The sequence below is a fragment of the Crinia signifera genome, chromosome 5, assembly GCF_055691185.1.
Source record: "Crinia signifera chromosome 5, ASM5569118v1, whole genome shotgun sequence".
Taxonomy (NCBI): Eukaryota; Metazoa; Chordata; class Amphibia; order Anura; family Myobatrachidae; genus Crinia; species Crinia signifera.
In genome coordinates this window covers 315654017-315798195 of record NC_139221.1, presented here as the reverse complement: position 1 = coordinate 315798195, position 144179 = coordinate 315654017, and the positions used below count along the sequence as shown (strand labels likewise).

General features: G+C 46.9%; 1 pseudogene; it reads right to left on the bottom strand.

The window, feature by feature from the left end:
* Positions 1 to 136339: 136339 nt before the first annotated feature.
* Positions 136340 to 136459, bottom strand: LOC146006020 (5S ribosomal RNA; annotated as a pseudogene).
* Positions 136460 to 144179: the final 7720 nt, after the last annotated feature.

Below are 144179 nucleotides of genomic sequence, written 5' to 3'. Positions count from 1 at the left end.
ATCCAATCCCCAGTCTAGACACTTGGAGAGCTGTAAGGCATTTCTCTCCATAGTTGTAGAGGAACAAAGAAATCCAGTGCGAATGGCACTGTATAACTCTCATGCAGTGTGCTTGTGACGAATTCCTGCTGATTGTGAAGCTCAGCTGTCCTGTACATTGTACGCAAGTCCTCATAATAGTCTAGAGAATAGCCAGGAGCAGAGCGGGTATAGACCTTGGGAGCCTGTTTACAAAGCAGGAGAACATGCTGATCCGCAACCACAATGAGAGCAAAATACAACCAGAGCGACAACACGAGTCAGCGACAATCAGGAGAGAGAGAGAGAGGACGGTGCCATGTCTGTCATCCAGGAATGCATGGATGTTATATGTACTTAGATGGGATCATTGCACCTCGTCATATGACAAGGTTCTTGTAAATGTTTTACTCAAGCATTTGTGTTACATTTATACAGTGTATCTTTTGCTCTCTCTTCCCTTTTGAAGAGTAACTGAGTTTAGTACATAAGGCTCGACCATACTAGCCTACCCTCCCGGAATCTCCGGGAGACTAGAACATGTCCGCCTCCTGGCCCAACTGGCCCAAGGTCAACACCACACTTGTCCTGTTCAGACAGCTGCCACATTGTATTAGGGTATATTAGGTTATATGTACAATGGGCCTTTTCTAGCATTTTGTTTTGGCCATTTTGGAAACAAAAAAAGTTTCCAAATGGTCAAAACCATGCAGCACTGCAGGTGACGCAGATGTATCATGTGCAGAGAGATTAGATGTGGGTTGGGGTGTGTTCAAACTGAAAACTACATCTCAGTGTAAAAAATAAAACTTTCAGCTACATGCAAAAGCAGCCAGTATTTACCCTACACAGAAACAATATAACTGTATTTGCTCCCCCTGCATATCTACATGGTTTATCCCAGACACAGACTGACTTGCTTTTTTGCTTTAGTGAATCGGACCCTATAATGCTACAACATATTTTCACCATTTATTTGCAGCTGCAACTCCAACAAAACCAGGAATTACAGTATTGCAATAACACCTTGCAGTCAGCGCTGAGCAACAGGGAATATAGGACCTTATTCTGGCCTGTTTGCATTGGCCCCTTCGTTCGCACAGGCCGATGTTTTCAGCGCATGCGCACACACAGGGTGCGTGCGGCCATGGCGAACGAACTGTTCCCCTGGAGCACGCACCCAACATTGCGGGCTGGGGGTTGTGAAGGGGCGTGGGGTGGCGGACCAGGCCATTTACATATGGGAACACCCAGCGGATAAAGCGAGGGCATAAAAGAGCCTGAGAATTTTGTGTTTGGTATGATAAAGCTAGTTGAAGAATTTCTCTTACCCCATAGAGTCCAGTGTTGTAGGTGTAGCCAATCAGGTGAACAGGGGCGGTAGCTTATGCAGGGGTATTTAAGGGGTAGTCAGGTGATTACTCTTCCTCTTGAGTCCGGATTCCCACCCTCCTTCCCTTGCTTTCTTTCCTGCCACCAGGCCGTTCGGCCTTCACTCAAATTTGGCTTCACAAAAATGTCATTATAATTGGCGGGAGGGCGCTCATCAAGTTTGAGGTACAGGAGGTCACTGTGCGGTATTGCCACCCTCTGCCAGAACGGCTGGTGAGTCCTTCCCCCGAGGGGGGCGATGGCCACTTACTAGAACTGTCCTCACCATGCAATAGGAGGTGCGGTAAGACCGTCACAGTGCGGGCTGTGCTTTGAATCCAATGGGGGCGGCTCATCGCCCTGGTTACAAGTTGGGGCGTTGTAGTCGCTGCCATTGTTAACATTTGTGACTTAGCTGGTCTCCAAGCGCTCTCCAAGCCATCCCCTTTTCAATAGGGTCATACCACAATAAATACTGTTGACCTTTTTAAACTTACGCAGTGGTTGTCCGTGTGGTTATTTCAGGTCATGTGTCCGTGTGATTTTTTTCTAGGGGTAATCATGTTTAAGTTAAAAGAAAAAGTCTAGCATAATAATTCAATAGGCGCAAAATTGTTCTTAAATGCCCCGAGGATGCGGGGGGGGGGGGGGGGGGGTGTCACTATCGAATGATGTGGGTGTTCCCCCACATTCACTGGGAATGGTTTGGTGGACTCGCAAGACTGCAAATTCGCAGCCTTGCAACTCAACCAGAATAACCCCGAAAGTGTGAGTTTTGCAGTAGCGTTAACAAAGACCTCCCTCGTCTGGACATGCTTGGATGAGGGAGGGGGTCAATAATGTTGCGCGATAGTGCACAGCGTTAACGACAGGGAGCGTCCACAGTAGGCGATATTGTTCACAATACAGAAAGCTTTTTCTGAGTGATATTGTGACCAGCATTGTCTAGTGCAGGACAGGCCAACCTGTGGCTCTCCAGATGTTGTGAAACTACAAATCCCAGCATGCCTTGCCACAGTTTTAACAGTCCCTTAGACAGTGGTGTAGCTACATATGTGGCAGACTCCGCGGTGGCTTAGGGGAGTGGCGCCAGTGTGGTCTGTGGTGGGCGCCGCTCGCTGACAGGCGACCCAGGCAGAAGTGAGCGCTGAGCTGGTCCCGCCCTGTACATATCTAATGAGCGGGGACCCAGCGCAGTGCATATTGAATGAGTGGGTCCTCGCCCAGTGCACATGTACTGAGCAGGTCCCGCTCATTACATATGCATGGGGCGGGGACCTGTTTATTAATTATGCACTGTGCTGGGTCCCTGCTCATTAGATATGCACGGAGCGGGACCAGCTCAGCGCTCACTGCTGCCTGGGTCGCAGCGGAATATTTTTTGGCGGGGAAGGGGAGGGGGGATGATTTCTAGCTACGCCAATGCCCTAATAGCAAAACTGTGGCAAGGCATGATGGGATTTGTAGTTTGACAACATCTGGAGAGCCACAGGTTGGCCAGAAAAGCAGTAAGTAGAATATTACAATATAAGTTACCAGCCTGTCAAAACGACTGAACTACATAACAGTCATTTCAGCGCCGGTGTCTGTGCAAGCCCGAAAGTGGTAACACACTTGAATCCCCCCCATAGCGGTGAGGAGCACCGTCAGCCTTTTGTCATGTAGGATTCAGACTTGCACATTTTTTCAGCCGGCAGTATCCATGTTACTGTTTACAGCTGTGAGAGCCTTGATGTAATCAGTCGGTAAGTTCTGAAAGACAAATAAACAAGGTGTGGGTCAATCATTAGCGAAACTTTCCTTTCAAGATCCTATTGATGGAGATTAAGTTAGTGAAAATAGAATGTGCCTTGTTATCAGCTTCCAGCAGCTAAATGAAAAATGGGCTTAATGTAGGTGTTGATCGCTGTGTATTGCCACACACTTTTGTTGTACTAATAAAGGTAAATTATGTTTGTAATTCCATGTAGCACAACAGCTAACTAGTACATAATGGTGTAAGTAGCTCAAACTACAGTAATAACAGATCAGACATTCACATTGTATTATTTTACTGAGCACCTTCCTAATAGTTTATCGTATGAACTTTTATGCCACTTACTTTACCGTCATTTCAGGAATCGTCATTTCCCTTTCTAGTAGTATTAATGAAATGCAATGCATACCTCCTAACATTGGTCAGGGGTGAAGAGGGACAACTGTCACGCCTGAAACTTTGGGGGCCTAGCGACACGGGGCATGGTCTATTCCCACGAGGCCACGTATGCACACAGCGTTTATTCACGGGTGACGGGGAGGACTCCTGACAACCACCCCGCCGCGGGACACTGCCACCCTTGGTGGGATGTGGGAACGTCCCCAAAAAATGTGACGTTACCGTAAAAAGCGGGACAGTTGTGAGGTATGCAATGTAAGAATCTAAATAGGCCAGATTTAGGACAAGCCAAGAGCCTACCCCTCTCCTCAGACCCCCCCAATACCCACTTCAAGCCCCTCACACACTTGATTATTATCAGAGGTGCTGGAACGTTTTTAGGTTGGGGGGGGCAAGATATAATCTCATTTTGGCGCCCCCTAAATTGCTATATGTTACCCCCGGGCACTATACACACTGGCAGCGGCATATATGCATGGTCATTATACACAGGGCAGCGGCATATATGCGTGGGCATTATACACAAGGCAGCGGCATATACACGTGGGCATTATACACCGGGCAGCGGCATATACACGTGGGCATTATACACCGGGCAGCGGCATATACATGTGGCCAGAGACACCAGGACTGACATTAATCCAGGGGTTGTCATTTACTCGTAAAAAGTGGAAAAAGTGGTAGTGTCACCCCCAAACAGATTTATGTGATTATGTCTGATTATGATAATCAGACATAATTACATAAACCTGTTTGGGTGTGAATCCAGGGGTAAATGACAACCCCTGGATGTGTCAGTCACTGGGGAAGGGAGGGTGAGAGAAGCAGCATTGGCGGGCGCACATCTTCCCTGCCACCCGCCCGGCTATATTACTGATTAATCAGCTGCCCACCCGCCCGCCAGGCTATATAACTGATTTATTATCAGCCGCCCGCCCGCCCGCCCCTATATTACTGATGTATTATCATCCGCCCGCCCGCCCTCCTATATTACATACCAGGCGCCGGGGATGGCTGCTGCTGCTGCCGCCGGGGAGATGTGTAGAAGACGCGCCCGCCAATCACAGTGTATGTGAAGGGGATGCGCCGGCAGTGATTGGCTGGCGCGTCTTATGCACATCTCCCCGGCGGCAGCAGCAGCAGCCATCCCCGGTGGCTGGTATGAAATATAGGCGGCCGGGCGGATGATACTTCTTTAATATAGGCGGGCGGGCGGCTGTAATATAGGCGGGCGGGCCGGACATACTGGTGCCTCAGTAATTTGGGGGGGGCAAGCTGCCCCCTCGCCCCCCACGTTCCGGCGCCACTGATTATTATGAAAATCAAAAAAACACTTTATATCAGGCTGTTTGGCTGTCAGGTAAGGTTACAGTCCAAACGCATTAATTTCATATGCAGACTAATGTCCAGGCTCCACTGCTGTCAATGGCCAAAGAAATGTAAATAAGTAAGTTTATTTACTGTATGTAGCGCAATTTCTCCAAGCGCTTTACAGACATCAAAAACAATGCACATACTACATAGGATTTAGGTGGGTGTGGTTTGGCGGTCCAACAATCGGAATCCTGACTGCCGGTGCTCCCACAAGGAGGCGTGCCACAGGCTATATTCTCCCTCTATGGGGTTATACTGACTGTCGGGATCCCGATTGTGGGGCAGTCGTCCGGCACCCGATTTAGGTAGTACAGCAATACACAAGTAACACAGACATAAAAGAAAACCATGAGAACACAGTAGCATACCTCCCAACTTCTGCAGCTCAGCAGGCGGGACACTGCTGCTGCGCGCCGAAGGCGTCCCTAATTTTTCGGGGGTGTGGCCTAATTTGGGGGTGTGGACTATTCTCGCGGCTCCCCCCGCGAGGCCACACCCCCATTTTGCCGCTATGGGGGCATGACCCAGAGGCTCTGTGAGCCTCTAGCCATGCCCCCAGCCCCCTGGCTGCGGGAATAGGCGCTGTGCGCATGCGCACAGCGTTTAATCCCCGCTGCTTAGCAGCTGACAGGGGGGACTCCCAACAGCCCCCCACACCGCGGGACACTGCCGCCCGCGGGTGGGACAGTGGGACAGGCCCTGACAATCGGGACTGTCCCGATAAAATCGGGACTGTTGGGAGGTATGCAGTAGGCATAATGCAGAATTGGTGCAGACATTTTGGATAGTAACTTCCACCAGTTGTGTATTCCACCCTGACAAGGTACCAGGGGAGGCAGCCATCTTGGAAGTACTGTGTAGGATGAACCTGGCTGGAATGGGTTCCTCCTAGAACAAATGACAGTGGGTGATTTCAGTGGAGCCCATCTAATAGGGTGCGGAGCGAGAGTAGAATAGTATGACAAGTGCCCGAAGCATGGCGAGCGCATTGAGCCATGTGAGGAGACATGGTACACTGATACGTGTCCACGTCAACTTCGTCGACATTCGGCCCAAAAGACTTGAAAAACTCACGTCGACCTTCTCATGCTTGTGTTGACCTTCCGACCCTGTCGATCTTAGGCATCTCGACTTATATCATGTGTCGACCTAACTCTTGACATCCTTTAGTGGCAGACCTATGGCCCATACCTGGCTGGCCTTGCCACCAACAGCTCCGTGCTCACCACGAGGGGTCGGACTGGGGGCAGTCAGAGTCTGATTGGATTGGTTCTATATTTCTTATTTTAAAACAAAACCAATGCAAGTTTGCGCAATGCCTATATACGTGACAATTACATTGTGTGTCTTCTTCAAATCAAAGGAAAAATTATTATTAAATATAAATATACTTTATATATTATAAAGAAATAAGCAATAAGCAACTCTTCTCCCCTGTCCCTCTATGTGCCCTACCGTAGCCTGTGAGAATGAAAGCACATGTGAGTACGACTCCCTATTTGGCCTCTACAGAATTATTTAACCTGCAGATCAATATAAAGCAGTGAACTTGTCAGTTACTATCCTGTTTGACCACTTGAGTATTATGTAATTTGGCTGTTTGTCTATGCTTATGTAGGTGCTGTGTAACCTTTGTATGTCCATTTATATAGAAGATAATAATAATAATTATAATAATAATTAGAATAATAACTAGAAACAAACTCTTGTGGTCTGTGGTTTCCCTAAACGCAAATATATTACACTTGATAACAAAAAATGATCAGTAGATGTGGATTTCTGCTGTCACTGAGGCGTGGCTAATACTCAGCAGCTAATGAGTAGGAGCAATTCTCAGCACTGCCACCTGCTGGATGGAGGACCTCTCAATGATGAATTTACCTACGGACATGCTACACTTTAAATCGACTTCAATATAAGTATAATACATCGGCTATGCGCTGTTTACTGCTTAGGGTTCATAACAGAGAACATAATCTATTACCTGGATCCCATCATCATATTTGTTACTGGAAAATCACTGTTTGTATACAGGCTGCTTCCTGGTAATTATCTGAATCTTAATGACGCTCAAGGTTGTTAGTCTGGAATAAGAAGGAATGTGATGATTACCTCCGTATAAATAATATTGACAGCAGCCGGCTCTCTTGTATATATTGATGCGAACATTACAACACATTCCAAACGGTCAGAGACACAACAAGGCTACGCATACAAAGGAAAACACATTGTTATGTACAAAACCACACAGAGAAACTCCATGTCCAACAGAGGAACAAGAAGGAACAGTCACAATAATACAGTACATGTCTCTGCTTTTATTTTCCGTAGGTATTGATTAACACACAATTTATTTATTTATTTATTAACAGTTTTTTTCGGCAGCGCTTTACAGAGAATATTTTAACATTCCCTGCCCCAGTGGAGCTTACAATCTATATTCCCTACCACATGTACAGGCACATGCAGACATTCTAGGGTTAATTTTTGTTGGAACCCAATTAACCTACCAGTATATTTTTTAAATTGTGGGAGGAAACCAGAGTACCCGGAGGAAACCCTTGCAAGCTCGGGGAGAATATACAAACTCCGCACAGTTAGAGCCATGGTGGAAATTGAACCCATGACCTCAGTACTGTGAGGCAGTAATGCCAACCATTACACCATCCGTACTGCCCCGTATATATAACACATGGTGGGGATAGAACCCAAGACCTCAGCGCTGTGAGGCAGTAATGCTAACCATTACACTGTCCATACTGCCCCGTGTATATAACACATGGTGGGGATAGAACCCATGTCCTCAGTGCTGTGAGGCAGTAATGCTAACCATTACACCATCCGTACTGCCCTGTATATATAACACATGGTGGGAATAGAACCCATAACCTCAGCGCTGTGAGGCAGTAATGCTAACCATTACACCGTCCGTACTGCCCATATATATAACACATGGTGGGAATAGAACCCATGACCTCAGTGCTGTGAGGCAGTAATGCTAACCATTAAACCGTCCGTACTGCCCGGTATATATAACACATGGTGGGGATAGAACCCATGACCTCAGTGCTGTGAGGCAGTAATGCTATAACCATTACACAATCCGTACTGCCCCGTATATATAATACATGGTGGGGATAGAACCCATGAAATCAGTGCTGTGAGGCAGTAATTGAACCATTACACCATTAAGCAGTACTGCCCTGTATATATAACACATGGTGGAAATAGAACCCATGACCTCAGTGCTGTGAGGCAGTAATGCTAACCATTACACTGTCCGTACTGCCCCGTATATATAACACATGGTGGGGATAGAACCCATGTCCTCAGTGCTGTGAGGCAGTTATGCTAACCATTACACCATCCGTACTGCCCCGTATATATAACACATGGTGGGTATAGAACCCATGACCTCAGCGCTGTGAGGCAGTAATGCTAACCATTACACCGTCCGTACTGCCCCGTATATATAACACATGGTGGGGATAGAACCCATGACCTCAGTGCTGTGAGGCAGTAATGCTATAACCATTAAACCATCCGTACTGCCCCGTATATATATATAACACATGGTGGGAATAGAACCCATGACCTCAGTGCTGTGAGGCAGTAATGCTAACCATTACACCGTCCGTACTGCCCCGTATATATAACACATGGTGGGGATAGAACCCATGACCTCAGTGCTGTGAGGCAGAAATGCTAACCATTACACTGTCCGTACTGCCCCATGTATATAACACATGGTGGGGATAGAACCCATGACCTCAGTGCTGTGAGGCAGTAATGCTAACCATTACACTGTCCGTACTGCCCCATGTATATAACACATGGTGGGGATAGAACCCATGACCTCAGTACTGTGAGGCAGTAATGCTAACCATTACACCATCCGTACTGTCCCGTATATATAACACATGGTGGGGATAGAACCCATGACCTCAGCGCTGTGAGGCAGTAATGCTAACCATTACACCGTCCGTACTGCCCCGTATATATAACACATGGTGGGGATAGAACCCATGACCTCAGTGCTGTGAGGCAGAAATGCTAACCATTACACTGTCCGTACTGCCCCATGTATATAACACATGGTGGGGATAGAACCCATGACCTCAGTGCTGTGAGGCAGTAATGCTAACCATTACACTGTCCGTACTGCCCCATGTATATAACACATGGTGGGGATAGAACCCATGACCTCAGTACTGTGAGGCAGTAATGCTAACCATTACACCATCCGTACTGTCCCGTATATATAACACATGGTGGGGATAGAACCCATGACTTCAGCGCTGTGAGGCAGTAATGCTAACCATTACACCATCCGTACTGCCCCGTATATCATAGGCGAATGTAGAATTATGGTAATGGGTGGTCCCAGATCTAGACATAACAGCAGGGAGACCTTTGCGTGGCGTAGCCGCGCTCCAAAAATGGGGTGTTGCCTCATGGGAAGGAGGCATGGCATTACAAAAAGGGGTGTGGTATTACACTTTAGACCATACACAGTAATGCCCATTACACATTTTAGAAAACTTCGTAATACCCATTACACATAAAGCCACATGCCGTAATGCCAATTACACATTGTGCCACACATCATGATGCCCATTACATACTATATAACAAACCGTAATGCCCATTACATATTTGCCACATAAGTGCTGATAACCTACGTACTCATTGCTAGGGGGTTCTTGCTTGATGGCACCTTAGTAGCCATTACACATGATGCCGCACACCATAGTACCCATTACACATGATGCCGCACATCATAGTACCCATTACACATGATGCCACACACCATAGTACACATTACACACGATGCCGCGCACCATAGTACCCATTACACATGATGCCGCGCACCATAGTACCCATTACACATGATGCCGCACACCATAGTACCCATTACACATGATGCCGCGCACCATAGTACCCATTACACATGATGCTGCACACATAATGTCCCTTACACATGATGCTGCACACATAATGCCCCTTACACATGATGCTGCACATCGTAATGCCCCTTACACATTAAGCCACACATTATGCGTAATGCCCCCACATACCGCCACTTGTTGCGTACCTTAAGCAATGCCCCCAAAAGTGCCACTTACTGTAAATTTTTATATGAGCCTTCGCTGCTGGGAGAGATGGAGAGCGGTGCAGCTGCTTCTATGGGGAGAGGAGCAGAGCGCAGCGCAGAGCACGCTCCCACTCCCCTCCTGGTGTCCCCTCTAGCCGAGTGGACATTTGAAATATTGTGCGTGCTGTTGTTGTGCGTGACGTCGGGGGAGCACACCGGGCGCCGGCACCACATGATTAAAGGGGGGCGGGCTGAGGTGAAAGCGGGGAGAAGAATTGGAGCGGAAGCTGCAGGGGTGACAGTCATTGACAGCTGGGCAGAGAGCAGGGGGTTGCCCGGCTGTATTCAGAGCACTGCAGGTCACGGCTGTTTGAAATAATACCCCTTTCACAACAGAAAATGCAGGGATTTACCAGGGAATATGGTCCCAGGATCATACAGGGTGTGAGGGGGAGAGACAACCACTCCCCTCAACCTACCCCCCTTTAACCAACCAGCTATATCTTCGGAACCAACTGACCCATTTACATGAGACCAGTATCATATTGAAGTACTTTTGAGTTGGCTTCGAATGATTTTGGTCCCGTGAAACTGGGCTGTTTGGTTCCAGAGAAATCTGCCCTCAAAGAACTTAAACAGTCATGAAATTACATTTAAGAAATGAAAAAAAAAAACGGTTTAACCTGAATATCCCTGGAACCAATTAACCCATATGGATCCAGCCTGGTATAAGATTGAAGGCCCAGCAATTTGGGTTCGACTGAGATCAACCTCGAGCTTCAGTGATGCCGAAGGGGGAACTGGCAGCCGTTGAACTGGGTGGGGGTCGGAATTAGCGGGTCCCATGTTATCCTATAGGGAAAAGGTTCCAGCTTTGCCTGGCCGTATCTCCGGTTCCCAGGGGGCTAGAGACACAGGGCTGGGCTCGTTGGAAAGCCCCATCCCTCAGCTACATAATGGGCTAATGGGTGGTCCTGTGCACCCCCGGACCACCCCCTAGATTCGCCTATGCCGTATATATAACACATGGTGGGGATAGAACCCATGACCTCAGCGCTGTGAGGCAGTAATGCTAACCATTACACCATCCGTACTGCCCGGTATATATAACACATGGTGGGGATAGAACCCATGACCTCAGTGCTGTGAGGCAGTAATGCTAACCATTACACCATCCATACTGCCCCGTATATATAACACATGGTGGGGATAGAACCCATGACCTCAGCGCTGTGAGGCAGTAATGTAACCATTACACCGTCCGTACTGCCCAGTATATATAACACATGGTGGGGATAGAACCCATGACCTCAGTGCTGTGAGGCAGTAATGCTAACCATTACACCATCCGTACTGCCCTGTATATATAACACATGGTGGGGATAGAGCCCATGACCTCAGCGCTGTGAGGCAGTAATGTAACCATTACACCATCCGTACTGCCCCGTATATATAACACATGGTGGGGATAGAACCCATGACCTCAGCGCTGTGAGGCAGTAATGCTAGCCATTACACCGTCCCTACTGCCCTGTAACACATGGTGGGGATAGAACCCGTGACCTCGGTGAGGCAGTAATGTAACCATTACACCATCCGTACTGCCCCGTATATATAACACATGGTGGGGATAGAACCCATGACCTCAGCGCTGTGAGGCAGTAATGTAACCATTACACCATCCGTACTGCCCCGTATATATAACACATGGTGGGGATAGAGCCCATGACCTCAGCGCTGTGAGGCAGTAATGTAACCATTACACTGTCCGTACTGCCCAAACACAAACAGCCAAACAATCACCGCCTAAATGGCATGCTACAGGCTGCAATTGTTAGTCACTGATTGTCTGGTACTTTATCTCTCTCCACATTTTCTCTCTCAAACTTTGAAACCTCTCCCCCAAGGATTCAAGGTTCTTTGCCTGATTTAAGCACCAATTTGCATAATTTTAGCCCCACCCCTCCCCATAGAGCCGCGAATGCTGGTAGTTGACCATCAGAAGGATGTAAATCACATCTTTTTAACCCTTTCCCCCCGCTGTGCAATGCCTGAAATACCGGCATTGCGTGGCCACGAGGACGTGATCATGCAAGGGTATGTGTTCGCGTACCTCCCCTTGCATGGTCCCAAGGGGATTCGGAGGGGGGGGGGGGGGGGGGGGGCGTTGGTTCGGCCGGGAGGCGGGTGGTGTTAAGGGGCTTGCCAAGTAGCGAACGACCTCTGCCTAGTGAGCCAACCCGAATCACCCCTTAAGGGAGCATCCGCAGCTGGTGCCTTCTGTGTATCTCTGTCCCCACATCCTCCTGGTATCTCCTCTGCCCCACAGGGCTTACCGTCTGATCCCATCCTGTTCCAGGAATTCTTTCTTTTGAAGGCAGATAGTTCAAATGCCTTTATCATGTCTGCCCGGTATCTCCCCTGCTCTAATTACATTGTAAACAGGTCAGGTAATCTCTCCTGCCCCCAGTAAAGGAACCCTGATAGGAGAATCCTGACACACAGCTGGAATTTGGACGGATATTGAATTAAACATCTTTGGCAACATTGAACTAAATGATCAGCTTTTCTGCTGATAAGAACGTCAAATGATATATATTTAAAGGGCAACTCTAATAAATGACCTTTAAATCATATAATGTTTCAGATATACCGGTTTCTTCTTTTTTTAAAGATGTATTTATTTATTAACAGTTCCTTATATAGGGCAGCATATTTCCTTGCGCTTTACAATAGGAAACAGTGATACAACAAATTGGTTAGTAACAACACGAAATTGACATGGATGAAATTGTTGGCTGACTGGTTGCACAATCAAGACTGTAGGAAGCAATAGACAAATACAGACACAGTAATATATATATATATATATATATATATATATATATATATATATATATATATATATATATATATATATATATTAGTACATAGGATCCAGGTAGGTCACCGCAGCCTCCATTGAAACCCCCCCCCCCTCCCTCTGCCCACTTGGACACACTAAAACTTGGTGCTTCCTATGTAAAGCAGTACAGGTTGAGTATCCCGTATCCAAAATGCTCGGGACCAGGAGAATTTTGGAAAACGGATTATTCCGTATTTCGGAATATTTTAATATTTCAATTATGTATTTTGAAATATCTTGCATGTATGCTGTATAAACACATAAAATACACACAAATATATTTTATTACCACATAAAATACACACAAATATATTTTATTTGTTCAAAAAACAAGGTTTCAAAACATGAAACAAAATTTGTGTACTATCTCAGATATTGAATTTGAATGCCAAGCAATCATTGTCTTGCACCTATATAATGCCAGTTACATATCATGTCCTCAGTAGTGCTGTTGCAAATGTCCCCAGTCAGTTTTTAGCAATTCACTGCTTGTGGGTGCAGCGGAGAGCTGGCAGGGGGGTCCGTGCGGCGTTATGGTCAGGGCCGCCACTAGTAATGTTGGGGCCCGGGACTGACCTTCAGCCCGGGCCCCCATCGGCACCCCCCCTCGCGCGCAGGCACCCCCCCTCGCGCACCGGCATCCCCCCCACCTTGCGTGCCGGCACCCCGCCTCCCCCCAATCACTATTACTTACCAGCATCTTACGCAGCATCTTCTCCCTCCGGTACTCGGGGCTCGGAGCACTCACTGAACAGCGCAGCATGCAGAGCGCCGAGCCCCTCTGCATCCTAGGCTCGGCGCTCTGCAGGCAGCACTGTGTATTGTGCGCGCCTGGCCGCCGGCGCTCGGTGGGGGGATTTCTGCGGGTGCGGGGGTGTTGGTGCCGTGCCACTGTGGGCAGCTGCACTATCGTCCGCTGCCACTTACAGCGCCCCCATGCAACGACCCCCCCCCCCCCCCACCCGAATGGTCCAGACAATGCCTGCGTTCCCCAGACCACTACCACTACAAAGTCACCCTCTCCCCCGCAGTAGTCCGTTCCCACCCACGTCGCTGCCCCCCACCCCCCATCATCGCTACTTAAACTGCTGCTGAGATCCGCGCGATCTGTGATTTTCGCCAGTCTGTTAGGACTATTGAATAAGCCCCATAGTGACGAGCCCACACAAGTCAAAGTTTGAGAAGTTTCTGTGATTGTTTAGAACTTTTTATATTTCAGGAAGCATTTTCTAAAAGTTTATTACATTTCGTGACATTAATTTGTATATGACACATTTTTTACTAGTCATCTTTTATCACATTCAACAGCTGCATTATCTGAATGCCGGTTGTCATTCACAAGCCCTAGTATAAACTTTTTACACAGGATACAGATATAATTCTTATCTAGCTGGTGTTTAAGAGAAAAACGTAAAAAACTTACAAAGTCGAAGTAAGTGAATTATAAATGTCCCATGGTGTGACAAAGTAACTTCCTTCACTTAAAATGTCTTACAAAAAACCCCAGTGATATCAGTAGTATCGTTATCACTTGCTGAATGCACTGACAAGACCTGGATCTGAGCAGAAGGAAATCATAAGTAACTGTCAAGCTAAAACCTACATATACTGTATGTTCAGGACAGTTGCATACTGTACATCAGTGATTTTCAACCTTTTTACCTTGCGACACACTAAATAAGATTTTCAAAATGCCAAGGCACACCATGACATCCCCACAGGGCAAAACACATTAGACACCACAAGAAAAAAACCCAAACATATTGGTCCTCATATAAAAAAAACACTGGTCCACACAGCTAACAAAAATAAAATACATTGACCCTTTTCATGAAAAGAAGAGACCAGTAAATAACAGCTGAACTGGTGGTGGCTGTAAGATGGTTTCGGCATCTCTAGATCTGGGGGCACACTTGAAAACAGCTCAAGGCACACTAGTGTGCCACGGCACAGTGGTTGAAAAACACTGCTGTACATTTTATTATTTATATCCCTTTTACACTGCACAAATAATCCGGGTTGGCGTGTGGTGTGAAAGGGCCATTTAGAATATCCCGGGTCCAGCAACCCTGCAATCCGACCAAAAAAGGTTACTTGTGTATTATCACGGCTCCCACGATTTCCATCGTATGGGCTCCTAAAAATCTCATTGCATCGCATCCCCCTGGAATATTGCAACATGCCATGTAATGCGATTTTTAATTGTACAAGCACCCATGCCATGAGATAACCCCCAGTATCCACGCCATCCCGAAGCGTGGCTGCGCTCACCACGCTTCGTGTTCCGCGGCCACTCACCACGCTTAGGGATCGGTGGCTCGCTGCGCTCATCACACTATCTAAAATCAACTCCACGCCGACATGGATAGTGGGGGTATGAAAAGGGCGCAGGACGCATACCGCAGGCCCTCGAGGGATACTGGGGGTTACATCTCATTGTAAGCACCCATCACATCTCATGGCATGGGTGCTTGTACAATAAAAATCGCATCGCATCCCATTTGCTGGCATGTGATGCTATGCGATATTTAATTGTACAAGCATCGCATCGCACACCACTAAATCAGGTACACGATGCCATGCGATGGGCGCTGTGATAATACACAAGTACCCAGAAAAGTATCAGTACCGGATTGCTGGGCAATGTGAACGGGTAACCCGGGTGACCTGGGTCCCGTTCACGTCTATGTAGGAGGCCCCACCAATGACATCAGAGACCTGGCAATAAGCCAGGTCGTTGTGAGCAGCTCTACACTGCTAATGCCTGGCCGCTCCTGGGACGGACCCATGTCCAAATCAGTCAGAGGAGCGGCTGCAGCACAGTTCACAATTCGAATAAGGGATCAACACCTACTGCCAGTGAGTCAGTTTAGAATGGCAGTTGGTGGCAGTGGGTGGAGCTCCCCTACTTGAATTTTGAACTGTTGTGCGGCCCGTCCTCTGGATCCGCCACTGTGTGCAAATACAGGTTTCTGGACACCAACCTTCCATCCCACAACTTAATTTGCTGGACAGATGCGGAATAGGGCCTAGAGCAGGGCAAACACAGGATATTATTTTTTTTTTTTTTTTGGGGGGGGTGTTTCCTAATTAAATTAACATTTTACTAAGCCTCGCCCCTCCTGACAAAAAGGTTTATCAGGGGGGAGCAGGGTTAAAATAACAGTTCTAATGGGAGTTTATTGAGTTTTAGTAGGACTAGTAAGCATTGCTTCTCAGTGGGCAATAGTGGGTGCAAGTGGAGCTGTGGGGCACCTCTCTTTTTGCTGTCTCAGCCCAAATTGGCTTAAGGTTGGGCCACTGTAATACTAGGCATATGGAGAAGGTAATATAAGCCTTTGGTGCGTAGTTTACATTGTTGGTGTACACATACCCTCCAACATGACCCATTCCATTAGGTACAACATGCTCTCTTTCTGGACTTCTACAGATGTGAGCCTGCAGCACAGTCCAATATTCAAAAAGGGGAGCTGCACCTAATGTCACTCCAAACATCACTGTCCTGGACTCACTGGCAGTTGATGTGACCCCCCCCCCCTCTTTGAATTTTGGACTGTCCTGGAGTCCAAGCTCTGTAACTGCGACTGGCAGGGAAGTCCAGGAACAGAGCATTTTGTACCTAATGGAATGGGTCATATTTGAGGTTATGGTTGTACAGCCGCCGCCATTGCTATTGAAGTGCAGTTTGGCCAGAGCGAATGCTTTCCTAGGCCACCTTTTACTAGCAAATTCCATAAAAACACTGTGATCTTATTTACACTCCGACAACTGCGCCCGCTGTAATTAATTCTAGGTTATATTATATCCGAGTAAGTAATCCTGAGATTCTGTGTCTATAGACAGTTTATGCCAGTAATACCCACACACACCTCCCCTGTCTGAGTGTGCCTGGGTGTCAGTCCTTCCTGTCAGTGTGTACACATAGTACTATGGTGTTATTGTTGTGGGTACAGCTAATTATACTTATGTTTCATGTTACCTGATACACTACCTAAAGAACCTCCCGGGGGGAAAGGGTGGGTGCGTTACAGGAAACGTGCTGATAATGAGCTCGCATGAATACGTAATGATTTTAATTATTTTGATTAATGTTTTTAATTAACTCCTTTCATTTACTTTTGCTACAATTATATAGACCTTTATATTCTTACTGTCAAAAGGAATATGGCTCCGCCACAGCCGGAGAGCCATTAGGTTAGAAACATAGAAACATAGAATTTGACGGCAGATAAGAACCATTTGGCCCATCTAGTCTGCCCCTTTTTTTACCCTTCAGGTAAACTCAACCCTTTTTAATCCTTATTTCTTTGTAAGGATATTCATATGCCTATCCCAAGCATGTTTAAATTGTTCTACTGTCTTAGCCTCTACCACCTCTGATGGGAGGCTATTCCACTTATCCACTACCCTTTCTGTGAAGTAATTCTTTCTAACATTTCCCCTGAACCTCCCTCCCTCCAGTTTCAGTGCATGTCCTCGTGTTTTATTACTTGTTTTCCTTTGAAGAAAATTTCCCACCTGTACTATGTTAAAACCCTTGATATATTTGAAGATTTCGATCATGTCCCACCTTTCCCTTCTCTGCTCCAAACTATACATGTTAAGATCTTTTAGTCTATCCAGGTAAGTTTTGTGATGTAGGCCATGAACCATTTAAGTTGCCCTTCTTTGTACACTCTCCAATGTATTTATATCCTTCTGAAGATATGGTCTCCAGAACTGGACACAGTATTCCAGATGAGGTCGTACAAATGACCTATAAAGTGGCATTATTACGTCTTTTTTTCTGCTACTGATTCCTCTCCCTATGCAACCAAGCATCTGACTAGCCTTCCTCATTGCTTTGTTACATTGCCTCCCTGCCTTTAAGTCACTTGAAATAGTGACTCCTAGATCTCTTTCCTCCTCAGTAGTTTCCATTATAGTACCCTTGATACTATATTGAGCCTTTGGGTTTTTTAATCCCAAGTGCATAATTTTGCATTTTTTAGCATTAAACTGTAGTTGCCATTCTCTTGACCAATTCTCAAGTTTACTTAGATCATCAGTCATTTGATTTACCCCTCCTGGTGTGTCTACTCTGTTGCATATCTTTGTATCATCTGCAAAAAGGCATACTTTCCCTTCAATACCATTTGCAATGTCACTAACAAAGATATTAAAGAGCACTGGACCAAGTACAGATCCCTGGGGTACTCCACTGGTAACATGTCCCTCCATAGAATGCACTCCATTTACGACAACTGTCTGTTTCCTATCCTGCAACCAGGTTCTTATCCATTTAATTGTTTTATAATCCAATCCCACACTTTCAAGTTTATTTAGCAGCCTGCGATGTGGGACAGTGTCAAATGCCTTACTAAAGTCTAGATATGCCACATCTACAGCCCCCCCTTCATCTAGTATTTTGGTCACGGAGTCAAAAAAGTCAATGAGACTTGTTTGGCATGATCTCCCTGCAGTAAAACCATGCTGTTTTGGATCCTGTAAGTTGTTTAATTTAAGATATTCCACTATTCTTTCTTTTTATAGTGTTTCCATTATTTTTCCTACTACTGATGTAAGGCTCACTGGTCTGTAGTTACTTGCTTCTTCTTTGCTTCCGCTTTTGTGCAGTGGAACTACATTTGCTTTTCTCCAGTCCTCTGGAACTGCACCTGTATCTAGTGACTGGTTGAATAAATCTGTTAATGGCGCTACCAACACATCTTTTAGTTCTTTTAGTATCCTTGGATGCACTCCATCTGGCCCCATTGATTTATCCACTTTCAGTCTTGAAAGTTGTGTTAGGACTTTCTCCCTAGTAAATGTACCTCCATCTACCTTATTTTTATGAATGTCCTTGCAACTTAACTGTGGTCCCTTCCCTTCTCCTTCTATAGTGAATACAGAGCAAAAGTAATTATTTAGATGATCTGCAATTGCCTTGTCTCCCTCCACCAAATTCTCAGTGTCTGTCCGCAGTCTTATTATTCCTCCATTTGATTTTCTCCTTTCACTTATATACTTAAAAAAAGTTTTGTTTCCTTTATCTACTGACTGAGCCATTTTCTCCTCAGCTTGTGCCTTGGCACGCCTGATCACTTTCTTAGCCTCTTTGCGTCTGGCAAGATACACTTCTTTGTCATTATTATTTTGAGTCTGCTTGTATGTCCTAAAGGCCATATTTTTTGCTTTTACACTAGTTGATACCTCTTTAGTAAACCACACTGGCTTCCTTTTCCTGGTACTTTTCTTAACCCTTTTGATACAAAGGTCCGTTGCCTTTAGTATTGCACTTTTTAATTTTCTCCACCTCTCCTGCACTCCTTTCAAGTTCATCCAATCAGCTAATGAGTCGCTTAAACATCTCCCTATTTTTGCAAAGTCAGCCTTCCTAAAATCCAACACCTTAGTTTTTGTGTGACTGGAGTTGGACCCTGCCTTGATACTAAACTATACTGCTTGATGATCACTGGATCCCAGATTCTCACCCACATATATGTCTGATATCCTGTCACCATTTGTGAGTATTAAATCTAATATTGAGTCTTTGCGAGTAGGCTCCCTCACCAATTGCTTGAGAGAGGCTCCCTGTAGGGAATTTAGAAATTTGCCACTTGTAGATGATCTTGCAAAAGACTCCTCCCAATTCACATCAGGTAGATTAAAGTCTCCCATGATTATGACTTCTCCCTTTAAAGCCATTTTAGTGACATCAAGCAATAGGCTCCTGTCCAAATCCTGCCCCTGGCCTGGTGGCCTATAGATGACCCCAGTACGAATAATGTCCTTCTCCCCCATTTCTATGGTCACCCAAAGGGCCTCAGTTTTTTCTTCAATGTTTTGTATTAAAGTAGCATTTATGTTTTTCTTTACATACATTGCTACCCCTCCTCGGATTCTTCCCATTCTGTCCTTCCTAAATAAATTGTATCCTGGTATAGCTACGTCCCAGCCATGGTTCTCATTACACCATGTCTCTGTGATAGCCACAATGTCTAGGTCATCCCTTGTCATTATTGCAAGTAAATCAGGAATTTTGTCTCCTAGGCTTCTAGCGTTTGCACACATAGTTTTAAAAATTTTGCCTGTGCATCTGTTATTCCTAGCCATGTTCATACAGTACAAAATCTAAAGTTGAAATTACCTGTTTGATGATGTTGTTCAATGTCTGTTTTTAATTTTTTACTGTTCTAAGAATATAGTGAGTCTGTTCAGGTCAGGCTACACCTGAACACTAACGGCCAAATGGTCAAAGGAGATAATTTGCACTGTGTTTGAGTAGACATCAGGCAGAATGCAACACTGAGGACGCAGTGAGTGCGCACTCTCCATCTGTATCTCCATCTCGCTGCGCTCGCCACGCTTCGGGCTCCGTGGCTCGCCTCACTTTATAAAATTAACTCCACGCCCACGTGGATAGTGGGGGTATGCCGTGGATAATGGGGATATGATTGTGTTAGTGGGTGTTGTGTGTGTGTAGTGTGTGTAATATACTTACCATTAACGATGCCTCCGGCAGTCGGCTACCCGCGGGTCTGCCATGACAGTCCCAGCAATCAACGCTATTAGTGTAGTGCCGCTGGGGGAGCCGGGAAGACATGTGATGCTCCCCCAGTGGCCGCATTGCGTCACCGCCGCCTCGATCCCCCTCCGCCCGCAGCCTCACCGTCGGCTGTATCCTCCCTCCGCACGTCCACAGCTCCAGCCTGCCATGGCCGGAGTGCCCGCGCTGTAGCCCGGCACGAAGTAAGTGCTGTCCCGCAGTAATTCCCCACATATTAGCAGGGCGCCCGGCAATGGCTATGCTGACCACATGCTGTGCAATTCCTTACAAATATGGATCAGGCCCTTTACGTATTAAGCCATGCGCATAATCAAATTACTAAAGGGCATCATTGTGAATGCGCGCGCCCACTTTATGTCCGACTGAGAATGAGACAGACAGTCGTATTCATGATTCGTGGGATTGGGGTCTCTGATGATTTGGGCCAGGGGTAGCCAACTCCAGTCCTCGAGAGCTACCAACAGTTCACATTTTCCAGACAACCTAGCTGCTGCACAGGTGCACTCATTACTCACTGACCTGTTTACCTGGTTACCCAGCTGCTGCACAGGTGCACTTATTACTCACTGACACATTTTAAAAGATCCACAGGTGGAGCTAATTACTTCACTTGTGATTCTGAGAGGAAAACATTTAAGCCCTGTACACATGGGGCGATATATCGCCGAGCTCAGCGACCATATTTCCAGTGATATTTGCTATAATAGCCCCCATGTGTACGCACCTTAACTGTTGGTAGCGCTCGAGGACTGGACTTGGCTACCCCAGATTTGAGCGATATACATAGAATAAATGATAGCACAAAACAGCAGAATTCAAATAAAATAATAACTGTAACTGCACCGCTGCGTTTCATTGCTTCTTGACAATAGGTAGGCGAGATAAAATTGGGGGGGGGGGGGGGGGGTGGAGGGGGGGGGAGGTTAGAGGGGGTTGCATAGTCCTTTCAATAGTTTATATATAGAAAACAAAATTTGGGATTATATCGAAAACATCTGTCACATTTCCTTTGCGCTGTGGCCATCACGGGGACTCCTGCGCCGGCTGGCTCTAACAAGGTCGCTAGAGGTGAGTTCAGTCTCTGTTCTGGAACTTTCTCTACATTAGAGCAATGCTTCAGGATTTTGATCCAAATCTTTACAAGTCGTGTTTTTTCCATCAACATTTTTCTCTCTCTCCTTGATAACAGTCTGTTCACGCTACAGGGTCTGGCCGGTGAAACAGTCCGTGTTGTGTATACATTAACTGCATGAGACTTTGGTATGCTATTGCTCAAAAACAGCAACAATATGTTAATTGAATGGGTCACAAGAGAGCATTGGGAAGAAAGTGAAAAGCTGCTGTTAGCTGGGGCTCGGTGTGACGGTACCGAACTCTGCGCCTGTTGGGATGTGCAGCACAGGCAACAGATTATTTATAGAAAATAATGCTCGGCCTGTACTCGAGCACGGCTGATCTCTCGGGATGTGGTCATTTGGTCTACAGAATGATGGTTGACAGTCATTAGGTCGACACCATTAGGTGGACATGGGAAAAGGTCAACATGGTTCTAGGTCGCCATGGTTCTAGGTCAAAAGGCCATTAGTTCGACAGGTCGTTAGTTCGACAGGTCATTAGATCGACATTGTCTAGGTCGACATTCAAAAGGTCGATATGGGGTTTTGCACTGTTTTTTTCAGCCGACATGTGCCGACTTGGGCGTGGTGGGAGAATAAATGAGTGTGCCTGACGCATAGTGAGCGCAGCGAGCGATGCGAGGGGATGCGGTGCACTTTAAACTGTGTCGACTGTGTTGACATTCAGGTAAAAAAACAGTGAAAAACCCCATGTAGACTTTTTGACTGTCGACCTAGAGATTGTCGAACTAATGACCTGTCGAACTAATGACCTCTCGCCCTATAACCATGTCATCCTTTTCCAATGTCTACCTAGACCCATGTCGACCTTTTCCCATGTTGACCTAATGGTGTCGACCATCATGCTGTAGACCAAATGATCCCAACCCGATCTCTCAGTTCAGCATCATGTTAAAGGGACATCATACTGACTACAACCCCCATCCTCCCCACCCAGAATACATGCTGTATGCACCGACTGTTGTGGATTACAACACTGGTACTCTCCTGCCTTTCTCAGAGCTGTCAGTGTAATGTCATTGAGTACTCTTTTCCACAATAATGTCGCCACTAGGGGACACTACTTCATCCATATCCATATCCATACTTAATATGGCACGGTTGGCGTAGTGGTTAGCACCACTGCCACGATTCCTCTGGTTACCTGCTATAACTCCAAATATCATACTGGAATGTAAATTGGATTCTGAGAAGAAAAAAAAAATTGCTCTTTGTATGATAGGCATGATTTGTATGATGTTTGGCTGAGGTCCATGCGGGGTGGCGGGGGGTCCATGCGGGGCAGTGGCGAGTCGCGATAAGAAGCCCGTAGGCTTCTTTGGGGTATCGTCAGCTTTGGGTTTTAGTGCATAACCGGGTTTTTACCACATTTTTGCGTTAGTGCATCCGCCCACTACGTGATAAGTGGCACTGCTGTTATCAATATGGTTTTGGCTGAGCAGCTGAAGGAACGATTTGCAGTAAAAAAAACCTGAGCAATAAAGTTAACATCACCCCCGCCGAATATACAGTCACTGACAATTTTGTCAAATTTGACTACATGTTCAGACGACAGGGAAGATCGTTAACGATCAGCGGAACAATAAAGTGAATAAAAACTTTATCGATATTCATGGTAATATTGTTGATATCGTTATTGTGCATATCGGTATTTAAAATAGCATAGTGTGTACCCAGCTTATGTCAGCGGACTCAGCTCACAGACTCGCCATGATGGCGACAATAACGGTCGACAGGCATCGAATCTGATTGATATATATATTTAAGGTTTTTCGATGTGTGATTTGATTTCTTTAACATACATGTGAGTGGCAACTTCTTTAATAAATAATTAGTATTTTGCAACAGTTAAAGACATGGGCATAAGTGCATGTGTATATGTTTAAATAGACGTAAAATAATTCCTATGCCTTATTAAATGAGCTGAAGATACCACTTTATCTTTATTATACACACTGCAAACTCTGCAATCGCTCCAAAATCAATGATTAACAAGAGAGATTTGAGAATGAGCCCTTCCCTCCCTCACTGAGGGGGTTATTTTGGTTCACTCTTTCTGACAAAATCCTTCTTAGAAGGACAAAACCATGGCCTTTATTCTGATCGGTGCGGCCGGATCCGAATATGCGGCCAGCACCGTGCGTCCTAAAGCCCGCCTTCCATACGGATCGCCAACTCCGTCCGTACGCGGTAAGAAGCTGTCCGAACGGACCGCACGTGTATTTTTCATGAATACACCTCCTTCATCTCAGGGAACTTTCCCCATCATTCGATGGTCGCAGACCATCGAATGCAGGACCGAGTGGTCCGCCAGGTCCCGCAACCTCAGACCACACGGGCATTTTTCCGTGCAAAAGCAGGGATCTGGGCGGGCAGCTGACATTCGGCAATGTCATATGTCCACCCCCTACACGTGCGTCACGGCCGCATTACCATACGTACGCCCAGCGTTTGCATGGGAACGCCCATGAAACGCGGGGTGTAAACATATGGTAATGAGCCCAAACAGCCCTTCACACCCCTCTCCACCCCCTGTTCGGAGTGTACACATTTCATGCGGAATGTGGCCGTGCATCCGGCTCGCACATGCGCAGAGATGCTTCTGCACATGCGCAGACACAAAACATCAGCGGCACGAACGCACGCGGATATTACCGCACCAACCAGAATAAGGGCCCATGTGCACTGCAGGGGGCAGATGTAAAATGTGCAGAGAGAGTTAGATTTGGGTGAGTTATTTTGTTTCTGTGCAGGGTAAATACTGACTGCTTTATTTTTACACTGCAATATAGATCTCACTTTGAAGTAAAACCCCACCCAAATCGAATTCTCTCTGCACAAGTTACAAGTTACGTTTAAGGGGGGATATGCTCAACATATTAGGGCCAATATAAGGAACTGTCAAACACCCTCTTTTCTACTAGAAAGGAATCTAGGATGTGAGGGCACGAGTTTAGATTAGAAGAAAAAAGATTTTGTTAATCTATAAGAAAAAATTTCTTTACAGTCAGAGCAGTCAAACTTTGGAACTCTCTTCCTGGAGAAGTGGTGTCGGCAGACACTATAAATATGATTAAAATAAGGTTGGATAAACATTTATTGGTTAAAAACATCCACGGTTACGAATAAGTAACAAAATCTGTCTTTAAAATATCATAACATACTATACAACAAGGGATATGCTACTATAAACATAGGTTGAACTAGATGGACGCAAGTCTTTATTCAGCCTCACCTACTATGTAACTAAGTAACATCTGCCCCACCTGCAGTGCACATGGTTTTGTCCATCTAAGAAGGATTTTGTCAGAAAGAGTGAACCAAAATAACCCCCTCAATGAGGCTGCCCAGCACCATTGTCTGATTACCCAACAGGCCAGTGGTTTCCAAACTGTGTTCCGTGGCACCCTGGGGTGGGTTGGTGACCTTGCAGGGGTGCCTCAGGTTGGTGGTCAGAACTAATTACAAATATTTATTGTCACTGTATCAGATAAAATCAGTGCTGGTGGCTGCCAATCATAAACTATATGGCCAAACAAAAGCAAATATGGTCCCACACCACATAATTACATCTAGTTATGACAAATCAACACAATACACTTAATTTAATATTTTTTTCTACATTACTTAATAGGGCCAAGGGGCTCCATGAAAAATTTTGATACTGTACGGTGTTACATCTGCCCCACCTGCAGTGTAGTATGGTTTTGCCCATCTGCATAAAGTGCAGCCTTGCTAAGAGGCCTGAATCAGGAGCATTGTCCCAGCAGGTTGCACAGGTTCTTGGTGGACTGTCGCACATCAATGATGATCTGGTGTCGGAGGGAAGTGTGAGTGTAGAGAGAGAGCACATGCAAGTTCTGTGTGGGCTGTGCAGAGGGGAGGTAATAGGGCAGAATAGCCCACAGACCATGGTCCTTATTCTGGTTGACCTGCAAAGCAAGCTGTGAAATTCGCAGCTTTGCTGGTCATCTAAACGCCGCCCACATGAAGGCCCTCCACTTGCACAATGATTGTCCTGCAAGCCTTGCATGTGGTGGCAAAAATCAGGTACTTGTGTATTATCACGGCGCCCATCGCATCGCATACCTTATTTAGTGGTATGCGATGGTATGCGATGCTATATTCGCGTTAAATGACCCACAATGTACAATTAAATATCGCATAGCATCGCATGCCATCAAAATGGCATGCGATGCGATGCGATTTTTAATTGTACAAGCACCCTGATAGGTGCTTACAATGTAAAATGCACCTCTATCGTCAACTCGACCCCCACTATCAACGCCAACCCGAAGGGTGGCGAGCGCAGCGAGCCCGCCAGGGGCGGCAGTTCGCGTCCTCCGACCTTTTCATACCCCCACTATACACGTCGGCATAGAGTTGACTCTAGATAGTGAGGCGAGCGCAGTGAGCCACCGAGCCCGATTCGTGGCGAGCGCAGCGAGCCCCGCGCGGGGACGCGGAATACATGTCAAGTAATCCACATGCGCTCGCCACGCTTCGGGCTCGGTGGCTCACTGCGCTCGCCACACTATCTAAAATCAACTCCACGACGACGTGGATAGTGGGGGTATGAAAAGGTCGGCGGACGCGTACCGCCGCCCTTCGCGGGCTTGCTGCGCTTGCCACGCTTCGGGTTGGCGTTGATAGTGGGGGTGGCGTTGACAATGGGGGGGGGGGGCATTTAACATAGTAAGCATAGTAAGTACAATTAAAAATCGCATCTCATCGCATCGCATGCAATATAGCGGCATGCGATGCATGCGATGCGATGCCCTTCGATCAAAATTGTGGGCGCCATGATAATACACAAGTACCAAAATCATTCTATGGTCAGCGTCTGTTGATACAAGGCTGGTTTAAGGTATTTGGGGGCTCTGGACAACAACATTGTCATGCCCCCCCCCCCCTCACGGCGGCAGGTAGGGATTCATGCAGCGCTGGGGAGTCAGTGGCGGGGTCCCTGCGGCGGATGGGAACTAGTAGCGCTACTGGTCCCCATCTGCCGCGGGAACCCCGCCGTTGACTTCCAATCCGCCGCAGGGAACCCGCTGCTGACTTCCCATCTGCCACAGGGACCCCGCTGCTGACCGCAGTGCCCAGCTGCCCCTGCATTAAATGATTTTTCCTAAGGCTGGGAATGGATGTTTATGATTTTGCAGGCACTTGCAGATGTAAGACACCTCTCTGGTGTCTTACATCTGTGGGTCTCTGTACGGGAAAAGGGCGGGCAGCTGACATCATGGGAACGCCCATGAAATGCTGCCCGTTCCCATAGGTATGACCACGGCCCGCCGCTCCACGCCCCCCACCCACGCTGCTGTGTGTAAGCGGCTGGCAGATAATCAATTTGCCATGCCCGCTCACGCAATGCGGCTGCACATCGCTCAAATGTTGCGAATACGCAGGGGAGCGATCCAACCAGAATAAGGGCCCATAACACTGCAGGTGAGAGGACACTGCTGCTCGCTAGAGCTTAGAATCTGAGGAAATGAAACCTAATGCAAAAGTGACATTTTAAAAGTGAAAAAGCCACATGTAAATCCCGCTGAGATCCCACTCATAACCTGCTCGGTAGTGCTGCGGGAGCCTGTCACTTTATTAAGGACAGGAGGGGGTCGCCTGCACACCTCCCGACATTTCAAAACAGCCTGGTGGGATAGCCGTTAACTAATACTTACCTTATGACCATGTCAACCTACAGTAATGCATGTGTTAACCAATTTCATATGTTGACCTATAGTACTTGACCTAATCATGACTGTCGACCTAATTTCTGTCCTCCCTATGGCCCAATCCCTTATTCTGAGGCTGCAGCAATGCTTCCGTGGTCCAGCCAGGATGGGAGGGTGCAAGTAAGAGGCAGCAGATTCAGGGGAATTACCGGTGAGTAATTATAATGACAGTGGTGTAACTAGAGGCTCGGAGACCCCAGGCAAACTCCCAAGGTGGGCCTCCTATATGATTTGTACAGTATATGTGCAGCTGTAGCTGTGTAGGTAACAACGGAGCAAACTGGGAACGAATGGGCAGGCAAGAAGGAAGCTGTTGCCATGGAGACACCAATCTTCACAGGCTGACCCCAATGTCAGAGGAGCCCCCTCAGGTAAGCAGCAGGTGGTCAGATTTGCCCAACAGGAGTCAGAAGGGTCGCAGCAAAGCCTATAAAAACGCCACAAATGGGATGCTAAAGCTCAGGGGGCCCCTTCACCTTCTGGGCCCCTGGATGTAAATTCCAGGTAGCGATATACGCTAAAGAAAGAAACCAATTTGATAAATATTTATAGAAATTTCTGAAAAACTATATATATGAAATACATGTTGAGGCGCATTCCAAATGGTTTTATAGATATACGCTACCCCAGGGTTGCCGACTTTAAGATTCTCCTCTCCGGGAGAAGCCCGGAGAGGAGAGATTCAGCAGCCACTCAGGGGGCGGGGCTTACGAGTGACATCACTAAGCCCCGCCCCCATGTTGTTAAAGCAGCTAATTCACGGATCTCTGTGGAGGGGGCGGGGCTAAAATGACATGATTGTGCCGTTTTAGCTCCACCCCCTCCTCTGAGACCCGAGGATTGCGGCATTTTAATGCAGCGATCAGGGGGTCAGCGGGGGTCCCCCCTGAATCCGGGAGGGTTGCCCACCCTTCCGGGGTGCCGGGAGTTGGACCCGATTTTCGGGAGACTCCCGGAAATTCCGGGAGGGTCGGCAACCCTGCGCTACCCCAAGGTGGCAGACATTTTTGGAGGGACATTTTCTGCAGATTCCATACAGGCGGCCAGACTCATTAGAATCTGCAGAGACCATGCGCATCCACAACGCCGGCTCCCCCAAGCCACCGCTTGGTCTGCAGTGCCATTGTTACGCCACTGTACTTATGACATCACATTAACAGCATCAGGCTGGGTCACAACAAGCCCCCGTGGGGTCTACAGTTGTAGAGCCCCATGTATGGGTTTGGCCAATATAAGGTTATTCAACAATATTACATAAGTGAGCCGGAATCTGGAAGAATAAGAAATTCTATGATGTAACAATGAACATAACAATGGAGGAGATAAAACACAGGAAATGATAAGTGAGCCAAGTATATGTAGCTGGGTCACTGTAGCAATCTGGGTATAAATCTGAGCATAGAAGCCTTATATGCTAATATGGTAATACAGCAGAGTGACTGGGTCAGACTACAGACACAGATATGTGATTGAAGTTTAGGCTGTGCTGCTGCTTCAAGTCTTGATCTTTTTTCATTCAACTGCCATGTGTGCAACGGAGATTAAACAGCATAATATCAAATGAATCACTCATGGAATGAATCACACAGCCCCCCCCCCCCCCCCCATACAGCTCCCTGCACTGCGCGCACACTGTCCTCCTCCTGCGACCTGCCCCCTCTTCCTCACGGACACTTGTGCTGAGGCATGTAGCGCTGTCTGTAAATGCCTGGATGACATGTCATGTCCGGATCAGCCCCCTACCCATTGCTCCCTGCGCCTGTCAGCTGTCAATCAAATGAAAAACAGGCAGCAGCGCCGCCTCCCCTTTCTTCCCTCTTCTCAGTGTGCTGAGCCAGTGCCACTGCCAGTCCTCAACATTCCGCCCCCTCTAACTCCTCCCCTCTTCTTCCATCTCCTCCTTCTCTCCCCTCCTTTCCCCCTCAGTCAGGAGAGGGGTGTAATGGCGTCCTCAGTGTCCTGCCTACGCAGATAGAAGAGGAGGGACTGCACAAGAGTTAAACAGCAAAAGAACAGTGAGTCTTTTATTATACATGTTTATAACACATTTTTTAATAATTGTAGATTTTTTTTATATTAATTTAGACACTTTTTAAATAATGGGCTGAGCTATGTGCCTAAAGGTGGCCATACACGCTGCAATAGCAGCGTGCGATGCGATGTGCGCTCCTGCGGGCATCACACAGTACAAAAAGTATGTGCTGCACATACTTTTTGTACTGCTTTCAGATCGCATCGCACACACATTGCATGCATGCGATCTAGCCCATAACGTATGCGATTCTCGCAGCGTGTATGGGCACCTTTAGTGCCTGCAACATTTTGCGGACACAGCACTGAGATGGTGTATGCATACATGTACATGCACCCGAGATCCTCCATAGGATCGCATGTTGCTTATACTCCCACAATCAGGCTGCCGCTTGTTGCAATGGCAATGTGAAAGGGCGCAAAATGTATGGTTTGCAGGAGGGCGCCGGACACCCTAGCACCGGCCCTGAGTAATGCATCACTTGTTTTCAACCTGGTGCGGTCCACACCCCCTAGTGACACCGCGGCCTTCTTCCTCCGGGTAGCCTATGCACCAGCCAATCAGGGTGCCGCAGGCTGCAGTTTTAAATATCATTGGACAGCCGAACCATTGCTCAGCTGTATAGACTATCTCTGCAGCACAGACACCATCCTGACATGAATTGTCAGCGCATAGAGATCCGATCCGCAGCAGTGGCAGTGGCAGCCGCAGAAGATCCAGTCTGAGAGTGGGGGCCAGGGTTCTTTTGCTGGTGCCTGCCCTCTGTGCCCCCCCCCCCCCGATGGCTAAAAGCCTCCATTGACTCCGGGAGTTATGCCACTGGTTGTGGCCTAAACCAGGTTTAATCAGTAGCCGTTTTTACCTATGCACCGCAGGGCTGCAGCCCCCCCCCCCCCCCCCCCCAGTGATATCCGCCACCGTGTGAAGCCAGATGCAGTCTATGAGACTGCACTGGCTTCACTATAAATGGCAGTGACTTCCTATCGGATGTCCGCCCAGCCAGTCAACAAAGGCAGTCCCGCTGGACAGTGTTCCCTCCCTCCGGGATGACTCCACGGGCTGCTGCAACAGCAGCCCATAAAATGCTGCGCATGCACCAGACCCGGGACCGTGAAAATGCTTCTATGGACTGCTGCCAAAGCAGCCTATAGAGGCTGGGGGCCAGCGCATGCACAATACCGAAGAAGCCACTGCGCATGCGCCGGTCCCATAACCGCAACGGGGTTGGGACCGGCAGTGGGGACCAGCAGGCACCGGCGGCAGTGGGGACCAGGGGGCACCAGTGACGGAGACCAGCAGTGGTGGCAATGGAGGGGGCGTCATCGCGGCAGCCCCCCTCCTCCACAGAGTGAAGAGCCGCCACTGGACTCAATCAAAACACACGGACACATGTCACAAGGAAAAGTCTGTGCAGAAAGTGGTACTCTTTACTCAGCACGGCGCCCATCGCGGCCATCGCGGGCATTGAATGCACTAAAAAATCGGGTGCGATGTGACCGACGCGATGCCCGCGATTTCCCATAGGGAACAATGTTAAATGTCTCAATTGACCCGATTTTCCTGTTCAATGCCTCAATTGACCCGATTTTTCCATAGGAAACAATGTTAAATGGCCCACAGAGGCCAAATAGGCACCCTGAAGTGTGAAATGGCCCCCACAATTGTTAACGCCACCCCACGATCAACGTCAGCCCGAAGCGTGGCGAGCGAAGCGAGCCCGCGAGGGGCGGCGGTACGCGTCATACGACCTTTTCATACCCCCACTATCCACGTCGGCGTGGAGTTGAGAATAGAATAGTGTGGCGAGCGCAGCGAGCCACCGAGCCCGAAGCATGGCGAGCGCAGCGAGCCCCGCGAGGGGACGCAGATACCTGTAAAGCCCGCGAAGGGACGCGTTTACCTGTGAAGGTATCCGCGTGCGCTCGCCACGCTTCGGGCTCGGTGGCTCGCTGCGCTCGACACACTATTCTGTTCTCAACTCCACGCTGACGTGGATAGTGGGGGTATGAAAAGGTCGGAGGACGCGTACCGCCGCCCCTCGCGGGCTCGCTGCGCTCGCCACGCTTCGGGTTGACGTTGATCGTGGGGTGGCGTTAACAATTTTGGGGGCCATTTCACACTTCAGGGTGGCTATTTGGCCTCTGTGGGCCATTTAACATTGTTTCCTATGGAAAAATCGGGTCAATTGAGGCATTAAACAGGAAAATCGTGTCAATTGAGACATTTAACATTGTTCCCTATGGGAAATCGCGGGCATCGCGTCGGTCGCATCGCACCCGATTTTTAGTGCATTCAATGGCCGCGATGCCCGCGATTTTTTTACCTGCGATGCCCACGATCAAAATCGTGGGCGCCGTGCTAGGTAAAGAGTACCCAGAAAGTTAATAACATTGCAGCACATAAAACAGGCAGCATCTATCCCCCTGCATCTCGCTCAGCGTTTACTAAACAGTGAGGGATGCTGGAACCGATTCAAGCAGCGGCTTTGTGAGGACAAGTCAGGAAAGTAATATATTTATTGAGCACAGAGACCTCAGAGTTTGGAGGCTGCGAGAGAACAGCTTGAACCTGAAATTAGTGAAAAAGCACATTTTGATTTATAACAAGAAATCCTTTTTATCCATAAACGACTGAGGTTACTGGATGTACAGAAGCCGCCGCTGCTAAGTCAATAAAAGCATTGTAGGTGAAAGGGGAGATGGATTTCAGTAGCGCGGGCATTGTTGGCGAGAGTATTCTGAGGATTAATATTACTATTATTATTACCGTCAGCTATAGTATTTATATAGCACCACCGTCTCTCGCACTTACGGGAAATATTTCACCATTGACGTCATTTCTATTCAATTTTGATGCCGCAGGCCACGCATCGGTATCGAATCGGCATCGAATGCGGCTGAAACCGTTTGATGCCTGTAGGATTTAGATCTGATTTTGACTCTATAGTCTAAATTGAATCGAAAGCTAGTCAGAATTCCACCATGTGTACGGGGAATTAGGCTGGCAAGAAATAAGGTGGACAGAGAAAAAGTACCAACCAATCAGCTCCCAACTGCCACTATTCAAAGGCAGGCTGTGACACGGCAGTTAGGAGCTGAATAGCTGATACTTTCTCTCTTACCAAGGCTTACGGCGTGTCCACATGGTGCCATCAGGCACCAATCGATACCAGCATCGGGTGGCGTGCAGAGAGAACTCCGTTTGCGCGGGGCCACGCAATACTGACTGACTTTGGATTTGATTTTGAGTTCAGGAAGTAGGTCCATGCGCTTCCGGGAAATGGGTGTGGCCTTTGCTATAAGGGGTGTGGCCTTGCATCTAGGGGGTGTGGTCTCACAGATAGTCAGCATTCGCGACCCACGCCCTGTCGCTGTGGGCTCTATGAGCAGTTGGTATGCCCCCTGCACTCTCTCCCAGAACAACACCTACAGATGGAGCCCCTCCCATCGCGCCATCCGCCGTGCGACACCCTGCACCGGAATGGGGCGAGTGTGCATCGAGAAGCTCACGTGTCCCATTCTCAGGAATGGATGCGCGAGTGTGTTCGATGCTCGAGCATCCATGTCCTAGCCCCTGCCGCCATATCGCCATCCACCAGGAACCTGCGGATGGTAATCTGGCGGCAACGCTTAGCCTGGCCCCATCTGTACCCCTGGGACTGCCTGTCTGGCTGTGATTAGCAGGGAGAGCTTGCAATAGGAGGGCAGGCACTACCACTGCTAGACAGTCCCTAGACAAATATCTGCTGCATTCTGCATCACTTTAGGCACAGCAGACTCCACCACCCCCCACCCCAGCCATTCAGTGCCCACAATTACATAAAAATAGCCGCGTGAGGTTGCAAGACGGCATTTGCTCTCTATGAGTGCACATTAACCTATTGTAGAGAACTGTGTGTGATTCCATCCAATGACGGCAAATGCAAAGAAGTCAAGATTCATACTGGGAAGGGAAATATTGTAGCATTTATGTGATGTGTCATTTCCAGACTCTCGGCCCTGTGTTACTTCTCTGTATCTGATATAATAGAACCCAATGATACATTGTGAAACCCCTCAGAATTGACTATGTGAGATTTAGCTGATTGTACAGTAGGTAAAGTAGATGACTGTCATTTCATAGTATGTGTGAGCTGGAGGGTAATACAGAGTCAGTGTGACACAAAGGACTGCTCCTGTCCTCATAGGTGGGGGAAACCAGTCCTCGACGTGTAGTTTCCAGGGGGCAATCCCCATTCGTGCCTAAACCTCCCTTCAAGCCGTAACCGTCCACTTGCATGTACAGCAGCACCTGTGTGGTGCACAACAGGGTACTTGTTTCCTAGCACGGCCACAACGATTTGGATCTCGGGCATCGCAGGTAAAAAAATCGCGTCGGTCGCATCACATGCGTGCAAAAAATCGCGTGCGATGCGACCGACGCGATGCCCGCGATTTTACATAGGGAACAATGTAAAATGCCTCAATTTACCCAAATAAACATAGGGAACAATGTTAAATGGCCCACAGACCCCAAAAAAAACCCCTGAAGTGTGAAATGGCCCCCCAAAAATTGATAACGCCACCCCACGATCAACGTGAACCCGACGTGAACTTTCTATTCTCAACTCCACGCCGACGTGGATAGTAGGGGTATGAAAAGGTCGGAGGACGCGTACCGCCGCCCCTCGCGGGTTTGCTGCGCTCGCCACGCTTCGGGTTCACGTTGATCGTGGGATGGCGTTATAAATTTTTTGGGGGGTCATTTCACACTTCAGGGGGGTTTTTTGGGGTCTGTGGCCCATTTAACATTGTTCCCTATGTTTAATTGGGTCAATTGAGGCATTTTACATTGTTCCCTATGTAAAATCGCGGTCATCGCATCGGTAGCATCGCATGCTTTTTTTGGCTGCACGCGATGCTACCGACGTGATTTTTACATTTTCAATGCTTTTCAATGGGAAATCGCGGGCATCGCGTCGGTCGCATCGCATACCATTAAAAATGACCCGCGATGCCCGCGATTGTGGCCGTGCTAGGAAACAAGTACCCACAACAGGATCAACTGCTCTCCCAACGGAATAATCGGGAGGGTCCCGGAAATCGGTAACCCCCACCCGGACCCCTGGGAAAGTGAGGTAAGCCTCATGGAATTCTGCCCATCTACCGCAACCCCCCCATCCTTGTCGGGGGTCTGTGGGACCAAATGATGCGATTTGCATCATTGTATCTCTACCCACTGCTGTACAATGCCTGGAATACCGGCATTGTATGAAGGGGGCGTGGCCATGAGGGCGCAATCCCACTGGCCATACCCCCCAAACTCATCATACCTCTGTAGCTCCACCCCATCCCTTTCTCTGCCCCGTCAGCGACCCTGCCACCCTGCCTCAAAGAACTAGCTGGCCTCTCCTGGAGAGGGCAGCCCAAAAGTAGACAACCCTACATTGCACCTTTTATACAAACATCAATGGGCCATTGTCACCAGCGCAGCTGGAGCCCTGCCCGTCACTGCTGTCACCAGTCCCTGCAGTCTGCCTGACAGCGCTACCTGTAGAACGCTGTGTGAAGCGGCACCAAGCTCCATCTTGCCTCCGGGCACCTGGGATGAACTTACGCCCCTGACTGTGTGTATTATATTACAACAAGATACCTCAGACTTTGTGACCTTTATAAAAACACTTGGCCTGCAGCTTCTATATGGTAATTACCAGATTCTTATATTGTCTGCCATACATGATACATTATACATCGTATTATCGGCGAGAAGTGACAGTATATGCTCGTATGGATTGCAGCTGCCAGACAAATCTTTCTTGCTAATCGTTCTTCTTTCGTTCTGCTGCTGCTCCTCCGCTTCTTATCGTGGCGATAGGGAATTGTGTATTGGTCATATGTACTAAAAGATCACACGCAGGGACAGAGGGGGAGTTACATCAAACCATGGAAAGAGGTAAATGACCTACCAGTTACCTTCACACTACCAAGTGATATATTTATTACCAGTTATTTATATAGCGCACACATATTCCGCAGCGCTGTACAGAGAATATTTGAACACTCACATCAGTCCCTGCCCCAGTGGAGCTTACAATCTATATTCCCTACCCAAGGCCGGCGCCACCACTAGGCAGCTCTAGGCATTTGCCTAGGGCGCCACCACAGGAGGGCGGCAGTTCGCCCCTCGCCCCCTGCATGGAGGTGAGCGGAGGTGCTGGCAAGAGCGGGCAGGGGTGTCCGTGCTGCGGGGGTACCACTACCTGCGGCGCTGTGTCCGTGCTGCCGTCTGGCAGGACCGGGCAGGGGTGTCCGTGCCGCGGGGGTACCTGCGGCGCTGTGTATTAAGCTGGCGGCGGGGTCCCTGCAGTGATTAGCAAATAACTAGCGCTATCCGGCGGCCGGGCGGTTTCGCGGGAAGCACTGCTGGGTTTGAAAACACTTGCCGCACGCTGATTGGCTGGGGCGCTCAGGTGCCTGTCCCTACCACATGTACATGCACACACATTCATTTTATTTTTGGGAGACAGTTAACCTACCAGTATGTTTTTGGATTGTGGGAGAAAACTGGAGCACCCGGAGGAAACCCACGCATATATACAAATTCCACACAGTTATAGTCATGGTGGGAACCCAACCCATGACCTCAGTGCGGGTATGGATCATTAAGTCACCAGCATTATGGTCAACAAGCATTCGGTCGACATCATTAGGGTGACATACATTTAGGTCGACATGCAGGAAGGTTGACATGACTTTATGTCGACATGGTCATTAGGTCGACATGGGTAAGGTCGACAGGGTCATTAGGTCGACAGTGTCATTAGGTCGACATGGGTAAGGTTGACATTGAAAAAGTCCACATATTTTTTTTAACCAAAATGTCGACACAGTCAACATAAACACTAAAACGTAGCAGTGCTGCCCTCACTGCGTTCGCCACACTATTTTATTCTCCTACCACCACCCTAGTAGATTGTAGGGCATGAAATAACGCCTGTCGGCACATGTCATGTCGACATGGACACCGAAATGTAGCACCGCGTCCCCTCGCATGGCTTGCTACTCTCGCCATGCTTCGGGCACACTATTTTATTCTCCCACCATGCACTTGTGGGTGGTAGGGCATGAAATACCGCTTGTCGGCACATGTCGGCTCAAAAAAGAGTAAAAAACCCCATGTCGACCTAATGGCCCTGTCGACCTAATCCATGTCTACCTTCCTGCCTGTAGACCTTAACTCATGTCGACCTAAATCCATTCGACCCAATGCTTTTCGACCATCATGCTGGTGTTGCAATGACCGTATCCCAACGTCAGCACTGTGAGGCAGTAATGCTAATTATTGCACCATCCATGATATATACAGTGCATAGATTTAAATAGATATTCATGGCTGTCATCTTTGTATTTTGTATGTCCGCTTTGGAGACGCTGACCGGAGATTCCTAGATCCACCTAATACAATGTAGGATATTTGCTTAGTTCCCCTATGTCCAATCAGGAAATACATAGGTGGCCTGTTAATTGGAGGGGTGCTATTTTCTGTAATTAGGCTGCTGACCAGATGCCAGAGTCACAGGGATTCCCACCATATGTGTACAGATGTGCCAGCTCCCTGCAGCACAGGAACCCATTGATAGAGGCTGGAGGGACTATTATTCCCAGCTCCCCTGGGTCTATGTACTGGGAGAGGGTGACCTTCCTGCCATGTGATTATCATTGTTGTGTGACGCAATGTGCAGGGCCGGATGAAAGCAGGGGCAAAAGGGGCCCCTTTTTTTTAGCTAAAGGTTTTGTTCAAGGCACACTGTATGCACAAGTGTGCAGTGCATTACTGGGAATTGACTAAGTCCCACGACACTTTGCACAGGAGGGCAGAGGCTGAGAGGTTTGTGCTGAGTTCTAATTGAATGAGCTCATTAGATACTTCTCAGGCCCATGGATGACAGCAGCAGCAGCCTAGTTATGGGAGGGTTTTTAATCAGAGGCAGCACTGGGACTATATTGCTATTAGGGGATGCTAAATCTATGGCAAGGCATGCTGGGACGTGTAGTTTCACAACAGCTGGAGGGCCACAATTTGGAAATGCCTGCTATAGGCCATCAGCCACAAACAGGCAGTGCCCCTGTGATCTAGTCTTCCCTCTATATTAAGGCAAATGTTTAGAAGGGTATGGGGGTCATTGGGTCGACCCTATTTAGATCGACACGCATTGGGTCGACCACTGAAGGGCAACAGGGCTTAGGTCGACATCTGAAAGTCAACATGGATAATGTCAACAATGGGAAGGCCAACATTCAAAAGATCAACACGAGTTTTTCAAATTTTTTGGTCCCAATTGTTGACACAGTCGACATGGACACCATCTAAGTGTACCGTGTCCCCTGGCATGGCTCGCTACGATCGCCATGCTTCGGGCACGGTGCCATGCTACGCTCGTCACAATGTTTTATTCTCCCACCACATAGTAATGGACGTCCACCTAATGACCGGATACCATTTAGAAAATAACAATTTGTTTAAAATACCAAAGAGAATGTTTTGTCCTCCAGGGCAGCATGGTCTGTGGCACAGTGGATAGCATTGCTGATGTCATGGGTTCACGACCTGATGAAGGTATACGAGCCCATTGACTATAGAGTCAGCGCTCTGGGCACCGGTGTGATTTTCCCAAAAACAATGTAGATTTAAAGGGATTGTTATTTAAAAGCCAAGAGATCCGGGCTCTACGTTCACTGTCGGTAAGTCGACTACTATAGAATGACATGGTCAATAGATCGGCATTAAATGGTCAACACAACTTGAGTTGCCCTTTTTGTCATGCCAACCTTGTGTATGTCCAACTAGACACTGTCATCCGAAAAACTGTTGACCCTATGATACACCCCCAACCCGCCAGGCTTCGCCTTTTTTTCCAGGATCTGCTGCTGGTCCTGAAACTTAATCCCCGATAATTGACCTGTTTTTGCTGCCATGATCATAGAAACACATACTGTAGGTTTGGGAATTTATCCCCTAACTGTTTTTGCTTGAAAATGGGTCAATAGACTTCAGCCGAATTGCCCCCAAAATAACCATCAGGCAAGAAATCACGGCTAAGCCTGTTTCTTTTTTATTTTTTCGACTATAATTACTCGGGGCATAATTGAATTCTCCCCTATCTATTCTCCTTGTGATCCCCTGAGTTACCGCCTACAGTCTAAAAAAGCATATCAGTAGGTACAGTATCTGGCTACTGTCATAAAAGGACTGTAGTTTGTCCCTATGTGGTAGGGACTGTTAGGGTTGCCGTCAGAAGTTGTGGTGCCCGGGACCAGAGGTTAAAAGTGAGGGGGAACGTGGTGGAACTGAGTTCCACCACCTGTAAACTCAGTTCAACCTCCACCATGGTCCTGCACAATTATTCCAACAGAAAAGCATGACCTACCACCCAGTCAATAGATGATACAGGTGGCACTAGTATCATTAACGAGCTGGAACCACGTCCACCTCTTCAGGACCTGATGTCTCCGTGCAGTGGCGTAACTATGAATTGGGCACCCTCCCGCCGTTAATGGGGGGCGCCCCCCACCGCACCCCACGCCCGCAGCCTTACCTGTCTTGCTGGTCCCGTCCCGGCTCCCTTGCTGGCTTCATTCTTCTGCTAGTGAGACGGACCAACACAAAATGTCCGCCCCCATACAGCAGACAGTTTCAGAGAACTGTCTGCTATATGGGGGGGGGACATTTTATTGTGGTCCGTCTCACTAGCAGAAGAATGACCACCACTAAAGTCAGGTAAGGCTGCAGGCGGCAGATTGGCGGGCGGCAGATGGGCGGACGGGAGGGGGCTAACTATAGCACCACAGCCCCCCGGCGCCCACACATGCACAGCGCCCCCCCGTGGCCGCGGGGGCTGCGGTGCTATAGTTACGCCTCTGTCTCCTTGGTCTCCTCCATCTGCGGTCCGCCCCTCCTTGTACTCAACGGGAAATGAGTTCCACCACCCATCCAGGACCACTTTAAGCCCTGCCGGGACTGGCAAAAGGACTTTGTCCCAGTTTTCCTCCAACTATCCATTGAAAGTATAGGAAAGGGGAGCGTGGCCATGCCACCTTTATCAGTGGCCACACCCCTTTCTGCCTGGGCCCGGGACTGCCATCCCGCCAGCCCCCCTGATCGCAACCCTCTGGACTGTAGATTGTAAGCTCCAGTGGTGCAGGGATCAATTTGTGTAAGTATATATTTTCTGCAAATCTCAGAGTATTACCTAGGTGCTCTATAAATAACAGTTGATAAATGCTCTACTGGAGTTTCGTAAGTTCCAGATCACAATTGTAACCGAATGAAGGGAAATGTTTTACTTTCATTGCATTCAAAGGGAAAGCGATGCTTGAAATGGCATTAGCCAAGAATGCTTAATCATGCTTCTTGGTGGCCGGTTATGGACAAAGCAATGTCCTTTTTCTGTCCAAACGAGTACAACTGACTTTCCCATCTGTTTATATTTATGGCTAATAATGAGGGTTAAACCAGAGGATCCCCAGAGGTCAGGCAGGGCTCAACCTCAGAGAGCAGGAAGAATTAGGCAGGAGGAATGCCTTTGAAAGGCTAGGTAATCCTGCCCAGCGGTAACCAATGTGCTTTCCCCTATCCCATATCCTTAATGATGCTATTCCCCAAGGCCAGGACAGCAATTAGCTTTTCAGTGCTGTCTCAGTCAATCCTATGTCATAATATGTGACAAGTGTTCAGTTTACAGGTTATGACAGTTTGACACAATCCATTACTTTTTCCTTATAGGCGGAAAAACTGCGTCAACCGCAGAGAATCCGATGAAATGCGACTTTTCCAGAAGATTTGGTGATTTAAAAAATAAAAATATTTTTTTTTTTATTTAAACTAAGAAATTTGTTTTTGGTTAAATTTTTTTGGGCTTATTTCTTAAATGCAAGATGCAGGAAAGTGTGTCTGTGGCACAAATAGATCTTCTCTCTTAAGAATTTACAACCTGTTATTAGTGGTTGGAATTACACAGAAACCTATGATTTCAGCTACAATAAATTGTACTATAATTACAGTCCCAGCCGTCAACAAAGGGGATTTAACAAAAAAAAAAAGAAAAAATGTTAATTTTCTGTTTAACTGTTTTTGTTGCAATTTTTATGTAGTGAATTAAATGAAAAACAGTCGCACTGGTTCGGTGCAAAGGCTCGGGGGCAAATTGTAGTTCATTCGCTGCACACATACAGTAATACTTGTTTGCCCATCTTTGTGTGTCAACATCTCTGTGAGATGCGTCGCTTACATTTGTTATATAAATTCAAATAAAAAAAAAGGTGTGTAAAAAAAAAAGATTATATTTGCTATGTAAAGTAAGAGGTTTACATAATGACCATAATGAGAGGTCATTATGATGAATAAAAATGTTTGCTTGGCAATTTTCACACCTGATTTTGACAAATTCACTTGGCACTTAGCAGTGCCGGGAATGTAAAAAAAAATTACGTACAGAGGTTTGGATGTTTGACGAGGTTCTGGATGACAAAATTGGCTGTGTAAAGGGAAGAGACAAGCTAATATATTTTCTTTTGTGTTCTATTTTATTGTACAAAACAATTGCAACAACGTGTACCCAACAAATGTTTCTGGCAAAACGGTTCACATCCTAACGATTAGCTGGGTCAGTGCCATCTATATGGGCTTAACATCAGTGGCGGTTCTTACCATTATGGAGGGGGAGGGCTGCCGCAATGCGGGCCCCCCCACCGCTGCCGCTGCTGTCCCTGTCTCACAGACTGCATCTGGCTTTACTTTAGGCAGAGACAGTGGCAGATTTTACCTGGGGGGGCTGCAGCCCTGCAGCCCATAGGTAAAAACTGCCACTGCTTACCATACATGAATTACGCAGGTTCTGTGGTTTTCTGACTTCAAGCTTGCATTTCACTTGGTTTTAATCAGCCGTGGAACCTGAGTAATTTATTTATTTATAGTTTCTTATATAGCGCAGCATATTCCGTTGCGCTTTACAATTGTAAGTCATGAACGTCCCGGTTTAAAGGGAGAATATGGTAAGTCTGCATTTTAGGATGTTATGGGGTAAATGTAATAGGATGAGAGATTCAAACAATGAGAGATTTGGTAAGAAATCTCCAGGTTTTTTTTAAGCGGCAATCATTTACACTGCGAAACCAGTTTGATTTTGAAGTGTAAATGATTGCCACTTTAAAAAAATAAATAAATGGAGATTTCTTATCAAATCTCTCACTTTCTGAATCTCTCACCCTATTAAATTTCACCCAGGCATTTCTGCTGTATTAGACAAGAATCCCCATATCATTGCCGATTGAAGAGGATAATAGAAAACCGTACCGAGCAAACGTTTTTCATTTGTCCACACACAACCGTCCTGACCGAATCAATGTAGACAATATTTAATTGTATAGCGCCAGCACATTCAGTTTCGCTTCACGATTGGAATATTGATGCCTAGAGATGGTACTGGTTCTCTGCCTATCAAATATTGGTTTATAATGGACCAATTTGGCTTTCATATTATTGTCACACATGCTACACTACCAGGCCTGCAGGACAGACATATGGTAATGTGTGGACAGCTTTAGAAGGCATACACCCCAGCAGTCCAAATAACCCACTTCTTTGTATTAATGATGCTTATTGGGTCTGTAGACCAGAAAAGGGGGCCAGATTAACTGCACTTAATCCATTACTGGTTTACATCATGGAAACCATGCCCAGTGCCTGAAGAATGACATATTTTGGGGGCAGATGTACTAAGCTTCAAAAATGGAGAGTGATAAACCACCAACCAATCAGCTCCTGTCTGACATTTTTCAAACACAGTCTGAGACATGGCAGGTAGGAGCTGATTGGCTGACTGTTTATCACTCTCCATTGTATCACTTTTGAAGATTAATGCATCGGGCCCAGGAACTGAAAGTAGACATTCTTGTTCTATAAGGTATATACTGTATAATATTATCTGTCCTTTAGCTATAATTAAAATAGGACTTTGTTAGTTTTGTACCACTGTTGGGATACAATAGTTAAAATAATGTTAGCATTTGATATTCTGAATACTGCACAGGTGTATTCACGTTAATAGAGATGTTTAATTACAAAGTAATGCTTACATAGTGGAAGTGTTGAAAGTAAATTGTGTTACTGTGTTAACTCCTTGTTATTACTTTGGGGAGACTTCATTCCCTGTTTCAAGATGGCCACCAACCTAAGTATTGTACATGCGAGCTTGCGCATATTAATTAAATAGTTGACGGAGGCCCCCCTCGATACCTGTGATGTGGTGTGCCCCCCGCATCCCGGCACCGCGCAGCTGTCCCCAGGAGGAGTTTCGTGGAGGATGGGGAGGGAGGGTAGGAGAAGGCGGGTGGTGATAGAAGCCCATAGGCTTCTATAGGGTAGGTGGCGATACTCTGCCCTGCGATGACGTGGCGGCCGGGTATTAGTACATTTGAAAATGCTGTAAAACAGTGGTTTTACCGCATTTTCCATGGGCTGTTTGTAGTGTTTATTCATCCGGTAGAGCATACAGAAACCCTGCGACTTCCTCAAGCCTGTACACTAATATTTCCAACATGGAGCGGCCATTTGGTTTCCAAATCTATCAATGCATAAAGACCTGATGAAGTCACAGTGACATCACACCTGTCATTGGCACCCCAGTGATGTCACCAGTTCCTAATGAAGCTATAGACTAAACATTGCTCACAACACAACACTCAAAATGGCTGCCACGTGTGTGTGTGTGTGTGTGTGTGTGTGTGTGTGTGCAGGTGACAGTTACACGCTTATAATTAGCTCTGTCCAGATTTCACTAACGAACGTTTTTCTTAATTGCACTAGGAACTGGCAGGATGTGGTTGTAAATCAATATGCCGGGTCATGCTCTAAAAATAATGAACCGATCAAGGTTACCAGCCATATTACGTTGCCTGTCGGAGGGGGGCGCTACCTGCACCGCCTCTCACACAGCGCACCAGGGGTTATAGTGGTCCTGCGCTCTCATTTTTTTGGTAAGAGCAATAAAGAATCTTTCAGTCTTTTATGTGTCATGTAGTGAGTTCTGTACTTGCCTGTAGACAGCCAAAATAGGTTGTTAATAATTCATATGACCATTGATCATACTTCCTGAAAACCTTAATTGCTTTACTGGCAGTCTCCCAGGCAGCAGAATTAATATGGAACATGCAAGGCTACCGAACAGAGGGATCCCGCAGCTGGACGCTTAATGGCAGTTTTAGTCAAATTAACCCCTACATAGCGCAAATGGTATTTAGGTGTTTGCCTTATGCTCTCACCTGACCCAGAGGCTGATTGCTTTCAGCCCGCTGGAGTCGTTAGACTCTTTGGTTCCAACATGATGCCAGGTGGCATTATCACAAGTTTGCAGAGCGGAATCAAAATCACAGCATCGGAAGCAATTTAATAGCGCCGACGGGCCGCAGTTTGCTGATGAAGAGGCGGAGACGTCTAATAGATGTTCGAATTCTGGGTTAATGGTGTGTTTGTCATTCAAGTCACTGTATGCAACCAATCAACTTCCATCAATTATGTAGGACAGTCTTCACAATGACACTTAGGGGGAAATTTACAAAGATGGGAATGCTATTTCACGTGGGATGTTGCTAGGGGTAACCAAGAATCTACTTCGTATTTAGCATTGGTACTTGTGTATTATCACGGCACAATATAGCGGCATGTGATTTTTTTTATTGTACAAGCACCCTGATGGGTGCTTACAATGTTAAATGACCCCCCCCCCCCCCCATTGTCAACGCCACCACCACTATCAACGCCAACCCGAAGTGTGGCGAGCGTAGAGAGCCCGCGCTGGGCGGCGGTACGCGTCCTCCGACCTTTTCATAACCCCCCCATCTATCCACGTCGGCGGGGAGTTGATCTTAGATAGTGTGGCGAGCGCAGCGAGCCACCGAGCCCGAAGCGAGGGGATGCAGATTACTTAACATGTATTCCGCGTCCCCTCCCCTCGCTGTGCTCGCCACACTATCTGAGATCAACTCCACGCCGACGTGGATAGTGGGGGTATGAAAAGGTCAGAGGACGCGTACCGCCGCCCCTCGCCGGCTTGCTGCGCTTGCCACGCTTCGGGTTGTCATTGATAGTGGGGGTCGTGTTGACAATGGGGGGGAATTTAACATTCTGGGGGCATTTAACATTGTATGCACCCATCAGGGTGCTTGTACAATTAAAAATCGCATGTGATCACAAGTGCGCAGTGGTGTATTTATAAAGGGTGCAGTGTACGCAGTGCATGTGGGCCCCTGAGTCCCAGAGGGCGCCCAACAATTCAAAAGCTGCACCCATTTTCTGTACACTCACCCCTCCGGAGGTCAATGATGAAGGCAGCAGCGCTGACGGAGTCTCCGGAAAGATGTCCGCCATGCCATTTTCCCGGAGATCGGCGCATGTGAAGTAGAGTCTGAGTGCTCTGTTGCTCAGAATGTGCAGCGATGCTCTGCGCTGAGCGTAGAGATGGTTTCCCGCCATTACAGAGGTATTACAGAGGTGTAGGGACACAGCGGGGCGGGCTCGGTAAGCAGCGAATGTACACTGCTTACCGAGACAACATGAATCACCCCCTATGTGTGATGCTGTGTATTTGTTATTATTACTATGTGTTATGTGTGATGCTGTGTGTTATGTGTTACACTTACTACTATGTGTTATGTGTGATGCTATGTGTTACACTTACTACTATGTGTTATGTGTGATGCTGTGTGTTATGTGTTACACTTACTACTATGTGTTATGTGTGATGCTGTGTGTTATGTGTTACACTTACTACTATGTGTTATGTGTGATGCTGTGTGTTATGTGTTACACTTACTACTATGTGTTATGTGTGATGCTGTGTGTTATGTGTTACACTTACTACTATGTGTTATGTGTGATGCTGTGTGTTATGTGTTACACTTACTACTATGTGTTATGTGTGATGCTGTGTGTTATGTGTTACACTTACTACTATGTGTTATGTGTGATGCTGTGTGTTATGTGTTACACTTACTACTATGTGTTATGTGTGATGCTGTGTGTTATGTGTTACACTTACTACTATGTGTTATGTGTGATGCTGTGTGTTATGTGTTACACTTATTACTATGTGTTATGTGTGATGCTGTGTGTTATGTGTTACACTTACTACTATGTGTTATGTGTGATGCTGTGTGTTATGTGTTACACTTACTACTATGTGTTATGTGTGATGCTGTGTATTTGTTATTATTACTATGTGTTATGTGTGATGCTGTGTGTTATGTGTTACACTTACTACTATGTGTTATGTGTGATGCTGTGTGTTATGTGTTACACTTACTACTATGTGTTATGTGTGATGCTGTGTGTTATGTGTTACACTTACTACTATGTGTTATGTGTGATGCTGTGTGTTATGTGTTACACTTACTACTATGTGTTATGTGTGATGCTGTGTGTTATGTGTTACACTTACTACTATGTGTTATGTGTGATGCTGTGTGTTATGTGTTACACTTACTACTATGTGTTATGTGTGATGCTGTGTGTTATGTGTTACACTTATTACTATGTGTTATGTGTGATGCTGTGTGTTATGTGTTACACTTACTACTATGTGTTATGTGTGATGCTGTGTGTTATGTGTTACACTTACTACTATGTGTTATGTGTGATGCTGTGTATTTGTTATTATTACTATGTGTTATGTGTGATGCTGTGTGTTATGTGTTACACTTACTACTATGTGTTATGTGTGATGCTGTGTGTTATGTGTTACACTTACTACTATGTGTTATGTGTGATGCTGTGTGTTATGTGTTACTAGCAGGGCTGGACTGGCACTTCACAGGGGAATTAGGTACAGGGTTGACACAGGGGAATGGGGACAGGGCTGTCAAGGGGAGGGGGACATGGCTGACACAGGGGGAGGGGGACATGGCTGACACAGGGGACATGGCTGACACAGGGGGAGGGGGACATGGCTGACACAGGGGGAGGGGACATGGCTGACACAGGGGGAAGGAATGGCATAATATGTAATAGTCATTATGATGTGTGGCATAATGTGTAAGGGGTATCACGTTGCGAGGTGCAATGTGTAATGGGCATTACGGTGTTTGATATAACGTTCTATGGGCATTAGGGTGTATGGCATAACATGTAATGAGCATTATGACATGTAATAGGCATTACGATGCGCACCTTCAAGCCCTGGCATAATATGTAATGGGCAATACAGTGTGTGGCAATGTGTAATGGGCATTACGGTGTGTTCCCTAATGTGTAATGCCTCCTTTTTGTGATGCCACGCCCCCTTTCCATGAGACCCTGCCCCCTTTTTGCCCCTCTTTGAGTGCCAACATCTCCGTCCGGGCTCACGCCGCGCAAGGGTCCCGCCTGCTATGGGTGGGCCTGTGTGCTCAAAATGGGAGGGCCGATTTCTTGTCCCAGTCCAGCCCTGGTTACTACTATGTGTTATGTGTGTTATGTGTTATTACTGTGTGTTATGTGCAATGCTATGTGTGTCATGTGTTACTACTATGTGTTATGTGTTATTACTATGTGTTATGTGTGTTATGTGTTATTACTATGTGTTATGTGTGTTATGTGTTATTACTATGTGTTATGTGTGATGCATTGTGTGTTGTTTGTGTTATTACTATGTGTGATGCTATGTGTGATATGTGTTACTACTATGTGTTATGTGTTATTACTATGTGTTATGTGTGTTATGTGTTATTACTATGTGTTATGTGTGATGCATTGTGTGTTGTTTGTGTTATTACTATGTGTGATGCTATGTGTGTCATGTGTTACTACTATGTGTAATGTGTTATTACTATGTGTTATGTGTGTTATTACTATGTGTGATGCATTGTGTGTTGTTTGTGTTATTACTATGTGTGATGCTATGTGTGTTATGTGTTACTACTACTATGTGTTATGTGTTATTACTATGTGTTATATGTTATTACTATGTGTTATATGTGATGCTATGTTGTGTGTTATGTGTTACTACTATTTGTCATGTGTGATGCCTATACTTCTGCGGCGGAGTGAAGTGGACATTAGGACATGATTTTATATCGCTACTTATGCCACTAAACTATACAACTATTATTTTATTGTCATTCTTAAAAAATAACGCGGCTGATCAGGCTCGGGGTGAGCAGAGCCGGTATGAGAGGGGCTTTGAAGATGAAAGTGCTAGATTAAGACTCTTTTACAATGGCCCCGTGACTATAAGTCCATTATGGTGGGATAATAGCCCATAGACATAGATTGAATAGAGTCGGGGGAATAGTCACTGATGGGATAAACATGATGGTGTGTGTGTGTGTGGGGGGGGGGGGAGGGTTTCCATTCTTTACTTAGGAAGTATAACAGAAAATAGGGATCTAAGTTCTTAATATATAGAGGACTCAGCTTCCTCCTGGATGAAGGTGTAGCACCATCAAAATCTTCTGTAGAGATGTATCGGAACGTCCCGCTAGCATCCCATAGCCGTGCATATTCATTTATTAATTTTTAACAGTTTCTTTTAACAGTCCCTGCCCCAGTGGAGCTTACAATTTATATTCCCTACCACATGTACACTCACACACAGACATTCTAGGGTTAATTTTTTGGGAGCCAATTAACCTACCAGTATATTTTTGGATTGTGGGAGGAAACCGATGACCTCAGTGCTGTGAGGCAGTAATGCTAACCATTACACCGTCCGTACTGCCCCGTATATATAACACATGGTGGGGATAGAACACATGACCTCAGTGCTGTGAGGCAGTAATGCTAACCATTACACCGTCCGTACTGCCCCGTATATATAACACATGGTGGGGATAGAACCCATGACCTCAGTGCTGTGAGGCAGTAATGCTAACCATTACACCACCCGTACTGCCCCGTGTATATATAACACATGGTGGGGATAGAACCCATGACCTCAGTGCTGTGAGGCAGTAATGCTAACCATTACACCATCCGTACTGCCCCGTATATATAACACATGGTGGGGATAGAACCCATGACCTCAGTGCTGTGAGGCAGTTATGCTATAACCATTACACCATCCGTACTGCCCCGTATATATAACACATGGTGGGGATAGAACCCATGACCTCAGTGCTGTGAGGCAGTAATGTAACCATTACACCAGGGGTCTTCAACCTTTAAGACCGTGTGGGCCACATTAAAAAATTAAACGAAGCCCGAGGGCCACTAAGCTCTACTGTGGTAATTAGCACAGCTCTTAATAGATAGACAGCACAGCCCCTGCATAGATAGTTGGCACAGCTGCCCATACACATAAACCCTGCCCCCAATATATAGTCAGCACCAGGGCTATTTCTAAACAATTAGGGTCCCAGTGCGAACAGAATAAAAATGCAGCCCCCCATACATAATATGGTATTGAAGAAATTGCGCGCGCCTAAGGCGCGTGCTCCCAAAAAGGGGTGTGGTCTAATTATACGGGGCATTTGCTAATTATAAGAGTGTGAACTAGCAGGAAAACAATTACCTGACACCTCATTTTGCAACCTGCATGACCAGACATTGGTTACCGCAGGAATGGTTGTTGTCCTTCCATGCTTAAGTTGGCTGTCTAAAGGCCATACAGTGACATATAAACATGAAGGCCCATTACACCATGATGCCCATTACACATTATGCCACACACCGTGATGCCAATTGCACATTATTCCACACACCATGATGCCCATTGCACATTATGCCACACACTGTGATGCCCATTGCACATTATGCCTCACACCATGATGCCCATTGCACATTATGCTTTACACCATGATGCCCATTGCACCTTGCACTATAAGGCCCCCAATACTCCTGCTTATGCATATGATGCCCCCAGCAGTGCCTCCCACAAAATGCCGCCAGTAGTGTCCCTCATAAAATGCCACTAGTAGTGTCCCTCACAAAATGCCACCAGTAGTGTCCTTCACAAAATGCAACCAATAGTGTCCCTCACAAAATGCCCTAGTATTGCCCTCCATAGTCAGCACATTGGACAGCATGCCAGCCCTCCCTTAATCAGCACCACATTGGACTGCCAGCCCCCCTCCCCCATAGTCAGCACTGTCCCCATAGTCAGCACCACATTTCAAAACAGCAACCCCCCCCCTTACCCCAGGTCCAGCACAACATTGCAAAAGGCAGCCAGCTCACCTCTCCCCCCCCCCCTAGTCAGCAAAGAAAACATTGCAGAGAGCCCCCCCCCCCCCCCTAGTCAGCACCGCATTAGCGAGCTGGCTTCACCCTTCCCTAAGATACCTGCATTAATCTTAGTGTCCCTGGCAGAGGGCTGCTGCCGGCGGCGGCTGTCTTCACTTGAAAGGAGCAGGTAATGACGGGTGCGCGGTGTCAGAGGCTGGCGGCGGGGTGCGCGGCGACAGAGGCTGGCGGCTGTTGTCACTCCCGGCTGTCTTCTCTGAAAGGGAGCGGGCGGGAGGGGTGCACGGCGCCAGTGTCAGGAAATACACGATGAGCATGTCTGCACACAGTCCCACCCGCCCCAGCCAGCACATCCACCTCCGCCGCGTCCCACTGTTAAGGGACTAGCGCAATAGTATTTTTTATTTTTTTTAAACAGCTTTTTTTTTTTTTAACTGCATTAACTGGCGGGCCAGTAAAAACAACTCGGCGGGCCACTCGTGGCCCGCGGGCCATGGGTTGAAGACCCCTGCATTACACCATCCGTACTGCCCCGTATATATAACACATGGTGGGGATAGAACCCATGACCTCAGTGCTGTGAGGCAGTAATGCTAACCATTACACCATCCGTACTGCCCCGTATATATAACACATGGTGGGAATAGAACCCATGACCTCAGTGCTGTGAGTCAGTAATGCTAACCATTACACCATCCGTACTGCCCTGTATATATATAACACATGGTGGGAATAGAACCCATGACCTCAGTGCTGTGAGGCAGTAATGCTAACCATTACACCATCCGTACTGCCCCGTATATATATATAACACATGGTGGGAATAGAACCCGTGACATCAGTGCTGTGAGGCAGTAATGCTAACCATTACACCATCCGTACTGCCCCGTATATATAACACATGGTGGGAATAGAACCCGTGACCTCAGTGCTGTGAGGCAGTAATGCTAACCATTACACCATCCGTACTGCCCCGTATATATAACACATGGTGGGAATAGAACCCGTGACCTCAGTGCTGTGAGGCAGTAATGCTAACCATTACACAATCCGTACTGCCCCGTATATATAACACATGGTGGGAATAGAACCCATGACCTCAGCGCTGTGAGGCAGTAATACTAACCATTACACGTCTGTGCTGCCCCGTATATATAACACATGGTGGGAATAGAACCCATGACCTCAGTGCTGTGAGGCAGTAATGCTAACCATTACACCGTCCGTACTGCCCTGTATATATAACACATGGTGGGAATAGAACCCATGACCTCAGCGCTGTGAGGCAGTAATGCTAACCATTACACCATCCGTACTGCCCGTATATATATATAACACATGGTGGGGATAGAACCCATGAACTCAGTGCTGTGAGGCAGTAATGCTAACCATTACACAATCCGTGCTGCCCCGTATATATAACACATGGTGGGGATAGAACCCATGACCTCAGTGCTGTGAGGCAGTAATGCTAACCATTACACCATCCGTACTGCCCCGTATATATAACACATGGTGGGGATAGAACCCAAGACCTCAGCGCTGTGAGGCAGTAATGCTAACCATTACACCATCCGTACTACCCACGTATATATAACACATGGTGGGGATAGAACCCATCACCTCAGTGCTGTGAGGCAGTAATGTAACCATTACACCATCCGTACTGCCCCGTATATATAACACATGGTGGGGATAGAACCCATGACCTCAGTGCTGTGAGGCAGTAATGCTAACCATTACACCATCCGTACTGCCCCGTATATATAACACATGGTGGGGATAGAACCCATGACCTCAGTGCTGTGAGGCAGTAATGCTAACCATTACACTGTCCGTACTGCCCCGTATATATAACACATGGTGGGGATAGAACCCATGACCTCAGCGCTGTGAGGCAGTAATGCTAACCATTACACCATCTGTACTGCCCCATACATATAACACATGGTGGGCATAGAACCTATGACTTCAGTGCTGTGAGGCAGTAATGCTAACCATTACACTGTCCGTACTGCCCCGTATATATAACACATGGTGGGGATAGAACCCATGACCTTTGTTCAGTGGACCCCCACGAGGGAAAATAGCAGGTGGCCGTCAGGAACCCGGCTGTCGGTGTTTTGACCCGGGCTCCGGCAAAGACATGGCAATTATGATAGTGGCTGCAAGCTGCTTCTGATTGGTCAAATCTTAGACTCCCTAAGTAATGCAAATTACGAACACTGTGGGTGCAATCTCACATGTTACTAAGGTGCAGGTTTTTTGGAAGTGCACATATTGCCTACAGCAACCAATCAGTTTCTACCTTTCATTTATCTAGAACATTCTAGGCGATGATATCTGAGGGCAAATTTACTCAGATGGGAGTTCTGTTGAAGACGGTATGTTGCCCGTAGCAACCAATCAGATGTCTGTCACTTCTCTACTGCATCCTAGAAAATGATGGACAGAATCTGAGAGACAAAGCTATAACAAGTGTATTATACATTCACATCTCTTCCCCTTCGGCAGCTATCTGCTACCCACACACCCGATAAGAGACGCTGCCGGTAGTTCTGTGGGATCCGTAGCGCGGCGTCGCTCCAGCTACAAGGAATTGGGAAACGCGCCATGAATTATTATTATGCTCATTATTTGAACGTTACAGCTGCAAGCTTTTCTTTCTATTTTATTCATAGTCGATAGTCCTGGCATAGAGCAGGCGGGATGGCAAATTACCCACGGAGGGGAGGATGCCGCAGAATCGCCATCCACGCGGCAGCAAACCCTTACAAGCATTTATCTGAATCCTAGCAGCTGTTGTCTGTGCGAGGCTGCGCTTTCCCGGGATGGGCTGTTCTGGTGAATGCTGCTGACTGATATTAATACAGGCTGGGAGGCAGCGCTGCCTTTTTACCCCGTTGCTGGTGTATTCCCAGAGAACCACCTCCAGGAAAGATCATTTATGCATCATTAAAGCTGGGTCTGCATCCTAATACGCATGGAGAGGCATTGACATTCTGCAGACGCAGTAACGCCGAAGGCCTTCCAGAGGCTCTAGACTAATTCTAGGCATAGACACAACGCTGTCTGCAGAATGCTAGGCTGGACCCTTCTCTGATACTTACTGCATCACCATGTTCCAGCGGTGGGAGAGATGTTTTCAGGGTATCGCATAAAGGGGGAGGTTCTGTTAAACGTGTTTTTTCCTCGAACCCCTTGAAAATATTATTGCTGTTACCGGATACGTCGGATCTGCTTATAAAAAAACGTTTGCGGCGATGCTTAGCGGCACATTCTGCCGCGCTGAATTGCCCTCTAAGATTCACAGGGCCAGATTCTGTAAGCTTCAAAAGTGATAACATGGAGAGTTATATACAGCCAGCCAATCAGCTCCTGTCTGACATTTTTCAAACACAGTCTGTGACATAGCAGGTAAGAGCTGATTGGCTGGCTGTTTATCACTCTCCATTTTATCACTTTTGAAGCTTAGACAATCTAGCCCAAAATCACTAAGGGGAAAATTTAACAAGATGGGAATTCTATTTCACAATGGGATGTTGCTACGGGATACCAATCACTGCAATACATTCTGCTTCATCTGTACTAAATGAGAAATGCAAAAAGGTTGATAATACCTTAATATTTCCTTCACAGTGACTACATCTTCAATGTTTGCATCGTGCCTGTTTAAATAGAAAGACAATGGGATTACTGTAGAGATACAGAATTTTTGTTTACAAGATTTTGGATACGTTACTGATGATAATGACAAACGACAATATTTAACCAGGCCACAGTGTCTTTAAGTCTCCATAGTTTGGCCTCTCGTGAACCTGTCCCACTGAGAGGTCACTGACTGGATTTCCTCTAAAGTTTATTCTTAATTCTTTGTAATGATTAGAAAGTAGAAACAGCTTCATGTCACTAAACCCAGAGGGGGAAGTCTATAGATGTCCGGAAAATAATCTCGGAACTGAAATCCCTTCTATACCTGAGGTTAAGGCCACGGATCATCTGAGAATGTTTTGTTTCTTCCACCGAGAGCCGCGTCAGATTTGCCCTTTCATCACACGACACAATGAACAACGAAGGCTTCTACCACCTACAGCTCCAAGTAGCTAACCTTAAACCCTGAAGGTCACGATGGACATTCCCTTTGGGTTGTCCTTCCTATATTCTGTCAACTTTGAAGTTCAACACCAGTGAAGGCGTTGGGTAGGGTGAGCGATTCTGATTGAATTCATCTGAGATTAAATCCCATGGGAAGCTCGGGCCTAATTTAACTAAAACTGTGCATTTTAAAATCAATATTCTATTAAGGCTTCTTGGACTTTTGACCGGGGTTCTTTGACCTTTTGTGGTGCTAATTTTAAAAGAATAATATAAGGGCCTATTACAAAGGAAGATCAAAGGACAAAGCGATTTAATGAAGATGAAAAAAAAAATTGGTTTATTCAGCAATTTCCAGTCGGCTGTTTTTATTACTATTATTTTTCAAATATTTTCTTTAAAACAAATCTCTTGGTTGGCGAGTGTCATATATAGGAACGTGTTACACTACCCAAGCATCTTCTTGCCGGCAGAGGGTACCAAATTCTACATGTGAAAAAGATGCACATTCACAAGAGGTTGGGCCAGCGTAACAATTGTGAGTGTTGCCATCACACTGGTCACAGGGCTTTGGGGATGGCACCACCCATGGCATCTGGATCGGAATCTACAGTCAATAGTGGTACTGCATAGCTGTCCAGAGTGTTCTAGGAAAGCTCCAGGCTGGCACCCTTTAGCCAATGGGCAAGCAGTGCTCTACTTCCCAGTGCCACTAGACCCACCCCCTAGGAATGACATCATGAGTTTAGGGGCCATAGCATAGGACAATGCCCTTTTGTTAAGGTCCTGGGCTGTGTGATCTCAGAGCTCGGAATTAAAGTGGAAAAGGAGACATTTTAAACACTATGCTGTGGAGATATTCTGCCCTGTCCTAAGTAGCATTAGAACCCACCTTGAATCACTGATCACTGTTAGCCTGGGTATCACTTTTAAAATGGTAGCATTGCAATTGCCACAAGAAAGGGCAACACAAGCAGCTGTGTATGAAGACATGAGGGCTTTCGTGCAGCACCAACATCACATATGGCGTATTTCCCCCTTCCAAGGTGAGGGCACTGTGGTGTATAACACCTGGTTCATCTAAGAAAGGGCATGGAAGAGGCATGGCCACCAACTGCCTCCTGAAGCAGTGGCCTCACCCATACCACTTGACCATGTGTCCGGTTCGGCTTGACCATACTGGGGGGGGGGGGGGGCTGCCGCCTTACTGTCATCAAGCCTCACCGAGTGAGGGGATGGGGCTAAATGGAGTTTTCTCTTCGAGGAGGGGATGGGGCTAAATGAAGGGCTTTGCATCTTTAGCCCCGCTCCTCTCGGAAAAGCCACGAATCACAGGAAATTAACACTGCCATGGGGGGAGGGGGGCGTTGGTGTCCGGGAGCCATTCCGGGATGGTAAGCAACCCTGGTATTAAGTACTGTGGCAGGGACAGCATACTTCCAAATGAGGTAAAGGTGAAAGATCCAGTGAAGGATTTAGGTCAGGCATGTTCAAACTACGGCCCTCCAGCTGTGGTGAAACTGCGCGTCCCATCATGCCTTGCCACAGTTTTGCTAGGAGGGAATGCTAAAACTATGGCAAGTCATGCTGGGATGTGTAGTTTCACAACAGCTGGAGGGCCACAGTTTGGACATGCCTGATTTAGGTGAATTATTCTTTGCTAATTAACAACACCTGTTTCTTCCTGTTATATGTTCAGAGCAGAGGATCAGTGTTTCCAATGCCTTTTAGCGGCTGGGCCATAGGCTGGGAATGTGGGGATTACATTAGGGATTCTCTAGAGTGTATCCTTATTGTGAAGTCTGTGTTGCCTGCTCGGAAACCTGCTGTTCCTGTATCCTGAGAACTGCATTGCTGTAACCTAAGACTAGTCCTGTTTGAAGTTCTTATCTCCTGCTGTCCTGCATCATAAATCAAATTTCCCAAGATGGTTTACTGCAACCAGGGTACCCCCAAGGAATTTGCAAGGACAATTATTTGCTGCAGTCACTATGACTGCTGTCTTGGCACAGCAAACTCTGATGTCATCTCTCAGCAGTCACTTAGAAAATGCCCCTTCATCACTCCGCGTGTATGGGCGATAGCGATGCGCAGCCCTGCGCAAATCTTTCTCCTGGTGATTAATATCCAGCATGCTAGATAAATCTAGTTAATCACCATTTAGGGCCAGTGTTCTCACCTGAGAACATTGGCCCTGAAAGACCGCTTCAGTAAACATCGCTGACGCATTGCTGTGCAGCATTTTATGCTGAGCGTTCCCGAGCGATCTAAATTTCTCATATTGCTCAGCAGTCTTGCCCTGTGTGTAGGCCACATTAGTCTCAAGCACCAGAGAACACAGCCTGTGTACAGTAGTCTTCTTATCTCAGTGTCTGCTTACTTATTCTCTAGTGTGACCTAAGTCTGAGGGTGATACAGTTTTATTAGTACTAGAAACCTAGAATCTGAAGGCAGATAAGAACCACTTGGCCACCTAGTCTTTAGCTAAACACACAAAAAAATACAAAGTTTTAAAATTCATTTTTTTACCAAGAGATGATTCTAAAAGTAAGAATTTATGTCAAATTGCATTTGGAATTTATTGCATAGGTGTCACATTGAAGAGCGGGTCCCGAGTCATTGCAGATGCCAGGTGCTTATTTTTCTCTGCCTATTTGACTAAATTACACTGCGCATGCTTCCAGATTGGGGCGCACGGTGTGTTGGCGTCATCAGTCCTCGCACAGTAAGAAGCATAGCTATACACCTGGGAAGTAGCGCCATTTGCATCACCGACATGCGTCGGCAAAATTAGAATACAACCCTTTGGGCGGGATGTATCAATACTCGCATTTCTGTAGTGAAGTGGAGTCCTTTTTTTTTCGTGCAGTTTTCGCTGCCTTTTTGCGGAGATTTCCGTGTTATGTATGAATTTTTCCCCCTTTTCCTAGGTCAGAGGTCATGCAGACCTCCGTCGGAATCATTTCGTTGTTTTTTTTTTTTTTTGTGCGCATGCGCAATGACGTTTTATGTTGTCATAATGCATATGATATTGCCCTAATATGCCACACTCCTCACCCACCTTTACCCTAATCCTATCTGGCACACACCTCACTCCAATGTGCCTCACACCTCAATGCCTCTTGCCTAGCCCTGATGATCTGTACCTCACACCTTACAAAAAAAACCAATCTTGCCTCCCAGACAAGTACAATACATCCCACAAGTACAACCTGTTTTCAAACTGACCAAATAAAACACTGGAATTACCTTATAATTTAATAAATGACCTGTCACAACTGCAGTTCGCCAGAAATACAGGTGCATTATGTAAAAAAAAAGCTAAACGCTGCGAGTGTTAATACATAACACAGCGTGTCAGCTGCAATAGACCTCTATGGTATCAGCTGCCACGCCGGAAACTCTGCGATAGTTTGAGCCGACAGAGTTTTTTCAAGAACAAGAAAACAAAACTTTATTAATACATCAAACGAACACTCTGCGGAAGCGAAAACGGGATGTCAGCGCAACGGTAAGCGTTGATACTTCCCGCCCTTTGTCTGCAGCTGCTGAAAAACCGCTACAGTAATTTATTCTATATTCTACACATTCTGTATTCTCCATCTACGTCCCATTATAACATAAAAGGTAGTCGCGATGGTTAATTTTAGAAAAAAAACACAGCAGTGGCTGGAAATACCCTAGCACTAATAACAGCACCAGAAACAGCATCTTTGGATATCAGAAATACAGTACATATTTATAAATGGTTGTGATAGAAGGGGGGAAGTACCTCTTGAACTTCTGCTTTGTGATAGAATAACAGAAACCCCTCAAATGATGGTTTCCTGCGTATAACACATTTCCATCTGACTAATAGTGAGCAATTTATAACATTTACTTCACAACAGCCGCCCAGAGATGATCACCAAGTCACACCTCATTTACCTTAATGTGTTATTTAATATTCCTACAGTTACTCCACTACTTAATTCACATAGATATTTTTTTTAATATAGGTATTCCTGTCTCTGTTATTTCCCTAACTTCCCCATGGACTTAATTGCTACTGATCTGACCACAAGTTCTTTCAGTGATAGATTGTGGGGTTTTCAGAAATTAAGCACGTCAGTAAAGTTTACTGGACTGTGTCATCCTGATCTCCTGCCGATATGTTTAAAAGGAAAGTAATCTAATATATAAGGTTCCACCGCAACTAGGACACCAAGAGATCGACCAACAAGTTGCAGCCAGTGGTTGATATGGGGTAAAAAGCTAAAATAGCGAAGCAAATCAAGTCAGTTATTTTTATTCTGTATTTTATTCACCAATATGTGGAATATCTGTAGAATATATTTAGCATTTCTGAAACAATCTGAAAATCAGAAAAGACGTGGATCTGTGAATCCGGATACGGTCGCTAATTCAAAAATTTACCGTAAATTTCCACGAATACAGATTCGGCTTTTCAAAGGGCCATACTGTATCTGAAAATACAAATCCCACTCATTTTCCCGGCAAAAAATGGCCGAGATTGAATAGTGAAATCCCAGAAATAAGGGCAAACGTTGAATACCCCCCTTAGTGTTCATCGGGCATGGGTTAGTCTATTTCCGGCAATAGATATGGTTCATCACAATGCGGGCAATATTTGTGTCTCAGTCTAGTATTGGCACCAAGTATAGCTCATCAGAATGTTGGCACAAGATATGGGTCAGCCTATTATTGGCATGAGATATGTCTGTACATTGTAATGACATCACATATGACCCAGCAAATTGTTACTACCAGGTATTACATGGTACATTACTATTGGTACCAGATAGTGTATGACTCAGTAAGCAGGGCCGTATTGGGGGGGTGGGGGCGCTCAGGGGGTAAGTACCCATAGGCCCCCCTCTATCTGGGGCCCCCTGTGATTGGCATGTAAAGGTAAGGTTTTATGCACAGGAGTGTGGTAGCGCTGCTGTTTCATCTATCTGCCAATGTGACAATGATGAATGGGAGTCAAGGCACACTGACTGCAAAAAGTGTGCAGTGCATGACAGGGTATTGTCTAATCGCTGTGCCCAACTATCCCCCCACAAATGACATAACTCTCTTGTTGGATAAAATTGGCCACAGCAGCCATCTTTATTGAACAATACAATTTTAAACAATAATCCAAAAACATTCCCACGGAAGGTGGTCCCCGAGGCCCTCAATAAATATATATCCACACCTCTAAGCACTTCCAGGAGCTCTTACCCCCAGCCGATAGCGATTGGCTCGAGGGCACCAATTGTACACACCCAGTGCTCATTAATTAACCTCACCCAGGGGAGTCCAGCCCCCTCATGGGGCCCTCCCCGCCGCATAATTAAGCCTCAATGCCACCAACCTCGAGGACCCCCCTCCGCACAGGCCACTGTGACAAAAAGACATCCTAGCAAATATTCTACCTAAACTATAAAAAATAGGGAAGGGTGGGTGGGAGCTGTTGAGAAAATCTCCCAGTGACCCCTATTTCCTGTCTGAACCCTGCTTATAAACCCCTCCAACACCCCGTTAAGCCCCTCCCCCTATGACCCTCTCCTTAAGCACTCCTCCTATGACTAACTGCTAGTCAGCTCCCTACAAACCCTGTCAGGGGAGCCTACCCCCAGGCTTTGCCTCCAGTCCGGCTCCTACATGACAGGGTATTGTCTAATCGCTGTGCCCAACTATCCCCCCACAAATGACATAACTCTCTTGTTGGATAAAATTGGCCACAGCAGCCATCTTTATTGAACAATACAATTTTAAACAATAATCCAAAAACATTCCCACGGAAGGTGGTCCCCGAGGCCCTCAATAAATATATATCCACACCTCTAAGCACTTCCAGGAGCTCTTACCCCCAGCCGATAGCGATTGGCTCGAGGGCACCAATTGTACACACCCAGTGCTCATTAATTAACCTCACCCAGGGGAGTCCAGCCCCCTCATGGGGCCCTCCCCGCCGCATAATTAAGCCTCAATGCCACCAACCTCGAGGACCCCCCTCCGCCACAAAGCACGAGGTTAAACCCTTAACCCCGTGCGCCCCCCCACATCCGGAACGCTGTTTCTATTCCCTCTTGTAGTCCCAAAGACCAAACATCTATCCCCACAGCATTCAGGTGCACACCGTAACCTCTCCAAAATGCCCCGGCACCAGACTCAAGTTCCCTGTGCCTCACCACAACAGCCCCGTTCCTGGCCATAAAACGCCCAATCGCCCTGTTAACTTTAATCCGTGCCTTATTGAGCTTGTCAGCCGACCTCGCATCCCTCCAATAATGGCGTGGCACGATATCCGACCAAACCGTGATCAATTCCGGAAACATTGCCCATAAACGTAGGAGATCAAACTTGATATCCCGTATCAACTCCCTAAATGGTCTGCTCCCAAGGTCATTCCCGCCTACATGCAGAACTAATATGTCGGGAACCCTATCGAGCCGAACAAAACGGTGAAATTCCTGCAGCACTCCACCCCATACCATACCGCGTTTCCCCAGCCAGCGAACCACTGCCTCCTCTCTATCCAAACCCAGCTGGCGGCCGTTCGGTCTGACATCCGCCCGTAAAGCTCCCCAAAAGACATAGGAATGTCCTAAAATCCAAATCAGGCACGGAGGCTGCCCTAAAACAGAAAAAACACGGTCAACCTCAACAATCCCCTAAACGAACATAAGACCGAAAGCGAGACGATTCCCACCGCCCAATACGCTTAATCAACTCATCCCCAAATCCCATTCTAGCAGCCTCAGTTGCGGCCCCAATGCGGAAAGAGTGACCCGCGTATTCCTCCCCCTTGAGGCCCAACGTCCGCAGGACTGCTCTAAACACACTTGTGAACTGAAACCGTGATAAAAAGGATCCATTCGCATGCATCAGCAAGGATCCCTTTCCCTGCCCACTCTGACCTCCTTAAATATCCTCAGCCGTGCCACCGGGCACATATCCGACCCTGGTACAGAGAAGAGAACTACCTTCTTCCCCCTCCCTAACTGATCCGTCTTAGACCTCCTCACCACTAGCTCCACCCTATCCGAGTATAAATCCACATCCTCTCCTAACAAACCTCCCGGCCTGGACACGCTTGGACTCACGAGCTCCCCAATCCGCAGTGCCCCGAAGAAGGCAAGCGAAAAAGCTACCCCAAACAACCTTTCCTCGAAATTGGAACTACAGACCTCCCCTAACTTCATGCCCATATTCTGTAACAACTGGAAAGACACCGGCCTTCTCTGATCCTGTACGACATGGCCTCTCCTCCAACCTTTCAAAGCCTGCGCAATCAGGAAATTCTTAGTGACGTCAGGCCTGCCGCCTGCACGAAACCCAAAAGCCAATCCCGCCATGCAGCGCGTGATTTTTGCCACTGACCAACCAATCTCCTTACAATGGCCTATATATAGCAAGACAGCCAACTCGTCATCATCCTCCTTCAGACCTACTACCTCACGCCATTCTGACCAGCTCCGCCATTCCTGATTGTATGCCGACCACGTATTCGGGGCCAAGGATTCCCTGATGAGCTGGTCGACTACCCGTCCAGCAGAGCCCAGAGCCGACTCGGGAACCCGGTCCCCTCCATGTCCGCCTCTGGTGCCAACTCCCGAAAACGCTCCCACTGTGAACGAGATAAAGCATCCGCAATGCCGTTAGAGACACCAGGAACGTGCCTAGCCACAACCCACAAATTCAAAGCCAGACATTCCAACACTAACTGCTGCAAAATGGTGACCACTGGCGGTGAAGATGCCGACAACTGGTTAATAGCCATGACAACCCCCAAATTGTCGCAGTGAAAACAAATCTTCCTATTCCGGAATAGCTCCCCCCAAACAACTACCGCAACCAAGATAGGAAACAACTCCAACAATGCCAAGTTTTTTACCATGCCTCTCTGCACCCAAGACTCCGGCCACCGGCCCACACACCAATGTCCCTGGCAATATGCCCCGAACCCAACACTCCCGGCCGCGTCTGTGAAAAGGTCTAGCTCAGTAGCGACGCACGTGTCTGACATCCACAAGGCTCTGCCGTTAAAAGCTTCCAAGAAAGTTGCCCACACCCGCAAGTCCCCTTTCAATTCCCTACCTAATCTGACGAAATGATGAGGAAGAACCACCCCTGCCGTCGCTGCTGCCAGCCTCCTGCTAAAAATGCGGCCCATAGGCATAATGCGACACGCAAAATTCAATTTGCCCAGCAAGGATTGCAATTCCCTCAATCTAATCTTCTTCAACAGCACTGCCCTCCCTACCTCGGCCTTCAAACCCAGCAATTTCTCCTCGGGCAAGCGCCACTCCATATTCTCGGTATCAATGACAATACCCAAAAAACTGATCACCGTTGCAGGGCCCTCCGTCTTACCTGGAGCAAGCGGGACCCCAAAGTCTGCCGACACCCTTTCAACAGTCCTCAACAATAAGTCACATACTACTGTCCCCCTAGGACCAATACATAAGAAGTCATCTAGGTAATGAATAACTGAACTACACCCAGAGACATCCTTAACCACCCACTCCAAAAAAGAACTAAAGGCCTCAAAATAAGCACATGACAAAGAACAGCCCATCGGTAAACAACGATCAACAAAAAACTTCCCGTCCCAACAACATCCCAACAAACGCAAACTGGTTGGGTGAACCGGCAGCAAACGGAATGCCGATTCAATATCAGTCTTTGCCAACCTGGCCCCTTTCCCAAACCGCTTCACCCACTGAACAGCCGCGTCAAATGATGTATAAACCACCGAGCAGATGTCGGGATCAATGCCATCATTGACCGACGCCCCTTTTGGAAACGATAAATGGTGGATAAGGCGAAATTTGTTCGCCTCCTTTTTAGGTACCACCCCCAATGGAGAGACTATCAAATCTGGCCATGGTGCTGACCCAAAAGGTCCGGCCATACGGCCCAGCTGCACCTCCTTAAGCAGTTTTTCCTGCACCACCTCTGGATGCTCCCTCGCAGACTTCAAATTCCTCCTAAAGCTCCCTGAAAACTGCACGTCAGAGGGTATCCTAAAACCTTCCCTAAACCCCTCCTCCAACAACACGGCTGTCTGCTGGTCAGGATACCTATGCAGATAGCCCAGCATCCTTTCCAGTCGAACTGGTGTCTCCCCCTTTTGAATTACCGTCCCGTGACTTCCCTCTGAAGCATTTATTTGCACCATGGGTCCCTCCACACGAGGAACATTCATGTTTAAATTTGCATTTTGCCCCAAACCGACATGACCCGTCATTAAAGGCAAAGCAGAGTCCCTTCTGCATGGCCGTCCCATTTGTGGCCTCCCTCGGCCCCCCCCCGTCCCCACGAAAGGGCTGCCCACTTTTTGTGGGAGCCGTCACCTTTAACCATAAAGCAATATCCTTATGGTCCCAACGTATGTTAGGGCGAACCGCCTTCCTCTGCCTAAACTGCTCATCGTACCTGAGCCAAGCCAAGCCCCCATACACACGGTATGCCTCTCCTATCGCATCCATGTAACAAAACAAGCCTGAACAATTGTCAGGTGCCTTTTCCCCAATCACACTAGCCAAAATAGCAAATGCTTGCAACCAGTTCGTGAATGACCGCGGTATCAGCCGATACCGCCGCCGTTCCTCCTCCTCCTTCTTCTCCTCCTTACGGGGCCTATCCAGATTAAAACGCTCTAAAGGGAGCAATGAAAATATATCAACGTACTCCCCTTTCCAAATCTTCTCCCTCACCTCCTGCTTCAGGTGGGCCCCCAAAGGACCCTCAAAGCATACATACACCTCCCCTTTCGCAGTGTCACTGAGCCTCCCACTCTCCTCCTGCGTCCCAACACTGCCCCCTTCTGCCCCTGCACTACTGCTACCTTGCTCGCCGCCGGATACCGGCACCCCGCTGCTCACCGGCACCCCACTGCTAACCGGCACCCCACTGCTAACCGACACACTATTACTGACTGGCACATTAATGCTAGCTGGTGTGCCTGCATTCTGCGGCACCCATGCTGCCGCCGGGGACGGCCCCGCCCCCTGCCGCAAACCCACCAACCAATCTGCAAACCCACTCAATAATTCAGTAAAACCTCTACTCATTTCCCCTTGGAGGGCTAACCCTCCCCCCCCCCTGACTCTGCGCTAAAGCATTAACAGACATAGAGACAGACTCACCAGGCTGCCTGGGGGCTGTGAACCCAGCAGCCGCAGGTCCAGTGTCCTGACGAACTCCAGCCAATGGGGAAGGACCAGGTATTTCTCCATCATCTGCTGACGCTGCCATCTCTCTTCTCCTGTCATCCCGACCCTCAGGTACAGCACCAGCCGGCGTGACCTCGTTGGAGGCGGAGCCAGCTGTGCGCCTCTCGCTCCGTGTACCAGGCCTGCGGTCCTCAGCCTGTACTTCTGCCTCCCTGGCACGACTCACCCCGCGCTGGGCAGCAGCATGCCCCGCATGCCCCACCGCACCAGGTCCAGTACCACGCGACGCCGGATCTTCTTGCACGTGGGGGGGATCCCCCCCGCGCGGAGGGTTCCGCCTGCTGGTTGGATTACTCCCAGACCTGGTCCTGCGGGCGGAAGGTGCCCGGCCCGCAGCCTGGCCTGGAGGGTCCCTAACGGGGCTCCGTGAACGGCGCTGAACCCTGGGGGACACAGATGGGCTAAAGCGCTCCGGAGGCCTGGACCTCCGAGGCCGTGCACCCGCTGAAGCAGCCTCTTGCCTTGCTGCTCCCAGTCCCCCCAGCAGACCTGACATCTGCTGCTGCAGCCACTCAGTCCCTCTGGTGCCAGCTGCCTCCCTGAGGGCAGCAAGCGCAGCGGATACCTCTGCATCAGCGTTGCCTGGGGAAGCCATGGGAGATGTCACGCTGCTTAGCTGTTGAGAAAATCTCCCAGTGACCCCTATTTCCTGTCTGAACCCTGCTTATAAACCCCTCCAACACCCCGTTAAGCCCCTCCCCCTATGACCCTCTCCTTAAGCACTCCTCCTATGACTAACTGCTAGTCAGCTCCCTACAAACCCTGTCAGGGGAGCCTACCCCCAGGCTTTGCCTCCAGTCCGGCTCCTACATTACTGGGAGTTGACTAAGTCCCATTAGACTTTGCACAAGAGGCCAGAGGCTGAGAGGCTTGTGCTGAGCTCTACTTGGTGGAGCTCATCACATGCTTCTCAGGCCCATATAGGACAGCAGCAACAGCGGCCTCGTCATGGGAGGGTTTTTAATCAGAGGCGGCGCCGAGTCTGTGAGGTCTCCTACAGAGTAAGGTACAGAGGGACAAACACAGGCTATTAATCCCCCACCTGCAGTTACCCATTGACCAAGTTTATACTGCCTTTACTCTGTGTTCTGCTCTCCTATGCAGTTTGTGGCCAGTAATGACAAGTGTGTGTGTGTGTGTGTGTGGGGGGGGGCCTCCGTCTAAAGTGACCCAAGCCCCCCCCCCCCTTCCCGAATACTTAATCCAGCCCTGTCAGTAAACCGCATATGGCTTACCATATAATTAATTACCATATAATTCTTGGCATTGGCACAATGGGCCGATTAAGACCTGTTCATTACGGGCCGATTGCTCCATAGTAGGAGGAAGTGGGCATGCAGGGGCTGGAGCAGCGGAACATCCAGCAGTTTATGGGCATACCCATAAAAACACTTCCCCTACAGACGCAGGTGTGGCGATGCCTGCTTGGGGTGGGTTGCTGACATCATATGATCACTAGAAAAGTCAGGCCAGGCCGACTACTCTTAGCGAAGGCCGGAGAAATCACTGCATTCTGATGGAGTCTCTCTCCACCTGTGCTCGCCAGCGGGGACGTTCTGGTAAGCGCCGGCCAAGGAAGAAAGGAGCTCCATCTGTATATACTATTAAGAACGCTCAAAGCAAATGCTTTGAAAGCTAGTAAGGTAGCTAATGTGAGAGAGAAAGAGATGCAGCTTCACTTGTTGGCCATGTGTCATGAGGGGGCGTGGTCATATGAAACTAGACGAGTGGTTACATGACAATAGTGATATGGCCAAATTACGCCTGTCACCATAATGAATCTTACACATTATACCACACACCGTAATGCCCATTACACATTATGTCCCACACCGTAATGCCCATTACACATTATGTCCCACACCGTAATGCCCATTACACATTATGTCCCACACCGTAATGTCTATCTCATATATTTGGCTACATCTGTCATTCAAAGTGTGTCTGACTCTCTAATGCTGGGTGGAGCTTCTGACTCACATGACTGACTCACATGACAGAGAACCAGCCCAGTGAGCCCACAGTGCCAGACACCATCTGCCTCCCCATGTTACCCAGCAAAGACACAGCTACTCACCAGACACACCAGGTGAGCGCCCCCCGCCGCCCCCCTCCGCCCCCCTCCGCCCCCCTCCCGTGATTCACGGCACCCCCCACGACCCCCCCTCCCACGATTCGCGGCGACCCCCCCTCCCTCGATTCGAGGCAAAACCCTCCCCCCCGCCCCCCCTCCCATAATTCGCGGCACCCCCCCCGCGACCCCCCCCTCCCGCGATTCACGGGGCCCCTCCCATGATTCGAGCGCTCCACCCCCCCGCAACCCCCCCCTACCACAATTCGCTGTTCACCCCCCCGCAAACCACCCCCTACCGCAATTCGCAACCCCCCCATGATTTGCGGCAACCCCAGCCCCCACGACCCCCCTCTGGCGATTCGGGACACCAACCCCTCCTCCCGCGATTCGCGGCAACCCCCCGTGCCCATCCCCCCCTGCACCCCGTGCGACCCTCCCGCGATTCCCGGCACCCCCTCCTGACTCCCCCTCCCGTGATTCGCGGCAAACCCCCCGGCCCCGCGACCCCCCCTCCCGCGATTCGCTGCAACTCCCCGCGATTAGCGGCACCCCCACGACTCCCGCCATTCGCAGCCCCACCCCATGACACCCCCCTCCTGCGATTCGCGGCACCCCGTGACCCCCCCTCCCACGATTCACGCCAACCCCCCGGGCCCCCCCTCCTGCGGTTCGTGGTACCCCCACCCCCCGCGACCCCCCCTACCGTGATTTCCCCCCTCCTGTCATTGCGGCAAACCCCCGCGACCCACCCTCCCACGATTCACTGCAACCCCCCGCGATTCGCATCACCCACACCCCCAGCGACCCCCCCTCCCGCAATTCACGGCATCCACCCACGACCCCTCCTCCCGTGTTTCGCGGGCACCCCTCACCTCCTCCCTCCCCCCCTCCCGCGCGCGAATCACGGCAACCCCAGGATTAAATGGCACATGCAAAACACTGACACGGCTATGGTCGACAATGAAAAAGTTTGACATGAGTTTTTGAAGATTTATTTTTCTTTTTTTGAATGTTTTCAAATTCATTCTCATGTGTCGACATGGACACCAATGAAGTGCCACACTTATGTCAACATTTACATGTGTTGACCTTTCTGTGTTGATTTTTTTCTTGTAGCAATTTTTTTCCAGTGACAACTATGTGCACGTCAACCTAGACATCATCAACCAATTCTTTGTATAATATATAACACCTGTTCTGTTTTACTGTAGGTGTTTTAAGTCAGATCTTTTACTGCTACTATTACTGTTTATGTAAATGCATTCTGAATGACAGCAACATCCTACCATCCTTCTACAAGAATATATAACCAACTAGGTGATTCATCTCGCCCCGTGCCCCCCCCCTCTCGCAATTCACGGACCCCCCGCGCGATGCACGCCCCCCTCCCACGATTCACGTCACCCCCCGCGCACCCCCCCTCCCGCAATTCGCAACCCCCCCTCTCGCAATTCACGCCCCCTCCCACGCTTTGCGGACCCTCGCCCTTTCCCGCGATTCGAGGACACCTGCACCCCCTCCCTTCCTTGATTCACTGCACCCCCGCGCCCCTCCTGCAATTCACGGCACCCCTAAGCCCCTCTTTAGTCCCCCGTATACTCACACACCCCTATCACTACCCAGCTTCCTGCTCTCCTGAACCGTAACTTCCACCACTGGGGAGTCGCTGACGCTGTTTTGCCCACATGCCCCTATCATGCCTCATAGCCCAGCCTCCTGCTCTCATGCACCCTAACTCCCACCCAGTAGGAGGAGAGACATTGACTCAGGGACACCATCCTGTACTCCTGTACTGCCACGCTGGACCCTCACCCACTGGCAGAAGCTGCACAGTATCTCCCACCCTCCTCTTTTGTCCCCCTTATGCCCACACGTGACCTCCGCCAGTGGGGAGCCGCTGACTCAAAAACACCCCACTATACTATTGCACACACACACACACACACCTAAACAACATGCACACACAGCCCCCCCCCCCACACCCACAAATGTCACTGTTAAACAAAACAATACACACCCCCTTCCAAATCATATACTCTCTATTTAACACATTTCACCTATAGCTCAAGTTGCAATACAGGCATCTTTCATACAATTCTAACCATCTTTCTCATATACAAATGTTCACAAATTAAGGGGGCGCAGCCCCTTACGACGGTGTGAAGAGCGCCCGTAGGGCACGATGAATCACCTAGTTATACTATATTTCCCACAAGGTGATGTCCACTTCACATTATGCCCTACACTGTAATGCCTATTACACATTATGTCCCACACCGTAATGTCCATTACACATAATGCCCCACACGGTAATGTCCATGACACATTGGGTGAAATTTACTAAGATGTGAAATACACTTCACAGGTCATGTTGCTATGGGCAACCAATTAGAAGCTACTTCTTATTTATTTACCACCCTCTAGAAGATAGTAGACATGATGTGATTGGTTGCCCATAGCAACATGACCTGTGAAGTGTATTTCACATCTTAGTAAATTTCACCCATTATGTCCCACACTGTAATGCCTATTACACTATATTTCCCACAACGTAATGTCCACTTCACATTATGCCCCACACTGTAATGCCCATTACGTATTATGTCCCACACCATAATGCCTACTGCACATTATGCCCCACACTGTAACTCCCATTACACATGATGCCACATAAGTGCCACTCACCTACATGCTCATTGGTAGGAATTTATTTCCCAATGCCAGGGGCTTCATGCTCAATGCCAAGGGGGTTTCATGCTCATTGCCACAGGGGATTACATGCTTGTTGCTATGGGGGATTACATGCTCATTGCCAAGTGGGTTCATGCTCATTGCCACAGGGGATTACATGCTCTGTCAAGGGAGGTTCATGCTCGTAGCCATGGGGGATTGAGGCAGAGTGGAAGTGATATGACAACCGGGCAGGGAAAGCAGTGGGCTGCCTGGCTGTCTTCTGAGCAGGTCCACAGCTATTTCAAATATCGTGTCTGGTCGCCTTCCATTTTGCCGGGTGAGGCGGCGTGCAAATCAATGTCTGTGGGTCGGGGGGAAGTGGTACGGCATACCTGCAATATATTTCTTACAGGTACACCGTACCACGCCGTACCCCCTTACTTGCACCACTGCCCACCGCGTATGCAGGACTTTCTCTGCGGCTTCGGCGGAACTGGCTGAACCAGGCCGGAACTTAGGTCAGAGGTCCTCCCTGATAATGGCTGAGCCAGCTTGCAGTTTTCCTTGACACTCCATGGAAACATCCAGGTTCCACCCCCAAATGTCAGCCGCCGGTCACTTAGCCAGCGATGAAAAGCCAACACTGGCTTACATCACAGGAAGACGATATGTGCGCATTTGTTCGATAATCGCTCTTTCTACGGATTGTCAGCCGAGCGTACAGGTCTGAATTGAGCCTGGAGCGCAGATTATTTATTCAAATTGATTTAATATATTGTAGTGGCAGCAGAATCCATGTTATTATTAATGACTGTTCTAAGGGGACGTATAGTTTAGGCATACTTTGATTACAAGGGTTTTGTATATCTGTGGGAAGATGATTCTTGTACAACCACGTCTTACCCTTTGTGCGTCCTCATTAGCTGTCGGGACTGTACCTGCTGTCATACCAGGGGACAGGTCTGTGACTTTCTTACAGCATGACTAACAACTTAACAAGCGCACTGAAATGTCACAGACTTTCCAGTCAAATTTGCCCGTGAACACCTGTGACAAGGGTAGTGGAAACCATTAGCAACCAACACTATGACCATGATTCAGTGTCAGTATATGTCACTATACTGTATGTAGGTGTCTAGCCCTGGTATGAATGAAAGCATTTCCTAACACACAGATCTCAGCTCGGGGACCGAAAACTCCAAATACGACAAATAGGTAACCACAACATTTTTCTCACGACAAAATAAAACTTTAAAAAAAAAAATATTCAATTAGTTTGTGGAAATACTACAGCAAAATTTTTTAGAGAAATAATTTTTATTAGTGTCTTAGGGCCAGATGTACTAAGCCTGAAAGTTGATAAATTGGAGAGTGATAAACCACCGGCCAATCAGTTCCTAGCAGAGGTGTAGCTAGTGCCATGGCGCCGGAGAAAGGGTATGTTTCGCGCCCCCCCCCCAAAAAAAAAAAACAATTTGCACTGTAATGCCCATTACAAACACACATTGCATGGGAACCAGGGGCACACTGACACATATACATTGCAGGGGCACACTAACACACACATTGATTGGCAACAGAGGAACAGAGGCACACTGACACATATACATTGCAGGGGCGCACTGACACACACATTACATGGGCACACATACAGTGTTTAGGATCAAGGGATGTGCATTCCCCCTCCCTTCAAAAAAAGAAAAAGAATACCTTGGTGCTGAGCTGCCTGCCTGTGTCTACTGACAACAAGCAGCTGGACTGGTGAGTAGCAGCCAGTGGGCACGGGGTCCTGGAGCGCTGCTTATACCCGCAGCGGTGCCTGGAGACGGCGCCTACTTCTGGCAGGATGCGGCTGGGGGACGGGGGAAGCTCTCTGCTCACCTCTCTCTGGCGGCAGATACAGAAGGGCAGGTCAGACAAGGCAGGGCAGGCACAGCATCAACAGCGCCGCCGCCTTGCACCCCAATGGCGCCCGGAGCATGTGCTCCACCGGCTCCGCCCTCCCTACGCCCATGGTTCCTAGGCTGTGTTTGAAAAATTACAGGAAGGAGCTGATTGGTTGGAGGTTTATCACTCTCCAATTTATCACCTCACAATCTTAGTACGCGCTTGTGTCGACCTTCCGGCACTGTCGGACGCAGATTTGTGGACATTTTCATGTGTCAACTCACCCCCTGTCGATCAGTAGTAGTCAACTTTATGTATGTCATCCTTCACAGCATCCACCTTATGACCCATACCCTAATATATGATAGTAATTTCCGCTCTCCTCCATTGAGTTTTCGTGGATCTTTAGAGCGTAATGAAAATCGCAGCAACGGTTCTCTCCGTCGATAAAAGCCAATTGGATGATCAAATTGATGTAGACACTTGTGCATTTGAGGGGGGGGGGGGTGGGTGCAAGTCAGTTACACACTGAATTAGAAGGCTTAGTAGGTCATGTTAAGGTCTCTGGTACGAGCGTTTACACATGACCGGTCCCTCACTTCAAGGAGCTACACTTGCTTTGCAATGATCCCATCATTGAGACCTTTGCTTTTGTCCTCATTACTCCCTGTTGTGCTATTCTTATCCATCGTCTTCCTCCCGAGTGACCCCTTGCTCATCCTTTCTAATCTTTCCTTCCTCACCTCTCGTGTTCGCCCCAGTTCTCTGCTCGGGTCATTAATGAAGACCAAAATTATTTAAAGTATCAATAAAAGTGACACACTGATTATGTCACAAATGTAACTTTGTGCGTTGAACAATTGTAATGCGTCCGTATTGTGCTACTGGAAGAATGTATACTGTAGGCCTTGCTCACTTCTTCCATTACATTACAAGATGGTGTTGGGGCCATCTCTGGCAATACTGGTCTTAGTAAGGCGTGGAGCATGGAGTGGTTACTGCCCTGTAGGCGCCTGGTTCCAACTTGCAGGGGGTGTGGTATATGGTTCCGACAGTCGGGACCCAGTCCGGCACCCCTTGTAGGGTGGATGGGAACATTTCATGCTCCCAGTACTTGTTCTGTGAGGTTATGATGTCACTGATCCCATACCTGCCTCTCAGAATGGCAGTTGCCAATGGGTCCATCATGGGTGCATGTAAGAGAGGGCTAATCTTCCCCTGCAAAGGGCCAGCAAATGAGATTAACAGCCTACATCTGAGGCGTAACTCTGGGAGGCAATCTGACGCCGAGCTCCTGCTCCTAAGGGGGCACCTCTCCTCCCTGCGAAGTTGAATCAGTTAATTGAAAGCCATCAACATCACTTCTGTGGCTGAATCCCCCTCCTAGCAGGACGTGGGGTGCCATGGGACAGTATGGACGGTGTAATGGTTAGCATAACTGCCTCACAGCACTGAGGTCATGGGTTCAATACCCACCATGGCCCTAACTGTGCGGAGTTTGTATATTCTCCCCGTGCTTGCGTGGGTTTCCTCCGGGTACTCCGGTCTCCTCCCACAATCCAAAAATAAATATACCGGTAGGTTAATTGGCTTCCAACATAAATGAACCCTAGAATGTCTGTGTGTGCGTGTACATGTGGTAGGGAATATAGATTGTAAGCTCCACTGGGGCAGGTACTGATGTGAGTGTTCAAATATTCTCTGTACAGCGCTGCGGAATATGTGTGCACTATATAAGAAACTGGTAATAAATAATCTTTGCCATTGCATTTTGCCAGTGTATTAGAACCCATGACCTGTTAGACTAGAAGCAGACACCTTATATACTGTACATACATGGATACATATACTTATATTAGGGGTTGTGTGAGTGTGAGTGTGTGTGTGTGTGTGTGTGTGTGTGCAGGGGGGGCACCAGTATTTATCTTGCCTCCAGGCCATACTTGCCTACCTGACCCTCTCCATGAGGGAGAGAATGCTCTGTTCCTGGACTTCCCTGGTAATGTAGGATTGCCAGCACCTGTGGTGAGACACCTTTCGTATCAACTAACTAGCTCACCACAGGTGATGGCAATCATACATTACCAGGGAAGTCCAGGAACAGAGCATTTTCTCCGTCATGGAGAGGGACAGGTAGGCAAGTATGCTCTAGGCAGCTGGGACAAACTCACGCCACTGGCCTACATGATAACAGTAATGTAGAGACCACAGTCACTGTACATACATCTGCAAACAGTGCTGCCACAGCTCTCTCAATAAGCGGATTTATTGCCAACAAGACACCAGCTGCAATGACCATATTGGTTCCTCTGCCAATTTCTGGTTACACCGGGCAATGGACGTCTTTTTTGGGAAAAAGTGACATCTCCAATCTCATTTCTCTACACACTCCCTCTCGTCCTCTCCTGTCGGCCAATGACCGTCACCTTTCCTCTCCCTGGTCAGTGCCCCTCATTCCAGTAGCCACGATTTTGCCCATGCTGCCCCCTTCACTGGAATGAGCTTCCTCATTAGACTCTCCCCATGGTGCAAAACTTAAACCGGTCACTAAAAAACCCACCTGTTCATAAAAGTGTACCCTTTCACGAGTTCTTCACATTTTTGAGCCGACATGTGCCGACAGGCGGTATTTCATACCCTACCATCCACTAGGGCGTGAAGGGAGAATATAATAGTGTGCCGAGTGCAGCCAATCACCATGCCCGAAGCGTGGCAAGCGCAGCGGGCCATGTGCACTGATACGTGCCCATGTCAACTTACGTTGATATTTGGGACAAAAAAACCATGAAAACCGCATGTCGACCTTTTGACAGACCTTTTGACAGTCGACATTAACGTTGTCGACCTAATTTATGTCGACATTCAAACAGGCGTGCCCCATTGGCAGATAGGTGCCTCCAATGACCTTTTACGGTCATACCTAAATACCAAAATAAATGGAATACTTGATATAAAGTAATAGATTGATCCACAACTAATAGCTTTTAAAGGGGCAGATGTATTAAGCCTTAAAAAGAGATAAATCCAAGGGTGATAAGGAGAGATAAACGTCCAGCCAATCACCTGCCAACTGCCATGTTACAGCCTGTGTTTGAAAAAAGTCAGTAATGAACTGATTGGCTGGATGTTTATCTCTCCTTATCACCCTTTGATTTATCGCTTGTTAAGTCTTAATACATCTGCCCCACTATGACTATAATTTTTGCAGATTGTTGCATTTTTTGTGACGGTCAAAATCTCCAGTGCTTCTGCAAAACTCTTCAAATGTCATTGTTTCCGCCCCCCCGTCCGTACTGCTTTGTGTGAATGGGCCGGCAAATAATAAATTTGCCTCGTCTGCTCGCAATCGGAGCCTACACATGTGCATAAATGTACCAAACCACCGCTCCCCTGAGTGAACACGCAGGGGAACGAGAGAGGATTAGAATCAGGGCCCTAAGGCAGTGCAAATGCTGTCAGAGATGCAAGGCTGATGCCTTGGCGGGACCTGTGGCCATTTTGGATGCTCGTTCTGAGCCTCCTCTTTGCAGTCACGAGCAGCTGCATTTGGCAGAAGCCTGCCCAGGACACAGTCTGGTAAAATATAAAACAAACTGCAAATGTATTAGTGGCAAATGTACTTATCTCCTACACTTTGTCATCAGGACCTGTGTGTATTTCGCTGCAGATTTTGTTGCTTTGCACCACATGTACCAGTCTTCAAATGGTGATAAAGAGTACAGGGCTAAACAACCATCCAATCTGCTCCTAGCTGCCATGCTGCGGGCTGAGTTTGAAAAATGACTGGTAAGTGCTGATTGGCTGGTTGTTTATCACTCTCCACTTGATCACTTTTTAAAGTTTCGTGCAGCTGGCCCTTTGAGTCATAATAAGCCGAAGACTGGGAACACGTCCATTTTTGCCTACTCAAACTTCAGAGAATTTTCACTTTACTTTCACCGGGATAGTGAAAACCTCCCACTCTTCAAGGTTTCGGTGCAAACGTAACTGAAACAGCAAGTAAGCAAATTCTACACTAAATCGGGGGAAAGGTTGCAAAGAAAATACGTTGTTTACATATTTCTGACGAAAGGAGTTTCCAGGTGTTACCGACACTCGGTGAAAAAAGAAGAAGTAGGTGTTTCCACTCTAAATACAGCTTGTTTTGATTTTGTACTGTCACATAGACGTCTATTTGGTGTATTTCCTCCGTCAGATACTTGCCTGCCCCCAACCACACAATAATTACTATTTTTCTGAATTAACAATGCTTCAGTTAATCATTAAACCTTTTATCGGATGAGGTGTGTCATGTATGCAAATCACTTGCCAATAATGTAATAATAGTATTAATAAATATCTAACCAATAAATACACTGTAGTATGGTAGCAAAGAAAGTGCTTAAATAAAGTTCAGCACAGAATACTCCCACACCAAAGGCAGGCTAAATCACATGATGTCCCTGCCACATCATTGGCAGGCTATGTCATGTGATGTTTCTTCCTGCCAGCCCCCATCCGCAGTGTCCAGTGGCGGGGGGGGGGGGGGGGCAGTCGATGAGGCAGGTTGGCGGGCAGTAGAATCAGCAGGCAGGCGCGGCTGTTAGGTTGGGCAGCATGACCTCTGATGTCACACTGCGCACAGCGAGGGGCAGCCAGGCAGCGTCTGAGCTGTCTGTTTCCCAGCGCTGCCCAGCATTTAAAAGAAATAGCTAATTTGTGCAATCCTGAAATCCCGGTGAATTTAGGCCAAAGTCCAGGGATCCTGCCAATCCCGGGATTGGCCGCCCTAGTGATGTAGTGCAGCGTATTGGGGATGTAGTGTTGTGATGTAGGGCAACATATAGGGGCATGTAGTGTAGTAGTGCAGGGTATAGGGGGATGTAGTGAAGTGTAGTGATGTAGGGTAGCATATAGGGGTATGTAGTGTACTGATGTAGTGTAGCATACGGGGGGAATTAGTGTAGTGATTTAATGCAGCGTATGCATATGAGGATGTAGTGTAGTAGTGTAGGATATAGGTGGATGTAGTGTAGTGTAATGATGTAGGGCAGCATATAGGGGGATTTAGTGTAGTGTAGTAGTTCAGGGTATAGGGGGTGTAGTGTAGTGATGTAGGGCAGCATATAGGTGGATGTAGTGCAGGGTATAGGGAAATGTCGTTTAGTGTTATGATGTAGTGCAGCGTATTGGGGGATGTAGTGTAGTGATGTAGTGCAGCATATGGGGGGATGTGATGTAGTGCAGCATATTGGGGGATGTAGTGTAGTGATATAGTGCAGCATATAGGGGAATGTGATGTAGTGCAGCATATTGGGGGATGTAGTACAATGTTTAGGGGGATTTGGTATAGTGATGCAGTGCAGTGTACTTTGGGGGGTAGTGATCTATTGCAGCATATAGGGGAATGTGTGGGGATGTAGGGCAGCATATAGGGGGATATAGTGTAGTGATGTAGTGCAGCATATAGGGGATATACTGTAGTATAGTGACCTAGTGTAGCGTATGGGGCTGTAGTTTTGTGATGTAGTGCAGTGATGTAAAGTAATATAGCATATAGGGGGTTATTTTGGTTCACTCCTTATGGCAAACTCCTTTCTAGATGGACAAAACCATGTGCACTGCAGGTGGGGCAGATGTAACATGTGCAGAGATAATTATATTTGGGTGGGGTTTTACTTCAAAGTGAGATCTATTTTGCAGTGTAAAAATAATGCAGTCAGTATCTTCTGTGCACAGAAACAAAATAACTCACCCAAATCAAATTCTCTCTGCACATTTTACATCTGCCAATCCCCCCCCCCCCCCCCCCCCCCCCCCCCCCCCCCCCCCGGCAGTGCATATGGTTTCGTCCATCTAAGAAGGAATTTGCCAGAAGGAGTGAACCACAATAACCCCCATTGGGAGGATGTAGTGCAGTGAAGTTATGAAGTGGGGAACATGCTGCTGAGGAGGGGGCATGTTAGTGAGACACTAGGAGCATTTGGGGCACACAGGGGGTCAAGTGGGGAAGACGCTGTTGTGAAGTGAGCACAGCCATGGGCACTCATTGCAACAACGTACTAACCTCCTTGCATATATAAATGTACTAATTTCCTTTCTTTAGAGGGGGTCGTGGGAGGCGGATTGTTGGGGGCCCAAGGCATAAGTTTGTTCCTGAGCCTACTATTCACTACTAGTCAGTGGCGGATCTAGACATCTCTTCTAGGAGGGGGCAGTTTACTGTTTAAACTTGACCCTCCCCCTCCAGTCCTGACTCCTCCCCTTCCCATTCCTGACTCCTCTCATTGTAAGACTGCCCGCCCCAAAATAATAATAATAATAATAATAAAAACAATAATAAATGTAAAAGAAAAAACCCTGCATGGGGGGTCTGCATTGCAAACACACTGTATGTGCAGTCGGACACACCAGCAGGAGCTCCAGGCTGTAGAGATTGGCAAAACGGGTCACTAACGAGAGCTGGGATCCAGCAGATCAGTCAGTGAAAAGATCCAGATCTTTTAGGCGGGTCAGCGGTTCACTTTGAAAGAAGGGGTCATTTGATAATAATGAAGCATAAATTTGTTTAACAATCATTTATTGCCTTTTATTTTTTACCTTTTTTTTTTTAAACAGTGAGCTGAACAAATAAGAACATACATAACCGAGTAAAACACTGATCGATGGCTGGGTGCAGAATCGCCATCGATGGCAACCATCGATGGCGTCTGAACCGATGGCCATCCCTAGCAGCAGCAGCCTTATTATTCTTTCTGTTACTTGCAATGCAATAGCAGCACTGAACTCAGTCTCCGGAGTCAGTACATCTCGGCTGCCACAGGTGGCAGTGCTGAGCATTGGTAAATGCATTGTAATTGAAAACGAAACTGAAAGTAAAAGAACGACAGATCACCTTTTTGGGATCAGCAGCTCAGTCGTTCTTTAATGGGATCCGTTCAAAAGATTCGCTTCGTTCGCAAACGACCCATCTCTACCAGGCTGTGGCTGCTTCTGCTCATCAGACGACTTCATCCTGAAGCCGGGCACACACCCACCGTGTGCCCGCCAGGCAGTGCTGCAGACACAGCCCACCCCACACTGTCTGTGAGCAATCAGGGTGGCAAACCACCTAATTTACAGCCCACCAGCCAATAGGATGGCAGGATGGGGAGAAAAAGCCAAGCTATATCAGCTACTGGGTGAGAGAGGCAGCGTCATCACCTCCCCATCATCACTACAATCATTACTTTAATCATTACTTAGTAGGTGCGGGTGCAGATGCGGCCGGCAGCAGTGAGGAGTATACCCCTTGCCCCCCGCAATGATTCCACTGGCCTGGGGGGGGCGACCACTCCGTTTGCCCCCCCCCCATTAAATCCGCCCCTGCTACTAGTTCCGCCACTGTGCTGCAGTGTCCCCATGTCTATAGCATCGCCGTGGGGACATGTACTCAGTGATGGGCATCGCCCTCCATCCTTCCCATGATTCCCTGCATTTAACAATAACCTGCCAGCAACAGCTTCGCCCAGAAACTCCCACAGCCAGACTCAGACTAATTATGCCACCCCCCTTTACAAATGGCCATGCCCCCTTATCCATGACCACACACCCTTACCTCAGCTAATGTTGGAGGGTATACGCAAGCATCACAGAAGTCTGCGATGAGTGTTAAGTGAGGATATTATCAGGCAGTAGCACTTTAAAATAAATGGGGGGCATTCCATTATCTTGCTACAGTTCAGTCAAATGTCTGCACCAGCTTGCACAGAACTCTGTGTGTTACCACCCACAAAACTTCACATTTACAACTCTCTTCCTGTCGTATTGATTAGATAGGCCAGGATGTAACTGACATTCTATACACAGAATGGAATACAACAGTCAGTTTTGTAGTACTGTTAGATAAGTAAGGGGGGGGGGGATATTTCACTTCTGATGTGCAAAATATCAACTAAAAATCCCAGCGTCGCTGACATTTGTTCTATAAATTCAAATAAAAAAAATGCTGTGTAATGAAAGATGATATTTCCTATATAAGCTAAAATTACAGGTCATCAAAATTGCCTGCATGGCAATTTTCACACCTATTTTGACAAATTCACTTGGCTCTCACAGGATTAATATACTATTTTAGTTTTTATATGGTTGTTTTGCTTGTCTGCGCCACAAGGTCCTTGTGGACTGGGGCATGAAGGACTGAGCGGCGGAATGCAGTGGGAAGGGCCCATGTTTAGGGGTGTTGCCAATCTCAGAGGGGGTGTGACCAACTGCCACAGAAGCATGGCTAACCATTAGACAATGCATGGTCTAGAGACTCTAGACACTTTATGGCTGACCTTGACACACCAGATGTTGTTGAACTACACATCCCAGCATGCCCTGCATCAGTTCTAGCATGGCCAAATAGCAAACCTGTAGCAGAGCATGCTGGGATGTGTAGTTCAACAACATCTGGAGTGTCAAGGTTAGCTATCAAGGGTCTAGACCCATTGAAATTATGCAGTTTATAGTAAATACTGCTAGTGCATACATAATAATGGTTACTTGTTTCCTGGCACGGCGCCCACTACGTTAATTGCGTAGAGGGCTATTCTGCATAAAAAAATCGCCCATTTTAGTGGCATGCGATGAGATGCGATGTGATGCGATTTTTTTTTAAGTTAATTTATTCACTGCTTTTATGTCCCCAGGCCATCGCATCTCCCGCTAAATCGCATGCGATTTTCTGGGGTACTATGTTTAACGCACCCCCCACTAGCCACGCGTCCTACGACTTTTTCATTACCCCACTATCCACGTCGGCGTGGAGTTGATTTTATATAGTGTGGCGAGCGCAGCGAGCCACCGAGCCCGATGCGTGGCGAGCATAGTGAGCCCCGCGAGGGGACGCGGAACACTCCACGGCGCTCACACACTCCACGGGTGGCTGGGGATGATGCGCCCGCCACCACCGCTGCGTAACATGGGAGGTGGGGATGGGAGATACAACTGCCACCGCTGCGGTCCACGGGGGGGGGGGAGTTGGTGGCGGGAGATGCCGTGGGGGGGGGGGCTTAGAGATGCGGCTCCGTATGGGCTCCAGGAGGGTTGCTGCAGGCTTTACCCCTGCTGCTGACAATGACCAGCACGGGGGACGGGCTCCAGGGGTGAGGGGGCGGCTCAGTCACTCACCTGCTCCCAGCTCCTATTTTCTTCTTGCTCTCTTTGGGAACTTTGCCGCTGCTGCTGTTTTTTCTGCTGCTCAATACCGCCCTCCAGTGGCCGGCGCCCTAGGCAAATACCTAATGCTGCCTAGTGGTGGCGCCGGCCCTGGATGTGAGGATGTTGGTGGTGGGCTAAGCCCTCCCCCAGGACTGCTGTTTAGAACGGCCACGGCAAAGCCCTACACTAGCTCTGTTGGCCGTCCCGGGCAGGTGATCGCAGGCTGCAGGGTGCTAGGCTTCTCCTTTAGTCGCCGCGTTCGAAAGAGCGAGTTAGGCCCGCTCCGACCCCGTCAGGGACTGGACCAAAAGGAGGATCTAACTACCAGGGCCTATCTGGAAAAAACACCCTAACTAACGGCACCTGGCCAAGTACGGGGAGCGTGACCGAGTCACAGGCACCAGAAGAAACAATAACGGGGTGCCACCAAACACAAAACATGCCAACATAAAATGGTACAATATCGGTACCCCAAAATGGGCGTGAGCCCACAACCGAATCACGGAGAACTGGGCTAAGAAAATAACAACAACTAAGGACAATAGGCAGCTTGCCCGCAGAAATTAAAGATAAGGAATCGGGCTCCACTGGAGCACTTACGTGCCCAGACCGAAACTGGACACAGACCGCAGCAAGACATCAGCTGGACAACGCTGCACGGTGACCGCAGCAAGGCGGATATACAGATGGAGCTAATTAGCTCACTTGTGATTCTGTGAGGAGACCTGAAAAACATGCACTGTTGGTAGCTCTCGAGGACTAGGGTTGGCTACCCCAGCTATAGAGTACTGCACGAGGCAATATCACCGGCGGGGCTGAACAGGGGTGAACCCCTTAACAGGGATAGCCCAGCCAATCAGCCCCCGCCGTGCGCCCAGCCCACTGTGATTAGAATCAGTCAGCTAAGCAACTGCCGGGCGACGCGATCCCCGGCGTCCCCTGTCGCCAGGCAACCGCTGGGCGGCTGCTAGGGGACGCCGAGGCTAACTGTGCTGCTGCCCAGCCGGGCGATGACGCGCACCGGCCGGGCGGAAATGACGTCATCCACCGGGCGGAAGTGCCTGGTTCGCCCTTCTAAGGGCACCCGGACTCCTGCTGCGGCAACGCTGGTGCTGCCAATAGGAGTACCCGGAGCACCCTCCTCAGTGCGCCGGGGAACCCTGCTGTGGCAGCGCCTCAGCAGACAAATGTCAGCGCTGCTGACAACTATATAAAATCAACTCCTCGCCGGTGTGGATTGTAGGGTAATGAAAAAGTCAGAGGTGGCATGGATAGTGGGGGAGGGGGGGATGCGTTAAACCAATTTTTGGGACATACAATCATATTATTGTATACCTAATGTCATGGCATCGCACACCGTATAAAATCGCATGTGATCGCATGTGATTTTGCGGGACATGCGATGCCATGCGATATAGTGGGGTACAATGGCCATAGAAAAAATGACATTTAAAAAAATTCCGCTATAATGGCCCATGAGATGCGATGCAATTTCCCTACGGTGCCATACGTAGGAAATCTGGGTGCCGTGCTAGGAAACAAGTACCTAATAATGTGCCAGATTAATAACAACAATGCATTTATTTTATTTATTTACAGTTTCTTATATAGCGCAGCAGATTCTGTTACAGTGTCTTATATAGTGCAGCAGATTCTGTTACATTGTCTTATATAGCGCAGCAGATTCCGTTACAGTGTCTTATATAGCGCAGCAGATTCCGTTACAGTGTCTTATATAGCGCAGCAGATTCTGTTACATTGTCTTATATAGTGCAGCAGATTCTGTTACAGTGTCTTATATAGCGCAGCAGATTCCGTTACAGTGTCTTATATAGCTCAGCAGATTCCGTTACAGTGTCTTATATAGTGCAGCAGATTCTGTTACATTGTCTTATATAGCGCGGCAGATTCCGTTACAGTGTCTTATATAGTGCAGCAGATTCTGTTACATTGTCTTATATAGCGCAGCAGATTCCATTACAGTGTCTTATATAGCGCAGCAGATTCCATTACAGTGTCTTATATAGCGCAGCAGATTCCGTTACAGTGTCTTATATAGTGCAGCAGATTCTGTTACATTGTCTTATATAGCGCGGCAGATTCCATTACAGTGTCTTATATAGTGCAGCAGATTCCGTTACAGTGTCTTATATAGCGCAGCAGATTCTGTTACATTGTCTTATATAGCGCAGCAGATTCCGTTACAGTGTCTTATATAGTGCAGCAGATTCTGTTAAGGTGGGTATACACGGATAGATTTGGCAAAAGATCTGGGCGTTCCAGATCGATTGAAACGACCAATCGTTCAAATCGTTCCGTGTGTATGAACGATATATCGAACGATGCGCGTACCCGACGGTCGTTGGTAGAGGTCGCTGATCTTTCCTGCATGCAGAAAGATCAGCGACCAATCGTTAACGATGTGTACCAATCGTTTCATGTGTATGCACGATGAACGATTTGGTAAGGCTAAATGAGTGGCTCCCTCTCCCTCCACCATCGTTAAAGATCAATCTTTCATGTGTAATCGTTTGCTCAATCGTTCATCATTTGTCACCAAATCGTTTGTGCAGGAGGTTCAGAGGAAATCGTTAACGAGATTGAATCGTTGGACAAATCTATCCATGTATACCCACCTTAACATTGTCTTATATAGCGCAGCAGATTCTGTTACAGTGTCTTATATAGCGGAGCAGATTCCGTTACAGTGTCTTATATAGCGCAGCAGATTCCGTTACAGTGTCTTATATAGCGCAGCAGATTCCGTTACAGTGTCATATATAGCGCAGCAGATTCCGTTACAGTGTCTTATATAGCGCAGCAGATTCCGTTACAGTTTCTTATATAGCGCAGCAGATTCCATTACAGTGTCTTATATAGCGCAGCAGATTCTGTTACAGTGTCTTATATAGCGCAGCAGATTCCGTTACAGTGTCTTATATAGTGCAGCAGATTCCGTTACAGTTTCTTATATAGCGCAGCAGATTCCGTTACAGTGTCTTATATAGCGCAGCAGATTCCGTTACAGTGTCTTATATAGCGCAGCAGATTCCGTTACAGCGTCTTATATAGCGCAGCAGATTCCGTTACAGTGTCTTATATAGTGCAGCAGATTCCGTTACAGTGTCTTATATAGCGCAGCAGATTCTGTTACAGTGTCTTATATAGCGCAGCAGATTCCGTTATAGGTTCTTATATAGCGCAGCAGATTCCGTTACAGTGTCTTATATAGCAGCAGATTCTGTTGCGTTTTACAATAGTAGACAGTGATAAAACAAACTGGGTAACGACAGACAGACTTGGAGGTAGGAGGGCCCTGCTGCAAGCTTACAATCATAGGAGGGAAACACAAGGACAGGCACCAGTAATAGCATAGCAGTCCCACCAAGTTACAGGTCCAGAATGGGAGCTATATAATACATAAGTGCCTCAGAGGGTTATGTGGGAAACAAGGGGCAGTTTAGAGTCAAGGATGACCCCTAGGCAACGAGCTTGTGGGGTACGGTAGATTGGCGAGTTGTCAACAGTTATGGAGATATCAGGATGGTAACGGTTCTTGGTTGGTGGGAATATAAGTAATTCTGTTTTGGAAATATTGAGTTTGAGGTGGCGAGAAGACATCCAAGATGAGATGGCAGAGAGGCATTCAGAGACTCGGCCCAAAACCACTGCATGCATTGTAGAGAATACACCATGATCCAGGGCAGTATTAGGTAACATATGCATTATTGAAATGCACCATACTAACGCTCCCAGATCCGGGGATTCACAGTTTGTTTGGGCTAGTCCCTCACATGCCCGGAAGAGTGGACTAGCAGAGTGGGCAGAAAGAGAAGCCAACTTGCAGTCTGGGGGACAGGGCTAATGAGGCATTTATGTGCTAATTGCTTCATTTTAGCCATGCCTCTATGCAAATTTGCCCCAATTGTGGCATTTTCCCGACACAGGGGTGGAGCCTATTGATGCGATTAGCATGTCCTGTACCAATCATCTCTAACCTGCTTCTCACCGAGTGTCTCCTGGAGAGGTAAGTATTCACCTGATCTTTGGAAGAAAAGGAGTTGGCACCAAGCAGTGCGGTGCACCAGGGGTTTCCCCTGTACCCCAGTGGGCCAGTCCAATGATATGACAGCCGTACAAGGAAATGGAATGCAAAAGACCAAGAGAATTACAGATAAGCTTTCTATTCTGAATATTTGTTACAAAGGTTTTCTACACTTTTATTTGATTAAACATACAACAGTGCGGAACATACTACACTGTAAGAGTGTCTGTTTTTATCACGTCATTGTATGCGTGTGTTTTACCTTCGGCACACAATTCAGAGCACTTTCAGTTGACTAAATACATAATGCAAACCAAAGATTAATTCTGTCTTTCAGACCTGTGTTTAGATGTTGAACATCCGCCTTTAAATTCCATATTTACAGTTGTACATGGGAAATATATGAATGAACAGAACTTAAGAGGAACGACTGGTTTTGCCGTCACTGGCAGCTGCCGTCCTGCTTTCGGTATCACTGCGTAAAAACAACTGATATCCTATACAATTTACTTATTTTGCGAAGTGGTACTAAAAAAAATACTAATAATAAAAAAGCCTATTGAGGGGGCTTTCTACCTAATAAAAATACACCATGACATAAAAAGATTTATTTAGATATACTATATAGGAATGACTTACATTCTATAACCACTCCAACAATAACTTCTGGGGGGAAATGTAATAGGATAAGAGATTCAGAAAATGAGAGATTTGGTAAGAAATCTCCAGGGTTTTTTTAAAGCGGCAATCATTTACACTGCAAAACCAGTTTGATTTTGCATTGCAAATGATTGCCACTTTAAAAAAAGCTGGAGATTTCTTACCAAATCTCTCAGTTCTAAATTTCTCATCTTATTAAATTTTACACCTGCTGATCTGTTCAGCTATAAAAATATATTCTGCAGATTGCAAGTTTTACCTAAGCCATATTTAGTATTGTACATTCCATTTTTATAACCCACCGTGCTCCCGCAGCCAGCCCTTAATGGACGCTGGTCGCAGAAGCATGCTCCAGCAATTTTGACTTTTCAGTGGTGAGTCAAAACTGAAAAGTCGCTGAAACGGAACACTGTGCAATATGGTCGCTGAGCGATATATCGCTGAGCAATTGTAAGCCAAAATCGCTCAGGGACCATATTGCACCGTGTGTACACACCTTAAGGTCTACATTTTCTCAGCAAGCAACAACTGCAATCCATTGTGGCACATGCGACTCTGCAGCATGGGAGGGTGGCCCTGGTGGAGCACGAGCTCCAGGAGCCAAGGTGGTTAGAGGGTGCACTGCTTTGAAGGAGATAGATGGTTATAGTCCTAGTGGACCTCTAGCATCTGTTAGCACGTACAGTGCTACCCGGATGTGCCAGAATCCGGGAGTGCTGGTGCGCTGTGTGCACGAACCCCCTGGCAATGAGTGTGAAACCTCTGGCAAAGAGCATGAAATCCCTGGCGGCGAGCATGTTACCCCTCTCAACGAACATGTAACCCCTGGCAACAAGTGAGGAACCTCTGGTAATGAGCATGTAGGTAAAACAAACTAAAGGGGCATTCTGTGTAAGCAGCACTAGTGGGTTATTATGTATGTAAGTGGCACTACTGGGGTCATTATGTGTTTAAGCAGCACTACAAAGGGGTATTATATGTGTAAGAGGCACTACAGGGGGCATTATGTGTGTAAGCGGCACTTCAGGGGGCATTAAGTGTGTAAGAGGAACAACAGGGGGCATTATGTTTGTAAGTGGCTCTAGTGGGGGCATTATGTGTGTAAGCAGCGCTACAAGGAGCATTGTGTGTGTAAGCGGCACTAGTGAGCACATTATGTGTGTAATTACCTGGAAGCTGCATATTTTGCCATGAAATCACTGGCAATGAATAACATAAAATAGTGTCAGCTGGATAACTGTTTGTGGCATAATATGTAAAGGTCTTACGGTGTGTGGTATAGTGTGTAATAGACATTACGGTATGTGGCATAAAGTGAAATAAGCATTGTGGCATGATGTGTAATAGGCATTATGGTGTGTGGCTAATGTGTAATAGGCATTATGGTGCGTGGCATAAAGTGTGTGGCATAATGAGTAATACTCATTACGGTGTGTGGCATAATGTGGCATTTTGTGTAAGGAGCATTTCAGTGTGTGTCATAGTGTGGTATGTTACATAATGTCTAAGAGGCATTAATATAGGAAGGAAAATTGATGGGGCGGGTGGGGGTGTTGGGAGGGGTTCTGGACACCATGTCACCTAGTACCTTGGGAATGCGCAGTACTTAAAACAGCCACCAAGTGTCAAAATATTGGGTTAGCATCCACCTTTGAATCAGGCCTGGTATCACTGGAATGAATAACATTTTGTTAACACATTTACATAAAAATACAGTAAATAATAATATTTATCCCATTTAGTAAAATTAAAGTTAAAAAACGCTCAGCATAATTCACTCATTTAAAATTGTAATTTCTGTTTTACAGATATAATCTTGAAAATGTTATCAAATGAAGAAAAATAAGAAGTATTCATTTTATATACATTTACATGCTTTTTTATATTAGTGTTATTATTATTTATTTATTTACTTTTTATTTTGTTTATTTGATGAAAATTGTAAATTATTTATGGACATTTTGTGGATGCTCATAATCCAAAATGCTGAAATCAGAAATATTTTCAGACCATTAGAATACAAATTTATTAGTAACTAATGACAAAATTATTAGATTAAATTTATGTTAATAGATTTAACAAATCATTAAAAAATTATATTTTTCAAATACATTTAGGCTGATTGGTTTCATATTCCCTTTCCTTTAAATAGTTTGTTTACGCATTATATCATCAACTGGGAAAATGTTGCACATTTGCTTTTTCGCGTGAAGACAGGTTAGTAAAACAAACTTCAATCTTTCGACACCTTTTTTTCGATTGACTGCAAAATAGATCTGCAATACATTGCTAAATGTTGGCTATGTCTGCTGCATGTCAGTCACACCTATTTGCTAGTATTGACCAGAACCCACAATCTTTTATTAGTGTGCGCTACTTTAGTCTGTAAAGTGGAAAACCAAAATGTTTCTCCTTGTTTTTAGAAACAATTTATTTGTCTTGCCCAGTTTTTCTTGAATTACTTCCACACACCCATAGAGGTAAAAAATTATTACACGAGACCAAGAAAATGTTGGTCATGTGAAAATGAAACCATTACTTTACATAAGTGGAAGCCATTTTGTGGACTGGACCAATATTTTTGGGAAATTCACTGTACCGTTCCACTATGACTAGGGTGTTGTGAATCCAATATTATCTATGTGATAACATTGGATTCTGGTGAAATTTTTAGGTGCATGCTCTTCAAAATTACTTCGACCCACAAAATGAAATTGGAATGGACCACTTTGACCAAATCAGTGGAACTTCCCGGTTAGTCTCACAAGGAATTGTACTTATATCTCCTAATCCTTAGGCCAATTGGCTGTAAAAGGAACTTCTGCCTAGGATCTGTTGGGGAGGGGGGGAGGGGGTGTACCGAGTTTTCCTATCACCAAACTCAAGATGTCTACTATTAGGAAGACATCCTAGTTAAACTTAAAGCAGGTGGCGGCTGTGGAACTTGTAAGACCCCACCACCACACTTTCAGTTGAGGGTCTACAAAATGGGTATTATTAGCAGTTGGAGGGGGGGGGGGGGCAGTAGATTGAAGTCTCGGGTGATGAGAAGCCTTACACCGGGCCTACATAGAGTAATATATTACCATTATGGATGAGGAAGGGGACCCACAGAGAGATGGGGACCCACACAGTATAATTAAAAGGGACCCTCTTCTCTCTTAGGGCGGGATGTATTAAAATACATCGCCGCCCATCGCGGCCCCCCCGCCGCGATGCCGCCGCATATGTACTAACATATGCGGCTGGCATCGCGATGCGGTGACGGAGGCCCCCCGCGATACCTGGAATGTGGTGTGCGGGGGGTCTCCATCACCTCTCTGCCCCCTTCTGCATCCCTCATGCCGGGGACAGCTATGCAAGCTGTCCCCGGCGCCTCTTCCTCCCCCCTGCAGCCGGAAGGACGTCCGGCTGCGTCACTAGGGGGAGGAAGGTGTTACCTTCCGGGTCCAGGAGGACCTGGACCAGGTAAGAGAGGGAGGGGGAGAGGGGGGTCGGCGAGTTTTTCGGCGGAGGCGTCGGGCGGCGAAAAGAAGCCCATAGGCTTCTATAGGGTATCGCCACCCAAAGGTGGCGATACCCTACACTGCGGTGACGGTGCGGTCGGGTAATAGTACATAGGAAAATGCGGTAAAACGGGGGTTTTACCGCATTTTCCCTTTAGTACATCTCGCCCTTAAAGTGCCCCAGACAAATAGGGTGAGATTTAATAGGATGAGAGATTCAGAAGGTGAGAGATTTGGTAAGAAATCTCCAGTTTTTTTAAAGCGGCAATCATTTACATTTCAATATCAAACTAGGTTTGCAGTATAAATGATTGCCGCTTTTAAAAAAAATGGAGATTTCTTACCAAATCTCTCACTTTCTGAATCTTTCATTCTATTAAATGTTACCCGCTATGTTGTTGTGTAACAGCAAACACCCCAACATGACCCATTCCAGGAGGGAAAAAAAATTCTCAGTTCTTGGACTTTCTTGCCAGTGGCAGCATCAGCACAGTCCAAAACTCAAACTGGGGAGCCACCCGGAACATAAAAACTAACGTTAACCTGCAAATACGTATAAGAAATGCCTGACGCCATTAATCTAATGATTATCCACCAAGACAAACTTAAGACATGAGCATAAAAAAGGTTAAAAATTAGCCTATTGTATCCCACATATTTTACAAATGCAATTAGACTGCATTGATTAATTTCTTAATTGCATTTTAATTATTTTTTTTGCAACCTGGTCAAGTTACTAATTCATTCCCTAATTGGGAATTCCAATGTAATTGATGTTGATTGCAGATAACAATAAACCCATACATCACTCTGTAGGTCCCCCTGGCTGCGATGAGGTTAAAGTCTCATGGACAAGGGGCAGCTAAGGAACTGATGAATGAATGCAGAGAAGGAAGCTTAGGACATCTCTAGAGAGACAGCAACATACTCTTTGTAATAGGAGAGGATTAAAGGACTTGATACAGGAATACCTTCTCCTGACCCCATGGCGAGTGGCTGACAGGAACTGCCTTCTGGTCAACCGCTCAACCGTTCACCATTGTCCCCTAGATTTCGGTGATAGATACAGTATCAGGAAAGGGGCGACCAAATATGGGCAAACTAACAACGATTAAACAATGTTTGCTCAGGGATATTGTGTGTTGGCTGCGCGCAACTGTTCCTTAGTAAACTTAACAGGTTCTCCTGCGTATTGATTGATGTCTGGTCACTAATCACCTTGCTGACATTGTTTATACTGCATATTGTTCTGCCAAACCTAGATTTTAACTGAACCAGACATTAAACGGAAATACCTTATGACAGCGATGGGAAATTGGACTTTTTCGAAGATAGCAAGTTGCGATATGATTAGTAATTTACAGACACTGTTACTGCTCCGACGTGTGAGAGTGGTGTCAGATACAGTTTGTGGTTTAAATTCACTAGTAATGTCTGTGCTGCAATACAGCGATGCAGAGAGAAGGGCGGATGTACGAAGACTTGGAGAGAGATAAAGGGGGTCATTCAGACCTGATCGCGCAGCTGCGAATTTGCAGGCCGGGGCGTTTATCTGCGCATGTGTAAGGCTCGCACTGGCCGAGTAAGTTCTGGGTTACGCACAGACTGCGCACACTGGAGAAAAAATGGTGAGTGAGCAGCAAATTCAGAGGGAGTGGAGGAGTTGCCCTTGGCAACCAATCAGCTGCTCTATATAATATTATATTAATGCAAACTACAGATGTTGATTGGTTGCCATGGGCCACTTCTCATCTGGCTCACTTCTCCTCCCTTGTCACTGCTTCATACATCTACCCCATAGTCTGTTACATGACAGTTAGGAGCTGATTGGCTTGTGCTATATCACTCTCCAAGTACATCTCCCCCAGGGCGGGGTACAAAATATGGACTTAAAGAATGTCCGCACTAGACTGTTATCATGCTCATTGGCATACCCATGAGAACTTTAGGTGTTCTCATGCAAATGCCCCAATGACACAGGTGCGGGGGGCGGTCAGCTGATATCACCGCATCATTTTAACCCAGCCCCTCCCTGAAAAGCTGAGAATTGCAGTATTTAAACACTGATGCCAGGGAGATGTGGGGGATCTGGGGGGGGGGGGGGGGTTCTGGCAAAATGCAGAGGCTTGCCCACCTTTCTGGAGGCTCAGGAGGAAGACCCAATTTTCAGGAGCCTCCTGGTCATTCCGGGAGGGTAGGCAACCCTGGGGTAGCAGTGCTGGACCAAGGGCACCACCGGTCCAGGTGGACCCTCCGTCTCCTTTGTGGATGGGCTATTACCTCAAGTCAATGCTAAAGAAGGCAGATGAGATTATTATCTGTGGAATTGTTCCATAAAGGTGGTGCCATTAGGCTTTCTCTTTGCAAGTCAGTTTGGTGGCAGTTGGATCATCCTTGTCAGTTTGGGGGCAGTAGGATCATCCTTGTCAGTTTGGTGGCAGTAGGATCATCCTTGTCAGTCTGGTGGCAGTTGGCTCATCCTTGTCAGTTTGGGGCAATTGGCTCATCCTTGTCAGTTTGGTGGCAGTAGGATCATCTTTGTCAGTCTGGTGGCAGTTGGCTCATCCTTGTCAGTTTGGGGCAGTTGACTCATCCTTGTCAGTTTGGTGGCAGTTGGATCATCCTTGTCAGTCTGGTGGCAGTTGGATCATCCTTGTCAGTTTGGGGGCAGTAGGATCATCCTTGTCAGTTTGGTGGCAGTAGGATCATCCTTGTCAGTTTGGGGGCAGTTGACTCATCCATGTCAGTTTGGGGGCAGTAGGATCATCCTTGTCAGTCTGGTGGCAGTTGGCTCATCCTTGTCAGTTTGGGGCAGTTGACTCATCCTTGTCAGTTTGGGGAAGTTGACTCATCCTTGTCAGTTTGGGGCAGTTCACTCATCCTTGTCAGTTTGGTGGCAGTTGGCTCATCCTTGTCAGTTTGGTGGCAGTTGGATCATCCTTGTCAGTTTGGGTTGGGATCATTTGGCCTACAGCAACTAGGTCGTCAAGCATTAGGTCGACACCACTAGGTTGACAGGCAGCAAGGTCGACATGGGTCTAGGTTGGGCAACAGAGTTAGGGAGTGGGGCCACGGACACCTACATTACAATTTGATTGCATCTGAAGTGCTTTTTTTCCCCGAACCCGTTGTGCAATGTCACACATGCTGGAACCGGGCGGGGGGCAGGAGACTGGAGGCGGTAGCTGGCGGTGGTCAGTGGGGCAGGCAGCAGAATTTTGCCGCCCACCGCGGGACTGGCAGTGGGCAGCAGAATTTGAAGAAAAATTCAAAAGCCTAGGCGGCCCTCTGATTGGCTGAGAAAGCTCTCTGTCCTCTGATTGGCTAAGCACATAGATGACACATCAGGTGACACGAGATTCGACCGGTGGGCCCACGCATCATGTTGGGGGATTCATGCAATGGCATGAGATTTGTCTAGTATCGATTTATCGAAATCGCATAAATTGGATCCAGTATCTCAGTTTCTATGTTTTGGTTTTTTTTTCAGTATAAATCTGTTGTTTAATAAGAATATTTTCCATGTTGTGGTCAGTGTGGATGAATGTAAATACTATTAATCACTATTGCAAAATTTTAGGGCAATTCCTGTTATTTTAGGACACACAACAATTAATAGAGACAATATACATGTATTTTTTACAATGATGTCTGCAGTTTTCCATGTCACGCTTCAGTTCCTTCCTAGGGGAAAATATGGTGTCTCATTGCTGTCATGTTTTCGGCCCAGAACCGTCCACTTCTCCTTTTTAGATGTCCCCAGTGCTGGGTAAACCCTTCCTTCTCCTTCCGCTCTCTGCAGCACAGTCACAGAACCCAATGTACGGAACTTTTTTTTTCTTTTTTACTTTGTAAACAATGTCAAAGTGATTCTTAAGATTTTTTTTTATTAAAGTCCAACTTTTTCTAATTTCTTCACAAACATTATCACATTTCGCCTCGATTTTGCAGCACTGGCGCTGCTGCTGCCAATCTTTAGAGAGGAAAGTATGCAATGAATGGGAGCAGCCAGGGCCAGAATAAGTCTCCCGAGGGGCCCGGGTCACTTTACACAGGAGAGCAAGTGACAATGGGGGTGATTCTGGTTGGTACGGGCGGACCGTGTTCGCACGGTCCGGAAGTTTTTTCTTCTGCGCATGCGTATCATTCGCTATGTGCATGTGCGCCGGCAGCAAACCGCTGATGAACGGACTGTCCCGAGTGAAAAATCCTATCCGCAATCACACAATGACAGTGGGCGTGATGTGGGCGTTTTTAGGGGAGAGGCTAGAAAGCCGGGCAAAATTGGGCGTATACCTGGGCGTACACGGGGGTGTGCACTCAAACTGCACAGAGGGACAACCTCCTCGGTCGGCGAGCGCAACTTAGAGTTTACGCCTAAGTGCGGTCGCCATGGTCTGCTAATTAACGCCAATTACAAGTAATTTGCATACACCTGACTGCAATATTAAGCAATTCTGCAGGCTATTAAGTGAAATGCCTCATGTCAGTACCGGCAAGCCAGACACAGCCCAGAAATACATAGAAAGGTTTACTTCTCACCATGTAAAGGTTGGTTTATTTTTATGTAGTATTAATACACGTTTCAATATGTCCAGGTAGTTATTTTTTAACCCTCCACACACTTACTGAAATTGTGTTTTACATCTTTACAAAGCAGGATGCACAATTCATAGGAGTCGACATGTGTCAACTTTTTCACTGCAACACAAACATACAAGTCTAATGTATTTTTTAAACACATCTATCACGTCTAACACTAACGATGTGTTTTTGGGTCACCATTTCTACTTGCAATGTGTGTTAAATGTCGTATGCTCATGGACACTATTTTGCACACAATCTCACTAATATTTACCTTGGACAAAAATTTCACGATCAGGGAGACACGCTGAGTCTCCGAGCAAAAAAGGCTGAGATCCATCCTGTGCACATTGGCGTACGCTCATATGTACGCCATGTGTCGGTGGAAGAGGGCTGAGATCCGTCCGTGCACGGTGGCGCATGCTCAAATGTATGCCACTCCCCTTTGTCGGTGTCTGTGACCGTCCGTGTGCAGCTGTTCTGTGGGCGGACTCACGCTCGCCCGAAAGAATGCGGTGTTTGCTCGTATGGACCGTACGTACGGCGGTCTGCCTGCACCAACCAGAATGTAGATCATACATATGTATAAGTTCAAATGTAAGGACTTGTTAAGAGAGTACATGTAAACTCTGAAGTTGTTGGGAGAGTACATGTAAACCCCATGGGTAAGCGTGCTAGTTAGGACATCTGGATTATCAGAGCGTTGTACCCATAATAATTGTGGTCTTCAACTGGAGGTGATAAGAGAGAATAGAGGAAAATGACGTGGGAGAGTACATACAAACCTGCTGGTATTATTTATTTATTAACAGTTTCTTATATAGCGCACACCTATTCCTCAGCGCTTTACAGAGAATATTTGAGCATTCACATCAGTCACTGTCCCAGTGGAACTTACAATCTATATCCTCTACCACATGTGCATGCACACACAGACATTCTAGGGCAGGCTTGTCCAACCTGCGGCCCTCCAGATGTGCTAAAACTACACATCCCAGCATGCATTGCCATCATTCTAGCATTCCCTAATAGCTGCAAGGCATGCTGGTATGTGTAGTTTTAGCACATCTGGAGGGCCGCAGGTTGGACAAGCCTGTTCTAGGGTTAATTTGTTGGGAGCCAATTAGCTTACCAGTATATTTTTGGATTGTGGGAGGAAACCGGAGTACCCATAGGAAACCCACGCAAGCACGGGGAGAATATACAAACTCCGCACAGTTAGGGCCATGGTGGGAATAGAACCCATGACCTCAGTGCTGTGAGGCGGTAATGCTAACCATTAAACCATCCGTCCTGCCCCAGGTTTAAAGAATAATGGTCAATGGGTAACTGCAGGGGGGGTAGAAAAAATAAATACACCACATGAAAAGCCTGTGTCCCTCTGTACCTTGCTCTGTAGAAGACCTCACAGGCTCAGCTCTGCCTCTGATTAAAAACCCTCCCATGATGATGCCGCCGCTGCTGTCCTCCATGGGCCTGAGAAGCAGGTGATGAGCACCACCAATCAGCGCTCAGCACAAACCTCTCAGCCTTTGACCTCTTGTGCAAAGTCTCATAAGACTTAGTCAACTCCCAGTACAGCACTGCACACTTGTGCAGTCAGTGTGCTTTGGATTGATGCTCAGCACCATTAATAATTTTCACATTGGCAGCACTACCCCACTCCCATGCACAAAACCTTTAGCTAAAAAATACATGCCAGCCACAGGGGAGTCCAAGATAGAGGGGGGACCAGGGATACTGACCCCCCCCCCCCCCCTTAATCCTGCCCTGGGTGCAGTTTAAGCTGTTTAGTCACCCCGTTATAGAAACGCTGCTGCCTTTCTATAGTCCCAGCGAGGCATCATCTCGGGCCAACCTGTGGCTCTCCAGCTCTTGTGAAACTACAAGTCCCAGCATGCTTTGCTACAGTTTTGCTGTTAGGGAATGCTAAAACCATTGCAAAATATGCTGGCATCAGTGGCGTTACAAAGGCACTGCAGACCACTGCCGACCAATGATTTCCCAAAAATTCCAGTTGCTCCACTGGCTGGGATGTCCTAACAGAACTTTCAAGACTGAAAGTGGATAAATCAATGGGGCCAGACGGAGTGCATCCAAGGATACTAAAAGAACTAAAAGATGTGTTGGTAGCGCCATTAACAGATTTATTCAACCAGTCACTAGATACAGGTGCAGTTCCAGAGGACTGGAGAAAAGCAAATGTAGTTCCACTGCACAAAAGCGGAAGCAAAGAAGAAGCAAGTAACTACAGACCAGTGAGCCTTACATCAGTAGTAGGGAAAATAATGGAAACACTATTAAAAGAAAGAATAGTGGAATATCTTAAATTAAACAACTTACAGGATCCAAAACAGCATGGTTTTACTGCAGGGAGATCATGCCAAACAAGTCTCATTGACTTTTTTGACTCCGTGACCAAAATACTAGATGAAGGGGGGGCTGTAGATGTGGCATATCTAGACTTTAGTAAGGCATTTGACACTGTCCCACATCGCAGGCTGCTAAATAAACTTGAAAGTGTGGGATTGGATTATAAAACAATTAAATGGATAAGAACCTGGTTGCAGGATAGGAAACAGACAGTTGTCGTAAATGGAGTGCATTCTATGGAGGGACATGTTACCAGTGGAGTACCCCAGGGATCTGTACTTGGACCAGTGCTCTTTAATATCTTTGTCAGTGACATTGCAAATGGTATTGAAGGGAAAGTATGCTTTTTTGCAGATGATACAAAGATATGCAACAGAGTAGACACACCAGGAGGGGTAAATCAAATGACTGATGATCTAAGTAAACTTGAGAATTGGTCAAGAGAATGGCAACTACAGTTTAATGCTAAAAAATGCAAAATTATGCACTTGGGACTCAAAAACCCAAAGGCTCAATATAGTATCAAGGGTACTATAATGGAAACTACTGAGGAGGAAAGAGATCTAGGAGTCACTATTTCAAGTGACTTAAAGGCAGGGAGGCAATGTAACAAAGCAATGAGGAAGGCTAGTCAGATGCTTGGTTGCATAGGGAGAGGAATCAGTAGCAGAAAAAAAGACGTAATAATGCCACTTTATAGGTCATTGGTACGACCTCATCTGGAATACTGTGTTCAGTTCTGGAGGCCATATCTTCAGAAGGATATAAATACATTGGAGAGTGTACAAAGAAGGGCAACTAAAATGGTTCATGGCCTACATCACAAAACTTACCTGGATAGACTAAAAGATCTTAACATGTATAGTTTGGAGCAGAGAAGGGAAAGGGGGGACATGATAGAAATCTTCAAATATATCAAGGGTTTTAACATAGTACAGGTGGGAAATTTTCTTCAAAGGAAAACAAGTAATAAAACACGAGGACATGCACTGAAACTGGAGGGAGGTAGGTTCAGGGGAAATGTTAGAAAGAATTACTTCACAGAAAGGGTAGTGGATAAGTGGAATAGCCTCCCATCAGAGGTGGTAGAGGCTAAGACAGTAGAACAATTTAAACATGCTTGGGATAGGCATATGAATATCCTTACAAAGAAATAAGGATTAAAAAGGGTTGAGTTTACCTGAAGGGTAAAAAAGGGGCAGACTAGATGGGCCAAATGGTTCTTATCTGCCGTCAAATTCTATGTTTCTATGTTTCTATGATGTGTCACAACAGCTGGGGAGCCACAGTTTGGCCAGGCCTGATCTAGGGTTATCACAGGCAGTTCCAGGTAGAGATAACTACTTTTCTGTCTGCTCCACCTCCCAAATCACATATTTGACCTTTGCCCTGGGAATGTTTACCTTGCGGACGTCAACTATATGGACTCCGCAATCATTGTATTATTATAACGTTTAATTCCTAGTGACGCAATGAAAACTTCATTCATATCGATCAGCGTGATGGAACCCGCCAGTTTGTGGAAATTCTCAGAGACATGGAAACTGTTTTTTCTCATTCTACAAACTTGTTCCGTGGAACGCACCAATACTACAGCACAGATACCACTTCAAAAGAAATAATTTCCCTTCCTCTGACTTGTGCTAATCTCATTGTAATATTTTAGTGTTTTGTTTTAAGGGAGTTTTGTTGGAAACATTACTAAGTAACAATAAGGAGCGTATGGGAGAATCGTTTCATAGTGATAGTAGATTTACATTTATGCTGCTTTCAGACCGCAAAACTGGCTTTGACCCTGTATTTGGAAACGTTTCCAAAAACGGGCCTGCCAGGTAAAACCCCTTTCACACCGCATCTCTTAAACGGCATATTACCGTTTAAGTGCGTTTTTTTTTACACTGGCAGACCCGTTTTTGGAAACTTTCCAAAAACAGGGTCAAAGCCAGTCTTCAGCGCGCGCCGCCCCCGCCCCCCCTCCCCCGGGGGTTAACACCCCCAAATCCCCCCCACCCCATGGCTAACAACCCCCCCCCCCCCCTGTGCAGCCGGTACCTCCGTTGCGTGTTCCGGCACTGCAGTTTGTCGGGGAAGCACTTATGAAAAAAAGCGTCTTTCAGAAAATGGCTGCCCCATAGGAAAATCAGTTTTAAAAAACTGTCTTTCGTATGGGGGCAGCCATTTTCCGAAAGTCACTTTTCTTATAAGAAAGACAGTTTTTTAAAACAGGTTTTCCTATGGGGCAGCCATTTTCTGAAAAACACTTTTTTTTCATAAGTGCTTCCCTGACCATACTTCACTGCCGGGATCCACAACGAAGGTACTGGCTGCACGGCGGGTGTCGACACACGCGCCACGTGGGGGGGGGGTGTCGACACATGCGCGGGGGGCGACACGAGCGGGGGGGGCGGCGGTGGGCGGCTCCAGTGCTGCGAATATTTAATGAGTGCTCATTAAATATTCGCTGCTCTGAATTTAGGACCCAGCTCATTGGCTGGGTCCTAAATACCGTTTCAGACCCGATTTTGATCCCAAAATACCGGGTCTGAAACAGGTAGGACCCTGCATTTTAACCGGTTTGAAAAAACGGTATTTTCAAACCGGTTAATTGGATCTGCACCTTTCAGCCCGCACAGATTACCGTTTTAAAACGGTAAAAAAACGTCAATATACCGTTTACAAAGTGCAGTCTGAAAGGGGCATGAGTGTCACAAACCTGCTACAGTACATCAATAAGACAAGAGCCTCACATCCATATCCAGTGCTGCAAGGAGATCTCGCTATTCCCTCTATATATCTTGCAGTCTGTAGCTCCGTGACCTTCGACCCATAAGTTTACAAATTTTTGCCAAAATAAACTACACTTTTTTTTCAGAAAATCTGTGCATCTGACTCTTTATTTAACCCTTTGTGTGCCAACATCTCTTTGCAAAATATCTGCTAAAAATCCAAGCGTCGCTCACATTTGTTATATAAATTCAAATAAAAAATGTCTTTTAAAAAAAAAAAAGATTATATTTCCTATATAAGGGAAACATTACAGGTCGTTATGATGAATATCAATGTTTCCTGGGCAATTTTCACACCTAATTTGACAAATTCACTCGACAATCAAAGGGTTAAGATATTTTACCTGTTTTATCTGGTTCTGACCTGAGGTTAAGGAAGGGGGTTTGAGCACAAGGTTCACATTCAAAAACATACAGTAAGCTGTCAGGGCATTTAATGTTATATAATGTCATAAGGTCATTGGCAATGAATGGATATGTCAGGTCCGGACTTTTCCTGCCATGAAATACATTATAGAAAAGCACAATTCATCAGGCTCCAGTTAGAAACTCAAGTCCCATACTCAGTGGATGATTTTGAGCTGAAAGCCGCTAACTTTCATAATTTGAGCTGCTTTCAGCTCAACAGCCGCCCGGTGTGTACGGGGCAGTGGCGAGTGGATGCGCGCTCCCACATCATTGCCGGCCGCCATTGTTCATCTGCAGATGGGGTTGGAATTAGGCCCTTAGTGCATTAGCATACAAGTAGGGATGCCAATCCCAAGGCATTTTTTCAATCCCGGATTTCGGGATTGAAAAATGCCCAATGCCGATATTCCTGGGATTGGCTTCCCTAATAAAAAAAAAATGCCCTGCATATTTGCCTTTATGGTGCGGGCAGGAGCAGCCGGGGAGCTGGGAGCCTGGCTTGGTAGCTGTTCTGCTGGATGTGTTGCCGGCTCCAAGGTGCTGGAGCCCGGCGGCGGGTAGCTGGAAGCGCAGGGAGCGATGGGCGGACCTGTGGGCCTGCAGAGTGGCTGTTTGGCCTGCTCAGCATGACCTCTGACCATCATGTGACCACCATGACCTCTGACCATCACTCCACTACACTCCACTGCAGGTTGGTCATTGGGAACAGCTGGGTAGCATCTGAGCAAGTGCTCAGGCCCTGCACATCATTAGACTGCGGATGCAACTCCAATCCCGAGATTGAAATCCTGGCGTTTTTGGGGACAAATCCTGGGATCCTGCCGATCCCGGCATTGGCCACCCTATAGAAGAGGGGATAATTCTGGAAGGTAAGTGTTGGTGTAGTCAATGTGACATTAAGCGCTACATTTACTACAGTGTGGGTTTTTAAGGTGCTCATGCGCGGTGCGATGTACTGGTGAGATGCGCGCTCCCGTGCCCATCACATCACACCGCACATAAAGTATGTGCTGTCCGCACTTTGTTAACTAGATTGCATTGCACCGTGTATGGGCACCATTAGAAGTGAGAGATGTTTCCCATAGCAACCACTACTAGCTATTATCCCCTAGAAGGTGCTAGACAAATGATAAGAATTTGATAGGTTGCTATGGGCAACTTCTTCTCTCTTCTAAAAACTCGCAATTTAGTAAATGTACCCCTGGGAGTGCATGTATCATGATAGTCCGAGATTGGGCAGAATACACAACCAATTTACCCTGCAATTTGCAGAATATAATCGGTAGATTAGAGACCTGGATAATAAATGTAACTGATGTTATAGTAACTAACTTTTTTATTCTAAATGTGAAAAAGAATCGTTTGATGCCAGTTAGTAATAGTAATAATTCCACTAACAGACTGGCGCTACAGTACCTTGATTAGTGTATGAGCTGTGATTCATATGTAGAAGATCAGTGTCTCCCCAATGCCGAGATGGAAACAGCTTCATGTTCTCAGTTTCACCACTAATACCAACAGTGCACAGAGTAGTGGGTGTGGTATATGGTCCCAACAGTCATTAGCCCGACGCCGGGATCCCGACTGGCCGGACTCAGACAGCGGGGCGAGCGCAACTAAGCCCCTTGCGGGCTCGGTTCGCCACCAATTATATTCTCCCTCTATGGGGGTCGTGGACCCCCACGAGGGAGAATAGCCGGTGGCCGTCGGGACCCCGAGTGTCGGGGTTTTGACTGTCAGGATCCCGACATCGGGGTAATGACTGTCGGGATCCCGACTGTCGGGAAACTGTCCGACACCCAGAGAAGTGATAGTACTATGGTGCAGACAGATAGTGATAATGGAGTGTCTGGACTAAGCAGGGAGGTTGCTGTGTTATACTTACCGAATATTGCAAACAATGGGCTGAATGTATCAGGTCTTAACAAGTGATAAAATGGAGAGCGATAAACAAATAGTCAATACGCTCTTAACTGTTATTTTAAAGTCCTTTTTGTCACTCTCCGTTCTATGACTTTTGAATCTTGCTACAACTGGCCAAAAGAAGGATAAATGACCAACCAGTCAGCTCCCAACTGTCATTTTTAAACCCAGTCTGTAACATGGCCATTAGCAGCTGATTGGCTGGTCTTTTAATACTCTTCACATAATCCCTTGTTAAGGCTTAATACATCTCAATCATTGTTGTTTAAGAGAAACACAATAACCCTAATTGACAAAACGCCTTGAATGTGCACCACTACACTGCAATGGTCCATCCTGTGTACATCATGGTTCTTGCCTACTATCTGCTCTCCAAAGACACCCTGATTTGCTCTACAATCTATGGGATGCGGGATGGGACTGACTTCGATTGCTACTGCAGGACCAGCCCTCATAACAAATAATATTAAAGTCATCCTCTATTCAAGGAGGCTTCAGTTGTTCTGCGAATTGTAGGCAGATTTACCATTTCAGCTATATGTTTAAGGTGGAGTGTGCTGCTCTTCTAGGGAGGCTTCATTCCCTCTACCAAGATGGCCACCAAGCTTACTACGGAAATGGACATGTGAGCGTCTCGTGCATGTGCGAACCCATTCCAGCGGCTGGCGGGGGGATGGTGGTTGGCAATCCGACTGCCAGACCCCCACTAAACGAGAGGCACTCCATCTGAATCAGTCTTTCTCAGCTCTGGTGAGATCTGCAGTTACTTGCTGAGTTGCTGAGCCACAACATTTTACAGAATCTTGTACAGCCACCCAGTCCCTAGATACGCTTTCTGTCAAGTGAGGTATACAACAGTGAGTACGGCTTCCCACTTTATCTTTATTAACACCACTGGTTAAGTAACTGTTTGTAGTTGTAAGACAGACTCTGCTACTTCCCAGGACTGTACATGCATCTTTTCTTTCTAACACGACAGGTACTGTACAGAAACCATTGGCCTATTTTCCTCTTCTTCCCATAATTACCATCTCATCAAATAACCCAAAAATATATACGTCTCATTTTCCTATTTATTATGGCTAAAATCCTCGTACTCCTGGTTCTCCTACCATAGCAATGTTGTTGCTATACCTGCACTTTACGGATTAGCAGCTGGATTTAAACGGCAGACAATACAGCTCGGAGCTGAGATTACTACTGTATTATACCCCCAGGAACATTTCCACTTAGTGTTCCTTAAAGGTCTGACAGTGTCTGTTAGTGCAGGAGTCTCTGCCACTTGTCAGATCTGTCTGACATCAACCAAAGGCTGTCACTGCCGGTGACATGATATGACACGCACTCTGGGAGTTGGGAACGATGAGATAGAACTCTGGAAACAAGTCACGTAGGACAGAGCTGAAGGATTACAATCACTTACAATCATCTCAGTGTTACTGTTACTAAGGGCCCATGCAGAAGAGTTTGGTCTGCAGTTTAGGGGCCGATTCAGAGGTGACAATACATAAATGCAGCAGGGGCGTCTTGTGTATACAGTCGCTACCTGCTGGCTTCCGCGATTCGCCGCTGTGTCCAAATTAGCCATCATTTTAAAACGGCAATCATTTAAAAGGAGTGTAATGCTGCTAAACGAAGCATCCCCCCCCTCCCTCACTCCATGCGCCATTCCCCGGCCGCCCCTCCCTCCTGTGCAACACCGGCACACCCACCAGGTCCCAGCGGTTGTCGATCTTGAATAGGTTGACACATGGAAAAGGTTGACATGCAATAGGTTGAGACTGACAAAAGGTTGACACAAGCAAGGTGAATAATCCGGGGTTGCCGACTTTTAAATGCTCCTTTCCGGGAGAAGCCCGGAGAGGAGACTTTCCTTACCCGATCGGGGGCGGGGCTTGACTGTGACATCATTAAGCCTCGCCCCCATTACGGGAAATAGGAGAAATGACTGATCTCCATGGAGGGGGCGGGGCTAAAATGACACGATTGTGCCATTTTAGCTCCGCCCCCTCCTCTGAGACCCGCGGATTGCGACATTTGCATGCCGCAATACGGGGGGCTCAGGGGGGTCCCCCAGATTCCGGGAGGGTTGCCCACCATTCCGGGGGGCCGGGAGGGGGACCCGATTTTCGGGAGACTCCCGGGAATTCCGGGAGGGTTGGCAACCCTGGAATAATCGGAAAATAAAAACAAAGAAAATATCGACACAAGCTTTTCGTGATTTTTTTTTTACCCACTTGATCTTACCCCAGTGGGCATGAAGGAAGAATATATAAAGTCTGTCCAGCGAGGCAACGAGCACAAAGCATGGTGGCGACATAGACCACCGTCGACATAGACACCAAAAAAACTGTGAAAAACACCTATTGACTGCCTATCTAGACCCAGCAAGTCCAAACTACCGTATGGCCCTCCAGCTGTTGTGAAACTACACATCCCATCATGCATTGCCATCGTTTTAGCATTTCCTAATAGCAAAACTGTGGCAAGGCATGATGGGACTTGTAGTTTCACACAACTGGAGGGCCATAGTTTGGACAGGTGTACACATGTTGAGATTTTGGCAGGAAAATTTGACTAGATAGTCAAAATCTTCTATTTTCTCCTGCTTAGTAAATATTGTCTAGCATAGATTGCTTAGCATAGATTGACCGTGCAGGCAAGGCAATTTTGACTAGATCATAGACTATCATTACTTTAGTAAAAATTTCCATTGCATCTAGCCAAAATCTCTTGTGCGTCTAGTCAAAATTGTCATTTAGCCAATATCTCACTGTGTGTACAGGGTTATAGACACTGCTGACCTTTTAACCCGGATCCAGTAAATAACAGCTGCAGCTCTACCATTGCTCACATTGTAACAGTAAAGGCCCCCATAAATTAGGCCGACTTGACCTAGGGACAAGTCGGACCCAATTTACCTGCGAGCCGCCCGGCAGCTCCCCGGGAGGCTCACATACAATTTGGCACTTGATGTGCCATTTTTACATGGGATAAATCGCATGCGATTTATCCCATGTAAAAAAAACCCCGGGGAGCTGCAGGGCGGTGAGCAGTAGTGGGGGCGGGCAGCGGTGGTGGGGGCGGCCAGCGGCGGTAGTGGGGGCGGGGGGCGGTCAGCAGCAGCGGGCGGCGTTTGCGGTGAGCGCAGTGTACTTACACATAGCAGCAGCGGCGGGGACGGGACGCGCAGTGGCGGCTATTATATTTTTAAAATACTTGTCAAATGACCGGCCGCTCTCTGATTGGCTGAGAGCTCTCCGGCCAATCAGAGAGCGGCCGGTCATTTGACAAGTATTTTAAAAATATAATAGCCGCCACTGCGCGTCCCGTCCCCGCCGCTGCTGCTATGTGTAAGTACACTGCGCTCACCGCACACGCCGCCCGTCCCCGCCGCCGCTGCCCGCCCCCACTACCGCCGCTGGCCGCCCCCACCACCGCTGCCCGCCCCCACTACTCCCCCGGTGTCTGTATGCATATGCCTGTCAGGTGGCAGGCATATGCATACAGGGAGGTCGGACGTGATCGTATGTACAGACCGTCCGACCTCCCTGATCCGGTCCGATGCGCACGGGACCGCGCATCGGATCAAATGTCACATACCTACGATTTTGGGCCGATTTCATCCGATTATCGGCACAAAGTGCCGAAATCGGATGAAATCGTCCCAAAATCGCATAGTGTATGGGGGCCTTAACACCGAGTAACAATTATGTGATACCTTGTATCTACACAATACAGATAGCAGCTTTGCTCATTGTAAAGAGATAATATAGCGACTGTTTGGGGGAAATGTTTAATCACCTGGGCTAACCAAGCAAAGTGTGAATGATACCCCTTTTACACCGGGTCTTCGGCGGGTCAGACCCGGGTCAGTGGCAGTGTAAATGGGACACGCCGTGTCCCTTTACATGGGACTTCTACCCAGGTAATGACCTGGGTAGAACATGGCTAGGACCTGGATAGAGGGCGTTGTAAATGGGTACGCCGGGTCATCCAACCCGGCTCCCATTTACATCAATGGGGGACGTGCAACCTGTGGACCGCAGCGTCCGCAGGTTGGGGGGGGGGGCACAGACAGCCTGCGCTGCTGTCTGCTCTACTCTGCAGACAGCAGTGGCGGCAGCGGAGGAGGTGAATGGATGCCTGTGTGCGCCATCCATTCACCTCCTGGACGATGGCTGGGGGCAGCCCAGCAGATTACCTTGGTGCTGAGCTGCCCCCAGCACGGCAATCAGTGTTTCCGGCAGGGATCACCGCGGTCCTGGCGCTTGGAGATGATGTCATCTCCAAGAGCCGCCTCTGTCTACACTGCAGGTAGGCACCGCAGTGTAAATCCCGGAACCGACCTGGCTTGGATCCGGGATTTTTGGTGTAACAGGGGTATGAAAGACTTGTAGACATGTTCCGCAGTATTTTATGGTCAGACAGTGATGTCACAGCAGCTCAGATGACTGTATACTCAGCCTAAAAATATGGGAGGTTCAGTAGTTTCAGCTAACGTGGCAGTATTGCACTGCAGAGAACTATCAGATTCACAGATTTACCTAAATATTTTACGTTTATTGGTCATTTGAGTTTATTATGAGTTGAACCCTGGAATTTACAGTACTGCATATTATGCACAAATTTGCCCATTTGTGTGAGGCAGATCTCTCCGACGAATAATAAAGAAAGTAGGAATGAGTTCCAATGATGAATATAGAGCCGTCTGCTGCCGGTGATAAGTGTAATTTATGAAACCAGCGACTGCACTATGAATAACTTGCTGCCTTCTGCATTTTCCGCTTCGCCATTCGCTTCTTTAGGAATGACAGAGAGGAGAACGTACAACCTACAGACACACAATGCAGGTGCCTGTCACACTCAGGGCTAAAGACTAGGGACACAATCAACCCCAGGAGCATAATGCCTACAGGTGATATGTCCGCTGTGTAGTATTCTCACACTTACAAATGCTTGGCAGACATAAAATATAGCGAAGCACTCGCACATTATGGGGTGCCCCCATGTTTGGGTTACGTTTGACGTCACGCAGCTGCCGCGTCCCATCATGCAAATGGTCCAGACATGCCTGTGTTGTCCATCGCATTGCTTGGGATTGCTCACCCAGCAGGTGATGTTTACCTACTCACTAAGCAGCAAATGTATGCTGCTTAGCAAACAGACCTGAATGAGGCCCAGTATCTGCTTGGTTGCCCATAGTAATGGGATACGGTCGTATTATCGACCACACTTAGGTCAACAGTCATTAGGTCGACACCGTTGGGTCGACAGGCAACTAGGTCAACAGGGTTCTAGGTTGACATGGATGAAGGTCGACAGGTGTCTAGGTCGACATGGGACAAGGTTGACATAGGTCTATGTCGACAAATGCGTTAGATCAACAGGACGACATGTTTTTTTTCACTGTTTTTTGAGCCAACGTGTGCCGACAGGCGATATTTCATGCCCTACCATCCACTAGGGCATGGTGGGAGAATAAAATAGTGTGCCCGAAGTATAGCGAGCTAAGCGAGCAATGCGAGGGGCTGCGGTTGACTTCCAACTGTGTCCATGTCGACTGGGTCGACATTCGGGTAAAAAAACTGTGAAAAAACCCATGTCAACACCGCGACCTGTCAACCTAACTCATGTCGACCTATCGCATTTGTCTACCTAAACCCATGTCGACCTTGTCCCATGTCGACCTAGACACCTGTCGACCTTCACCCATGTCTACCTAGAACCCGGCCTTGCTGCCTGTCGACCTAACGGTGTCGACCTAAGTGTGGTCAATAATACGATCCACACCCACAGTAACATCCCATGTGAAATAGAACTCCCATCTTAAAAAATGTACCCCTTACAGTTGAATATAATAGAGGACATGTACTGTACACGGCACATAGCCATAGCTGCATCAGCAGGGCACAAAGACATAAACAGCAGGATTTGGTGCCATTAAGTAATGGAAGGAAAATCACATGAAGGAGGAGGGCCCTGCTCGTGAGAGCTAAAGTGGAGGGGCAGACAGACAGGGGTGACACAGATGGGGTAGAGAGTGTGGATGGAACACAGTTAAGATGAGAGTTGGCTGGACTTGGTGCAGAAGTGACAGCTACGTTTTGGGCGGGGGGGCGCCCATACCCACCCGCCGCCGCCCCGTCAAGCACCCCCCCCCCAGTCGCCCCGTCACCTATGCTAACCCCCTCCCCCGCAGTCTTACCTATCGCGCTGCGCTGGTCCCGGCGGCTCCCTTCTTCTGCTGAGGACCACCACAAAATGGCCGCCCCCATACAGCAGACAGTTTCAGAGAACAGTGTGCTATATGGGGGCGGCCATTTTGTGGTGGTCCTCATCAGAAGAACGGAGCCGCCGGGACCAGCGAAATACGTTAGTCTGCGGGGGATTGGGGGGGTAACTATAGCACCACAGCCCCCGGCGCCCCCACATGCACAGCGCCCCCCCCCCCCCGCGGTGGCGGGGGCTGCGGTGCTATAGTTACGCCCCTGAGAAGTGGAGTCTTGAGAGAAAAGTTTTGTAGAGAAGTGGAGAGTCTGAGGGAGAGAGGTAGAGAGTTCCAGCGGTGGGGAGCTGCAAGATATTATTAAATAGATTATAAAAGTGTAAAAATACGGTCTCTAAAATGTGTTCTTACTTTCAGACCCAGGCACCAGTTACATTGATTGTTGATACAAAGGTAAAGAATATATGTTTCACATCATAGGGGGTTAAAGATCAGTGGCCGCTTTAGAGGAGGGGCTGCAGAAATTCAGGGGAGCCGCACACTGCCAGTGAGTCGCAGCTGGCGATGTTTGCCAGTATTTGGGGTGGCAGTAGGTGCAGCTTACCTATTTGAATTTTGGCCCCACCTCTGGATCCGCCACTGGAAAATCTGTTTTCACCACACATGTCTTCTCACCCAGGACAGCAGAGCAGACTATTGAATCCACCAGCCCAACCACTTCGCTCTTCACAGTGTATTGTGCCATCCTGTCGGAACGGTGCATGGCCAAACATTCTGCGGCATTGCATAAAACGAGGAGGGGCAGTATTGAACCGATTCTCAGCAAAACTCTTATTTACTAAGTACAGTAGGACAGCTGCCGGTCCAGTAGGGTACACTGGAAATATTTAGTAGTTACTCAGTCCTTTCAGACTAATAAAACAAGCATCACAGTGCAGCCCAACCCACAAGCAGCGCCCTCTAGGGCCTAAATTGAGAACGATTTCCCCCATATTACGAGGCTGGATTAAAATGTAATGCCTCCATGGCTATAAGTTTTTATTGATGAACACATTTGAACACTTTTTTGTACTAGCTGGAGTACCTGGCGTTGCCCGTAATTTTAAGAATTTTTGTCTACAAAAGTCAATGTAAATATCACACAGTATAAATAACATAAGGTGTTTGTGAATTTATGTGAAAGCGCAGCACATTATGCATCTGATATACTCTGTGCTGCTGGGGGACCCTGCTAGTGCCACTATATAACTTTCAGTGTGTGGGTTTGTGCTATCTCTATTCCCTTCCTCACTTCATGTCACTGTCCCTGTCACATGCAGCCCTGTCATCACTGATATATCATGTAACAGTATACTATGTGCTGCGTCTCCACCCACTGGGGTGCTCGGCGTGTGTTACCCACACAGTGTTTGTTCACCGATTGTAATCAATATGTGTATTTGGTGTAAATTGCTCCAGTCATTCCAGAGTTATGCGGCCTGCTGAAATACTCTGTGCTGCTGCCTCAGCCCTAGGGGTGCTAGGGGTGTCTTACCCCCACAGTGTTTGTTCCAAGATCGGAAGTCCTATGTGTACCAAGTTTTGAGTAAATTGCTGCAGTAATTCCGGAGTTATCGTGGAACATACATATGAGCGTACAGCAAAGATTCTGGTATTTAATTCATTAAAAATGAACGGTAATTCATTTAGATTTGGAATTTTTTTTAGTTGCCTCGGCCATGTTTTAATACGCTCGTATGTAAAATGTCACGATCTTCGCTTGTAAACTGTGGATTTGTATAGAAAGACAGACAGATGGACACATTTTCACTTCTTTATAGTAGATGATATAACGCACGATTCACTTTTCACCGTAGTTCACCCTTTCCACGCTTGATGAGTCAGGCAAACCCGTCAGAGAAGAAAGCTGGCGGTTGTTGTTGACACCAGGACCGAACGGTTGCTTTCACCTCATCGTCAGAGTTGAAGCGTTGACCCCTAACGTGCTCTTTCATCCTTGGTGGTATCTGAGACCTTAGCGGAGATGGTTTCACCTGGATTAAAAAAAAAAATGTAAAAAAATAAATACAAAGATAAATAAAGCAATAAATGAACGTGACATTAGTGCATACATACAGCAGGTGCCGTGGGTAAGAATCTGCTGCTGCCTCCGATTCCAACGGTGGAATTTGAATCGCGGGTTTGACAAGACAGATTGCAATAAATTACTTTCTCTATAAAAGGATACCAAATGGTGCAATGGGGAACAGATGCAGCAGTGTACACTGTATAACTGTCTGAGATCACCATATGCTGCAAACATTTGTACGTTCAGTTGCTGAACAGGCCTGCACGGTGCCAGAATATCATTAGTATTAGTATTAGAGCAGACTAGAGTCCTCGTCTTTGCAATATTCTGCCTAATGGAGTCCCTACTGCAAATTGTACCAAGTAACCTTGGTATCAGGTCACTGGGTCTACAATGACCAAGTCGACAGTCACTAGGTGGACAAATCACGGACAGTGACTAAGTCGGCAACTAAGTATAGTCGACATACCCTAGGTCGACATTGACAGAATGTCGACACAAGGTAAATTTCGACATGAATGCAGTCAACATGAGCTATTCACATTTTGTGCAAAATACCAAACATCAGCACCTTTTCCATTAATGGTACCCGTTGCCCTGAGTTGTCAGATAACCCAATAACCAATAGGAATGCAATCGATTTTGATTCGCACAAGAAAAGCCCTTGATCCTTTGCAGAGCGCCAAGAGGCGAGAGGGTGGAGTATCGCGTCAATAAGAGATGTTTTCCGAAGGTGAGAGGGTGGAGTCTGCGTCAATAAGAGATGTTTTCCCAGGTTGCTCTGATCTCACGGATTATCTCTGTCCCGGTGCTGATCGGGTCTACTGGCAAGTGGGTTCCTGTGACAATGGGGGTTATTCAGACGCAATTAATGACGGACAGCACATGCATGTGCATTGAAGCATGCATGCGCCAGGCAGTCCTGCGATAAAATCCTGCTACTTTTTTTATCGCTGGTCATACGCAAGTTGATTGACGGAAAGCAGGCATTTGTGGGTGGTGCCCAGGCGTTTCCTGGGAGTGTCAGGGAGAATGCAGGCATGCCCAGGAGTTTGAGGGGACATGGTGTGATGTCAGCTCCAGTCCGATCCGTTTCTGTCTCACGCACCAAGCATACTTGCCTACTTTTAAAAACTAGTTAAAGGGAGATTATGGTTGGTAATAGAATTTTGCACAGCGCCCCATTGAGAGGGCGTGTCATGCCACACCCAAAGGGCGTGTCTTGTTCCATATATGGAGAGATTGTGAACGTGGCCCCTAGAAGCGAGGGTGTGTACTGCTACATCTGAGAGGAATCTTGTAAAATTACTTATATCCAAATGTAGATGAGCCCCAGAGCAGTTAGTAAGAGCTACTGTACTTGGTAACGTGCTGGGAAATGCTGCTGATGATTCAATGTAAATGTATCTATTTATCATTCCTTTTTTCCCAAAAATGTAACAGTGTAATGTGGGATAGGTGACATGAGGAAGATTGCTAGACTAATGAGGGAGAGAGGGAGATTGCTGCTATGTCAGGGAGTCTCCTGCAGAATGCAGGAGGGGAGGTAACTATGATGTAACAGTGTCATGTGGGCTAGGTGACATGAGGGAGATTGCTAGACTAATGAGGGAGAGAGGGAGATTGCTGCTATGTCAGGGAGTCTCCTGCAGAATGCAGGAGGGGAGGTAACTATGATGTAACAGTGTCATGTGGGCTAGGTGACATGAGGGAGATTGCTAGACTAATGAGGGAGAGAGGGAGATTGCTGCTATGTCAGGGAGTCTCCTGCAGAATGCAGGGGGGAGGTAACTATGATGTAACAGTGTCATGTGGGCTAGATGACATGAGGGAGATTGCTAGACTAATGAGGGAGAGAGGGAGATTGCTGTTATTTCAGGGAGTTTCCTGCAGAATGCAGGAGGGTAGGCAGCTATGCCACCAAGTAAGTCCTAAGTCAGAATAACCCCCCTCATGCAGGTATATTAATCAAAGAGGCCAATTACTCAGTCACTTTAGGGAAGAATGTCTAGCTGGTAATCCTGTCATTGTGTTTGTGTTGCTGCTGCAGGTCAGGGTCAGCAGGCCTGGGATTCCTGTTTATGCAGACAGGGCCTTTTCCTCCTGGAAGGATTACACACACTAACCAAACACTTATACACAGACAAGGACTGAAAGCGCCAACAACGAATGACACCAATAAGGCCGATCTTACTGAATAAAGCAAATCCAGGCCTGGAGCAGACATTACACTATCTGACCACACTGGGCAAAATCTGCCTCTGGAAACAGGCGGAAATTCCTCACATTCATTGATTAGCCAGTCCTGAAAATCAGGCTTGCAGCCCTGTAGGTATGAAATCGGATATCCCCAGGAAACACATACCCCAACCGAATGAGGAAACAAGTCATTTTCCAGGCCTGCACACTTGCCAAGGTCATAATGACTGGCCAAGTAGATCGCAGTCGGGGAGTTTATTATTTGTTTTGAATTTTTTTTTTTTTTTTTAATCTGCATCACTGACATATTCTCCTCAAGAAAACGAAAATAATTACAAAAGACAAAATGTGCCGACTCCTTGGCCTCAGGCTGCATAGCTGCAATCCACTGTGATAAGTGCATTTATCGCTTCTTCCTAATCAGCAAGTTGACAGGCTTTAGTTATCTAGGACCACCAAGGATCAAGGTGAGCACTTGCAGAAGCTCTCAGGTAGGCCCAAGACCTGAAATTACCCATAACCACCCACAATTATTCCCACTCAACAGTGCCAAAGGCCAAGACCACCCCATGACTTGTGTCATACTGCCTAACGTTTCTGATTTTTGTGGGATAGTCCAGTTTTTGGGGGACAGCAGGCAGCAGTGTCCCGCAGCGGGGACTAGAACAGCATACCTCCCAACTTCTTGGCTGCTGGTATAGGGACACTCGCGCGGCTAAGCCGCGCGCGCCCGGAAAGGGGGTGGGGGCTATGTAAATGAGGGTGTGGCTTATGCAAATTAGCCACAACCCCATTTTCGGCAGCGAATAGACGCTGTGCGCATGCGCACAGCGTCTATTCAATCAGCTTGGGGGGGCTCCCAACTGCCACCCCCCGCAGCGGGACAATGCCGGCCGCGGGTGGGACAGCGGGACAGGACCCGAAAATCGGGACTGTCCCGCTGAAATCGTGACACTTGGGAGGTATGGAACAGCATTGAATAGGTGCTGTTCGTTTGAGAGACTGGGTGCATGGCTAGCAGCTCACAGAACGCTCGATGACAAAGACAGGAGGCAGGCCTCATGATATCATCTTTCACACAAAGCCACACCCACTTTCCCAAGACCACTCCCCCTTCACTTTGCTGCACAGGAGTCCCCATTCCCCCAGCATGTATGTTGGGAGGTATTCTTGTACTGTCATCTTCTTGCAGTCTTGTAACTTACATACTAAAACTATTTGTAGGGCAGTACGGATGGTGTAGTGGTTAGCATTACTGCCTCACAGCGCTGAGGTCATGGGTTCCATTCCCACCATGGCCCTAACTGTGCGGAGTTTGTATATTCTCCCCATGCTCGCGTGGGTTTCCTCCGGGTACTCCGGTTTCCCCCCACAATCCAAAAATATACTGGTAGGTTAATTGGCTCCCAACAAAATTAACCCTAGAATGTCTGTGTGTGCGTGTACATGTGGTAGGGAATATAGATTGTAAGCTCCACTGGGGCAGGGACTGATGTGAGTGTTCTAATATTCTCTGTAAAGCGCTGCGGAATATGTGCGCGCTATATAAATAACTGGTAGTAAATAAATATAACCATCAGATAAGTGATATAATGGGGAAAGGTATCAAATCTTGGACAGTGCAGATGTTGCTCATAGCAACCAGTCAGCTTCGAACGATCATTTCCAGAGCACAGCATGCAAAATAAAAGTTGGCAGCTGATTGGTTGGTACTCTCCAGGAATTAATGAATGCATGGGTAGGCACCGGATGACACGTGGGTGGGCACCGGATGACACGTGGGTAGGCACCGGATGACAGCAGCCCGCCCACTTCCCTCTGAGCAACCTGAGATATACGTGCACGTTCCACATCATTCGATGGTCAGAGAAGATATGGGTGTTCCCCTGGGATGTTATGTAAAACCACCACTCGCAAGGCGGGATCTGGTTGACTCCCAAAGATAAAAATTTGCATCTGAGCAAATCAACCAGAAAAAAACCCTATAAGCGTTGCTACTGAATGACAGAAAGATCGTCCATCTTTTATTAGCATGTTGTCAATAGCAATATTATCAGGATTAATGTGCAGCACATCAACCCTGACAACATCGCAGGGGTGTATATATCGAGCATACACATTGCTCAGCTTTTATCAGTTCACAAAAAGTGTTAGTTTCCGATAAACCGATCGATTTATGATGGCTAGTTTTGATATTTGTTAAGTAAAAACTAAAAATGCTGTGGTTCTGTATTTTTAACAATGACATTTGCAACTAATGTGGCTATATGGCACAATGTATATGGAGCGTTGTATGGATATAAAAGTCAGTAATGTGTGGTGTAATGTTAATAAAGAGCAATATGGTGTGGTGACATGTTAATAAGGAGCAATATGGTACTGTATGGTGTAATGTGAACAAAGAGCAGTACGGAATGGTGGAATGTGAATAAGGAGTGGAACAGATGGAGCCCCTCTCAGCCATGTTGCCAGCTTGTCATGGTGATGTTTCTGGTGAAGCTGGCGGCATGGCAGATGGCAGGGATGGGGACGTGCGAGCGTCTCACTCACTCGCACATCCCACTCAGCTGGGCTGCAGGGAGTGGGGACAGCAGGAAGAACAAGGAGATGGCGGGCAGATGGACAGGGTGCAGGGACAGGCTGCAGCGCTTCCGGGGAATGTGGCACGCATGCGTCTTGTGTGCGCGCCCCCTTCCTGGCGCACAGCGGTGGACAGTGACAGCGATACCATCACCAGGAGCTACTCTAATGAGAGAGGCTCCATCTGTATGCTGTGGTGTGGTGAATAAGGAGTATGGTATGGTGTAATGTGAATAAGAAGTTATACATGGTGTTTTGTTGTAAGGAGCCATACAATGTGGAGTAATGTGAATAAGAAGCAATATGGTGTGGTATAATATGAGTAAGAAGTGATAATGTGTGGTGCAATGTGAGTAAGGAGCGGTACATTGTGATGTAATGTGAATAAGGAACAGTTCACGGTGGTGTAATGTAAATAAGGAGCACTATGGGGTGTTATAATGATGTGAGTTAGAAGAGATATGGTGCGCTGTAATGGGAATAAGGAGAGATACGGTAAGGTGTAATATGAGTAAGGAGCCATACGGGTATGAAATATTGGTGAGGGTTGCCGGGCTAGATGTGAAACTAGCAGAGGAGCTAAGGGGCACCAGCCATAATCTTGGCTAGGGCATCAAATTGTTTAGGGTCAGCTCTGCACTATATATATATCAGGGTTGCCGACCCTCCCGGAATTTGCGGGAGTCTCCCGAAAATCGGGTCCTTCCTCCCGGCCCCCGGAAGGGTGGGCAACCCTCCCGGAATCAGGGGGACCCCCACTGAGCCCCCCGATCGCGGCATTTATATGCCGCAATCCGCGGGTCTCAGGGGAGGGGGCGGAGCTAAAACGGCACAATCGTGACGTTTTAGCCCCGCCCCCTCCATGGATAACTGTTATTTCGACTATTTGTTGTAATTGGGGCGGGGCTTAATGACGTCACAGTTAAGCCCCGCCCCCAAAACGAGTAATGTAAGATTCCTCTCCGGGCTTCTCCCGGAGAGGATTTTTTGAAAGTCGGCAACCCTGATATATATGTAGATATATATAGATATATATATGTGTGAAGAGAGGATGAGGGGCGCCACCTGTGTTTCCCAATTGGATAATTTGAATAAACAATATTCCCTTAGGCAAGGGTGTCAGCCAGTCTTTAAGAAGAAGAGTATTGGTAAGATACTGTACTCAAGGTTAAATGTAAAAAATGGATAAAGTAGCGGCGACTAATTGTTTATAATCTGGATAGGAGATATAAAACTTAAATATATAAAAAAAGTTTTATTATATGGAGATAAAAAAAGGTATTACATAGAAACTTTTTTACAACAAAGCATAAAATGGCAATCATATAGGTAAAAAGAGGAAAAGTGCTTAGCTTGAGGATGTAGTTGGAGGCTAGAATCACCCAACGCGTTTCGTCCTGTCAGACTTGATGAAGTTTTATATCTCCTATCCAGATTGCTATTTATAAACAATTAGTCGCCGCTACTTTATCCATTTTTTACATATATATATATCTGGTGCATATTGTGTTACAAAGGACCAACATTCTTTTCGGCCTGCCCCACACCCGCTTACATTCCTAGATTGCATCGGATAAGATTTTACTACCTGAATCTAGAGTATGTACTGTGCTGGAACAATTGCCCGGGGACTCTATCACTCTCTCCTATATAGAACATCATTCTGACATACACTACCTGAAAGCTTAACATACTCTAGTTGAGGGGAGATGCAAAAACGGAATGATAACAAGTTATCAAAAATAAATGGGCCGCAGGGCTTCCCCGTAGGAGATTGGGTAAAGGAGCCAAAAAGGGTTCTGGAGGTAAAGGCCCCCATACACTATGCGATTTTGGGACGATTTCATCCGATTTCGGCACTTTGTGCCGATAATCGGATGAAATCGGGCCAAAATCGTAGGTATGTGACATTTGATCCGATCCGATGCGCGGTCCCATGCGCATCGGACTGGATCAGGGAGGTCGGACGGTCTGTACATACGATCACGTCCGACCTCCCTGTATGCATATGCCTGCCACCTGACAGGCATATGCATACAGACACCGGGGGAGTAGTGGGGGCGGCCAGCGGCAGCGGTGGTGGGGGCGGCCAGCGGCAGCGGTGGTGGGGACGGGCGGCGTGTGCGGTGAGCGCAGTGTACTTACACATAGCAGCAGCGGCGGGGACGGGACGCGCAGTGGCGGCTATCAGCCAATCAGAGAGCGGCCGGTCATTTGACAAGTATTTTAAAAATATAATAGCCGCCACTGCGCGTCCCGTCTCCGCCGCTGCTGCTATGTGTAAGTACACTGCGCTCACCGCAAACGCCGCCCGTCCTCGCCGCCGCTGCCCGCCCCCACTACCGCCGCTGGCCGCCCCCACCACCGCTGCCCGTCCCCACTACTGCTCACCGCCCTGCAGCTCCCCGGGTTTTTTTTTACATGGGATAAATCGCATGCGATTTATCCCATGTAAAAATGGCACATCAAGTGCCAAATTGTATGTGAGCCTCCCGGGGAGCTGCCGGGCGGCTCGCAGGTAAATTGGGTCCGACTTGTCCCTAGGACAAGTCGGCCTAATGTATGGGGGCCTTAAGTCCGGTCACCGGAGGACATGTGAAAGTTCTAGATAGGAGCAGGACTGTGGTGTGTGCTCTCCTTCATCCAACCACAAAGCTTGGAGAGAGATAAAGTACTGTGCCCTGTGCTATCCCCCTTATGCTGCTATGCCCTGTGCTATCACCCTTATGCTGCTGTGCCCTGTGCTTTTCCCACTGTGCTGCTCTTCTCTGTGCTGTCCTGTCTGTGTTGCTGTTTCCTGTGCTGTCCCCCTGTGTTGATGTGCCCTGTGCTGCTGTGCACTTTGCTGTCCCCCTTGTGCTGCTGTGCCCTGTGCTAAATCGTCTGTGCTGCTATTTCCTGTGCTGCTCTCCCATCTGTGCTGCTGTGACCAGTGCTGTTATCCTGTTTTTGCTGCTGTGCTGCTGTGCCCTGTGCATTTTGGCCTGTGCTGCTGTGCCCTGTGCAACCCCCCCATGCTGCTGTGCCTCCTGTAATATACCATCTATTCTGCTGTGCCCTGTGCAGTCCCCACTGTGCTGCTGTGCCCTGTACTGTTCCATTTGTGCTGCTGTGCCCTGTGCTATCCCTTTTGTGCTGCAGTGCCCTGTGAATTTTCAGCCTGTGTAGCTGTGACCTGTGCTGTCATCCTGTCTGTGCTGCTGTGCCCTGTGCATTGCTGGCAGTGTTATTTTCAACCGTGCATTCCCATCCGTGCTGCTGTCCCACCGGTTCAGCTGTGCCCTGTATTGCTGTCCCGTCTGTGCTGCTGTGCCTCATGCATTTCCATCTATGCTGCTGCCCCGTCTGTGCTGCTGTGCTCTGTGGTGTGGCCCCGCTTGTGCTGCTGTGCCCTGTGCTGCTGTCCCACCAGCACTGCTGTTCCCTTTCCTGCTGTGCCTTGTGCTGTTCAGGATCCAATTAGTCACCCACAATGATCAGTTATTAGTGTGACTTGTATGTGTAAGATCTGAGATACAGCTGGGACTGCAGCTTGCAGCCGGCAGCGGTTCTGAGTTACGACGATTGTCTCCTTTTTAGCGCTCTAGTTTAATTAAAAAAGATGTTTAAAACGACAGCGTTGCTACATCTTATGGGTGACCCCCTGACCTAATTCTAGTTTATGTTACTAAACATTTCCAAGAATCTCTCAGCTTTAGATTGTTCCACATCTTTACTGGAAGGAAAATGTGTTCTGCTGAGGCAGCATAAGCAGTCATGGATGGGCGACCATCGGCCACGTCCGCTGCAACACACTGTACCCAAAACACTTCTCCATAATACGCAGTGTTGAAATCTTTCCATTGTCATTAAATCTATCACAAACAATAGGGCCTCATTCAGAATTAGCACCATATACTGCTGACGGAGAGCTGAATGCTAGTCGGACATGTAGCTCTCCTTCATTGCATGCATGGAACTAAATGCATATGGATCAGCATACAATCACAGTGGTGCACACAGGGAGGGGGGCAAGATGGCAACTTACATGATTTAGCACATTTAATACAACTGCTAGGGCTGAGCAGTACCACCTATTGTCTGTATTTTGGGGACCATCGGATCATCTCACAGACAAGGGGGGATATTCTGGTTGATTCCCAAAGATGTGAGTGGTGGTAAGCCCCCCCCGATTTCCTGCCGATTTGCATGCTATTCCATTATTGCACACCCCCACTATCCAAGTCAGCCCGAAGCGTGGCGAGCGGACACTGTATGCGTCCTCCCAACCTCATACCCCCACTACCCACGTCGTCATGGAGTTGATTTTATAAAGCGTGGCGAGCGCAGCGAGCCCCGCGAGGGGATGCGGAAAACTATCCTGAAGCGTGGCAAGCGGACGCTGAATACACATCAAGTAATCCGTGTCCCCTCACCACGCTTCGGGATTGTTTTCCGCGTCCCCTCGCGGGGCACACTGCACTCACCACGCTTCGGGCTCGGAGGCTCGCTGAGCTTGCCACACTTTATAAGATCAACTCCACGCCGACGTGGATAGTGGGGGTGTGAACAGGTCGGGAGGACGCGTACCACGTCCGCGCACCACGCTTCAGGCTGACTTAGATAGTGGGGGTGTGCACGGATGAAATAGCATGCAAATCGGCAGAAAATCGTCCGAAAGTAGGCCGCTAAATCGCATCCGATTTTTGCATGCGATTTTCGGCCGGTTTTCCGCCGATTTCGCGGGCGCCGTGATAATACACAAGTAACGGCAGCTGACATCCGGTGATGTCAGGTGCCCGCTCCCGGCACCGACGTCACGACCCGATTACCAAGGGAATGCCCGTGAAGCGCTGGGCATTCCCATGGGCGTGACATGCCACCGCGGCCCCACGCCCCCTGCCCGCAGCCTGCTCACCGTGGCCACATGCACTTGGCCTTTTCCCAAAGGCAGAAATGCGGCTGCACATTCACATACGCTAAACATCGGTCCCCATGGGAACGAACGCTGTTTGCGAACGGACGGAAATAAGGTCCAATATCTAGATTGGCAGTCAATAGGTAGACACCAACAGGTCAACATATGAAAAAGTCGACATTAATAAAAAAAAAAAAATATTTGTTGACATCTGAACATGTGAACCCCCAAATCTGAACATGTGAACCCCCAAATAGTATACAGCATACCCTGGTGCCTCACTTCGCTACTTCTGTGCAGTAAATAATCATAAAAAACTCATGTTGACCTTTTTATTTGTTTAATATGTCAACAGTGCTTGTTGACCTTTTTGTGTGGATCTATTAACCGCCAACCTTTTGTCAATGTCGCGGTAGTGCGTGTTGTCAATGTCGACTTAGTGCATGTCGACATTTTGGTATCAACCTATTGATTGTCGACCTAGACACTGTCTGTGAGCTACAGTATCTGGATACCCCACTGCCCCTGCAATGCCACATGTATATTACAATGCACTGGAAAAAGTCACAGTGGCAATGGGTGCCGGACGGGTTCCCGACAGTCGGGATCCCGACAATCATTTACCCGACGTCGGGATCCTGACTGGCAAAACGCTGACAGCCGGGTGCCCGATGGTCACCCGCTATTTTCCCACGACCCCCATAGAGGGAGAATAGAATAGGTGGCTCGCGTCGTGCCCGCAGCGTGGCGAGCGCAGCGAGCCCGCAAGGGACTTTTTTGCACTCGCCATGCTGTCTGACTCTAGCCAGTCGGGATCCCGACATCGGGATAATGACTGTCGGAGTCCCATACCACACCCGTGGCACATATAGAATTAATTTGTAAACTGGTAAATTGCTTAACAAATGTCGCCCTCTGGTCAATTTCAGATGGGAAATTGGGGCAAAATACGCCCCGCCCCAACACACATAATCCCGCCCTGATCTGACCAGAATACAAATATTTACATAAACCCCACCCTTTTTTTCTTGCACATTTTGCACCCTTGTTAAAACATACGTGGACACTGGCACAATGGGTAATCATAATAGGGAAAACCTTATTTCTTTTTGCGCACATCTTTCTGGGGTGCAAGCAGAATTGAGTGCTTTTATCATGCCCAGATACAGTAACTTGTGTTATTTTGATTTCTGATGGATCATCTCCCTTATTTAAACCTTCCCCTTTATTTCATGAGAAACATTAACTAAAAAGATCTAAAAAAAACCTGGCTTCACACTGTGGGCCTGATTCCAATTAACTCGATAAGCTTACCGAGTCCAGGTGTCGCCACCCCCCCGAATCCACACATCCCCCCCCCCTTTCCTGGCAGCTATTTCCCCTTGCAACCATGTTACGAAGATACAATCCCTCGCATGTGCTCGCAGCAGATAAAATCATTCAATGGTCGCTGACCATCGAATGATTTCCACTGCCTTTGCAAATATATCAGTGGAGACTGACTTATATTTGCAGGCGCCAGGACGAAGACAAGGCGGGTGGCTAATGTCATGTGACTTCGCCCCACCCGCATTCCCATGGCCCAGTGCTGCTACCGCTCCTCTCCACCCCCGTCCCACCCTCCCCACTGGGAACAGCCCGGTGACATTGTAAATTGTAAACCCCGACCATCAGGGAAGGGGCAGAATATATATATATTTGTATATATATATCTGTATATTTGTTAAAATGCTACAAGTGAAAAATAGGTACAGTAATGGGGTCATTTCTTACCCATTACTTAGAAATGCTTTGAATAAGAAACCGTAGTAGGTCAGAAAAAACATGCATGAATGTTTTCAGGAAAACCTCTTAATTTGAAAATAAAATCCACCAACTGTCACAAAAATTACAAAGAGAAAACTTGATTAACAATTAACAATATATCTATTTTGAGGGAAATGTTGCAAAAAATTATGTAGATTTTTTTTGGTACTCTTTACCTAGAAGGGCGCCCATCGCGGGCATCGCATGTACCAAAAAATCGCATGCGTTGCGACCGACGCGATTACCGCGATTTCCCATAGGGAACAATGTTAAATGTCCCAATTGACCCGATTTTCCATAGGGAACAATGTTAAAAGGCCCACAGAGGCCAAATAGCCACCCTGAAGTGTGAAATGGCCCCCCCAATTGTTAAGGCCACCCCACGATCAACATGAACCCGAAGCGTGGCGAGCGCAGCGAGCCCGCGAGGGGCGGCGGTACGCGTCCTACGACCTTTTCATACCCCCACTATCCACGTCGGCATGGAGTTGAGAATAGAAAGTGTGGCGAGCGCAGCGAGCCCCCGAGGGGACGCGGACACCTGTGAAGCACGCGAGGGGACGCGTATACCTGTGAAGGTGTCCGCGTCCCCACGCGTGGCTCACTGCGCTCGCCACGCTTCGGGCTCGGTGGCTCGCTGCGCTCGCCACACTTTCTATTCTCAACTCCACGCCGACGTGGATAGTGGGGGTATGAAAAGGTCGTAGGACGCGTACCGCCGCCCCTCGCGGGCTCGCTGCGCTCACCACGCTTCGGGTTGACGTTGATCATGGGGTGGCGTTAACAATTGGGGGGGCCATTTCACACTTCAGGGTGCCTATTTGGCCTCTGTGGGCCATTTGACATTGTTCCCTATGGAAAATCGGGTCAATTGGGACATTTAACATTGTTCCCTATGGGAAATCGCGGTAATCGCGTCGGTCGCATCGCATGCGACCGACGCAATTTTTTTACCTTACGATGCCCAAGATCAAAATCGGGGGGTCCTTCTAGGTAAAGAGTACCTTTTTTTTTAAACAGGGTGAAGGGCCAACCGGTCTTATTGACAGGGAATGGTGGGAACTGGCCTGAACTGCCTTACAGTACTTTCTTCCGATTGGAAAATAAGACTTTTCATTGACCCTTCAAACACTTGAAATAATCACCAAAAATGTGTACATTATTTATGAACGACATCACCCCAAATGTACAATCTATACTCTACCCCTGTGCAATGTGTGGGATACATGCGATATCCGAATGTTGTGTATACCAACTGTCAAAAGACCTTCCCTGACATCCCGATATGTAGAATCTGGACATACATAACCAAAAATTCTCCCCCTACTTCCCTCACCCTAACTCTCCCTTAAAGCCTAAAGCAGCTTGGGCCTAAAGCTGTGTACACACGGTGCGATTTGGTCGCTGAGCGATTTTGGCTTAAAATTGCTCAGCAATATATTGCTCAGTATACTGTTTTCATCAGCGACCAGCGACTTTGGCTGAAAATTGCAAGCTATTCTGTCTCATTCTGTCTCTACCTCATTTTGACTAGAAATCGCTGGTCGCTGGTGAACAGGTGTAGTCAGGTGCTGCACAGTGCATTGTGCACCAGCGACCAGCAACTTTTAGCCATAATCGGAGGAGCATGCTCTTGCGACCAGTGAAATCACTGGCAATATGGTTGCTCAGCGACCATATTGTCAGCGACATGTGTCGGCATGCTGATCCTTTTTGAAATTCCATCGAAGGTGTAAATTGAACGTTGACATTCTCACCAATGTGTAACATTACACTGACTTGCAATACAGAGATATTTTAAGTGTTGCACAGATGCTTATTTTATAGCATAGAATTCTGCATATTGTACCGAGCATGCCCCAAAACATAACATTTACATATACACAAAGGTATAAAAACAGTCGCAGTAACTGTTTCTCTGTCTGGTGTAGGTTATGTAATGGAAATCCTTACAGTACCTCTCAACTGCCCCAATTTAAGTGTATGTAGTCCCAACCGTGGCAAAGATGTGACCTGGTTCCACAAACATCTTCCACTGGAGCAGACAAAGATAAGGGCCACTGGGGCTGCCTGATATTCTTCAATAATGTCCACCATGATGCGCTTATGGCCCCTTTCCCAGGTCATAGAGCCTAAATGCTGAATATGTGGTTGAATGCGTTCAGTTTAGTCATGGGAGCAAGGGGGCAACCCAACATGTCGTCAGTGTCAGGCACATCACTGATGAAACCTTGACTATGATAGCGGATCCAGTGGACAGGTCCTTGCTGGTGCCCTAACATGCTCTTTTTCTGGGACCACTGTGTGACTTTGTAGGGAGTTGATGACCATAGAGTTGTACTACAAGCATCTCGGTACTGACAGATTCCTGTATCTCTGTACTTGGCTAGTTAATCTGAAGTTTTTGAAGAAGGGCTATGGAAGTATCGAGGTAAGATATTATCAGGATGGGATAAGGGAATATTCGGTGTGTATCACAGAGTGAGTGTGGAGAAAGTAGGTGGAGAGCATATAGTCCACCTATAAGTGTAGGTCACCTCTTTACTCCTGGGTTAATTATGGGATGTGACCAGGGATTAAAGTGAGGGGGGAACGGGGTGAAACTGAGTTCCACCACCTCTAATGGTGAGGTGGAACATTTTATCCTCCACATTGGCCCTGCGCAGTAATTCTCACAGAAAAGCATTGTAGTTTGCAGGGGGATTCCAAAAACCCTACCACTGGCCCTGTCTCTGCGTAATGGGGGGAGGGGATGGGGGGGGGGGGGTAATTAGGTGGCATCGAGAAATGAGTTCCCCACCTCTGCATGACCACTTTATGCCCTGGATGTGACATTGGTGTGATTGGATTTATGTCTTGAAATATTGTTGACTTTTGTGCTCTACTCTCACTCAGATCTCCCAGAGCCCTTCAGCCATCCATGAAATTAGGTTGGTTTGCTAATAGCCTTCGGATAATCTGGAATCCAAAACAGTGCGGAAGTGTATCGATGTACTGCAACAAAAATCCATACCACGGTGGAAACTAGCCTAGGCTGAAAACGAAGGCGGCCCTGATCTACCTTCTGTTTTGGACAGGCTGACAAAGAGTAACTACTGGAATTGGCCTGGTCAAGGATTGTTATGTTGTGGAAACTGAAGCCCATACACACTGCGTTGTTTGGGACCTGTCAAAAGAAATTGAGCATAAACCCTGTCCTGCTGGTCTGGATTGGGTTAAATGATGGGATAACCACTGGATTTTGGTAACTGTAAGATATTCCTGTGTGCTCTATAAATAAAGATAAATTATTTTAAATATAGAAATTCTGTTGTATATTCTCAGTATCTTCCCAGGTGTTTTCCGAAAGGTTTCCAAAGTCACAGTCATATAACCATTAACCCAGTATCCAAGGAGAGTAATAATAATAATAATTATTATTATTATTATTATTATTATTATTATTATTATTATTATTATTATTATTATTATTCTTTTATTTATATAGCACTCTTTCACCAATAGGACTCAAGGCGCTTAACAGATAGAATGAATGTAATACAGTACAGGAATAATGAAGTACAGAAAAGCTCTTCATAAACTATACTTAAGGAAATGAAGGAAATGCTTGATTAAACAGGAGAGTCTTGTGTCTGTTTTTGAAGGATCTAGGAGTCTCTTGAATTGTGTGGGGAAGTGAGTCCCATAGAGTCAGAGCCTGATTGGCTAAAAGCTCGACCCCCAGATGATTTACATGAGGTTCTATGTACCGCAGTGCTAAGCATTATGTAGTGGGATTTGTACAGTATGTACCAATGGAGTAAGAGCAAAAGTACAATGCATCCTTCAATGAGCAATGTCTGCAGGTGCACCATATGTAGTGGGTGTGAGGTGGCCTACCGGTGGGTTAGAGGGCCCTAGGAATATTTTTGCCTTTTACCACACCAAGGCCCTGTTAACGTGCAGGCACACTGGGTAGCTGCCCAGGGCCTCAAAACTCTAGGGGCCTCCGAGCAGGGGCAGGTGGTGGCCACACAATCAAATCGGTCAGGCAGCATTTTTTACCTCCCCCCCCCAGCCTACAGCCAGTGAATGTCAGCATTCTGATTGGTCGCTGGCTGGAGCTATCCACCAATTAGAGTGCTGAAAGCCATTCACCATTCGGATGCATGTGGCGAGACGTCACATGATCGCAAGAGGAGCATGTTATATTTTTTTATTGGTTCTTGCAAATAAGTGTGTAGGGGCCCCAGTGTATTGCTTTGCCTAGGGCCACAATGCTGTTAAGACGGCCCAGCACAACCCTATTGACTAGAACCAAACCCATCAGAGGTTATCTTCAAACTATTGTATTGTGAATCACTAGGATAATGGATAATTACAACCTTCACAATTGCATTACTCAGTGATCCCTTAACACCTGGAGTTACACAGGACCTGTTCACAGTTTAACATTCAATTATGCAAATTAATATGTAGACATGATGCTGACAAATTGTTAACATATTGCTAAATAACCGTCCCTTGTGACACCTAATTATATATTTACAGCAAGTAATAGATTTTACATGTGTCGGGCCGAGTCCTGCGTTCTCTGGAAAAGGTTCATATTTACTGTGAGCATAATCAATTAATGTAATAAGACAGAAGCTGTACTCTATATACACAGCGTCTAACCGTTAAGTGGCACACGGTATACAGTAACAGTAGCTGCTATGTAATTTCTGTATTAGGGGATGTTTCATCAAGCAGAGAATCTGTAATTAATGATGCATCTCGCAGCTGTTTATATTCAAACAAAATGCTAGTTATCATTCCCTGCCATATGCAGATATTAAACAAGAAAGGAAGTGAGCCTAAAAAATATTTCTGCCATGTTTACAACCCACCGCTGTTGTCTGACAATCTTTTGGTACACGCCTGATAACCATGCTTGCCTACTTTTGAAAACTAGTTTCGGGGAGATTATAGTTGGTAGTGGAATTTTGCACAGCGTCCCATTGAGGGGGCGTGTCATGCTCCTCTCCTCCCAAAGGGCGTGTCTAGTTCCATATATGGAGTGATTGTGGAAAGAGATTGTGAACGTGGCACCTAGAAGTATGGGTGTGTGCTGCTACATTCGAGGGGAATCTTGTGAAATGACTTATATACAAATGTAGATGATCCCCAGAGCAGTTAGTAAGTGCTGGGAAATGGTACTGATGATTTAGTGTAAATGTATCTATCGCTCATTCCTTTTTTCCCCAAAAATGGAACTATGTAATGTGAAATGAGGGAGATTGCTAGACTAATGAGGGAGAGAAGGAGATTGCTTCTATGTCAGGGAGTTTCCTGCAGAATGCAGGAGGGGAGGTAACTATGATGTAATAGTGTAATGTGGGCTAGGAGACATGGAGGAGATTGCTAGACTAATGAGGGAGAGAGGGAGATTGCTGCTATTTCAGGGAGTCTCCTGCAGAATCCAGAGGGTAGGCAATATGCTTATAATGGGTGAGACCATGCTGTGTCTGTTTAAAATATTGGCAGAGCTGGTCTTCCTCCACCAGAGATCATTGGTCTCCGTTGTAGTTGTTGTAGTGCCTGGCAACTGTAAGTCTTTATGCACTTGCCAATGCCGGCTACACCATCGGTTCCGTCACTACTGCTGGGTACACCTCATCTAATGTGTATCCCACTCATGTGCACCCAAATTCTAACTACCAACTGGATAACAGAGATTAGCAGAAAAACACAGACTTTGAACAATAGACAATTACTTGAAATTGTGATAAGACAATAGGATTTATGATACGGTAGAATAATATTAGCGGTCGATAAAACATAGAGGAGAAGACAGTTGGCCAGACATGAGAAGTTGGTAGAGATCGATGAATGGCAATATTTAAATAAATATGAGGAATATTGATAAAGAAATCAAAACGTTGGGGTTCGGACCTAAATATGCACAAAATAACATTGACGTCTAGCATAGAAGTTTAGGCAATAATAATAATAATATACAATATAGGAGTTAAGATGGAACAGAAGGTAGATATAGAGGAAGATAAAATAGATTCAATTGCAGCGACTACCAAAAGAATCTCGGCAGTAAAGCAATACTGTGCATAGGACTGCTTGGTGCGGCACTGCCTCATGTTGCTGTGAGATAATGGACTCAACCAAGTAATGCCCCCCTCTGTACACTCTAACTCAGGCCATGACCCCTCTCTACACTCTAACTCAGGCCATGACCCCTCTCTACACTCTAACTCAGGCCATGACCCCTCTCTACACTCTAACTCAAGTTATGCCCCCTCTTTACACTCTAACTCAGGCCATGACCCCTCTCTACACTCTAACTCAAGTTATGCCCCCTCTTTACACTCTAACTCAGGCCATGACCCCTCTCTACACTCTAACTCAGGCCATGACCCCTCTCTACACTTAAACTCAGGCCATGACCTCTCTCTACACTCTAACTCAGGTTATGCCCCCACTTTACACTCTAACTCAGGCCATGACCCCTCTCTACACTCTAACTCAGTCCATGACCCCTCTCTACACGTTAACTCAGGTGATGCCCCCCATCTCTACACTCTAACTCAGGTCATGCCCCCCTCTGTACACTCTAACTCAGGCCATGCCCCCCCATCTCTACACTCTAAAGGCCCCCATACACTATGCGGTTTTGGGCCGATTTCATCCAATTTCGGCACTTTGGGTTGATAACCGGGTGAAATCGGCCCAAAATCGCAGGTGTGTGACATCTGATCTGTTCTGATGCGCTGTCCCTTGCGCATCGGACCGGATCAGGAGGAGCAGTGGGGCTGGCGGTCATCACCATCAGTGGGACGCCGGGGCGTGCAGCAGGCGGCGAGTCATGACCTGGCCAGGGGGCGGTGAACGCAGATATCATCAGCGGGACAGGCAGTGCAGTGGCGGGCATTAGATTTTTTAAACAACCTGTCAAATGACTGGCCGTTCTCTGATTGGCTGAGAGTTCAGCCAATCAGAGAACGGCCAGTCAAAAAATCGTTCTAGTGTGGGCACCTTAGTTCTCCTCCCTCTCCTCCCATCTACTGCTACTATCCTGTCCCTCACCCACAATTTCCCCTGCAGACCACTAAGCTCACCCCTGGCAAAGCCATTCACATAGTCAAGGGTGCCGGGACACGATATGGCCTGTCCGCAGGTATTCCACCCATTGTATTAAGTCATCTAAATGATCAAGATATTAACACATCTGAATTTATATGGCAACCAGTGTTATGTCATCGAGGAATGTTGGCAACACAAGAGGCAGACTGAGGACTTGCTTCCATAAACCAGTGATAACTGGACTCCTAAACTCTTTCTAGTTGGTTTGTGGTTTTCCTGTGATCTTCTGGCATTCTCAGACCAGGAGCAATGACCACCCACAGAGACGTCCAGCTGAGGCCACTAACTGACCTCAGATAAGGAGCATTTGGCCACCATACTCCTTGATAATGCTAACATATGTGTCATTTCTGAATGCTGGAATTAACCTTGTCAGCACTGACCGTCTCTTCTGCTGACATGCTTATGTGTTAGAGAGATAGGCATCCTGTAACATCCCAGCTGGTAGATAACTACAAGTCTCAGCATGCCCTGACGGGCCATCAAAAGCTTTGCAAGGTGTGGTTTTTTAGCAGTTGTGGACAATTAAGGGTTGGTATTTGTAAGTCTACTGAGCAACAATGAAGAGTTGCCGGCAGAATGAAAATATTTTACAGTAAAAAAGTATTACGTCAAAGTTTTTCCAGCCATTCGCAGAGCTTGTGATGACTTTCTGCTAATCGTACGTAGTATATGTTATTGCATATATTTCTGCAGGAGAGATAGTAGCTCAGCTTCAACCACTGTCCCATGGTCGCATCACTCTCCTAATTCACTGGACCAGAGCCATAGCAGGGAGTTAATGCGCTGTGGGCTGGGCCTGCTCCTTTTACATGGGACATCTTGATGTCGCAAAGAGTGGTGCGGGTCCCTATAGACAGCCGGAATCTGAGAATCCTAAGGACGTGCAGGGTGGCTCTCAGATAGGTATACAAGCTACATGATATCACTCCAGTCACCCTGCAAGCAAATGACAGGTACCATGGGGCGGAAGCAGGGCGCTCGTCTTGGCCTGGACTGCAATGGCGAGCACACACCCATAGTTACAGCTCTGATTTTAAGTGATACTTAAACCAGCAATCTATTAAGAGGACCACTGAGAAGCTGATATTGATGGTACCTTCTATACTAGCATTCACCCCACCTTGAGATAGGGGCTGGGTACAAAGAGCCCCATTCAGGTCTGCTCGCCATGCAGCGTATATTTGCTGCCTAATGAGCAGGTAAACACCGCCATGCTGAACGCATGCCTACCCCACAGAGTAAATACCCGCGCCAGCATGGCAGCGGATGTGTGCACTCAGGGCCGGCTCCAGGCCTCCGATCAATGTGAGCAAAATTTTGAAGGCCCCCCACCCTGGGGTTGTGGGTGCAGCTGCGCAGCGGGCAGCCCCGGATGGATACAGAGGGAGAGGGCAGCGTGGGGTCTGGGAAGCGCTGAGTGAGCGGACATTGCGGACAGTGGCGGCAGAATTTGAAAATTCAAAAGATAGAATGGCCGATTGGCTGAGAGTGCTCTCTCTCCCAGCCAATCAGCAGCTGAGGCCACTGATTGGCTGAGTCAGTGGCCAGCCTATCTTTTGAATTTTCTAATTCTGCTGCCATTGTCCGCTCACTCAGCGCTTCCCGGACACTACGGACTGCCCGCTCTGCCGCTGCACCCACAGCCCTGGGCGCTTCGCGTTGCCCGGACCCCACGCTGACTATGTATCCATTTCAGACGGAGCACGCACTTAGGAGTCAGCACCCTGCGCCTCGGCCGCTCCTATGGAGCATCCCTCGAGCCGGTCCCGTGTGCAGCCTTCGGTCTGAAAATAAGTCTATACTTACTTTTTAGATGGTCGCATTCCAACAAATTGGGGGCGGGCACTGATGTCATATGACAACAGCATGATATGGACAAGCCCGCATTCTCAGGTGTCTGCCCAGAGTTTCCATGGGCACGCCCACCGTTTTTGTGGGGACGAGGTACACTCCATGTCGACTATGTCAACATTCGAGACAAAATATTTTTGAAAAATTGATGTCGAACTTTTGACTGTCAACCTTGCCATTGTTGACCTAATGCTCGTGTCAACTGTCCAACCCTGTCAACCTTAGCCATGTTGAACTATTTCAGGTGTCATCCTAAGCTCAAGCTCTGCCGACCTTCATTGACTCGACAATATGACCCATACCCAGTCTTTGATATTGAAAACAAGAAATAAAAAAGACTTTAAGGGGTAAAGGAATAAAACCTCTGGTACATTTGCATTTACAGTGCAGATCTGTTCCAGTAGCTGTGTACACATCCTGTGGTAATGTAGGCTTACAGCATGAAAAATCTGAAGAAAAATGAATTTGCCGCGTTCGTATTAGAAGTCCAGTCGTCCGTCACCGCAGGACGCATTTTCCTCTGCAGAAATCCCAGGCGTCACACTTACAAGGGGATGCGGTTTTCCTCTGAATACGACAAATATTTGGTTCTTGGTTCTGTACTTTCTACTGTGCTGTACTGTAATTTAGCTACATCACCCCTCATTTATGCGCAGGTGGAAGCAGCTGACTGTTTAACGGTAACATGTCTGAGCCAATCAGATTACTCTCCAGTTCATGAGCCATTGATGGAATGAGAATATTAGCATATACAGTATATGTTCTTGGCACCTAAGGAATCTTAAAACAAAAAGAAAGGTATTAAACTCATTTAAAATAGTGGTGGATGGTTTGCGACTCGTCCCCTAATGCTGGCTGCGACCTGCTGCAGGTGTGTTATTCTGATGCCAGCTAACACAGCTTCAAAAGAAAGCAACAACAAGAAAGTAACATAAGCTGATGAGTTCAACTCTGTGATGACTTCTATATTATGGGGCCTCCATATGTCAGGATTGCCGACTTTTAAAGTCTCCCCTCCGGGAGATACCTGAAGAGGAGACTGTCAGCAGCACTAGACGTCATCAAGCCCCAACCCAGTCAAATGGTCGAATGGGTTTCTCACTTTTTTGTCCTGAATGTCGACATGGTCGACATGGACACCGCACAGTGCCTCACTACGCACGGCACACTATTGTATTCTCTCTCCATGCCCTAATGGATGGTAGGGCATGAAATACCGCCTGTCGGCACATGTCGGCTCAATAGAAAAGTGAAAAACTCATGTCGACCTAGTTTTGACTGTCGACCTAGTTTTTTTTATTCTAAAAAATTGTGAAAAACTCACAGTAACCTTTTTCATGTCTACCTTTTGCTTGTGTCAACCTTTTGACCATGTCTACCTTTTTCATGTATCTACCAATAGTGGTCGACCTATTGGCTGTTGATCTTATTAGTGTCAACCTGCCAACAGCATCCCCCTTAGACAACTGCTCCTTCAGCCTACTAATAATTCTAGCCCAGAGCAATATTACAAAGGACAAGGTATTACCGAATATTCTCCTTCCTCAATCCATATATCCAACTCTGGCATAGTTACAATAACATTGATGCTTTTTCTATTATTATTATTATTATTATTATTATTATTATTAATAATAATAATAATAATAATAATAATTGTATTTCTATATTTCTCCGATAGTACTCAAGGCGCTTAACAGATAGAATAAGTGTAATACAGTACAGGAACAATGAAGTACAGAAAAGCTTTTCATAAACGATACTTAAATGAATTACAGTAATGCTTGAGTAAACAGGAAAGTCTCGAGTCTGGTTTTAAAGGATTCTAGAGTGGGTGCCTCTCGGACTGTGCAGGGAAGTGAGTTCCACAGAGTCGGAGCTGCATGGCTAGACGCTCGACCCCCAGATGACATCTTTCTGTCTCCTACAACTACATATAATTGCCATTGACATAGGTGCACTGATCCCAGCACGTAGGGAGGGAGTGGAGGCTTCTGTGAAGAAACTCCGGGGTTGCTGACGGATCCAGTTTTCCATGATGTCCTGCACCTCATTGGCACAGGTGAACCTTTGACTTTTCAGTGATTTTTTTAAGGGGCTGAAGATATCGGAGTCACGTGGGGAGATATGGGGTCACATACACAAAGAAATTGCCCTTTGCGCTGATCTGGAGGAATCTATCATACATCTGACCACGCAAAAGAACTTTCCGGGAATGAACAAGCTGAGGTGAAGCCGTTCACTACACATGTGCAACTGGGAAAAACTCCACGCCGTCTATTGACTGCGATTAGATACAACGCCGCAACATCAAACGTCTCTTTTTATTTGGGCACACCATATACATAAAGTTGGAAAGTGCTAAAAATGATGTCATCACTTTGGCACGTACTGACAGTTGGTCTGAACTCTGACCCCTCCTATCTATGTCAGGTATGTTACTCCTAGAGAGTTCCAACATAAGATAGGCTACAGAACTTTTTATTATATATAATCTATGATAAGTTAACAATATTGCACATCTTGAATGCCCCATACAAGCAGAACAACAATTACCACTTGCAAGCTATATTTCCCTTTCAAATGTTAGTAACACAAGTTGAAGGTGCCAGATTAAGAGTTCCGCATTTTACAATGCGATCTTGGATGATTAATATTCTGCCCAGATAGCATTGAAACTGTGAACCTTGATAAATGGGCCCCTTAGTAAAAGAAAGCGTGGCCAGTTTGCACAATACCATCTGTGGTTTGTGTGGCCAGCAGAGCCAGTGACCTGCATGGAGCAGTGTTGGGAAATGGTCTTGTGGTGGGGCCAGGAATGGCTGCTTTTGGCCAGATAAGGATGGGTGCAATACATACACATATCTCAATGCTTTGAACCTCCCGGATGGCTCTGCCCTGTGTCTGGCTCCAATTGCCCAATATATGGACCGTGGTCTCCTTGTTACTTCTGTGAGTGTTTTATGATCTGGCAGGACAGGTTTCCTGAGTTGTCCTTTGTGTGGTGCTTAGATTACAAGTCATGGCTGGACGTCAAGTGCCATTGTTTGTACAACTGTTGGTCAATTCCTCATTCACAGATCTGAGGCGGCTTTAGGGGGGGAGCGCCTGGTCTGGGTAATAACCGCGACCTGCGGGAACTTTATCTGCAGATAATCACATGGACTGCACAATCATACAAAGACACGCACATGGGCCTGATTCAATACCACTCGCTAAACAGCAGTCGTTCACTTCTAGGTGAGCGACTTACTGCTCCCCGGCGGGCGAACATACAGTACGTATGCCCTCCGACGCCCCGTGATTTCCCTCGGAAGCATGTAAATGGAGGCGTACGCTAACACATCCATTCGCTTGCCAGCGTACGGGGGAAAAAAAGCATTCGATGGTCGACGACTATCGAAAGATATTTTTTTTCCCCGTTCACAAATAAAACTCAGTCAAAACTGACTTTTATTTGGCTCGGAATTGTCTGGGAACAGGGTGGGCGTTCCGCACAGGCTTCGACCCACCTGCGTGAGGACGCCCAGCATTTTTCTGGGTGCACCCACTGTTTTTTCTTACCCTGCCCGCCCCCCCCCCCCCCCCCCCTCTGTGCGAATGGACATGCGGCCCTGCATATTCAGCAATACGCATGCGCAATGCCACACCACCGTTTCGCTGCGGGCCGACTGATGTTGAACCAGGCCCATGATGCGGGTATTGTATTCTTCAGTTGGTCACTACTGATACACAGGGACACCTCCAGGGGCAGAAGTTACAGGACTGGGTGCAGCCGCAGGAAAACCATTAGCAGTTGGCAGCTATGGGGCCTATGGGGTTTTTTACTACACCTTGGAGAGAGATAAAGTACAAGTTCATCAGCTTCCAACTGCCATGTTATAGGCTGAATTTAAAGGTGACTGGTGGGAATGCTATGTTTTATGTAATCGTGACTCTGTCACCCCAAGATAACAATGTTATTTGCTGAAAAACTGCAGGGCCGGCCTTAGGCATAGGCAAACTAGGCAATTGCCTAGGGCATTTGGAATGCCTAGGGGCATCAGCAGATTCTGCCGATTAAAATGATATGCAGCATGCCTATATTCTGTGTGAGTGAGGCTGTATCTGCATATGAAATAGTGTATTCATGGAAATCACTGTAACATACCATTCCGTATGCAGGTACAGCCACAATCTCACACAGAATGTAGGCATGCCGCATATAATTTTAATCATCGGAAGCTCCTTGTGTGTGCTGGTCATAACAATACAAAGAAGATGAATTTTCAGCAAAAAAGGCACCCAACGTTAGCAGAACTGGCCAGGAGCTGCATGGCCTATTGAGACAAGATGTATGAGGAAACATCTGTATCCAAGCAGAAGCAGAGGTCACAGTGTTAGCGGCTGTGCGAGTGCTGTCTGCGGGTGGGTTGGTTGTGCAATAGTGTTCGGCATATGTGTAAGGGGCATTATGTGTGTCATGTATAAATGCATTAATAATGTGTGACATATGTGTAACAGGCATTATGTGTGTCATGTGTATAAGGGCATTAATAATGTGCAACATATGTGTAATGGGCATTATGTGTGTCATGTGTATAAGGGCATTAATAATGTGCAAAATATGTGTAAGGGGCATTATGTGTGTCATTATGTGTATGAAGGGCATTAATAAAGGTTGGCATAATGTGTAATGGGCATTATTGTTATAAGGACATTAATAATGTGTGTCATGTGTAAGGGGCATTACTGTGTGGTATTATCAGGGGTGCCGAGAGAAAGGGATAGGGGGTACAAATTACCCAGGCCAAAGTCTGATGGGAGGGCCCAGTGGGGGCCCCGGGCCCCCTCCACTTAAGTGACAGCAGCAGCTGCAGCTCTTCTCCTCTGCCCAGCACACACTGCTTTGTGCTGGGTTGCAGTGTGGCCATGGAGGTGGTTAAAATACAATATTTTCTCAGGATTCTTTTCTAAGGGTATAATGTGAGGAGTAATGTATATAAGGTAAAGTGGTACTACAGTGTGATGTAACTTGAATAAGGAACATCATCGCATGATATAATGTGAATAAAGTTGCACTACTGTGTGGCATAATTTGAATTGGGAGCAAAATTGTGTGGCCATGCCCCTTCCCTGTTTGGGCTGCGCACCAAATGTGTGCACTGTTTCTATTTAAAATATTGCGGTAGGAGCACCAAAATGATGACTGCTATGATGAGGGTTGATGGTGCTGGTAAAGGGGAGCAGGGTCAGAGGCGGAACTAGTGGCGGTGCTAGGGGGCACCAGCCAAAATCTTGCCTAAGGCATCATTTAGGCTAGGGCCGGCTCTGAAAAACTGTATAGGGGAGGTATTGGCACTTCTGAGCCAATTTAGGGACTGCTACAAACTTCGTTCACAAATATCATTTCCCAAGGCTACATAGGTACGTGGGAGGTCAGGGGAGGAGTTCGGGGGTGTCCTGGCTGACCTGTGTGACCAGGAAAGACATTACCCCTGTGTGAGAATGAAGCAAAAAGAGAACTTACTCTCATCAAGGGCAATAACTCAGCGGTCAGGAACAGCTGCCTGTCAGTGTCACTTGTAGTCCCCATCTGATGACATCTGATGACACTTGTAACTCTGACATTAACGTGACAATCTGAGGACAGCCCCTACTGCTAGGCCAGCCTCACCATCATCAATACCACGATGATCAATACCACGATGCTCAAGCCATAATAATCACTATCACAATATCCAATATCACAATAATTAATAGCATAATACCAAAATAATCAAAGTTATAGCAAAACTTAAGTAATCAATACAACAATAATCAATAGAACAGTAATCAATACCAGGATAATCATCCATTAATGCAGGTGTGATTAGCCTCTCTGTAAGTATCTATCTATCTATCTATCCATCTATTTATCTATATCTATCTTATATATATATATATATATATATATATATATATATATATATATATATATGTACTTTGGATGAGTGGCGCTACTTGTGCTCGTGTGAAAAAATATATAGAGTGGCCACAGCAATCTTCCCTTATTATGTAGAGGGTGTCAGCCAGTTCTTTAAAAATTAGTGTCGGTATAACACTTAGAAATATGGGTAAATGGATAAAGATTTCGGCGACTAATTACTGGGCTAGGTATATAATAAATAAATATTTATTAAGATGACATAATTTTATAAGACAAAATGGTGCGTATAAAAGGATGGACAAATTTTAAAGATACAAGGGTAAACATTTGCAAGGATAAACAACAGATATACACAAGAAATATGGGGGAGGTATATAAAAAAACAATTTATAAAAATCTTCCTAAAATCAATAAAAACGTATAAAGATATAAAGGAGATTTGCTTAGCTCAAAAAAGGATGGAGATCAGTGGTTTCCCAACGCGTTTCGTCGATGTGACTTCATCAAGGGGTAAGAGGCAACTGAGGCCAGACCAGTATTTATACCTATATGTCTGTCTCATAGCTGTGTGACATCACTTCCTGTGGTTAATTGGGTGTATAGAGCTAAATGACTCTTAGACAGTTAATTTTCTTTATCAATATATTATCAGTATTAGTGGCCATATATAGTCAGACAATCGCTATATTAAAATAAACAAAAAGCAAACAGAAAGCATCAAATCAAGTCCAGATCGTGTGTAATAAGTGATTCGCGGCACTTCCGCCACGTTTCCGGCATCCGGGCGCGCGTACTGCGCATGTCCAGGTTGTATGGAGCTGCTTTTGACCTTCTTTGCGTACTGCGCATGCGCCGGGCGTTGATCGTCCCGGCGGAGTTTCAGACAGGATCTCATTAAGTGGTGTCTGTTTCTCTGGGTGCCGGCCGCCATTTTCCAAGAGATTCTGGTACCATGTTATGGATATGGATTTTGTAACGGCGGCCATCTTTGTGGAGGCATCTTGTTAAGTTACATAGTGCATGTGCATGGATAGTGCATGGAAGTAAAGAAGGGGAGATCGTAAATACATATAATATGTTCTTGCGGTACTGCACATATTTGTACTTATAGAGCAACCAAAAAAGGGGATATTCAGAGGTTTCACATTTAAGATACAGTGCTATATATATTCAATATACTCAAATATATATGGATATGGATTATGTAACGGCGGCCATCTTTGTGGAGGCATCTTGTTAGGTTTCATACTCCATGAAAAATAAAAATAAAAAAGGGGGGATCGTAAATATAATATGTTCTTGCGGTACTGCACATATTTGCACTTATAGAGCAATAAAAATTGGGAATATTCAGATGTTTCACATTTAAATAAATAATTAAGATACAGTGCTGCGTGCTTATATTCTAATACAGTAATGAGGATAAAGTGCTGAGTGCTTATATGAATGAATATAGGGAATTCTCCGTGTTCATTTAAATTAGGAGGTGTTTTGAAGAGAAAAGTGTTCTTTTTAGAAGGGTGAGGATTATATGATATATTTACTTTTAATGTGCATATATACGTGTGTATAAACAGATATATATCTATAAATAGAATGAGGTTAAAAGTCATTAGGAATTGAAGGTGCTAAAATAAATTAGAATAAGTTATGGTGAATTCTTTAGGTAGAAATGCTAGTGAGTAGTATCATAAAAGGTCGGTCGTCATTTTTGTTACTACAGCACCTGGTTTTCCCAAGGGGTCTCCCTTCTTGGTACTAGCCAGGCCCAACACTGCTTAGCTTCCAAGATCGGACGAGATTGGGCGTCACATAGTGTGGTTTGACTGTAGATAAATACGGTGACACTTTTGAGATGTTTTAATACCTTTATTATATTCACACCCGAAATTTAAAAAAGTGTACAGAAGTTTGTGATAAAAGATGTGCCAGTAAGAAGTGGTAGTGATATGTTTTGACCTTATAAGAATGGTGCTATTTCATAGCTGTCATTGAAACCCTGGGGATGCATGGTATCCAGCTCGAAAATCCAGTACATTTCTCTCTGGGATAATTTTGTCGCTAAATCGCCTCCTCTTGGTCCCATTTTGACCCATTCAATTGCCTTAAAAGTTAGTCCATCAGGATTGGCTGATATATATATATACTCTATATCACCCATGATGAAGTCAGCAGCGCTTTACAGAGAATATTTGAACATTCACATCAGTCCCTGCCCCAGTGGAGCTTAAAATCTATATTCCCACATGTACACGCGCACACACACATTCTAGGGTTAATTTTGTTAGGAGCCAAATAACCTACCAGTATATTTTGGATTGTGGGAAACCGGAGTACCTGGAGGAAACCCACGCAAGCACGGGGAGAATATACAAACTCCACACAGTTAGGGCCATGGTGGGAATAGAACCCATGACCTCAGTGCTGTGAGTCCAGTGGCGTAACTACGGATTTTGCTCCCCCCCCCCCCCCAGGCACCCCGCCTGCCCCGCCACCAAGTAAAGCTCCTCTAACATCCTCAAAAACTGTCTGCTGTATGGGGGCTGCCATTTTTTGAAGGTCAGTTTTCAATAGCAGGAGCCAGGAGGAGAGCTGGGACCGCAGATAAGTAAATCTGCAGTCACGGCCAGAGAGGCGGCAAGTCCCTTCAGCGGCGTAACATAGACCCCGGCGCCCATATTTTCTCAGCGTGCGACCGCGGGGTCTGTGGCGCTATAGTTACGCAACTGTGTGAGGCAGTAATGCTAACCATTACACCATCAGTACCGCCCCAATATATGACCAAACACATTCGGCCTTCCTGTACTCCACCTCTCTAGAAAGAAAAGCAATTTACATTTGAAAAAAAAAATTCCTCTTTTCTTTTCTTTTTTTATATTTTTTTCTTTTATTCCTTTTTTTTTGCTATTACCATTTCATTGACTTTTAATTGACTTTAAAGTGTCACCTTTTATTGATTGTTTGTCTATGCATCTCCTCTGATTTAGTGCAATTAATTTATTCTGTGCAATTTTATTTGCTATACTTCTAATCTCTTAAAATAAATTAATTGTATTTTTTTATCTGTCAGTCATAATTTTAAAGAAACTACGAAACCTAAAGTCGCTTTAATACCCTATCTTTTATATATGTGTTTGAGTGTAGTGTGTTTATGTATGTATGTATATATATATATATATATATATATATATATATATATATTATTTTTTTATTATTTTTTTATTATTTTTCAGGGTTTTTTGTTTTTTGTTATTTGCTTTTTGCTGTGTTACAAGAGTTTTAGTGCAGATTGAAAACAAATGTATGTATTTACAATTTATTTCTAATTATTTTGGGTTTTTCATGCGTGAAATATATGGTACTGTACACGCTGATTAATCCACGTAGAATAAATCAGAATGGGCAGATTATATTTTGTTTATCGACCGGGTTAATTTCAAATTTTGCAAACAAGACTAAACTAGCAGATTCTGGTTTAAAGGCCGGAGCCCCCCGTGTGCTGAGTAAGGCTTGTGGACTGACCTGCCATATATATAACATTTTCTGTGATTTCACTGTTGACTCTCTAAGCTTTGGGTGCGTCTGCTAAAGGTGCAGTCACATTGTAAACATTATGGTCTGAAGGACAGTGTACACAGCGCTGCGCAGCATTCTGTAGTCCCATTCAGACGGTGGGCTAAATTGACATATTATACACTAAGTAAACAGTTTAACTAAGTCAAATGCATATATTTGCCAGCATGCTTTTGTAAATGGCCTTCTCTTAAATGTATACAACTGTTCTGTTACAGGGTATGTTTTAGGAAAGTCTAGTCCTCCTCAGTAGAAATGTTCAGTAAAATACTGAATTGCACCAATAAAGGGATTATGCTAGCAGTACAAACTGTGGGGGAGATTCTCTAAACTAAAAATGCGGTAAAAACCCGTAACCTCTAAGCATCCCCAGCCAGGTTACCGCGGTGGGGGGCATCGCCATAAAAATCTGGCGATGCCCCATAGAAGCCTATGGGCTTCTACCGCGACCCACCGCTGCCCCGCACTGACCCCCGCCGCCCCGCACCGACCCCCCCTCACCTGTGTCCGGGCAGCACAGAGCTGTGCTGCCTGGACCTGTGACCTTCTCCTCCCTGCACTATGATCCACTTCTGGGTGCAGGGAGGAGGAGAGCCCGGCTCAGCAGCAGGGTAAGGGAGGGAGGGGAGAGCAGCCGGGTCCCCATGGGACCTGCTGACTCTCACCGCAAACGCAAGAGCTGTCCTTTGCCATTATTATCGCATATGTTAGTGCATATGCGATAATTATGAATGTGGTTGCCGGCGATAGGGGGCGGTAAGGGGGCGCGGATGTTAGAGCATACCCCCCATGAGAAAAGTAAGCTTAATGGTGGAGTGACCTATTTCGGCCATTATGGATTTTGTAAGCTATACCATAATTCATTTATATTGCCGGGACAATCAACTGACGCGTTTCACAAATTAGGTTTTTACCCTTAAGACTGACGTTGAAAAGTCGATTCCTTACAGTGATGTCAGCAGAACCCAATATACTTTAAGTCCTTCTGGTTTTTAGCGGTTACAAGTTCACAACTGCGTCTCATCATTGGGACATTGATGAAAACTTGGACTGCCCCGCCCATGAGGAACAGTTTGGAAGTATGGAAGCAGCCAATCACAAGTGGTTCTCTAGTTACAGGTGTTTTTGGGGAGGGTCCCTGACGATAGCACTGACCACATCCAGCCTGTCCTGCCCTCAGACCTACTCACATTTTCTCATACAGCAAAAGACTCTTCTATGTTTCGGGATTTACGTATATATCTGCGAGTGGATAGCAATTTGCGATGCATTTGTAAATTTGCATTGGGGTGTTTTCTCTTTTTGTCTGGGCAATCCATGCTGAATTAGGATAATAATCAGTCATTACACCTTGACATCCAGCAAATAGTGTAATGTGGCTTTCCCAGGAATCGATGTGCCGTTTTATTCCAGGAACCATGTGTTCGCAGTAGTACAAGCACACACTTGTCGCAGACATTAGGACAGGGGTGGGCAATAATTTCAGTTGGGGGGCCGCTTAACACTTCCACTAAATGGTCGAGGGCCGCACTCAGGAAAAGGGGGTGTGACCATGCAAAAGGGGGTGTGGTCTCTCAAATGGGGGGTGTCCTTGAGTGTAGTGAGTGTTGAGAACATGCTGGTATGACATATTGTTGTATACAGGTACACTTCAAGCATTGAATACACTCCACAAATACATGAACATCCCTAAAACACATATACATACTCCTGTACATGCACCCCCCCCATATAAACATATATATATATATGCTCCCTCCTGTACATGCACATTCTTCCTATATGCATTTATGCACATACCCCTCCCCAATATATACTTCCTATAAATACACATACTGTACCCCCAACATAGAGATATACAACCCCACACATAAAAATACAGGTATATACATTCCTCTGAATATACACATATCCCCCTCCCCCCAACAAAAAATATTTATACACCCATGGTACCATAATATAATACCAGCCATGGCGCCTCCATCGAGCTGTGCTCGGTGTCTGCAGCAGTGATTCACAGAGGGCAAGGAAGTTGTGGTCAGGGGTGAAGCGTCCAACTCCCCCACTGCGGGACTTGTTGTGGTGATCGAGCGCCAATGAGCCCTCCCCTCTCTGCAGCTTGGCTGGGTGAGCAGGTAAAAAACAGAATGGAGAGCTGCAGCTAACCCTCATCTTGCACTATACGCAGATGCGTACTAAGTGTATGCTTCGGGACTCGGGCCGGCCCTGGCGGCGAGTGACAGGGAGGCCCGGGATACTTGCTCTGGCTTCAGCCAATGAAAGATCAGAAGTGCCCCTTCAGAGTGTATCGCCCAGCGGCCGGGATCCCGTACTACATTGCCCAAGATGCCTTGCGCCGGAAGTGACGCGTCGTTCTCCAGCGTCTTTGGCTCTCCCCTGCCCGAGGTCGCAGCGCAGCGCGTGTCCCTGCTCTCCTCTGCGGAAGCACAGATAAGGCACAATGACAAGCGGCTCAGCCGTCGGGCCGCTTGTCATTGTGCTACAGGTTTGAGTGGAGGGCCAGTCATGAGCCTTTCACGGGCCGCATCCGGCCCGCGGGCCGCCAGTTGCCCTCCACTGCATTAGGACGTCCTGCATATGGATAGTGGCAGATGCTCAATTAATTTAGTAATACCAATCAGGTGCATGGGAGGGAGGGGTTAATACTGAGTAAGTAAAACAAGACATTGTTTCCCCCAGCACACTGAGTAGTATTATACCCCTTTTACACCAAAATCCCTGGTCGGACCCCAGGGGCGGATCCAGGATAAAATGACAGGGGGGGCACCATGATAAAAGAGGGTTTAGGTGGGGGAGGGGCAGTGTTAGTGGTGCCAGTGTACATGCTAAGAGAGCGGCAGAGAGAGGGTGAAAATGGGATTAAAAATAGGCCCTGGCATTTAAAGTACGCAGGCCCACCATGGTGACAAAAGTGAAGGATGTAGCTGTGCGCGCGCCGAAGACGCGCTCCAGAAAAAGGGGTGTGGCCACTCAACAGGGGGCATATCCTTGAGTGTAGTGTACAACACCATATACAACTTCTACACATTATGCAACAAAATACTAGACCCCATTATACTTGCCCCTTACACATGATGCCAAATGGAATGAGACAAAATTCACATAATGCCACATGGATTAAGCCAAAATTCACAATACGCTTCATAAACAGGGACATTGTCCACCAAAGGCGCGCATGAAACATTTACACCATAATGTCCATTACACGTTAAGTTACACGCCATTATGTCCATTCCTATTAAAAATTATGCTACATAAGTGCTGATTATCTACATGCTCATTGCCAAGTGTTCCATGCTCATTGCCATGTGGGATTACATGCTCATTGCCAAGGGGGAATACATGCTCGTGGTAAATGGGGGACAGCCACCGCAGGGGAGAAGTGATAGCCACTGAACGTGGCAGAGCCTGGCTGTATTCAGAGCACTGCAGGTCCCGGCTATTTGAAATAATACCCCTTTCACACCAGAAAATGCATTCCCAGGTTGGCCCCTTTTACACCAGCCTAGACCCTGCATTTTCTGGTGTGAGGGGGAGAGAAAACCACCCCTCCCCCCCTTTAACCAGTTATCTCACTTAACCGGCTATATTTTCGGAACCAACTGACCCATTTACATAAGATAAGTATTATATTGAAGAACTTTTGAGTGGGCTTTGAATGATTTTGGTCCAGTGAAACTGGAACGTTTGGTTCCAGAGTAATCTGCCCTCAAAGAACATGAACAGCCATGAAATTACATTTCAAAAATAAAAAAATCGGTTTACATGCAATATCTCTGGAACCGATTGACCAATATGGACCAGACTTGTATTATATTGAAGGCCCAGCGATTTGGAATTGAATGAGCTTCTGTGGACCGGTGCCTCACTACGCTCGGCACACTAATTTATTCTCCCTCCGAGGGTGTCGTGGACACCCACGGGGGGGAGAAAGTGTCAGGATTTCGGCGTCGGGATTTTGAACGCCGGGATCCCAAATGCCGGGATTTAAACTGCATTCCCATTGAAGAATGTTGGTTTGTTTATTTTGTTAAATATTTTTCAAAAAGTTTTTTCAGTGCTCAAGCATACATAGCGGTATAAAAGTGCAGCATCTCCCATGTGCTCCCCCCAGCCCCCTTCCCCTGCAGCAGCAGACCACAGAATCTTCCATCTGCTCCCCCCGTCCCCCCCAAAAAAATTAACATAAATGAAACTGCATCCAATTATGATTTCTGTGTGCACTGCCCGTATCCTTCCTGGCTGCTGTCTTTTGCCACTGCAGCACACTGTGGAAAGGCGTCCAGCACTTCTGGTATCCTTTCAGAACTACCCAGATGTCCCAACCTGGGTTGGGACCATTTACACCACCCACGACCCAGGTCCAACCAGTGTTCAACCCTGGTCAGGACCTGGGTAGGAGACCAGTGTTACTGGACCTGGGTTGGCCACTTTTACACCAAAGCTGACCTGGGTCCAACCTGGGTCCAACCTGGGTCCAACCTGGGTTTTTCCTTGGTGTAAAAGGGGTATTAGTAACCAGTCTAGAACACTACATAATAATAGAATTCAGAGATATTGGTTACATATACCTGCCCAGGTGTATGCAATGCCTCCAAGCCATTTTCAAGGCTTCTCTGTGTATTGGGGGTCCCTGGCGCTATATCTAGGTGCAGGGTGCAGCACCCCAAAAACTAGCATAAGTTAGAAAGCCCAGAGCAGCACACCAGTGAGATACTATAGAGTTAATAAATATTAGTGGTAAGAAGCTGAAGCTATGTTTAGAAAGATTGTCATTATTTTTTTCAGATATAAGTCGACCCTAGACTTTTAGCTCCAATGGTACATTGACTGAAATAAATTATATTCTTTGTTTGCACAACGCTGAGTAATATGGTAATATATGATATGTGTATTGTAGCCATTTTCAGCTATAGTGTTAGGACCTGCAGAAAAGTGGGGTCCCGTGAAGGGGGCTGCAGGCTTAAATGCATCGATCAATTCATGAACCAAATCTCCACTATTTATTATCAGTTAATTTAGTGTGTGCAGAGCCCATCCAATGTCTGTTTAAACAATGTGGTCACAAGCCATAGGGCACCCCAAAACTAGGAAAGGTGAGTGCCGATGTTAAGTGTATATATTGTTTATTAGATTAATTTTTTAAATTAGTCTTATTGTGGTCACATTCTCTCATGCACCCTGCTTTAACTAAGATTCCATAGCTTATGTTAACCATTTCCCTAGATGATTAGTGACAGGTGTGTTGGTAGCTGCTAACCTATAAAAGCAAAGTGTGCTGTGAGCTTCAGACCAGATAGCATGCCTGGAATCAAACATTGATGTGATAGCTATGTGTATTGTAGCCATTTTGAGCGATAGTGTTAGGACCTGCAGAAAAGTGGGGTCCCGTGAAGGGGCTGCAGGCTTAAATGCATTGATCAATTCATGAACCAAATCTCCACTATTTATTATCAGTTAATTTAGTGTGTGCAGAGCCCCTACAATGTCTGTTTAAACAATGTGGTCACAAGCCATAGGGCACCTCAAAACTAGGAAAGGTGAGTGCCAATGTTAAGTGTATATATTATATATATATATATATATATATATATATATATATATATCAGGGATGCCTACCGGGAGGGTCCTGGAAATTGGGTCCCCCTCCCTACCCCCCGAATCGTGACATTTAGCCCCGCCCACCGCAGTGCAATGCCTAAAATAACGGCATTGCTCGGATGGGATAATGCTGGCCTCGCCCCTCTTTGATCCCATCACTGGCCTTGCCCCTGCCACACTGAACTGTCTGCTCTCTACTGGAGAAGGCAGCCAGAAAGTAGGTAACCCTGATATATTTTATATATAAATATATATATATATATATATATATATATATATAGTGTCTGTTTGTGAGTCTCTGAAACACTGCCATCTGTTGGCAGCTAGTTAAGCTACATCTCTTACTCTCTCGCACATGC